Source organism: Parasteatoda tepidariorum, chromosome 9 (assembly GCF_982258835.1).
Source record: "Parasteatoda tepidariorum strain Cologne lab strain chromosome 9, Ptep-v5.0, whole genome shotgun sequence".
Lineage (NCBI taxonomy): Eukaryota > Metazoa > Arthropoda > Arachnida > Araneae > Theridiidae > Parasteatoda > Parasteatoda tepidariorum.
In genome coordinates, this window is record NC_141763.1 from 12,914,450 (window position 1) to 13,058,628 (window position 144,179).

Genomic DNA, 144,179 nt, shown 5'->3' on the forward strand with positions numbered 1-144,179 from the left:
AGTTAAAACCATTGCATCGTTTAAAGTTTAATACCAACAATATTGATACCGTATTAAAATTTCAGGTTTAAAATATTGTAAGACAGTGAATTAAAAATTTTTATTTAAATTTCTTGTATATAGAATGATGTGTTTGTTTTTGATGCATCATTACTTAGATTAATTCGTAAGAGATTAAAAAATAAACAATTTGAAGAAATAGAGAATGAGAAATAAGAAATTTTAGATAAATGTTTATGCTTTTTTATTTTTATCATGTTTAAAATAATATAATTGCAAAATAATTATAATCGTAAAAATTTCTTTGACTTTAAGCTGAATAGCATTTACATTATGATAAAAATTCCCAATCAATGTAGAAAAGAATATTGTTCAAGCTTTCATCTAAAAGGTCTTGTATATTCTTTGTGAAAACATGTTGTGCGATTGCATCTTCTTTTTTTAAAAAGTCCCATTCAAGACGCTTACTCATAATGTCATGTTTGTTTTTACTATGTTCGTAATGCATTATCTCTTATCAGCGGAATACAGGTAATAGAATTGATTGATTTTAAACAAATATTTTGTGATAGAAGCATTCTCAAAAAATAACTGATGGTAGTCAAATTTGGATCATTAATACTAAAGGCAACTTTTAGTAATAAAAGAATTTATATTTTTTCGTCTAATTCTTGTGTGCAATTAAATGTTTGTGGAAATTTAATTTTGATAAAATACAATATTTTCTACTCTTTCTTTGGTTTCGACATTTGAATGTTATCTAAATTTTTCTGCTAAAATTGTTGGTTAGTACATAGTACCTTTAACTAATTATCGAATCGTTAAAAGTTTCTGATGTGCCGATGCAAAATTATTTTTGCATTACAAAAAATTATTGGCAATTTTTTTAATTAAAGTTCATAAAGACTTCGCTGGTTTCACTCTCTGAAAATATTTCAGCAGGTGCCTTTGGGTTTTGTTTAAAATGTTTTATAAGTAAAATTTCAGATTCTTAAAGGATAAATTTACGTAAGTATTCTTCCATTTAATTTCACTGAAAAAAAAAGTGTAAAAATTTATGCAAGTGAGTAATTTGAATATTTTGAAATTTTCTTTATTATCTCAATTATTACAAATAATAACAATTTAAAAATTCCAGATGTAATTTTATTTTAATCTTTTTGGAAGTGAATGACATCTAGTTACATTTTAAGTGGGAAAATGCTTTTTAAAGGTAAAATTTTAACTCGATTCAAATGCGAATTTAACTTTGTAATTATGTAGTGTGGTGTTTATTACATAATTTCAGAATATAAATAGTTCTGAAATCACAAATTGCTTAAGCTACGACTCTTATAAAGCATGTTTTACAAACTAACAAATTTAATTGAGATTTTGATAAAAAAAATATCATTTCCAAAAAAAAAAAAAAAGAAAAAAAAAGGAATATATTTAAAAATTACAGACTTGAAAATTATTAATGACATAAAATTCGACAGAAAACCCATTGTATGAAGAAGAAAAAATATCTATAAAAGTTGTGAAATATTATAATTCTTAAATAAATTTGAAATATTAAAAAAAAAATCAGCTGAACATAAGATATACTTTGGAGTAAGAGGGAGGAAAATGGATTGTAGCAGAATCCGAAAATATAATTTTATTTAGTATTTCTGTATTGATAAGTAAATAATGCATGGAATGACATTATAAAACTATTGTTCTATGTTTTACTGCTTCACAGCAGTACAGAAAATTAAATAAAATTATATCGCCGAATTATTCTACTACCATCAAAGTCCTTCCTCTTGCTTACTCCAAAAAATAAAAAGCAATGCAAGATAATATCAGGAAATACTAAATCTAATATTGTACAGCATCAAAGCTAATGCAAAATAGTATTACGGCGAACGCTAGATAATATTAGTTTATAAATATTAGTTATAGTAAAACGTAGGTATAGTAAACGTAGATATAATAATAGAAAAATGTAGGATTTACCAATTTTCTGGTTTCTTCCGTATCATATACGTTTATAACTTCAGTTGATATTCATATGAATTACGAAAATAGAGCTGTGAAAGTGTCTCATTGCAGTTATATAGCTTTTGTCATGAAAGTATTTTATCAACTATCAAATTCATTTGTCGTAAAAGAAATAAGTCAAATATAAAGTCATTTTCGTGAAAGTATTTTAAAAATTTGAGGTTTAGTATTTCATTTAGAGATAATAATTTCGGTCGAAGGCTTCTGTTTTCAAATTCAAAAGTGAATTAAGAAATACTGTTTCAAAACTTTAATGATAATATCATTTTTTTACTTAGATAAAATGAAAAAAAAAGATTAAAATGTTTTACTCCTATTATTTTGAGGATTGAGCAATGTCTTGTTGATCAACCTCGATTAATAGAGAATTTAAACGAAGTGGTTTTCTTTATAACTTTTCCATTTTTAATCAGACTCTAAATAAAGAAGTCTGCTTTTTCTTCTTCTTCTTTTTTTTTCCAAACAACATATGGTCAACCTGCTGCAAAACAGCTACATATATGTATATGTATAGAGGTATATGTGCTTGTATGTTTTCCATGTTTTACAAGAGTCAAACAGCAGTTAATCCCAAAAACATTCGCAATGTTTGTCTAAGTAAATGTATGTCTGAATGTTTGTAAATGTCACGGGTGATTTTCTTAATTTCAATCCGGTAATTTTGATCTTCCCGACTTTGCATATTGATCAGTCGGGAAGTTTAGACGGGACTTGGAAAAAGTAAAGAATTGATAAGGGAAGTATTACCACTCCCACCATACACACAATTCATTGCCCCATCATTTTTTGCCGATCATTGCAGTGATTTGAATTGACAAAAATTTGAATGATGTTAACCATACAAAAAAAAAAAAAAAAAAAAAAAAAAAACAGTTCCTTTCTTTTGGATTGAAATTTTGAGTACAGAAGCCATATGCTTTTATTTTGAGGATCTAGAATCCAAATCTGTCTGGCATGTTTTATTCTGAAAAATTATATTTTCATACCTGATTTCACAATTTAAAATATCGTCTGCATCTATGAAGTAGAATATTTTAGATTAGAACCAATAACATTGAATCCCAGTTCATGATAAATCCGATCATTAAATCAAAGCTTTTTAGCTTTGTTTATATTTTTTAGTCATTCTGTAAAATATAGCGTTAAAAATTTTACAGCAATTGGATAAATTTGTTTGCGAGATGGCAACAATGCCATTATTTTGAGCTGCAAGAAGAGAAGTGTTTCGAATTTGCAACATTATCATCGTAAAAATCGTAACTTTAACCTTTTCAGAAATGTGATATATAAAGTGCACAACTGAGAGCAATATCTCTTTTATAAATATGAAAACGGAGAATGATGCTATAACACACTGAGATCGATAAAAGCGACTCCCCACAGCGTTTATTGCCTCTTTTTGAGGAATAAATGTGTCTATAAAAATAATGCCTCTTACTCTCTTACTACAATAAATCGAAATATTAGATTGAGGAAGCATCCCCAACAAATCAACATTTTCTTCACGCCGACGAAAAGTATGCGCAATTCAGTTTTTATCCGAATTTTTTTTTTAAAATTTAAAAATACATTAAACATATTTGACCAATAAACAAAGTGCTCCGTAATGAATGCCCGAAAATGATGAGAAAAAAGTATATATGTTACCATGAAAGTGTAGAAGTCAGAATACAGATTTTATTTTACTTTTTGTAATTTTTTTTAATGCTTTTCAACCGTCGTTGAACAGCCGACCCAATTTTTGCGATCTCGACTACTAATGTTCAACTCCGTAGCCTTGTAATTATTTGAACCCAATCCCGAAGACAAGGGAACTCCTGGATCAAGTATTGGGAGACATTTTGCGTTCATGGAGGTCTTTTCTGATGGAACTAAATCGAATTTGCGTTGCATGGCGAGGAAGACTACGAGACCTTTCACGGTTAGCCTGACGGCAAGAGGACTCTAACCCATGATCCGTCTACCGCTGAGGATATTTCACGTCAGCACTGTGGTCGGTGCAAGACGGATGCGGAATTCATATCAACCAGCCATCGCTGGGATTCGCACTCGGTTCACCTCATTCACCTCTATCCCCTGAGCCACCGTGGCTCAGGATACTGATTATGTAACTAATATGTCGAATAACTAGAGTGATCTGCCAAAACTTGTTTCATTTCTGAAATTTTCTCCAAATTATCTAGATAGGGCCGGGATATCCTGGTTGGTAGGGCACTGAGCTCATGTCCAAGAGTTCGCGGGTTCGATCCCCACCGGCTGAAGTAGTAAATTGCGACAGATGCACTCTAAATCAGTCGCGTCTCAAAGTCCTTCATGTTCTTATAACAAATCATACGTCTGGGGGAACTGTTGTCTGCTGGATTGGTTTAAAATTACAAGGCTGCGGAGTTGAACATTAGTAGTTGTAAGCTCAAAATTAAATCGGCTGTTCAATGACTGATGTAAAATAAAATAAAATTATCTAGATAATTTGCTCATTACCAACTCTTTGATTTCTAACTATTTCAAATGGTATGTTTTCGTGCGTGTGTGTGTACGATTTGAGTTAAAGGCGTTTTTATTTAAAATTACTTTTTCATATTGGAGCATAATACACTGGAGTAAGAAATTAAGAAAATTTGTAGACTGGGTCGATTATCTCTAGAACTACTGGACCGATTTTAAATGAAATTTGATGTGTGCATACATTGATACAATACAAAACAAATAACCATTCAACAATTGTAATACACACACATGATCATTCGTAACACTCGTCGGAGTAGGAAGGTATGAAATTGCCACGAGACAATTCAGGCCAATTTTCCACAGGAAATGATAAACTGCCTTATTTCAAGCATGAAATCAAGCTGCAAGGCCTGTATACCTGTAAGAGGGGACACTACCCCCTATTAACCCATTTTTGTTGTTTATTCTGCAACCACTGTTTCATACCTTCCGACTCCAACGAGTCTTACGCATGATCACGAGTGTGTATTACAATTGTTGAATGGTTATTTGTTTTGCATCGTATCAATGTATGTATAGATCAGGGCCGGGATAGCCTGGGCACTGGGCCCATGACCAAGAGTTCGTGGGTTTGAACCCCGCCGGTCGAAGACTCCCCCGCGTAGTAAATGGTGACTGATGCACTTTAAATCTGTCGAGTCGCAAAGTCCTACATGTTCCCATAACAAATCGATACCTCTGGGGGTACTGGATTGGAGATCGATCGTTCTCTGATTCAGGTCAAAAATTACGATCTGTGGATGTATGAATGAGTCCGCCCTATAAACAGGCGTGACGGCAGAAGTCAAATTCTTGGCCATAGATGGCGCCACTGGAAAACAAGAACAATCGCACCCCTCAGCCTAAAACAGGCATACGTCAACAACAGCATGTACATATCAAATTTCATTAAAACAGGTTCAGTTGTTCTAGAGATAATCGACCCAGTTTGCAAATTCTCTTAATGTCTTACACCTCTGTAGTTGTAAGAATAGATAATGATAAAAAAAAATTATATTTAATTGTCCAAAGTATTGGAACTATGTAATACAATTGTTAGAAAAGAATAAGAAAAGAAACGATTTTTAGCTATCAATATCCCTTCAATCAATTTTGCACATTTATGAACATTTGGATTCTTAACTGGAACTGTAAAATTATTACAAACAGGGCTCGAAAAACAGCCCGTCCTCGACGGTCAAAAATTCTCCGCGGACAACGAATTTCTCGAATCCGCCGTCCGCGCGGGTGGCCATTTTCCCGTTAATGTTCGTGATACATTTTCAATTTTTGTTATCTTACAAGAGTCTTGTAAGTTACAAGGCAGCAAAATGACCCACAATACAGCAACATACTGCGCATATATTGATGTTTTCTCTGTCTGGGAGTACTGCAGCGGTTGAAAGGGGCTTTGCAGCAATAAACGTACAAAAAAAAACACAATACGTACTGGTCTTAAACAAGAAGCTTTAAAAGCAATTTTGAACATCTACCTAAATGGAAAACCCCTTTCAGATTTCTGTTCAGAAACCTCTGTAAATCATTGGCTTGATTGTGGAACTGGCAAACATCATATTTGATTCATTTAAAAAACGCAGTACCCTCGGATAACCTGACATTCCAGATAACTTGACCCTTGTCATTTAAATTATTTCATAAAAGAAATACTAGGTTCCTATTAGTAACCTAGTATTTCTTTTATTACTGTATAATGTAATCCTAGTAAAACGACTAATTCATTGTGCAATTTATATAAATGTTTGTAATAAATAGGAGAAAATTATATTTTTATTTATTTAAAAGCGACGGGTTAGTTTGAACGGAGGACGGGTCCATTGTTGGACAAGCCGTCCTCGGGGACGGGTAAAATTTTTGAGTTTTTTCGAGCCCTGATTACAAATATGATACTTAGAATTCATTTGCATATATTTTCAATTAATTTTTCAACTGAGCAAAATAGATTTGTTATTATTATTACTTTTTTCTTTTTAAAATTGTACTTTTTTTCAATTCCTACTATTAATTCACACTCTCCCTATATCGTGTTCGAATTTTCGATCGTTAATAAAAAAATAGAATTATCAGAGAATTCAAAGAATCCCGATCGAATGTTATAGTTTAAAGAGTGACGATCGTAATATCAAAAGAACTTGACATCGAGTGACAGCCCATTCGGTGGAGAGGGGAGGGGGGGGGGAGTGATATAAAAAGATGACTTCAATAATACTTATTTAAAAGCTCGTAATCTAGAATTAAATTAAAATTCCTTCCTTTAAAAAAAAAGATAATTAGAAATTTCAATCTTGACGTTTCAATAATCTCTGACAATTTTCTTTTTCCTTTTCTTATAAGCGACAGAAATTAAGGAAGCTGACAGTGTTTGATTTTATTATTTTATGCTACCAAATATTTTTATCATTAACATGAAAAGCAAAGTTTTTAATTCGTTTACGCGTTAATCATTACAAATTTTACTTTTGAGCAAATGCTTCGGTTTCTAAATATTACATATTTTTATTCCTAGGTAGTTTAAGAAATTTCAGCAAAATGTGAAGAGTGTGTGAATTGAGCAAAATGTGAATTGAGCTGAATTTCGCCCTAATGTCAATAAGGATATGAATTGTCAAAAAATCAATAAAAATGGACGGAACGTTCTGACTATTGGAGGGGAGGGGACTTTATACCTATTTTAGGTTCTACTCAAATTTCTTGTTATAAATGTGTAATGAGGTGAAAATTTTAAATACTTTCAATTCTTCATTTCTGAAGTAGTGAAGCAGAGGGGGACCCCCAAAGAAGTTTTTGCCTCGGGCCCCAATCAGGCTAAGTCGGGCCCTGACTACGGGGCCAGTGGTTGTGAGTTCGAATCCCACCGTAGGTATGGATGTAACTTTCTCTTAATCTCTGAGTTCTATGTGTTTCTTCTGTGTTTTATTTTATAACTGTCATTGAACAGCAGACCCAATTTTTTGGGTTTACGACTACTAATGTAACTCCGTAACTTTGTAATTTTGAACCCAATCCAGAGGACAGTGGGACTCCTGGATAGAGTATTGGGAGAAATTCGCCTTCGTGAAGGACTTTCCAATGGAACCGACCCGCATTTGCGTTACATGAAGAGGAAGATCACGAAAACCTCCCACGGTTAGCCTGATGGTAAGAGGACTCTAACCCATGATCCGTCTACCACTGAGAATATTTCACGTCATCACTGTGCTCGGTGCAAGACGGATGCGGAATTCGTATCGACCAACCATCGCCGGGATCGAACCCCGGTTCACCTCATTGGAAGGCGAACGCTCTATCCCCTGAGTCATCGCGGCCCTCTTCTGAGTGATTGTGCGAATGTAACTCGGCCTATAAACGGGTTTGTGGTCGTATGACGTGGGCGACGCTACTCCACCGCAGTGGCTTAGGCACACGTGCACGCCATTAAAAAGAAGTTACTTTCCTAGATCGTAAGAATAACGTTTTCAACCGTTTAATTGTTTGTTCTAAGTGATTGATTTTTTAGATAGTGTAAAATTAAATAAATAACATTAGGCTAATTTCAGCTTACAGAAACGCGTTGCCATTGATCCAGAATAAATTTTATTTTCATTTTAACGATTTAACAGTAGATAATATGCAGATCAAAAAGGTGGATTGCAGATTACCATGGTAATTTAAGAAATGAAACAATTTTTTGCACTTAAACGGATTATCATAGTTAACCCCTTCCTTCTCTCGCTCCCGTGATATTGACGGGCTGGAGTGTTCAGTAGTAATGCGCCACTAAGAATAAAACTAATTCATTTCTTTTGCCCGAAAAACATTTTATTTCTCATTTTACACACCTGATGGCAGTACCAGGATATTTTTAAGGTAATTGTAGATAGTTAGTTCATTTTAAACTAGTTGCAGCACTAATCAAATACATAATACAAATACAAAAGCAAAAAAAATAGGTAATTTTATGACCGTTTTCTTGAAAATTAGCCGATCGTTAAGGGGATAATCTGCATATGAGCTGGATAATATTAATATTAAAATATTAACTGTTTTCTACCAATTAGTGGTCACTTATATTTCATACAAAATAAACATTAATTTCTTTTTTTAAAACAAAGAGTCCATTTTGGTTTGTCTGGGGTAAGAACTCCCCCGCCTCAAAGTTTGAGGTCGTCTGTTGCTATGGAAATAAGAGTAGTGCATTTCAGGGAGGGGTTCTCTTCACTTTAGGGCTACCACAATAGACAGAAGGAAAAGATTCCCTTTTTCTCGCCGACATGAGCCAAAACCTGTTCTGACATTGATCCCACCCCCCTACTTAAAATAGTTATACCTTGTATAGTCACCGCCACGGGTCCAGGCGAATGGCTAGGGGAGTTCTTACTTTAGACAAACTAAAGGTTTCCTGTTCGGGCAAGGAGTTCATATTATTTAATCTCTATTGTACAAGATTTCGTAGAGTGAAGTTGTAAAGATACGAGTATTTCGTATAAATCGGTTCCCTTTTCTCTTACCGGCATTGCTCTTATAGCAGGGATGGGCAAACTACGGCCCGCGGGCCAACTGTGGCCCGCCGGAAGGTTTAATCCGTCCCGCGGACAGAATTTAAACTTGCTGATCCATGGCGAATATAAAAAATATACATCCTTTTTCTTGTCTACTTTGCTTAAAGCTATTTTTGTTCTTTTTTTTTTTAACAAAGTACTGATGACGGTTTTACTTTCTCTATTTTTGATCCACAAAAACATAAATTGATGGAAGCACAGACAGTAGTTCAATTGGTAAAATTTTGAAAGCAGGAGTTCTTAATAGAATAGTTGTATATTGGCGCTATCTGAAGCAGTTGTTTCTAAATATGCCAAAGTTTGAGTTTTACAAATCATTACCAAAAGCTAGTTTCTCAAATTTAATATTTCAATCTCAGAAAATCAATGCTATGTTTGCTTTATCTTATACATGTGAACAAGTGTTTTCAACTATGAACGTTAGAAAAATCATTTCAGAAGTAGAATAACAGACAAACATTTAGCCTCTTTCCACATCTCACTTGGAAATTCAATATAAAGAACTTTTGAAAATGAAATCGTAATTTCATTCATCACATTAAATATTTAAATTAAAACTTGTAAATCGCTTTTTTTTTTAATTTTAAAAGTTTTTACTTAGCCAACCAAACCTTTTTTTTTCGTCCCTCGATCGAAAAAGTTTGCCCATCCCTGTCTTATAAGTAATGCCTGACTTAAAAATTTAATTTTGTTTAAGTAATTTATACGTCAAGTTATTAAATTTTACAATTTAAGTTTACCTTCTTCTAATCTTAATTTCGCGTCATTTGAGTTTCTGTTATTTTTGTTTGCAGATGAAACTTTTAATTCAGATTTAATTAATATATTAATGCTGATTCTGGTTTGGATATTAATAAAAAGAATTGATGATTTATATTTTAATTTTTCTTTTAAATAAATATTTGATAAATAAGTATTTTATGAATAACGGGTTTGTAATCCATTAACTGAGGAAATGTCACATCAGCGAGCTCTTGAAGGTAGTCAGCTAAATTATTAAAATATTACAATAAAACAACTATTTTCAAGCCTATCTGAAATCAGTTGCCGGCCGAAGACCCCCCGTGTAGTAAATGGTGACTGATGCACGTTTAATCTGTCGAGTCTCAAAGTCCTCCATGTTCCCACAGCAAATCAATACCTCTGGGGGTACTGATCCAGGTGTTTCCTTGTCTTCTGGATTGGTTCAAAATTTCAAGGCTACGGAGTTGAACGTAAGTAGTCGTAAGCCCATGAAATTGGGTCGGCTGTTCAACGACGGTTATAAAATAAAATATATTAGAGGCTAAGCGTGGGAGGTTTCTCCTCTCCATGTAATACAAATGCGGATTAATTCCATAAAAAAATTCTCCACGAAGGCAAATTTCTCCCCATACTTGATTCAGGAGTTCCCTTGTCTTTTGAATTGGGTTCAAAATTACAAAGCTACGGAGTCATACATTAATAGCCTTAAGCCCAAAATTGAGTCAGCTGTTCAACAACGGTTATAAAATATATTAAAGAAAGGAGCCGTGATGGCTCAGGGGACCGAGCCTTCCATTGAGGTGAACCGGGTTCGAATCCCAGCGATGAGTGGTCGATACGAATTCCGCATCCGGTTGCGCCGACCACAGTTTTGAGAAAAATATCCTCAGTGGTAGACGAATCATGGGTTAGAGTCCCTTTGCCATTAGGCTAACCATGTGAGATTTTCGGGGTTTTCCTCACCATGTAACGCAAATGCGGGTTAGTTCCACCAAAAAAGTCCTCCAAGAAGGCAAATTTTTCGCAATACTTGATCCAGGAGTTCCATTGTCTTCTGAATTGGGTTCAAAATTACAAAGCTACGGAGTTGAACAGTAGTAGTCGTAAACCCAAGAAATTTGGTAGGCTGTTTAACGACGGTAATTAAAAAAAAACATAAGAGAAAAGCCGTGAGGGCTGAGGGGATTTAGTACTCACCTCCCCATGAGGCGACAAAGATTCGCATCCCATCAGCGATTACTGGTCATCGCAAATTCTTTTCCCGGTTTGCCTTAACCACAGTGCTGACGCAAAATATTCCCAGTCATAGACGGATCATGGGTTAGAAGCCCTCACCGTCGGGCTATCCACAGGAGGCTAACGGGGGTTTCCTGCCCACGGAAAGCAAATATGAGTTCAGCCCATAAATAAGTCCACATCGAAAGCTAGTTTGTCCCAATACTTGATCCAGGAGTTCCCTTGTCTTTTGGAGTGAGTTCAAAATTACAAGGCTACGGAGTTGAATATTGCTTGACAGTAATACTGGAGCTGTTAAGATTTAGCATTGGACAACTCTTAATATCCAATGAATCCTTTGCTGTTGCTGCTGAAATCATTCGATGTAATTGAAGAGTTGCGGCTCGTGATATTTGTGCTGCACTTAATTTGAGTAAAATAACAGTGAACCAATTCCTCATATTCTGCTAAAATGCATACTATTTCGCGAAGCATCCTTCTTAGTCACAACTTTACATCAACTTTAGATGCTCTCATGTGAACTGATTTAAGTTCATCAGCTGCAAACTGTCTCCCGAGCAATCCTTTTAATTCTACTATTATACTTTAAACGCTATCATATATGTCCACTTTTTATTTGGGTAACCCTTAAAGAGTGGTCTAAAAGACGATTGGTTATACTTTGGGCTACGTATGAATAAAGCACAAATAAAAATAGTCAAATGGATATACTACAATTTCCGTTCTATAAACAAGAACCTTCTTCACAACAACTGACTGTAGAAAAAAGTGAAACAAACACGATCAAAAGAGTTAATGGTGGAACATCTTTGCACGTGTTCGTCTCAACTTTCCATGTATATCTGCTGTTTAAACACTGAAAGAGAATGGTCTTTATTTATAGAACCGAAACTGTAGGGTATTTTATTTTATTTTATAATTTATAACCGTCGTTGAACAGTCGATCCAATTTTATAGGTTTACGACTACTAATGCTCAACTCCATATCCTTGTCTTTTCGAACCCAATCCAGAAGACAAGGGAACTCCTGGATCGAGTATTGATAGAAACTTGCCTTCGTGGAGTACTTTTTTGATGGAGCTAACCCGCATTTGCGTTACATGGAAAGGAAGACCACGAGAACCTCCCACGATTATCCTGACGGCAAGGGGACTCTAACCTATGATCTGTCTACCACTGAGGATATTTCACGTCAGTACTGTGGTCGGTGCAAGCCGGATGCGAAATTCGTATCGACTGGGATTCGAACCTGGTTCGCTTCATTGGAAGGCGAACGCTCTATCCCCTGAGCCATCGCGGCTCGAACTGTAGGGTATGTCCACTTCTGTACCTCTCTCTCTCTCTCTCACTCGTATGCCTGTTAATGCAGAGGGGTGCGATTTTTCTTGTTTTCCAGTAGCGCCATCTATGGCTAAGAATTCGACTTCTGCCGCACCATACGTCACACCCGTTTATACCCATTCATTCATCTACAGATAGTAATTTTGACCTGAATCAGCGAACGATCAATCTCCAATTCAGTACCCCCAGAGGGAACATGGAGGACTTCGCAACTTGACAGATTTTACGTGCATCAGTCACCATTTTCTACACTGCGAGTCGTCGGCCCGAGGGGTTCGAACCCACGAACTCTCGAACATGGATCCAGCGCCCTACCAACCAGGATATCCCGGCCCTTCTGTACCTTTGCGCTTTATTTACGATGTTTTACTCCATATCTGTATACTATAAAGTTTTGTGTGGAAACTGAATGTGTTGTGTGTTCGTGATCATGTTGAATTATTTTTTTGAAAGAAAGAAAGAAGAAGGAAAAGACACTTTATTTGTAAGAGGAGGAAAACATTTTTACATAAATAAGAGTAGAGGGAATATTTCACATGTACAAACACATATAAAAACAAGAATATATAAGTAACCATAGAACGAAATGGATGCCTAATTAAGTGCCACTCTTCCATTGACTTCCTTTGATTTATGATTATTTTTACCCTTTCAGATTATTATTTAATTTTCATGATAATTTTATCATACAAGGGCTTATCGAAACACCATATAGGAGATCGCATAAGTTTCATGTTCTAAAGATGACCTGAGGCTCAATTTTTAGGGAGATTTTAAATCCGATTCCGATACATTATTAGATAACTAAAATCTCTAAAATTCGTAATATAACAAAGTCAAAATTTACAAATAAAAAAGACAGATAAAAAAACTACTGATAAGACTTATGTACTGGTCATAAGATAAAATCAATAATTTTGTCTCTTGAATGTCTTTTCCAGTAATAAGAAGAAATGATTACTTTAAGAACTATGACTTCTTAATTTTTTGCACTAAATTAATTCTTGCATTTTTTATGCTTAATAACCAACCAGATATTTGTAATTGTGTTTAGTTTGGAATTGTGGACTGGAATTCGGAATTGTGTAAAACTTGATCATGGGTTCGAACACTTTTCTCAGGTGACAAGCCCGACTGAGTCCGGCCCTTCTCCTAGTGTGCTTTAATATAATTTATTAATGTTCTCAATGGTAATATATACATTATAAGGAGTAATTTTTATTTCAGGATAATTATTCTTTACTCAGAAATATCGCATTTATTGTAAAGTATGTGTCCTGATGAAGACCTTTACGTTTTCCCAATTCAAGTTTTTCTATTTCATTTTCTTCTTCTTCGTGTTAATATATATATATATATATATATATATATATATATATATATATATATATATATATATATATATATATATATATATATATATATATATATATATATAATATATATATATATATATATATATATATATATATATATATATATATATATATATATATATATATATATATATATATATATATATATATATATATATATATATATATATATATATATGCTCAATGGTAAATGGTTTAAGCAATCAGAATATATATGGTAGGAATGTGTTCCTTTATAAATATTTATATACGTTCATACAATTTATTTAGATCTTTCTGAAATACAAAATTTCTTTTGAAGCTTTTTAGTTTTCAGAATTAAGCCTTAATGACTATCTGGATCATAATATTTTTTGTTTGGAAAAACCCATCTGGTTGGCGAAACTTTTATCTTAAACAAACTTGGTTTCACAGTATTAATCGAAAATAATTTTACAGTATTAGTAGTACTTTTTTAGAATAAATATCAAGTTTTTTTTAAACGCTTTTAAATATCATTTAAAAGTAAATAAAGAGCAGTTTTCTAACATCCTATTTATATATCTGTACTTTTAGTTTATATATAGAGGTGGTCAGACATATTTTTGTCTTGAATTGTTCGATATTATTGTTGCAGAAATAGTGCGTTTTTTTTCTTTTTTTTCTTCTTTTTTTGTTGTACAAAAGACAAAACAAAGGATCCAATTTTCGAAATAAAATCATGTTATTAATGTTATTACACAAGGAATCTGCTTGATTTGTTTTAACTATAATCATGGTTTTATTATTCAAACTATATATTCTGTCAAAATATGTCTAACTGGACGCACACATCAAAACAAAAGATAAAATGTTCGGATATTTTAAATGAAATTCGAACTCGTGGGAAAGTTTATTCATTAGTCATTTCTCGTACGATTGAAGTTTTGATCTCTTTTGTTTAAATAGCTTTATTTTTTTTTTTAATTTTGCGCTTCGAAAAGTTTTCACTGTTTTCGTTGAGTTTTGGCAGATTGTGAAATGTATTTACTTTAAGCAAATAATCTTTTCCTTAATGATAGATGAAAGAGGCGTTTAGAGCCCAAGTAATTTGAAAGGGTTTGGTTTAAACAAAATCTGCATATTAAAACATTCCTTGAAATATAAAGATTTTCCTCGTTTCTAGCTACTGGTGACTTCAGAATCTAAATTTTTTTTTCCTTCAGCAAGCGTATGCAAATGCAAAATTGCTTATCAGATGAGTTGCAAATTAAATTTATCATCAGCGTGAGTTTTCAGAGTTGTGTTAATCAAAAGTAATCAAGTAAGTTGATTTATTATACTTTTCTTTAAAGAATTTGAGTCAATAAGAATAAATTTCAATCAAAATTTGCTGAAAAATACAACACATACATATTACAAATAAAGCACAAACTATTATCGAAACCAATTACATAGCTAGTTGAAGGTTTCAGGTAATATTATAATAAAACCATCCTTTTACAGTATATTTTGGAGTTGTTTAGTCGAACTGTTAATTCGGAATTATATTTTTTTCTTGTCACAAATTTCAATAATTGTCAACAATGACAGTAACAATTCAAATATCATTATAATAATTGATCAAGTAGATTCAATAGTACTTTTACCAGTTTAGTACTCTTTAGTTATTGTGATTGTATAGCCCGATTTTCAAAATGTTAGTGAATTTGTAAAGGGATTTAATCTTAGACTATTTCAACCTTCATCTATCAAAAGGTACCTCATGAAAGAGTCAAGTTAACATCTCTTATATACTAGTGATTCGGTATTTAATATTTATAGTGGTAGCTACGCCACATTACTCCCCTTCCAGAATTTTATCTGTGATAGAATTCGATGAACAGATACCACTAGTTGATTAATCCTGTTTTATTTATTAACTTCAATTTTTTGCTCATTATATTTATTTTTTTTCTTCCGAGTATTTCGCTCGTTATTTATTTTTTTTAATAGCTTTTTCGCTATTTATTCCCATCATTTTTTTATAGCTTTTCGCTACTATTATTTTTTTTCCTCTAGCATTTCGCTCATTATTATTTATTAACCGGGAGACTTTATTTACACTTCACCGGATTTCTTTTTTTTTTTTTTTTCTTTGAGCAGTATATATATATATTTTTTAAGTAAATCAACTGTTTAATGTGGATTCATCCATCAATATTGACAATTTCTTATCACGTCAGCGGGCCACCAATGAGGGGATTTAATTATCGACTATTGTCAACCTTCATCTATCAAAAGGTACCTCTTGATAGAATCAAGTTAACATCTCTTATATACTAGTGATTCGGTATTTAATATTTATAGTGGTAGTTACGCCACACATTAACAATAAAGAATTCTACTAATTTTTCAATTCCTACTATTAGTTCACACTCTCCCTATATCTTGTTCAAATTTTCAATCGTTAATAAAATACTTTTTATTCATACACTCTTAAGTTCTAATACATTTTTTTTTGAAATTGATGTTAATACAGTTTTTTCAAATATTAATTCATTCATTAAACAGGGATAAGCGAAAAAAGAAATGGAATTTTCTGATGGGTTAAGCCTTAGTCATTGTTTTAAATTTTACTATAAGCGATTTAGTTTTTCACATATTTTTAAAATAACATCAGTGATCATTTCTGACTTATAGCTCTGACAGAAGAAAAAATAAGTTTATTGCTCACATTTAAATATTTAATTATTTTATATTCGCTGTGTCAGATAAATTCTATAAAGAACATGACGTGGTAGCTCGTGTGGTCCACGTCGCCAAATTAATAACTTTATAGTTATCTGATACCACGAGCCTTTTTTTTCTTCAATTCCAACTATTAGTTCACAATCTCCCTATATAGTATATCTATATATTTTGTTCGAATTTTTAATCGTAATAGATAAGTTTTTATTCTTCCATTCAATTTCAAATACTTTTTTTTAAAACTTGTAGTGGACTTGATGTTAATACAGTTTTACCAAATGTTAATTCATTCATTAAATTTAATTAATTAATTTTAGTTTTATATGGGAGAAAATAATTGTAATCATTTAATAAAAAGTAACTAAAATGCAATTTTTCTTTTTTGATCTAAGTAGGAATTGACCATAAATTTTTTTAAAAATATTATTTGTTGTAATATTATTATTAATTGTCGATACTAGTATCGCGATCGGTGTATTGAAATCAAATTGGCAATTCATAAAATGAGCAACTTATAAGACAGTTGTTGTTACAAAAGAAAAGTCAATATGTTTTTAGAATGAAAGAGACGGGCTACTTAAGGGGGCACCTCTGGAATGGATGGAGAAACTTTAAAACGAAAAAGAAAACAATATTTCGATAATTTGCTGCTGCTGTCTTTTCAAGGATGTGTCTACTTCCTCCTCTTGAAGCATGAGATGGGATTGAAGTAACACTGGTTGTAACGCATCTGACGCTTGGATGGAAGCTCTGACTCTGAGAAACGTTGCCTGTCCTCCGAGTCCAGGTAAGTCTGCAGTCTTTTCAGCATCGCCTGCTCGTATGGGCTAGGTCTCTGCTGCAAAAGAAAACAACACCACACTTAATACAATGAGTAAACACACTTATTACACTGGTATAACAAATTAAGAGAATTTTTCTGAGCCTGACTAAGGCAGGGACGTACGGGGCAGTTGCCCGGACCCCCCCTCTCAAATCGAATAGAAAGTTTGTTTGAAGTTTCCATCTTTAATGAACTTTTTTTAAACAAAATTTCAGTACAGTGTAAAATCCGTCAGTTTTATGTTGAGTTCTTCATTAATCTATCGTATGAACACAATCTATATTTCGTAAATCCATGGCTTTCTAGGGCAGAACTCAGCTAAATTTTCGCAATTACGGTGGCCAAATTTGGCCAATCAAAAGCCTGTATCTTTACACATCGCAAAATGCAAAGAAGTATTTGCCCTGAGCCCCAATGAGTCCAAGAGGGACCCTGAGAATTTGCAGGCTGGGTCGATCATCTCTGGAACTACTGGACCGATTTTAATGAAATTTGATCTGCACATACACTGATACAATACAAAACAAATAACCATTCAACAATTGTAATACGCACGCATGATCATGCGTAACACTCGCTGGAGTCGGAAGGTATGAAATTGCCTCATCACAATTTAGGCCAATTGTCAGAGGAAATGATAAACTACCCTATTTCAAGTATGGAATTTCGCTGCAAGGCCTGTATATCTGTAAGAGGGGACCATATCCCCTATTAAAACATTTTTTGTGTGCTTATTTTGTAACCGCTGTTTTTATACCTTCCGACTCCAACGAGTGTTATGCACGCTCATGCGTGTGTATTACAATTGTTGAATGGTTATTTGTTTTGTATTGTATCCATGTATTGTACACATCAAATTTCATTAAAATCAGTCCAGTAGTTCTAGAGATGATTGACTAAGTGTGCAAATTCTCTTAAGTTCTTACACCCCTGTACAAAGAGTAAAATACCACCACATTTATAACAAAATATCACAACACTGATAACTGATAACAAAATATCACAACACTTATGTCCACGCTATTTTCGCAAAGGACAAAATATATCCGCACAGTTTACAAAGCACAAAATATCACCACAATGATTACAAAAGGCAAAATATCACCACAATCACAGCACTGATGGAAATTTCTCTGAAAAAATGGTTAAATAACAATTTATTTTAATTGTTATTTTACCATTTTCAAACAAAACAGTTGAATAACCACAAATAATATGGTACTTAAACTGTTAACTGTGAGAAAAGCCATTTATTAACTGCTTTCCCCTAATACGTTTAAACAACTAGAATTTTATCGCACCAACTAAGCCCACGTATTGAAGTCATTTAGTTCCTTTGCTGCTGCATACGTATTATAGTAGAAAGGGCTAATCTCTCAGGCTCGTAGCAAGCAGCACGGGGGCCCGAATCCCAGGGTTGACACCTCCATTCGGCCCCTCAGCATATGTACATGCACTGTCCAATGTCCAGTTAAATTCGTTTTTACGGTTTTAAAACCATATTAGTTGTTAACGGTTTCAAAACCGTTATGGTAAAAAACGTTCCTCACCGTAAACTTTAACGGTTAATTGGATTGGAATAGACAGACTGCAGCCGGGCATTTTACCATAATATTAGAATGGAAATTCCAACAGTGCAGATAACGACGGACAAAATGTTCCACATTGTGGTAATAATTCGCCGCAGAAAGAACATAGGTGATTAAATGAATATCACAATTCTGAACGAAACTTTTTACACAAAACTATTTATGGTCTAGCTTTTGTGACAAAAAGTAGTTTTCATCCTTTCTTCCACTTATCGTTTATAAAAATGCGCATTCACAGTTAAAAGTTTAAAAAAAAAATGTTCTAAAGATTCTATTGGACAAAAATATCGCCAATTCGCCAATAGACGTCAGAACAAAATGATTGTTGCTAAAAATCTTTAATTAGGTTTTATTTTCTTCTGCTCGTCTCATTTAAAATGTCGCGATTAATTAGGGACTCTAATAAAAGGAAATAAATGTTTTCTTTTATATTTTACTAACGACATTTCAAATAACAATTAGTGAAAGAGTCGCCATAATGAATTAAATGCTTTGTCTAAACAAAAGTTGCTGCTAACTGAAAACATTATACATTCGCAGAACTCTCATTGTTTTCCACGAATAATTAGAATGCATTCATCATTAAAACAGATAAACAATGGCATTTGATCATTTTTTTAAAATTTGAATAATAGATTAAAGCTTTAACGATTGTGATAAAAAAAAGGAAAGTGAAAGCTTGTTTGAAAAGGGTTTTATTTAATTTGCAATTGTTTAAAGTTCCTTCGCAAGAATTGCTATTTTATGCTATAGTTAGTTTTTTTTTAAAAAAGAAAAACACCGTTTGGATTTCAAAACTGTGCAGTGTATGAAGTTTAAATAGTTATTATAGCTAAAATATTTCTTACTATAGTAGAGACCCTTTAATTCTTACTAAATAAAAGTAAATCTCATTTAATTCGAATATATACAGTTATTGTTATTCAATTACTACGATTAGTTCATACTCTCCCTATATCTAATATGTATAATTCTCTTACATGGCTCCCAAATTTTGGCTGTATTTCTTTTCCGCCGGTGGCAATGTTTGCTTTGTTTTGTTTACGTTACTATTTCTCTTACACGGCGAATCGACCAATGATTGCCGCTAAAAATGTCACATGCCAAGTATAGCTGAGGTGGCTCAACATATTGCGCTTTTAAAAACGGAAACTGAAATAACCAGAGAGCATCAGCTGCGGCAATCTCATACTATTAAGCTAGGCAGAAGTGAGTAGTCATTGTCGATAGATCTCTATTTTAGTATTTTGTCGAAAGCGCTTTTATTCACGAATTTATATGTTACGAATTTATTTGACGATTTTTGATTTATATCACGAATTATACTATAGCACATTTCTAATAGGTTTAACGAATTACATGTCATTTATTTGAATTCAAATTTATTTTAATGACTTAGTATTTACTAAAAAGATGTAATTTTATTTTTAAAAAAAAGTTTTTATATGGATTTGAATGATTGTTTTGAATTCCTAGAATTTTGAGCATTTGCAATGGGGGCGCAGCCCACTGCAGGGGGGGGGGGGGCAGCCCACTAGTATATCTATATATCTTGTTCAAATTTTCAACCGTTCATTTCAAGTTCAAATACATTTTTTAAACTTGTAGTGGGTGACGTATGATGTTAATACAGTTTTTTCAAATAGTAATTCATTCATTAAGTTTAATTCACTGTTTTAGTTTTCTATGGCAGAAAAGAATTTTAATTACTTAATAAAAAGTAATTAAATAAAATTTTCCTTTGTTGACGTAAGTAGGAATTGACTTTAAATTTTTTTTATATTATTTGTTTTAATATTTTATTTATTTATTTTTTTTGAAAAAAAAAATAAAAAAAAACAAAGCTGGCACACAGAAAGAACAAAAAATCATATAGGAACATGAATCGCAAACTTCACCCGGAGCCTCTAGATAAAATATACACAACAAGAATAATAAACAAAAATCAATATAATATTATTTTCACTCTTATTTCCTTACATCTACGATCAACACTTCTACAGGAGATGCTCAAAACGTAGGGCCAGACGATTGGCGAATCGCATCACATTCGTGGAATGAAACTTTGACCGTTTTAGTATTGTTACCCAAGCAGAGCCGGATTATACCTTTCGTAGGCCCTAGGCACAGCCGTTTTTGGGCCCTCCCCTCCTTCCCCCACTCCTCCCCTCTTTTCAAAATATATGCTAAAATTTTCTTGCATATTTTTTTTACATTTTTACTAATATGGATTTTAATTTAAAAATTTGTTTATCGAACTTTATCTGCAATTCGACAGCATAATACAAGATTTCGTTGAATCCAAAAATCGCAAAAAAGTAATATCTTAGATCATAAGATTCTGTAAAATAATTTATTACCGAAAAATATTATATTTTTATTTGTATCTTCATAATTTTGTGCAAAATACACCTGTTGTTTTTAAAGCTAAATTATTTTTGTCAACAAATTTCTTTCTCCCAAGTTTTTCGTAGGCCCCTGAATTTCGTAGGCCCTAGGCACGTGCCTAGTGTGCCTATAGGTTAATCCGGCCCTGTACCCAAGTTAAAGTTTTTGATGGTTTTCCATTGATGGACCAACATAATCTTGATAGTAACCATCAATAATTCCATCATGAACCATTATATCTTTTGATGGTTACCAACATAAATAACCGTCACACCAATGTAGGAATTCGGACTGATTTATGATGTTCAACATAAGAATAGCAACTTGTTTTGATGGTTTATTCATGTTGAACTATCAGAAATTACTATCATAGTTCCTTAGAAATCAAATGTCGGAACGATCAGGAACAACCATCATCCTAATGTAGGAGTTCGGACTGATTTATGATGGTTCAATATAAAAGACCCAAATTGTTTTGATGGTACATTCCTGGGAACCAACAAGAATTTCGATTTAACCATCATGGAAATATATCGTTAGAACCATCACGGATCATCATGGGTTGTTGGTCCATGAGAATCAAACATATCTTAATGGTTAACTATCACAGTATTAAAGTGACATTTTCCATCAGAGAATGATGAAAGTTTGTTGGCATATCAAAAACCGTGAAAGCATAATGTAAAAATGTTGGATGATGGTGACTATCAAATGATGTTGCACCATCATGAATCGTACTGAAACCAACATGGACCATCAAAACGCTTTGATGGGACCATCAAGAATTTTGAGTTTGGAAACTTTCTATATATTTCTCAATAGTCAAACAGTTCAGAAAATACAGGATAGACTTCAGTTAACAGAGGGATTTGAATAAAAAATATTTACGCAATCGAAATTGAAATGTTTTAAAACTTGTGTATATAAGTGTGCATTAAAAAAAAAATTCGGCTTATTCTAAAAATGTACATGATACGTATTGATATGATCAAATTACGTTTTCCTTTTTTTAGTTCTCCATAAAATATCATAAACTATTTTCCCAATTAACCCAAATTAGGGTTGCCTTTTAAACATCGAAATGTTTTATTTGAAAATAATTTGAGATACGGTGACTATTCACCCTGAACTGGTAGAGATAATAACATTATATTAGCGTCGTTTTATCTAATGTTTTGGATGTTTTTTTTCCCTTCTGTCGAAAACTTAAAAGCTTTTCCCGAACATTCTGTTTGCTTCGGGGTTTGTTAATAATATTAATTTGATTAAATCGCCATTTTCTTTCAAAAAGCATTTCCTAATGGAGGGCTTATAATTTTTGCGGACATTCACTACTTGGAGATTGGAATTAACTTTTCGAATGTTCGCTTACCAATTAGCTTTGAATGGATTGCGGCAGACGATTATTTTCTCTTTGCGCATGCGCATATCGCGTGGAACAATTAGTTGAGGGGAATGAGGACAGATGGGACGTGAAAAGGAATTGGTCTGTTTAGAGTTCGGAAGTAATCATTTCTGAACGAAATGAAACTCTCCTCTGCCCCCTCCTTTTTCCGACAGAAATGCTCTGTACAAATGTGTAAAAGCCTGAAAACAATAAATGGTTTCCTCAATTGATTGTTCGACAACAAGAGAAGAAAAAAAAAGAACATAAATTCGAACTTCTTTTAATTGCGAAAGTAAACACATCTTGTACAGCAATAAAAGCAAATGCCCCATTGGGAATTTTCCCTTTTGATTTACTTACTTATCATTTCATAAAAAAATACCAAATTTATAGCTTTAGATGAAATTTAAAAAAAAAACAATAATTAAAAACTACTCAGTTTGAACGTTTTACGGAAATAATCAAAGGAACTTTATGTAAACGTTCGGGTTCAATTTATGTATCGTGCTAAAAATAAAAATAACAATTTTTACAAATAATTAGGAGAATTATTATTCAGAGGATAAAGAACTTTTATTCAGCTACGTCCAACGTTTTAAATAATCTGCACCCACAAAAAAATTAATTTTTATGCACAATTATTTTTGTAACTTAAAACAATGTCCAATATATTACTTAATTAGAATGTTTAAAGATCGTCGCCGCTGGTACAAGCGTACAGCTAAGGTTCAGAAATCACTTATCTTACAAATCTATATATATATTTCTCTTACACGGCACCAAAAAAAAGCCTCATTACAACTCCCCGAATGGCAACGTTAGAAAATCGACCAATGATTGTTGCTAAAAATGTCACATGGCAAATGTCACATGAGGTGGCTCAACATATAGCGGCTTTTAAAAACGGAAACAATAACCAGAGTGAGCATTATCAGGTTGTTCAATTCAGATTCATGCCCTAAAAACATGATAATATTTAATTTAAACTGGCTCAACATATAGCGCTTTTAAAAACGGAAACAATAACCAGAGTGAGCATTATCAGATTGTTCAATTCAGATTCATGCCCTAAAAACATGATAATATTTAATTTATTGAAACGCAGTGCTATAAGCGAAAGCAGAGAGCACGCCGCACTTTACTATACTCAATATTTAATTTAAACTCAATTAGGAATTAATTAGGCTGGCCTTCTCCATGACTATAAATAAGCCACACGGTCAGACTTTTGAGAAAATCAGTTCAGTATTGACTAAACAAGTTTTTAGTCATAGACAACTTTATGTTGGCCTGTCAAGAGTTAAGTCATTTGACAGCCTTTCAGTAATTGCTCCAAGATGCCAAATCTATAATTGTGTTTTCAAAGAAATTCTAAATGCTTAGTGTTAATTTCTTAGAGCTTTGCAGAAAAAAATGTTTTTTGGAAAAAATTTAATTGAAGCTTCTATTGGCAGTAGGCAAGGGGAACTGCCAAAATCAAAACTCCCCGATTAGAAATGCAGCATGGCGACCTCCACGTGGTATTTCTCGGGTAATGCTAAAAGCCATGCATTTTAATTTATTGTATGTAAAACATCCTTATTTTGTTCTAAAATGTTATGTACTCTATTACAAATGTTAATTAATATAGAAATTGATTTCAATAATGCCAAAAAATATTTCATTTGGCGATAAAACAAATTTTTGTGCTCTTGAAAATGATAGACTTTTTGAGGGTTATTATCTCACAAGGAAAAGTTAGGGTTTAAAGGTTATTTTTAAATAATAAAATTTTTTTCTAAAACTTTCAGAATTTCTAGCATTAACTAATTTATTATACACATTTAGTTGAATTTAGGTGAGTAACTGCAATATTTGATAATTTATTTTGCTAATATGTTTCTCATTTAGCTAATGTTTTGATTTTTTCACCATGTACAATCTAAATAGCTAATATACTTTTTTTTAAAAGCGAATAAGAACATAGATAGAATTCTTCTACATAAGTACAATACTATGTCTTTGATGATAAAATACTATGTCTTTCATGATAATATACTATGTCTTTGTGCTAGAACATTGTGTTCATTGGCGAGCTAGCGTAGCGAGCCATGGTTCACGGCGTGAACCACATAGGATTGCGTAGCAATTCTCGGGAGTTGGCGAGCGTTAGCGAGCAGGGGGCGGAGCCTCCTAGTTATCTATATAATGTGCAGATTAACTATTTGGGTGATCCAGTGGCAAAAATTGTTTCATTTTTCAAATTACACAAGTAACCTTCTCAATAGTTACTATACTCTGTTGCAAGTTAAGAAGAAACCATTATTCCTATGGAGATAGCCTGTTTTGCATTTAAGTGCACGCCAAATGGATGCCAAGCTCGCTCCCACAGCGAACTAATATCAATATCGCCAACTCTTGGACACGACTTTGCACAATTTCCCTTCTGCTTGCTTTCTTATTAATAATAATAGCAGTTATTAACATCAATAATCAATTAACAAGTAATAAGAATCAATAAAAATAATATCTGTATGTTTGACAAATGTAGGTCTTTCTGTTCGCAATTAAAGAAACTGATGAAAGATAAATAAATATTGTTTCTTGCAGACGATTTTCTTCTACAGCAAAACAAAAGTAAAAACTATTCATCTCACATTTGATTTGTTAACAGAATGTAAGCATAAGACCCGCCATTTTAATGGTATAACTAACGTTCTTGCAGCATCATATAGTTTCTTTTTCAAGAACGAATGTTCTCCTTATTAACTGAAATATGTCGCTAAGTCCAGGATTCCAGTAAAGCTACGAAACTATAACTTTTTTTTAAAAATAATTCTATGATAGAAGATGGCACGTAGAAGGCCACTATCATAGAGGATGGCACGAATTAAATTTCTACTTGTTTAACTTTTAAAAGCTCTTATATTGTTTTGAAAGCATATTTGTATAATTTGATAATGTAATAAAACGGAAAGTATGATATGAAAATATGATAAAGTCTTTGCTGAATAAAATACGGAAAAAACTTGACTCGGCACTTTATTAGATGGACCTAGTTACTCTACAGAACAGGTAAGTAATGCAATGTGCTAATCAACAGTCAATTCGAGCTTTGTCAGTTGCACAAAATTTTGTACTTTACACTGTCAAGATTTTGGTCAGGTCGAAACTGTTCTAAATAAATTATGACATCTCATTACAAATGAAGATCAATTATAATTAGTCAATTTTTCACAAATACGTTGATCGCCATCTGTTGTATTTTAAGGAATTCTAAGGGAATCGAGCCAGATTCACCTCATTGGAAGGCGAATGCTCTATCTCCTGAGCCACCACGGCTAGATATCATCTTTCATTGACATAAACCGTTCTTTCCCACTGAAAAACAGCATGACCGATTCAACTGCGTTAATTATTAAGCATTATTGAAACTGAAATATAGCCATAAATTATATTGTTACCAGCATAAATTAATAAGGATAATTATGACAAAAATATGGGATAGTTTGTTTCCTTATAAGGACTGCTTAGTTTTAACTTTTCCTCTCTTCTTAATTTATGGTTTAGTTTCCAGTTTATCGTTGCCAACACAAGAAAATAAATTTCATCGGTTTTGTGACAATATAGGTATTAGTTTTTATTTCTAAAATACGAAATAGATTAGTTTTCATAATTTAAACAACAACAAGTTGTGCTCAAATCAAAATATTTAATAATTCGAAAATTAAATAGGAAACAAAAATAACATTTAGTCGAACTTTTTATTTTAATGGGATTAAAAGTAGTTCCTGCATTTCGAAAACCTTTCCCTCCCTTCCCTTGAGCATCAGTGTTGTCGCATTATTATTTTTAAGAGTGCATTTGGTGTTATGACAACAATGTTTAACTTCGACGTTCTTATCTATACAGCAGTTTCGATCGAAAATCGATTAATGACCATTTTCTTTTCGACTATTTAATCCCCTCGATTACCGCCGCAAAAAGTCGAAGTTCTTTATTTGGAAACAATTACTAAAGTGCTTTTGCTTATCACTGTTTTGAAATATAAAAAGTTTATTAAATGATCGTTCGCCAACTCTCGCGCTTAATGGCTGCAATGACCTGTAATATTTGATAGGAAGTATAAAAAAAAAAGAAAACTTAATCCACGTAATTAACAAATTAAGTGCTCTATCGTTAGTTTTTTTTTTTAAGGAAAATTTTGTAAAGCTGAATTTTATAAAACACTTTTTTAAAACTCTTGACTCAACATAATGAAGAGGATTAATTAAGATAAGGAGACTAATTCAGAATTTAGTTTAGGAAATGGAACAATTCAAAAACGATTGATGTTCTTTAGTTAAGTGAATGAAAAATATTTTTGATGAGCTGCAATAGCTCAGTGTTTAAAGGCGAAAGAGCTGTTATAATAATGCACTAGGTCCTCCTAACGTCAATTCGGTATCAGCTTGTTTTGGAAGTAAAGGCGGCTTGCGCACAATGCGAAACATTGTTACAAACACGAAATTAGTGGACCTTAACCTCAATGATTCTCATAGTCACTGAGCCCATGTCCAAGAGTTCGTGGGTTCGATCCCCGTTGGTCAAAGACCGGTGACTGCTGCACGTTAAATCTGTCGAGTCATAAAGTCCTCTATGTTCCCATAACAAATAAAAACCTCTGGGGGTACTGATCCAGGAGTTTCCTTGTCTTCTGGATTAGTTCAAAATTACAAGGCTACGGAGTTGAACATCAGCAGTCGTAAATCCGAAATCGGGTTGGCTGTTCAACAACGGATATAATATAATATATAATATGGTCTGCTAAAGGCTCTTGCGAGAATGATTTTTGTATATTTTTGGAACTGTTCTTTAACAATAAGATAATTAGATAACCAGTTTAAACCTTTATTAGACCATTTTTTTTACAATAAGGTAACGTTAAAATAGTTTTGGGTTTGAAATAAATTTGTAAAAAATAGTTTGTTATAAAAAATTTTTTCGATTTTTAAGACCATTTTTAGGTAACATTTTCAAAATTTTCACACTGAAAAAAATTTGCTATAAACTTGAATTTCTGTGCTTGAAAATAAGCAACTTTATAAATTTTGAGTTTATAACTATAAATAAGCTCGATGAAATATGATCAAATTCAAAGCCCGTGCTAAGCTTTCGCCACCTCGCGAAATGCGATAAAATCTTAAATTTGTGGCATAAAATTGTGCTTTAGCGAAAGTAACGTGAAATAACCGCAAAATACTCGTTAATCAGGTCGCGATTAGCGCTCAGTGAGAATTACCCTTCAGTATGTCACTATTATTGTTGTTCGGTTATTTAATTTATATAATTAAACAACCGAATAATTATATTCGGTTGTATAATTTTACTGTTTTCTTTATGGATGATAGCGAACATTTCGTGATTTTCATTTTCATTATTTTTAAATTTATTTGAATTAGAAATTTCTAGAATTAGAATTTTTTTCTTTATTTATTTTCGATTTAGATGTTAGTTATCTGCTGAAATTTTTTAAAACTAAAATCAGGAATTTTGTGGAAAGAAATGTGTCCCCTGTCAATGTTTTATCTGGAAGAATTATTTTCTTAATCATTTTGTTGTTAAAAACAGTCTGATAATTTGTATAAATCGCCACATTTGTTGTAAGGTTGAGCGCGTCAAGCAGCTATTTGCTTTCTAAGTATACAACATCAAAGGTACTAAGTACAAACAGTGTTCTAATAATAAAATGATGGTTGATAAAAAACTACACTTAGTTCACTGTTTTGATATCATCCATGAAGAAACGTGTTACTATACTATACTATACTATACTATACTATACTGTACTATACTATACTATACTAAATACTATACTATACTAAATACTATACTATACTATACTATACTAAATACTATGCTATATACTATGCTATACTAAATACTATATGTATTGTATACTATACTATACTATGTATATGTATACTATACTATATGTATGTATATATTTTGTGGAATGAGTCATAAGTTAAGATGCCTTATATGATCTATTCAACAGCAAATGTTAATGTACAGAAGTGAGAACTTATATCGAAAATAATTATTTGAAGATTTAACAAAAACTGCATTTTTCGAGAATAATTTGGCGTGGTTCTAGTAGAACAGAACGAATATTAGTAAAAGATTAGTGTATTCATTTTTAAAATGATATTTTAACTCTTTGAGAGGTCTAGAACACAATTCTAAAACTTTTTTTTAAAAAAAATCATGTGTTCCTTTAAATTTTTTTGTTTTGTAAAAAGCATGCAAAATTTGAAATATTTCTCAAAACGGTTTTAAAAAATTAAAAAATGTTCTTAATTTTGATCAAAGAAAATATTCTACTACAATTTTGTTGCAAAAAAAAAATTCAGTTTAATTTGTTTTCAGAAATGTTTGCAATCGATGTTTAAATTTTTTTTTTTTAAAGCGCTTTTAAGAATTCGCGATCGCAACGCTCGAGTACGCCGTCTAGCGGGAGCCTGTAAATATCAGACATTAATTTATCACGCTTTCATTTAGTTCCATCTTGGCAGAATCAGCAGCAAATTTCTTAGCCATTTTCTTAGCAGCAAATCAAAATAAAAATTTCCCTAAGGAAAAGCGGAAGAACTTGAAAAAACTCTCCAGAATATTGGGATATCTTTCAGACCCAGAACACGCCGAATATTTGAAGAAAAATTTCTCAATAATTTTTAACTTCTATTATCAATAAACTTGCAACTGATAACTTCCGATTTCGCTATCGCATACTGTTACAGATGTGTGTATTAAGGTAAAATGCATTTTTTCTGTCTTCAATTCATTACAAATTAAAGTGAAGTCAATATTGCTTTCGTCGTTTCAATAAATAAATGTAAATTCAGAACGTACAGAACTGTAATAGTTATAGAATATTCTTCTTCGTTATAGAATAGTATATATTTCTGTATCCATATAATTCGGAAAACAACAATAAAAAATTATCCAAATTACTTGAAATAGTGCCATTTGTGCTGATTCTTAATTAATGTTTATCGTTTTCTTGGTCAGTATTTTTTAGTTTTGAAAGAATAATTTCAACTAGAATTCAGCTATTCTGTTTTTAGCTACATATTCAAATTCATATCAAGATCTTACAATTATAAAATTTTGCTGTGTAGTATGTTATCTAAAAGTAATGAAGGGATAAACTATGTATCTATTATTTGAGAATAAAGTTTTCAAACAAAGAACATATCATTTTGGAATTCTCCGAAATTATAAATCAGGTAAGTGTTATGATTTTTATAATAAAAAATTTGCTTGTAAATATTTTTTTTCTCATTTGATGATAGTTCTCTACAGAATGCTTTTTTACATCTGATTAAGATTTATAAGAATAAAAAGAGAAACAATTCGCGATCGCAACGAACTATAGGGGGCGTTGTTGTATGAGACACATACCTGCGATTTCTATATGAACCGTCATTCAGTTACTCTGTAGACGTCTTTAATGTAGCGTGTAGCATTGTAACGTTCCTTCTTTAATGTAGCTTATTAAATTTAAAAAAGAAAAATATCCTTTCTTATACAACCGAAAACAAAATGGTATCTCTTCTTTTTTTTAAAGAAGGAACATCCAAAACACTTCTGAAAAATATTTGTAAATAAACAGAAAAAAATATGTATCTTCTTATTAGAGTTAAAACCTAATGCCTGAAAAATAGTTTTACTAAATTTAATGATATAACCTGAAAGGCCTATTTAAACTTTACATTCCATAGTTTTAAGAATCATATTACTTCAAACATTAAAATAAGCAAAAAGTATACATAAGCTTCATAATTTTATGTAATTTAATTTTGTAAATAAAGTTTTTTGACAAGTAATTTTATCAAAAAATTTTAAGTTTTAATAAAAATCATTATTTAGAAACTGAAAAACGTAAGGTAAAGAATGCTTACGATACAAAACAACAACAAAAAAACAATTCTAAAAATTCCTTATATTAAAATAAACAACTTTCATGTTTTTTTCTTTTTTGATTCATAATCGGACGTAGAAAACCATTCTATAGAAAACTATCATCAAGAAAAAAGCCACTTGAAAGTAAAAAATTTTATTTTATAAAAAATAACACTTACCTGCTTTATAAATCAGAAGAATTCCAAAATGATTTGTTCTTCGATTTTTGTTACCATTTTTTAGTGCTACGAAAATGCGTCTTTGGGATTTGCCAAAAATAGAACAAGATGCAATTTTACTTTTTCTGGAGCGAAATATTTTGCCCATTGTCCACCGAAATCCGATAAACTACTTTGATTTTAAATAAAGTGTTTCGCTTTATGATTTGTCACAAAAATTTTAGGTGTAGATTGGCGGCACTTAAAAACAGCCAAATCTGTAGCTGCTGTGGCGTTAATACATAAGTACTGAATTTTTATTCATACTTTTCTGAATCATATTACTTGAAACATTAGAATATGCAAGAATTATACATAAACACATAATTTTATACCATTTATGTTTTCAAAAAAAGTATTTTGACAACAATTTTTATCAAAAAACTATAAACTATAAAATGGAAAATAAAGAATTCTTAGGATAAAAAACGATTTTAAGAATTCTTTACATTGAAATAAAAACTTTCATATAGTTTCTTTTCTTATTATTCTTATAGTTCTTAATCAGACGTAAGAAACCATTCTGTAGAGAACTATCATCAAATAAGAAAAAAAAGTTTTACAAGCTAATTTTTTATTATAAAAATCATAACACTTACCTACTTTATAAATCCGTAGAGTTCCAAATGAAATGTTCTTCGTTTGAAAGTTTTATTTTCAAATAATATGTGCATAGATTATCCCTTTATTACTTTTAGATAACATACCACGACACATCAAAATTTTATAATTGTAAGATCTCGATATGAATTTAAATATGTAGCTTAAAAACAGAACAGCTGAATTCTAGTTGAAATTATCTATTCTTTCAAAACTAAGAAATACGTACCAAGAAAACGATAAAAAATTTATTAATCATCAGCACAAATGACACTATTTCAAGTAATTTGGTTGATTCTTTATTGTTGTTTTCCGAATTATATAGATACAGAAATATATACTGTTCTATAACAAAGAGGAATTCTATAACTATTGCAGTTCTTGACGTTCTGAATTCACATTTCTTTATTGGAATGACGAAAGCAATGTTGACTTCATTTTAATTTGTAATGAATTGAAGACAGAAAAAATTATTTCACCGTAATATACACATCTGTAACAGCAAGTGATCATGAAATTGTAAGTTATGTTGTTGGTAATAGAAATGTAAAAATTATTGAGAAATTGTTCTTCAAATGCTTGGCGTGATCTGCTTCAATGTTTGGCATGTTCTGGTTAGTTTTTTCAAGTTCTTCAGCTGTTCCTTAGGGAAATTTTGATTTTTATTTGCTGCTAAGAAAATGGCGTCCGTCATGGAAGATGATTTTGATGGAACTAAATGAAAACGTGATAAATTAATGTCTGATATTTACAGGCTCCCGATAGAGGGCGTACTCGAGCGTTGCGATCGCGAATATGGAAGTTTTTTAATTTCAATATGAGGAATTTTTAAAATCGTTTTTTTTATCCTAAGAATTCCTTATTTTACGTTTTTCAGTTTATAATTTTTTGATAAAAATTGTTGTTAAAATAATTGTTTTGAAAAATTAAATAGTATAATATTATGTGCTAATGTATACTTCTTGCATATTCTAATGTTTGAAGTAATATGATTCAAAAAAGTATGGAATAAAAATTCGGTACTTACGTAATAACGCCACCGCAACTACAGATTTGGCGGTTGTTAAGTGCCACCAATCTACACCAAAATTTTTGCGACAAATCATAAAATAAAACACTTTATTTAAAATCAAAGTAGTTTATCGGATTTTGGTGGACAATGGGCAAAATATTTCACTCTTGAAAAAATAAAATTGCATCTTGTTCTATTTTTGGCAAATCCCAAAGACGCATTTTCGTAGCACTACAAAATCGTAACAAGAATCGAAGAACAAATCATTTTGGAATTCTTCTGATTTATAAAGCAGGTAAGTGTTAATTTTTATAAAATAAAAAATTTTACTTTTAAGTAATTTTTTTCTTATTTGATGATAGTTTTCTATAGAATGGTTTTCTGCGTCCGATTATGAATCAAAAAAGAAAAAACATGAAAGTTGTTTATTTTAATGTGAGGAATTTTTAGAATTGGTTTTTGCTTTTTTGCTTTGTAAGCATTCTTTATTTTACGTTTTTTAGTTTCTAAATAATGATTTTTATTAAAACTTAAAATTTTTTGATAAAAATTGTTGTCAAAGAACTTTTTTTACAAAATTTAATTACATAAAATTATGAAGTTTATGTATACTTTTTGCTTATTTTAATGTTTGAAGTAATATGATTCTTAAAACTATGGAATGTAAAGTTTAAATAGGCCTTTCAGGTTATATCATTAAATTTAGTAAAACTATTTCTCAGGCATTAGGTTTAACTCTAATAAGAAGATACATATTTTTTTTGCTTATTTACAAATATTTTTCAGATGTGTTTTGGATGTTCCTTCTTTAAAAAAAGGAGATACCATCTTGTTTTTGGTTGCATAAGAAAGGATATCAAAAATTTTTCTTTTTTTAAATTTAATAAGCCACAATAGAGAAGGAACGTTACAATGTTACACGCTACATTAAAGACGTCTCCAGAGTAACTGAATGACTGTTCATATAGAAATCGCAGGTATTAGTGTCATACAACAACGCCCCGTATAGTTCGTTGCGATCGCGAATTATTATTATTATTGTTAAATACAATACAAAACGTAAATGATAAGCGAATATTCGAAGTTTAGTTAAACTATAAATAATAAAGTCTGATTTGAATTTTTGATTCTCAAAATATTGCGATTGACTAGCCACATTCTGGGAAATATGGTATGAAAGTTTCTTTCCCTTAATGTTAATTTCGTCTTTTGCAGGTTTCGTCATCGCAAAGAAGTTGCATTTTTAAATTTTTATTTCTCAAGAGCAGAATAGTATATATTTCTGAATATATATAATTCTGAAAACAACAGTAAATGATCATCAGATTTACTTGAAATAGTACATTCGTGTCGATTATGAATAAATCTTTAATGTTTTCTTAGTAAGTATTTTTTAATTTTGAATGATCGACTAGATTTCACCTATTTTGTTTATAAGTAACATATATAAATTCTTTACAATAGTAAAATTTTATAGTAAGGTATGCATGTCATCTCAATGTTATGAAGTGATTATGTATATATTATTTGAGAATAAAAGTTTTAAATCAAAGAACATTTTATTTTGGGATTATCCGGACTTATGAAGCAGGTAAGTGTTGTGATTTTATAATTAAAAATTTATTTGTAAATATTTTTTTTTCTAATTTGATGATAGTTCTATACAGAATGGTTTTCTGCGATTGATTAAGAACTTTGAGATTAAAAGGAAAAATCAATTCAATATGAGAATTTTTAATTTCAGTATGAAGAATTTCTTGGGCCAATTTTTTTTTTTTTACAAGCATTCTTTATTTTACGTTTAGTTTATAAGTAGGCTTAATAGTAATCATAAGTATACTTCAATAGTAGCAAAAATTCAAAGCAACCGATGGTAGAATTCTCATGCAAGGAATTGCTATAAAAAAAGCATCTGTTGCTTGTGAATTATTGCTAGAAAAGCAGAAAAAGCTAGCAAGTGGTGGTCTTGATTGCTACTAGGCCAGCTAGATATTCCAGCAACACCAGCTGGTATCTGTATGCTGGACAAGCAATAAAGTGTGCCAATACACACCATGGCATGCTAGTAATTTTGCTGCTACCAGCAAATACTTCTGCTAGTTCATGCTGTTTTTATTTTTTGCTGGTATGTAGCATTTATTCTTTGTCAGGCAAACAAATACCAGCAAAAATTTTAATCTGAGTAATGATTTTTTTTATTGAACACTAATGCATAAGAAGGGATATAATTTTTTAATAAGCCAAATTTAATAAGCCACAATATAGAAGGGACTTAACCACGCTACACTGAAGAAATCTCCTGAGCAACTGAATGTGTTGTTCTTCTAGCAGCCATTCGTCTCAAATAACAACACCCCTTATGGGTCGTTGCGTTCTCAAATACATCAATAAATAAATTTAAGTAAAAGAAGTAGATAATAGGGAATTATATTTCAATAAATTTAATGTGTGATACGAAGCTGTATTTAATTAACTTCTCGTTAATTAACATTCTATCTTAAGTGGAGTAACTTAGCTCAGCTTTAACACGTCATTTTGCTTATTAGCGATCGGCTGGTGCTGACGTCATAGCTCACGTATCTGGGTATCCATGATCTTCTTGAAGTGCAAGTACCCAATTTAAAATTCTTTCATTTATTAGAAAATTAAATAATAAAAGCAAAGACTTGTAAACTATATTTTTTTACACGGAATTATAATTGCATAAACAAATTTCAAAATTGAGTGCTAAAATCGTCTGTTTCCCTTTAACACTGAGTTATGGTGAATTGCACAAAAAGAGAAATTAACATTTGGGGTTCCAAACTTTCGATCGCTTTCCTGCTTAAATTATTAAGATTGTAAGAGTAATCAAAAACGAAAGCTAACCAAAGCAATGACTAAGTGCAGCACTACAAGATAGCTTGAAAATGCAGACGACATTTTTGGAACTGCTTAAAAATGCAGACGACATTTTTGGAACTGTTTTCCAAGTCCACTAATTTAGGCCTAGCTTGTGTTAAGTTAGTGCGTGTATTGAAGCCATTATAGGAAAATATAAGACAGTGGTTTGTTGAGAAATGTGAATTATGATATAAGAAAATAAAGGAATTTGAATTAATATCGCCTAAAGTTAAGTTCTCACGTCCTCGAATGGAAAATCGTCCAATAGATGGAACGGTTAGTGTGTTGTTTTGAGTTAAAAATGGCAGAGAGCATTCTTATTTTTAAATAAATATCTTTTTTTAAAAATATTATTTGGATCTTCAGTTAAAAACGCGGTACTTTTGTATATTTAATTGGTGACCAAACGACGGGATCTGACCCGAGAATTTGAATGACTAGTGTGCTTTTGAAGGGTAAGTACTTATTGCATTATGTTGTAATTTGTGATTTTTAGTTAGAAGTTTTGATGAAAGGAATCAGTATTTTTAACGTAATATTAGATGCATGAACTTAAGAACATTCCTCTCTCTTAATCAACGGACCTTTGGGTCCTCTAACGACACTTAAGAAAGAAATGATTAGTTGACATAGTAGATTTGAATAGAATTCTACTGTTATAATTTAGTGTCTCTGTCATATTTGTGTTGATTGTATTAATTATAAGCGATGTATTATATATAAACGATGTATTATATATAAACGATTTCTGTACGATTGTATAAATTAGGAACGATGATTATCCAGCGTGAAGGGAATGAAATAATTCTTAGAGTTAGTTTAAAAGTTGTATATTTCTTTGATTCATTCTAGCAAAAACGACTGATTAAAGATAGGACTACGTGACTATATATTAAGTGTTTCGAAATGTTATATGTTAAGTGTTTAATATTATATATTTATGTAGAAACATAAATTTTCTAAGCAATTCCATATCTTCTCAGATTCGTATTTACTCGATTATTTTTTTCATTATTAACGCTTTTCGGGATTTATCTAGTTTGAAAGGAGTAATGGAACATGTCAACAACCGATTATGTATTTTTTTACCATTGGGATAAATATAAGAACAAGAAATTAAATATTCAACATGAATCCTAAATTACTTTATAAAAAGTACCTCTCTCTTCATTATAATTAATATCTAAGTTTTTATAAAACTAATATAAAATAAATAACCAAACGATTAAAAAGAATTTCATAACAAATTACAAAATAAACGATTAAAACTCATCAATCTAATCTGTAGTTAAGATTTTTCGATTGCGTGGCGCTAAACCAATGACCATTTTGCTGCGTTCGGAAAAAAAATACGTAGCTTTTTTATATGCTTTAACACTAGTGTGGAAACTTTTTATATATTTCTCTGTGGTTAGAAGTTTTGATGCAGGGAATGAGTATTTATGCATAGTATAAAATGTTTTATGTAGTGTTATAGTCTGAGTTTAGAAGTTGACAAAAAAATGTATAGAATTAAAAGGTTGATATCAATCTTGAAAATTGGCTTGTTCGAATGATGCCAAATGGCAATTCGTGTTTTGCCAGTGGTTCTAGCTTGGCGCATAAATTTTAAATGCCAGAAATAGATAGAGCTTAGATTACAAGGGGTGACGAATAGAAAAAAACAGATTAAAAAAGTTAAATACCAGGAAAGACCACCTGTATGTAGCGACTTTTGAGAGGCACGGAATTTTTTCCATAGACTTTGTGTCGAAGAAAACCTTTAGGAGAGACCATTAAAACCTCTCCCAGCGACTGGGCAAACATCTGCACCAAATGCATAAAAGGTCAAATAAGAAAACACGAAAAAATATTTAAAAAAAAAATTTAAAGAAACAAATAAGTAGATTAAAATGTATTCAAAATATTTGTGTGGGGCTCTTAGTTAGAGAGCTCTTTTTGACGATACAGCCTCATGTTGCTGTTAGAGTGGACTAAAGACGATGCTATCAATGATTTACTTTTGGAATTGAAAGTTAAATTAGAAAAAAAAAAGTTAAAAAAGAGATTAATTTGTTTGAGATGCTTATCTTTTAAAGTCAACTAATTTTTATGATATAAAATTAAATGCAAAATTAAACAAAAGAAATATATAATTTTTTATTTATTTAAAATTGCTTTATCATTCCTAATTGTTAAGCTTGTTTTTACTCGTAATTATATTAGTTGGAATAATTTCTATAGACGCTAAATTTTATTCATGGATCCGTTTTTTCATGACTCCGACAAAAGTGAACCCTCCGCAACAAGAAAATGATTCTAATTAAAATTAAAATCATTTGCGAAAAATTATGTACCTTCGATAACAATTTTAAAGTCAATGGAGGTAACCTCTAAAAGCGACCATTTTACTGTGGAACGGTGAGTGGTCGCTCCTGAGAGGTTTCACTATATTTCATATAGAAGGAGGTGTGATCGGTTTTAGGTACTTTTCGGTTCGCCAGACGCTAGGAAATTTAACTACTTTTTTTTAAAACTTTTTATTTTATTTTATTTAATTTTTTGTGAACTTGAGTGTTTTAAAAAATAGTAAATTTTTTTTGAAAATGCTGGAGGAGTCTACATTTTTTGTCGACTTTTCGCTTGCTCCCGAGAAACCAAATAGTACCCGGTATTTTTCAAATTAAATTTAAAGGCTTTTTATTATGGGATTGAAAATAGAATGTAATGATATGCTATATATTAAAGGAAAACGAATTAAATTAATAAATGTGCCGTTATGATATTTTAATACGAAACTCAAATTTATAGTGAGGAAAGGAATAAACAAAAACACTAACGAAATAGGTCAAATCACTTATGAGGAAGGCGAGAAAAAAAACATCAAAATAGGTTTGATTGCCTGGTGGAGTTAGGAGGTGTTTCTATTATTCACTTTTCAACTTCTTTTTCGTTTCTTTCTGCAATCCAACAGTTTTCTATTTAATCAATTTTCGAGCTACAACTAAACATTTTTCAAAGTTTCGTACATTTTCCAAAGAGTGAGTTTCTTATTTTTTTAAATACTAATTTTTCTCTCCATAAAATACGTATTATGAATAAAGTTAAATTAATCTTACATAAAAATGAATTAACTTTTCATAATGCTTTAAAGCAAAAAAGGAAATTCGCAGCTTTTTATTGCTATAAAAGTAATTTTTTTTCAAGTAACATTTCAAAGTTATAATGATTTTTATAATAAAGCAGATTACAGAAACGTCCATAAAAAATAGAGAACAAAGGTTGTTATACAATATTTCATTTAAATGCAGTTGCAGTTAATTCTAAGTGAAAAAGTTATGAATAGAATATTAACGTAGGTACTTTATAGTCTCAGAAATATATTAAGCTCTTAAATTAAATGAGCAATTGGTGAAACTTTTAAAAGATATTTTTATCACAATATAGATGATCTTTTATTTATGAGAGTTGCTCTTTTGCATCTTAGGAGTCTGAATTGTTTTCTATTGCTTGTTATATTTCTGAAGCGAAAAAAAAATAGAATGTTTTCTTACCTCTACAAAAATAATTAACTTTTAATTATTCTTCGACATAAGATATGTATATAATTATTTTACTTCATTAATGTATTTCGTGTTCACTGTTATTACGAATTTTTGTAAAACGAAAAGATATCTTAAATTTTTTTTTTGGATACAATACATAGATAGTCGCATGCTATTACGTTAATCGTGCTATTATCATTTAATTAATTGACTTTTGAATTTGTACATTTTTTTAACTTTCACAAAAAATTAAAAACTACAAGAATATACAGAATTAAACTATATAAAAAAGTATTGCTAAAAAATCTTTCCAAGATGAACCAAATACTTGAATTTCGAGTTGTATTTCACTGATGCCTCTTTGATGATGCAATAAAATAATTTACAATGCAATAAAATAATTGAATGCATTCTTTTAAGGAAGATTTTGTTTCATAGCAAGGAACAAAAATGCCAATCTTTGGGAGGGAGCAGTGAGCTTCTAAAAAATATTATTTTATTTTTATTTTATATTTTATTTTATAACCGTCGTTGAACAGAAGACCCAATTATTTTGGATTTACGACTACAAATGTTCAACTTCGTAGACGTATAATTTTGAACCATATCCAGAAGAGAAGGAAACTCCTGGATCAGTAACCCCAGAGCTTTGATTTATCATGGGAACATGGAGGACTTTGTGACTCGACAGATTTAAAGTGCATCAGTTAACATTTACTACACGGGGAGTCTTCGGCCGGCGGGGATCATACCAACGACCTCTTGGACACGGGCCCATGGCTCTAAAAACCAGGCTATCCCGACCTTTTTAAAAACTATTAAGGGAACAACACTTACAGTCATAATATAATTTCACTTTAATAACTCACTATTTTAAGTAATGTGCCTTTAGTTTTAAGTACTCTAATTATAATTACTTTTATTCATTATTTTATAAAAACTATTATACAACATGCGATGAATGTAACTTTCAAAAAAAAAGAAAGAATTAAAAGAAACCAATATAATTAATTTTCTTGAAAGCAAATGTGATAATTAATGTATTTACCTCATGTCGAGACAAACTCACAACAGTTTTAAAAATTATTATTTTCTATTCATTTAATGACAACCTTAACACTCGATTGTTGATATCACATAAAGTAAACGTTGGTAAAAAATATATCGCCCAAGCAGTAACTCATTTAATGATTGAGGTAAATGAGTCGTTTCAAAAACTGTTTGTTGGGAATGGGCTAATAGAATAATAGGATGGATAAACTAATTCGATTTAGGGAAAGGGGGTTAGATCTTGACTAATGATGTTGCATTTGGCATACGATTCCCTGAAAACCACATCGCTCTTTTACTCGTTTCAAGTGGTAAAGACACATATGTACTTGAATGAAATAACAAGAAATAAATATACCATATTGATAACATCAATACCGATAGCATTAGCATGCATTAGCAGCAATACGATATCAATATAATGTGCAATATAAATGAGCAATATCGATAAAAATAGGTATATTTTTACAATAAAAATACAGCCGGACCTCTATTGAACGAGCTTCTATTTTGAGAATTTCTCTATTTTGCGATTTTTTTCTAGGAACCAAGAACATTTGGGAAATTTCTTCCTAAAATAAGTTCGAAATAGTGAAGTGAATTTTATATTTAGCGAACTTTTCTTTGAGATCCACTTTTCCCTATTTTCCAAAATATTTCAGAACATTTCAAATTTGTTAATGCATTTTATGGGGGAAATGATTTTGAATTGATTCCTTTCCCCTTTTGTTTGCATTTGAAATGAAAAACTCAGGCAAAATTAACGGATTTTATTAGTAGCAATTAAACTTAAGAACACATGTATAGTAATATATGTTTAAAATTACTTTTATAATAAAAGAAACTATAATTTTAGCTTTTGTTTAGTTGAAAATGTATGTAGCATGATAGTGTAACGCTGGATAATGTTTTGCTCTATTCTTGCTTTCCATGCAGATTTCTTTTATGGTTAAGATTTATAAAATAAACTAGGAGGCTCCGCCCCCTGCTCGCTAACGCTTGCCAGCCCCCGAGAATTGCTACGCAATCCTATGTGGTTCACGCCGTGAACCATGGCTTGCTGCGCTCGCTCGCCAATGAACACAATGTTCTAGCACAAAGACATAGTATTGTACTTATGTAGAAGAATTCTATCAATGTTCTTATTGGCTTTTAAAAAAGTATATTAGCTATTTAGATTGTACATGGTGAAAAAATCAAAACATTAGCTAAATGAGAAACATATTAGCAAAATAAATTATCAAATATTGCAGTTACTCACCTAAATTCAACTAAATAAGTATAATAAATTAGTTAATGCTAGAAATTCTGAAAGTTTTAGAAAAAAACAGTTATTAACAGTTAACAGTAACAGTTAAACAGTAAACATCTTGAACAGTTATTATTGCACTTGTTCTCTGCAATCTACGACTTCCATAACATTCCTCAACACTTTCTTGGGCTCTTCGAACACGTTTTCTTTCATTACGTTTAAAAGCCCTTACAGCTTCACTAATATTCTGCATTTTAAAGCGTGAAAATTCAATGCATAAATAAACGCGAAATATAAAAAAATCCAATGCAACTTAGACGTTTTTTAGACGTTTTGGTAGCTCCCAGTAGAAAAATATCAATTCAACAGCGGCCTTTTAAAGCATTCTCACTTTAATTAATTAATTAATTCCTAATTGAGTTTAAATTAAACATTATCATGTTTTTAGGGCATGAATCTGAATTGAACAACCTGATAATGCTCACTCTGGTTATTGTTTCCGTTTTTAAAAGCGCTACATGTTGAGCCACCTCATCTTGATTTGCCATGTGACATTTTTAGCAGCAATCATTGGTCGATTTTCTAACGTTGCCATTCGGCGAGTTGTAATGAGGCTTTTTTTTGGTGCCGTGTAAGAGAAATATATATATCCGTTTTTAAAAGCGCTATATGTTGAGCCACCTCATCTTGATTTGCCATGTGACATTTTTAGCAGCAATCATTGGTCGATTTTCTAACGTTGCCATTCGGCGAGTTGTAATGAGGCTTTTTTTTGGTGCCGTGTAAGAGAAATATATATATAGATAGTAGATACTAGTTTACAAGATGAAATTGTATCAATTGCTAATTTAATTTTGTCTAGAGTTTATGAATTTATAACTTGTTTTGTGTTGTTTAAGTATTTCAAAAGGGGAATTTCTATTTAACGAGTTTTCCATATAACGAACTTATTATTGTGATTTAGCGACTTCGTTAAATAGAGACCTGACTGGTTTTTATAAGAATTTATTTTAAAATTATTCAAAGAGGACTATTGAATACAAACTTTATAAACTTTGCATGCAAACTTTTGAAATAATTATCCCAAAAAAATGTAATTTAGCTGTTATAGATTAATATTTAAAGTAATGATAAACAAGATTTTTTTTTACCAAAGCTATGCACCAACTTGGCGATTTGAAGAAAAATAAATTCTCGGAGTGCCTTTGTTTTGAATAATTTATTATTTACGGTAATAACGAATTGAGTTGTTTCCTTGAAAACAGTGAAAATGAAATAGTTCTGGCAATAATTTTAAAACATTTTTAATCGCAAATATTAGATACAAACATTTTACTTTTTCAAAAACGTTTCATTACCTGAACCGTATACAATGTGTAAAAAGTTATTATTTTTTATTTTTGTTCTCTTTTTTAACAGGAAAATAACAGACATTATGTAATATGGGTCAATTATGGATAAAACGTCAATTATGTGTTTAATAGCCACCCTTAGTCACCTGATTCACCACCTTTATCCAGCCTGGCATGGCACTTTAGTATTACGACAATTCAATAATTAATCATCATCATCATCAATGGCTTGACATTCCAGGGTGGGTCTTGGCCTTCTCAAGACGTTTTTTTCAGGCTAACCTTTTTCCTGCTAGCGTTTTCCAGTTTCTAGTTTTTAAGACCAAAAGGTCTTTTTCTAGGCCATCTATTCATCTTAAATTTGGCTTACTTCTTTTTCGTGGGTCAACTAATCTGGCATTAAAAACTCATCAAAACATCAATAATTAATAGTAATAATAAAAAATTCAACTACAATAACTCTTTGTTGTAATAAGTGATATGTATATTTAGACGTTAGATTACAATACAAATTTTAATTGTTTCTTAATTGTTGCAAGTAGAGTTTAGCGCTATATGATCGACAACGGGAATTTATAATCAATCTCCACATTTCAACTAAGTAGCGCAATTTTCATCAGAAGTATCAATTTTTATCAGATTTGTATTTGATGACAACCAATTGATTCGTTTTATCGCAGCAAATAAATTCAATGTGACATACAATTTATCATTAATTAAAATTTTGAACATTGTTCGGCTATCTAAAGTGCCTGCAGGATATAACGTAGTTACGATTGCTTCTTAAACACTGCAAGAAAAAATTATAACCAAATAGTTATCGTTAATCAAAAGTTTCGTCCATTTTCCGGCTAACTAGAGTGTCAGACGACAATACTAAATGGCAATGCTTAAAAGCTGCTAGAAAAATTCATCGTCAAATAGATTAGTTATTTGACGAAGTTTTGATTTGATTATTTTGAATTGATTAGTTATTGATTCGATTAGCTTAATTAATTAGTTGATTGATTATTGATTTGATTAGTTTGAATTGATAAGATATTTATTTGATTAGTTTAATTGATTAGTTGATTGATTATTGATTTGATTAGTTTGAAGATTATTTGTCGAAGTTCAATTTTTGGTCGTTAATCAAATTTCGTTCATTTTCCAATACAAATTCCAACTGAAGCTCTGTACTTTTGCTTCTTTAACACCTCAAGAAAAATGTATCGCCAAAAAATGTTTATTGCCTGGTAAATATTTAAAATGCTATCGTTTCCTGAAAGTTGCGAGCAAAATTTATTACAAACCGAAACTTTAATTACTTCCCGATCGAAACACACCAACACCAAACTAAAGAATTTTTGTTTTCTTTCACGGTATTCTACATCAAAATTTAAATTTAACTTCAAATAAGCATTACAGTGCTCTGTTAGCAGGTTTTTTTAATTAACATAACTCGATGCCATAGATATTTGCACAAAATATATATTTTTTTCTCTCATTCCCACTTAGTTGTATTTTATTCGAGGTAAAGCTGTTCACAAGTAAAGAAAGAAAGAAAAAAGAAGCTCTTATCAAAAGAGTGGGGGGAATATGTTAAAACTTAAAACATAAAAGCGAGCGAAAAGAAGTCGTGCAGAGCGTTAAAGAGGTGCCCAGAGATTTCGATTAACTTTATTCGTGGGCAGTCGCGGTTTCTTTTTTACCCAATTTATCCCAAGTTGATTTACCACATTATAAATGAAAGTGAATATATTTATTGAAACATTTCTCGTACTACTACTTTTTAAATTATCCGTTTACGCCCTCCGAGTTTATTTTACAGTATATTCTGTATATTTATTACTGTATTTTTACAATTAATGGTGCTTATCGTTTCATAATTACAGATTTATTAAATCTAGATTTCTTTCTAGGAAAAAAAAAGTTCTTAATTTAAAAAACTCTCGTCGGGCTGGTCATGACATATGCTTCTGAAGCTTGCAAAATGACAAAACTGGAGGAAAATTGTATCGCAATATTTGAGAGAAAGATTTTGAGGAGTATAATACTTGGTGGCGTAAATGTGTGTGAAAACAATAACTGGAGAAGGAGATTTAACTTTGAACTGTTGATTTGAAGATTTATAAACAACCCGATGTTATTAAATACATAAAAATAAATAGAATGAAATGGATGGCTCTGGTGATGACAATAGAATAAAAAAGATATTGCTTTTTAGACCCACTGGAACAAGAGTGCAGGAAAGTCCGTGGTTGAGATGAGTTGATTCGGTGGAGTCTGATTTTTTCGCAATTAATGAAAAGAATTGGAGATAAGAGATAAATTGGAAGTCATTATGGAGAAATCTTCAGAGGAAAGCATTGGCCCATATTGGGCTGTCTGGTCAACTATGATAATGAGTGTTTATTACTAAGTGCTTTGGAAAAGCATATTAGTTTTAAAGATTTCTGCTATGTAAACCAGTTTTGCCCTTGCGAGCTCTTTTTTTAACGCTACATTTTTAGGCTACTTCAGAATTTCTATGACGTGATTTGGTTAAAAACTGAATATCCATCCGAATTAATGACTATTATTTTTTTCACAACATCCGTTATTTTTCTTATCACAACGTCAAATTTGAATGTAGAGCTATTTGTGTAATAACAGTTTTGCCGACAAAAAAAGAAAATAATAGAACAGCTTACAATTTAGGGTTATTAAAAAGCGAACGTTTCATGAAAGAACAACGCAACGATATTTAGAGCTATGTTGAGTCCGTCGTCGTGTATTTTGCAGTTTTTCTTACCAGAACAGGCCGCCCAGATCATGGGATTTGCAGCGTAATGCTGTAGAATTTAGTTCTTTGTGTTTTTTTAGACAAAGAATTATGCTAACACTCCCACAAACATCTACAGTTTGAAGGAGGAAATTAAGTGGTAAATCAATGAAATTCAGAAAAATTTACGTAATTTATGGTCATTGGAAATTTCGAGAAAAGAGTGTATGTATCAGGCAAAACAGTTGAGACTATTTATCCGATTTGCCATTTCATACATAACCCAATATGTAATGTCCTATGAATCAATAGAAAATCGCATTTTTGACTGAAAAACCCACGATTTATATAATCCACGATACGTTATAAAATCACAACGTATTTTCAAATGATTGTTTTATGAGTTGTAACTGTTGAGTGGTAGAGTACCCTCCTCCCCATTTGGGGAACCAGGTTTCAATCAGAGATGGCTGGTCAACTCGGACTCTGCACCGACCATGGTGCTAAAGAAAAATTATTCCCTGTCGTAGGCGGAATATAGATTAGTGTTCCTTAGCCTCGGGCTAATTGCACGAGGTTTATGTAGTGTTCCTCTACATGTAACGCAAATGTTCCAATGCTAAACGATAATCCCTCAAGGGATAGAGCGTTCGCCTTCCATTTAGGTAAACTGGGTTCGAATCCCGATGATCGCTGGTCGATGCGTATTCCGCATCCGGCTTGTACCGATCGCAGTGCTGATGTAAAATATTCTCAGTAGTAGACGGATCATGGGTTAGAGTCAACTTGCAAACAGGCTAACCATAGGAGGTGGTTTTCGTAGCTTTCCTATCAAGTAACGTTTATGTGGGTAAGTTCCATCAAAAAGTCCTCCACGAAAGCAAAATTTCTTCCAGTATTTGATCCACGAGTTCATTTGTCTTCTGGATTGGGTTCAAAATTACAAGGCTGCGGAGTTGAAGGTTAGTAGTCGTAAACCTAAAATTGGATCGGCTGTTCAACGAAGGTTATAAAATAAAGTGCTAAACGACAAATGCTTTAACCCAGAGGTGTCAAACTCAATTTTCCATAGGGCCATATATTAAATTTAGAATGTGTAGGCGAGCCAGATTCAAATAAAAAGAAAATTACTGAATTATTATAAAATTTTATTTATTTAATTATGTAGTATATAATATACGGTTGTTAAAAATAATATCAAAGTTATTAAAGAAGATAACTATTTTGAGCTCGAGGATCCAGATACCTGACTTCTCTTGTTTTTGACAAGCTCATTGATGTCCGGTTTCATATTTGTTGTAATTATTTTAAGAATTGATTGGAGATGTTCACTCGTAAGTCTTGTACGATGTTTGTTCTTATTTATTTTCTTGATGGAAAACATCTGCTCGCATAAATAGGTGCTACCAAACATGCACAGAATGCATGCTGAATACATGCACAGACTCGAAGAGCGTGGAAGATTCCACTTGTTGCTAAGAAATGGCGTTACTGCCTATCTCTCTCGCTTGTCTAGGCCCGCGCTGCCCTTGAAATTACTTATAAATGTAGTGTGCGCATTTTAAAACTTCCGTAGAGGAATCGAGTGAAGTCTAAAAGCTCTAAAAAAAACACGATTCTTCTCTCTGTGACGCATTGTGATCGCGGGCCGTATTGATACGGTCCAGGGGCCGGATGCGGCACGCGGGCCGTATTTTTGACATGACTGCTTTAACCCATTGCTAAAAACAGGAGTCCCCGTGTCTTTTGGCTTCAAAATTATTATGCTGCAGAGTAGAATTTTGATAAGCCATAAATTCGATATTCTATATTAGCCCTACCTTCTAATGAATCTATAATAAATTTGTCTGGATACCACTTTTTTCTTTTACCTTTGATAGTAATATGTCACTTACATACTTCATCCACTCAGATCTTCAAATAACATGATAATTGCAGCTTACAAGAAATCCCCCAGTAAATCTAAGTACTTAATGCTCCGAAGCTTTGATGGTAATTAAATAAAAATTATACCAAAAGAAGTGTGAAATACATTTGCAGCTCTGACAAATGAAGTACAGATATAAAAAAGGTAATTAATTTATATCATATTTACCAAAAAATAATAATAATACAAATTGTGATCACATTATTACTATCACTGGTTACCCATTGGTCAATTGTTTTTTTTTTTTTCATTTTTTTCCAAATAAGCTTTCATAGACATTTCAAGTCATGGGTTGCAACGACTTTATCCTCTTGTTGTTCAAAAGGCTGGTTTATTGGTTTTCAATTCCATTCAAGTTATGTTTCGTTGGAGGTCACAAAATTCTTTTTTTTTTTAAATATATATACATAAAAATATCCCCCAAGACCTCATTTTTGAATAAGTTAATCATATAAAGAGTATAATAACTCACCAACTTAATGCATAACGAAATTGAAAGTGAAAAAAAGAATTCTAAAAAAATTATCAAACAGAGCAGCGGTCACCATAGCAACGCATGCAATGACGACGCATGCACACTGTTTACTATTAATCTTGAACACGGTTGAAAAGTGTAATGACGTCCATATTAGGTGCGCACGCCATCAAACCCAAAACAACATCCATTTTGCCAATGGGTAAAAAGGAAAGGGAAGAAAAAAAATCAATGTCTAAAATGTCAACTAAAATGAATAATCCCAGAAGGAATTTATTTTTGCTAGGTTTGAAAAGCTATATTATTTGATGGTCATATCTATTTATTCCAAAAATGAAATCCACTTGTTGTGGGGTCGGTAATCTATAGAATCTAAGATTGATTTCTCAATTGCTCTTAGACAAGAAGATAGGGATGGATTATTGATAGAGGAAGCGGAAGACCAAAAACCATTTGCAGCCTTATTGCGTTCTTCTCTTAGAAATGAGTAAGAAGGCGGATTGCAGAAAATAATCCTCTAGTAATCAGTTCTAGTAATTGATCCCCAATTGCAATTCCCTATGGTACTTCTTACATTTCCTCTCTTTTTCTTTCCCAGAATCATGTATTACCAGAATTTTTACTAATTATTAAGGGATGTCATTATAGGCGTATTCTCTTGGCGGAGAAAACAATAAAAAAACACAATTTGGGAGTCAAACTCGAGGCAAAGCTATAATTTTTAAAATTTATCTATTGTATAGCAATAACGACATACTTGGGCTGAAAAAATTAAACGCTTGAAATTTATAAATTTTTTTTTTAAAACTGCCAACTTGGTGATATTTTCCCACCTAGTAGAGTTGATAATTTTGATTTTTTTGCATTTAGTCGCATAGCTTACCTATACATAGCTGAAAACTTAGTTAAAAACAAAAATTGGAACATATGTAGCCGTACTATGTAGAACTAAATAGTCGTAAAGATGGACTGAAAAGTTAAGCGCTTGGAAGTTATTAATTTCTTTAAAAATTCGCCAACTTGGAGACATTTTTCCACCCAGTAGAATAGATAATTTTGATTTTTGCATTTAGTCTCATAACATTCCTTTACATAGCTGCAAACTTGCTAAAAAAATAGGAGCACAAAGCATGATAAGATATCCAGGGGAAGTTATGACACAAAGTGAAAAACAAAATATCAAAAATTTAAATATTGATATAAAAATATCAATTTATCAGAAAAGAAATATCAAAAATTAAAATATTGATATAAAAATATCAATTTATACACGTATATCATACACTTTTCATATTTAATATAATTTTTTAAGCCAACAGTTTTAATTAAATTACTTACGAATAAAGAATATCACATCTGTATAGTAACTAATTCAAGAAAAAACTTTTTTTTTAAATGAATAGCAATATCGGATTTTAAAATAGCGTGAATATGAATCGTGATGTTGGGTTTGTGAATATAAATCACTATATTGGATTTTAAAAACGCGAAAATACAAATTGCGATATTAAATTTTTAAATGGCGTAAATACGAATCGTGATGCATAATTTTTTAAATCTCATGAATACACATCACAACGAGTTATTTTTAAATCAGTTAAATACCAAAATCGATGCTTGATATTAAAATCATGTGAATAAGAATCGCGATATTAGCAGATACCGACACAGTTCCTAATATTCAAAATGGCGAAAATCCGCCAAATCAAAGCAATAAAATTCGCGGAAGAATCGTATGTATGTAAACGTCACGTTAACGTGATTTAGTTTCAAAATTTCGCCGAATTATAAGTTTTTTAATTCGTGAAAGTCCGGTAATCACCCAGACAGCTTGTAACTTGTCCGAATCGTTAAGGTTCAAAGATTTGTGTCTCTCATTCTATCCCAGAAAGCATGTAACCTTACGGCAACCTTGCATCGGAATTTTCTTTTTATTGTAACGAAAATGTTTGTACTAAAAACCTTTTTTTTAATAAAGCAATAATATTGCAGTTTCAAACCTTTCATCCTAAAAAGACTTAAAAATTATTTTGCTTTTTTGAAAAGTATAGTCACTTAGGTAAAATGGTCACTTAGGTCCATAATGACGTTTTATCTGGTGTCACACTAGCGATAGGATCAAATTGTATTGTCCATTAAAATTTCATGACAAGGTGGATTCTAGCAGAGCATGCAAGACTTTGCGAAAAGAAACCTTATAATTACCTAAATGTAAGATTATTTTCACCTTGAGCCTAGCTTGATTAAAGGATTTTTTTCACGCTTGAAAAGCCTAAGTCAACCTCGATTTAAGGTTTTTATATGGAAGGTTGGTTTTCAAGGTTTTGGATTAGGGTAATGTGCGTAGAACAGAGCAGATTGTTACAGATCTCGTTTTTAGGTTACAAGGTATACACGTAAACCGCATAACAAACCTTTTTAGGTTTATATTAAAAGATTTTTCAGAGTTAAAATAAACCTTATTTTGCTATCTGGGCAATGGTCTTGAGACATGCGGAATTCTGCGATATTACATGCCATGCCCTGCATCTAGTGTTTAGACTTGCCCTGGGTTGAAAGAAAATCGGCAAAAGGAGTGAAAAGGCGTTAGAATATCGAAAAATCAGAACATTTTGATCTAAAATCGTATTTTCGGAACAAGGCTAAAAAATCTGAGCAAATACGACATATCGGAACAGTTGGCGGCTATACCTATATATTGTATATATAATGCAGCGTTGGAGTAACTTCTTAAAATATTTAACAATACAAAAAAGAAATCTTTTCTTCTTTTTATTTAAATTTTATTTTCTTCTTTTTTCTAATGACATTTTGCATAACTAGTGTAGATTTAAGAACAAAACCTATTTACAAGTCATACTCACAACAATTATAAAAATAACGTACTGTTCCCTAAAAAGTGGTTACCGAATAAATGCTTTACCTCTATAGCTGGTTTGTAAGACGTTGGGCTCTTGTTTGTGAGAATGTGAGTTCAAATCCCGCTGGCGGAAGAATCCCCGTGTACTAAATGGTGACTGGTGCATGTCTGCCTGGGTCACTAAGTCCCCCAAGTTCCCAACACCTCAAGGGGAACTGAATTGTAGATTGATCATTTTTGTATAACAGTCGTTGAACAGCCTACCCAATTTTGGGTTTACGACTACTCAACTCCGTAGCCTTGCCATTTTGAACCAATCCAGAAGACAAGGAAACTCCTGGATTAGTACCCCTAGAGGTATTTATTTGTTATAGCAACGTGGAGGACTTTGCGACTTGACAAATTTAACGTGCATCAGTTACCATTTACTACTCGGGGAGTCTTCGGCAGGAAGGGATCGAACCCACGAACTCTTGGACATGGGCCCAGTGCCCTACCAACCAGGCTATCCCGGCCTAGATTGATCCTTCTTTGGTTCAGGTCAAAAGATCTGTGGATAAATGAATGGAGTATGGTTAGGTCCTTTCTGCAAAACGGGTTGTGATGTGTGTGTGGCTGAAGTCGTATTTTTGGTCATAACTAGTGCTTCTAAAAGACAAGAAACGCACCCTCTGCCTTAAAAATTCGCTTGATTTCAAGCAAGCTTGTTGGATTAGCAAGCAGCATGAGTAACAACAATAACAACAGCACTTCTGTAGCTAACTGTAGATATAATTTATTATCACATTTGGTTACTTGTATCCCTTATAATTAAATTATCAAATAGTAAATGTCTTAAAATCACTTAAATTAAAACTTAAAATTAAAATATTTGCACTGATACTAAAATAAAGTGATAAATAAATTTTTTCTGAACTTTAAGTCATGGCTTACGTAACTCTGAATGGATACTCTGACTTTAGTGATAAACTTTGTATAAACATACACGTATATGCTTGATTAGAACATATTAAATGTGTTATCAAATAGTTAATATTTCAAAAACAGTAATAAATTAAAACTTAAACCTATTTTTTCACTGATGCTAAAAAAGTAGTAAATAAATAAATGTCCTTAAACTAAAAAGTGTCTGAAATAAAACAACAAGCATTGGCTAACTTCTTTGAATAACTGTGAATATGCTTAATTGTTATATTTGATTATAAATCTTATCATTGAATTATCAAATAGAAAATATCTCAAAAAACAACTTTAGTTGAAAACTTAAGCCAATATTTTTTTTCACTGATACTAAAAGAAAGCAGCAAATAAAATGTCCTTTATTTGGAAAGATTTAAAAACTCATTTTTAAAAAAAAAATTGTAATCTCCTTTTCGTTGAAATTTTAAGACAACTGGCAAAGCTTAAACAACAGACATTTAAAGAGGATTTGGGCTTTAAGGATTTTCTCACGATTTTGAACAACAAAAATAATAACAAAGAAAAATTGTCTGATTAGAATTGAAAATATATATAAAGAAATAAATAAAAATAACTATTAAGACTTTCTTAATCACTTATAAAAAAGCTTATGAAGTAGATGTTAGAGAAAGCTCGCGATTTTATTTTGGCGACTTACTCCCACAGCGCAAAGCATGGAATAGGATCAAAGTAGGATTTTCTAAGAAAACAGGCAGAAAAATGAAAGATTTAGGAACTGTTAGTTTTCTTTGTTAAAAAAAATGATGTCGAGTTAAATAAAAGTGTGGATATTTCTTTTAAATCCTACTCTAAAATTCTTATAATTTCATTAGGGGCGCAGTATTATTTTATCTTTTGGAAGAAAAAAGTCAATCTACACTCTTTAGCAACTATTTGAGATGGCTGAAAACATCCCTTAAAACCGTTTTGATTTTAAATCCAGATACTCGGGACGATTTGGAATGTTCCATAAAATAATGTACAATGATTTTCCAAAAGTTAAAACGTGTTTTTCAAAATTTAAATTAGGCTTTGATATACAGGGTTCTGCTTAGAAGAGATTTGGGACCGTTAACGGACCCTTCACAAAATATCTTTTCATAAAAACGGACCCTTCACAAAATAATTTATCTCTTAATCGGACCCTTCACAAATTTGTTTACCTTCATTATTGTTTCGTTAATCGAATAAACCCTTTTTTCACAGATTATAATATGTAGTATTGCAAATTACACTACCCTATAGTGACTATTGACAACAAGAACAAACCCCTTTTCGTTTTAAACTTTAAATTTTGAAGGAAAAAAACACGTTTTAACTGAAAAAACTTTTTTTTAAGCCGTTCTCTTTCGCTGCTGTGGACCCGGGTCAGAAGACTCAGCATTTGGTCAAATTCGATTTAAAAAACTAACTCGAATTCGCGTTACTAGAAGAACCCCTCCCCCCCCCTCTAAATTCTCAGTTGATGTCATACTAACTACAATAAATTTGTTATGTTTATGCGTCTTTAAAACACTGTCATTATCGTAAAACATAATTATGAGTGCGATGCTCATTTAATATTTTTTAAACCACAATTTTCAATTTACGGCAGTACCGATGTTATGCTGTGTAAACTATTTTTATTTTATTAATATTAAAGGCAACTGAGATAAATATTGAACTACATTTAGCATTGAGTTCTGAACTTTACAAAAGACACAAAACAGAGTGTGATGCCACAATTGGCATTACATTTTTATTTCCTATCTTTTAAAATATCTTTGATTACTTAAGCTGATTTTTTATTAATAGAACTACATTTAAAATAAATCAAAAACTTAATCTTTTTAAACGAACATAAAATATTTATTTCTTCTCTTCTAGATCAATGTAACGGATACTAAAAAAAATTATTCTATATACTTAAATTTATTCTATATACTTCTTTATACTTTTTATTTCATTATTATGCAGACATATTAATTCACTGTCGCCTCTAATCGAAAACAATAATCTGATTATAACTTTTTATTCTAAATTTCCAACGGCTAATTATATTTCAGTTGCATGGTTGTAATAATTCTCATAAATTTGTTGGCGACTCGTGATCGCCAAGGTATTCTTTTAAACCCAATATTGATATGCTGGTTGGCTTTGTTTTGGCTATGTTATAATTTATTAAATCGCCAATTTTGGATCTCCTACCCATGCTTCTGTGTCCGTTGGGAACAAATTACATGTACTTTTTAATTTGGCTTTTGATTAGGCAGGTTGTGGGGGATTTGTCTCCCATGGCCTGTTCTTATTAATATTATTATGCAAAATTGTTTCAACTGAAATTCTTATGGATTATATTTATATTTGGTACCTCGAGCTCTGCAAATATATAAAATAAAGGCTTTTTATTAATTCTGATCCAGTCAAGTATTATTTTCATCACCCTTCTGTTTTCATCGCACTCTTCAATTTGTCAGTATTCTTTAACTTGGCCCACTATACCATGCAAACTCCAACCTCACCTGATATTCCATCATCTCAACATAATTGGCACCCTGATAATTCCTTCTTCATGCAGAGCATATTATAAACGACTTTAGAAGTTGGAAAGCATCAGCTGGGAGCAGAAGGCGGAGCCTTCTTGTAACATTGAAATGAATAAATAAAAACAACTAAGATAGAAAAAAAATTTAAGTCCATTCCTACTTAAATGAACAAATAAATTATTTTATTTTAGTTATTTTTTAATAAAAAATTAAAATATTTTTTTCATATAAAACTAAAATTAATGAATTAAATTTAATGAATGAATTAATATTTTTAAAAAAACTGTATTAACATCAAATGTCATCCACAACAAGTATAAATAAATGTAGTTGAACTTGAGAGTGAATGAATAAAAAGTATTTTATTAACGATTGAAAATTCGAACAAGATATTGGGGGAGTGAGAACTAATAGTAGGAATTGAATAATGTTTGAATTTTTGCTTCTTTTTGTTCAAAGTTACCTTCTGCATAATCTACACAAGCATGAAGACGAGGAAACACTTTCATGCAGACATTTCTTATTAATAACCTACGCAGTAATTATAAAAATAATCTTTAAATAAACTTTTGTGGGCGTTAATGTATTACTTTTGTCCACGTTGTAGAATTCATATGACAATTATTATTCGGATTAAGAATAAGCATATAGGTACATTCAGCACGCCAAAAACTGCATAACAACTCATTTAGTTGACATGATTAAGCACATCTAATTACTGAAATGAGCATACAAGAAATTTTAATTAGAAACTATTCCAATTACTTACATCTTGCCGGATATATTTAAAAAAAAATTTAATTGCCTAATTAGCGTTTCTCTGCTAATAATGCTGTATTTAAATCTTTAATGAGCCATGTCAACTCCTTCCATGAATTGTATTTTTTCATCAACGCGAACTCTTAGAGAATTTAATTTTTAAATTAGTCCGTTTAGAAAAATACTATATAATATAATTATTTAAGACATAGGAATAAATTCTTCTAAAAATATAGCTGAACTGAGAAATAAAAGCAGAAACATGCACTTAATTTTATGGCAAAACAGTAATAGTCACAAAATATACAACCTGTTATATTTCATGACGCCCGGTGGCTGAGCGGTAGCGCTTCGCGCTGTCGTGCCACAGGTCCTTGGTTCTATCCTAGGGCCGGGCAGGGTTAACTCAGCCTTTCATCCCTTCAGTGGGTCGATAAATGAGTACCAAGCATGCTTGGGAACTAAACACTGGGGGTTTCGCGTTCGGCTGACCACCTAACCGGAACATCTGCTCCTGCACCCCAGAGCCCAAAGGTCAAGAAAACTGAGATGGGCACAGTAGGCCTTGGCCCTCTTTGGGCTGTCGCGCCGCTGAGTTTAGTTATATTTCATTATAAACCGTAAAGATGGTTCACAAACTGTCACAAACCGAGGAACAAAACAATTCTACCTAGCTAGATTAAATTGGCTTAAATTAATTGTTTTTTTTTTCGATTCATGAAAAGTTTAAGAAGAACTTAGTCTCTCGGCTACCCCAGACTTACATAAAAAATCTATTACCCATTGGCAAAATGGGTCTTGGTTTGGATTTGATGGCGTCTGTACACTTTTCAACTGTGTTCAAGAGTAATGGTAAACAGTGCGCATGCGTCGTCATTACATGCGTTGCTATGGCGACTGCTGTTGTTTTTTTCTTTTTCTTTTCACTTGCAGGCATTTTTAATGTATACATCATAATAATTTGAAGTATTTTTATATTCTATTTATTATTAACGTATAATTACTGGCTTGACGGCGATTTTAATGTAAAAATGAATACTGAAGAAGGAAAAGTATTTTGTGATGTCTTGAAACACGTACATAGGCAGGATATGATAATCAATCTGACGACAAACATCAATGGAGACAGTTTTTGCAACCCATGATTTGAAATGTTGTGGCGTTTATCGGAGTCGATCCAGAAAGAAAAAGCATTTCACCAATGGGAAACCAGTCATCGTAATAAGGCATTTGTGTTGATTTTTTTTTCTTTTTTTAGGGAGGGAGAAGGATATTTGTCTTTTTAATTTAACATTTTAATATGTTTACAAAAATAGATATACAGGGAATCAATGAGTAAAATACCATTTTTAAAAAAGCTATTCTAAAATCTTATTAAATACAAAACATGAATTTTGCGTTTTGAGGAAGGTAAATTTGTTTCCAAAATTTGGCAATATGTTCTTTTGAATCCAAAAAATGGATTGTTTTTAAAAATTTCAACTTGTCTTTATATTTGCATTAGAGGAGTACGTATAGGGACTATGAAGTCAAGAACAACAAAAGAGTATGGTTCCCACAGATCAGCTGCTAACGATGATAGAAATAGGCGTATCAAACACAATATCGCGATCTATAACGATAACAATACGCATAGAATATGATGAAATCGAGATCATTATTGACAAAAATAATTAGCAAATATGACAATATCGCGATCATTAACATATCACAAAGATAATATCGCGAATATTATACAAAATGATAATAATTGAGTACGATGTACTATGGAGTGTTAATAGAACTTAACGTAACGAAAATATTGAATAATGTTAAAACAATATGAGACACTTTTCCATTTCGCTGGCGCAAGCGGTAAAGTTAACGATGAAAAATCACCGGATTTATGTTAATTTTATAACCGTCGTTGAACAGCCTACACAATTTTGGGCTTACGATTACCAATGTTTAACTCCGTAGCCTTGTCATTTTGAACCCAATCCAGAAGACAAGGGATCTCCTGGATCAAGTATTGGAAGAAATTTGCCGGAGGACTTTTTGATAGAACTAACTCGCATTTGCGTTACATGAAAAGAAAACCACGCAAATCTCCCACGGTTAGTCTGATGGCAAGGGGACTCTAGCACACGTCTACCACTGAGGATATTTTACTTCAGAACTGTGGTCGGTGCAAGCCGGGTACGGACCAGCCAATGTTGGGATTCGAACCGGGGTCACCTCATTGGAAGGCAAGCTCTCTATCACCTAAATCACCTCGCTTCGGTTTACATTAATTCAAATTTTTTTGTCTTGGTAATGTCTATTTAACAAAAACCCTAAAGTAATAAAATAAAAAATAACTGAATTTACTTGCGTCTCCAGAATGGAAAAGTACCTATTATAATTAGGTTAAATTGGAAGAATTTCGCAATATATTGTTAAATATCGATATCGTTAAATAGCGATATTAAAATTCGTACTTATTTCCTGAGAGCCATGTTCATGTTGGCGACAATTAGGAAAAGCAGTCACCATCACAAAGTCCCTTAAACCGATAAGTACCGGTTGTAACCTCCGATAAGTAACCTCAGATGATGTCTGAATACGAACTTTTTTATTATCTTTTCGAGATATCTGCGGCATTGACGTTATGTGTAAAAAATCGATTCAGAAACACAATTCACGACTTCGTGATGAGCATATTCTCCTTTCTCTTCGATTCCGTCGCCAAACAAAGTGATTCCTTTGGTGACAAATCCAAAGCGATGCCAAATGAAATTCCTGTAAAAACCTTTCAGAGTCTGTGTTTGGAATGTAGAAGAGTGCTATTTCTTAACAGGAAGAAGAAGAAAAAAAATTGATAAGTTGAAAGGAAGATCTGGGAACATTTACTCAAAATGGATCGTAAAACAAAAGTTATTCCTCTGGGAATGATTAGCTTTGATAATCTTTCCATCTCGAGTTCTTAAAAGCTTTTATGAGTGTCATAAAAATGCCTTTCCACCAAATCTATACCGCTAAAAATAGTTATGTGTATTCAGTTCTTTTTAGTTCGAAAGCCAACATATTGAATCATTCGTAACGTTCAGATTAAGTCTTACGAAAAAGGGTTACTTCTTTATTTTAAAAGCATTGCCATTATGGATTAGGGACATTTTCTTTATTGTATATGTTACAGCCAAAGCTTGAAAACCGTTTATGTGCACATCATGCAGCTAGTATGCTGATTACTACTCTAATATGGCTACATTATCCGTCGGTTATCAAAATTTTCGCGCTTTACCCAGGTAAGGTGAACAATAAAAGCTTCCGAATCGTTAAGGTTCAACGATTTGTATCTCTCATTCTATTCCAGAAAGCATGTAACCTTAAGGCAACCTTGCATCGGAATTTTCTTTTTATTGTAACGAAAATGTTTGTACTAAAAACCTTTTTTCAATAATGCAAAAATATTGCAGTTTCAAACCTTTCATCCTAAAAGGAATAAAAATTATTTTTAAAGCTTTTTTTAAAAGTGTTGTCATTTTGGTAAAATGGTCACTTAAGGTCCATAATGACGTTTTATCTGACGTCACACTTGCTATATGACCAAATTGCATTGTCCATTAAAATTTCATAACAAGGTGGATTTTAGCTTGCAAGACTTTGTGAAAAGAAACCTTATAATGACCTAGATTTAAGGTTATATTTACCTTGACTAGTTTGATTAAAGTATTATTTCACGCTTGAAAACCCTAAGTCAACCTCGATGTAAGGTTTTTACAAAGAAGGTTGTTTTTTAAGGTTTTGGGTTAGGGTAATGTGTGTAGAATAGAGCAGATTGTGACAGATCTCGTTTTAATGTTAGAAGGTTTACACGTAAACCTCATAACCAACCTTTTTAGGTTTGCATTAAAAGGTTTTTGCTGAGTTAAAATGAACCTTATTTTGCTATCTGGTTATGAATTAATCTGATTGTTTGATTACTCAAACTCAATTCTATGGAGTCGAAAACCCTGTGATCGGTTGTCGAAAAGTACCATGGGCTCAGAGATCTGGAGAAAATTTCCTTACCCTTCAGATCGATGTCTTAATTGTGAAGGAGGCTTTACGAATGATTGGTGCTGCCGTCTATCAGGGGTGAGGGAGAATCTGAGCTAAGTCGCGCTTTCACCATTGCGGTGCTCTTTTGTCAAATGAAAGGTCCTTTTACCTGACTTAATTCGCAAGGCCAAAGGCTGGTGAGATGGAATTGTCCTTGCGTCTTTGGAAACAACAGAATGTGAATAAGTTTCTAATATATATCTAATTCTTGTCGCTAGATTTTACCAGTTAAATGCTCTAATTGCTTTAAAATCCGTATTAATGAAGTCCAACCACCGAAGTCGTTCTACTACTAATTGGTCTATACTTGAAAATCTTGTATGTTTGGTCTATTTGTATAAAGTAATTTTGCAAATTTCTGTATTTGTCCTTCTTCTGTTGAAACTGCCTGTTTGAATTCCAACAAAATGTTTTCGCAACAAATTGTATATGCAGTGAAAATCGCTATCTTATTGCCAGATCAAAAATTGGTAATATGAGCATAATTCATAAAAAAAAAACATTATTTTCCTGCAAATGCTATATTTTGCGAAGATGATATTTTTGAATCCACTGAATTATTACTGAAGTATTCCATTATAGGTTAGCTCACATTGAATAATCCAACCTCTGCGCCAGTGCAGAATGGATAGTGGAGTGGATTTTGACGTCACTTCTTACGATGGAGACATTTACCGATCTGTCGAGTTGAGAGTGCGCGTTTGGGCATGCGCATTAAAAATCATACATTTAGACGTTGCCGTTGGTGTCTACTATGCGTTTTTCTTTCCTTCTTTAAGATGGCTTAAAATGATTGTTTTTTACTGTTTCTGTATTTTAGTTTTGTTAATTTCTTAGAATTAATGCAATTATATTTAGATGAACTTTTTTCATTCACATACTTAATATCTTATATTGAAAGTATATATAATCTTGTATTTAAACAAACATTAACTGCAAATATTTTTGGGAAATGCAAATGATATAATGCAGAACTATAATTTGTGGAAAATAACCTAACTTTTTTTAATAGTAATTTAAATTCAAAATTGCTCAATCGATAGTATAATCACCGTATTGATTTTATCGATAAAGAAAATTAGAAAATTTTATTTTTACATTTAAAAAAAGAAATGATAGTAAAAGTCACGACTAATCTCAACTCATCAAGAAACTTTCGGGAAAAAAATTGATGCACAATGTGTTGCAGCAATGCATTCAAACCATTTTTTCGATGAAAACAACTCATACAACTATATGTTGGTTGATCAGTGACAATGCATGTGTGCCTAAACGATTTCGAATCAACAGAAATAATTGTGTATTACCAAAATTCCCACTGTTATTTTTATTTCGTTTTTATACTTAATTGTACCCTCCTTATTGTTCTCAGTTTGAGTTCCGATATTAAGGAAAAATCTATTGTAGAGCTTTTTATTTAACAAAAGAATAGCGGTGAAACACCTAATTAAAAGCTTTTCTCTCGTATCACTAAGCGAGTTAGACAACAAAAGATTTAAACGAGTATTGAATAAAATTCCAATTACTTGTATCTAAAATTTATGCAATATATATTGTTTTAAAGAGTTTGATGTACACTTATCTACAGTCCCTGGCCAAATTATTAGACGTGTTATAAGATTCTATGTAAAATTTTAATTATCAGGTGATACTCTATACAGCTTTATTGCTTTTGCGCGAATGAAACCGGTTTGCACTTGTTTACGTTCGTGTATCAATGGGTTAATTCAGACGATGTATAATATAAATTAGACGATTAAATAAATTAAATGATATATTATATAAATATAGAATATTTATTATATCAGGTATTATATTAGTATATTATAATAATTAGACCAAATTATTCGACGCTATGTAGTGTTTTAATAATTGCATGTTTTGCGCGAGTTTATTGGCAATACTTTTATATTTAAACGTACGCGTAATGGGTTTATATACAGGAGATTTTTTTATACACTTCCTATTTGCATTTATTTTTAACGCATTACATTACAATGTTAACCAATTGATGCATGGACGTAAACAAGTGCAAACCGGTTTCAGCTGCGTAAAAATAATAAAGCTGTATTGCCTGATAATTTAGATTTTACATATAATATTATAGTGCGTGTAATAATTTGGCCAGGGACTGTATTCAATAGAGTATAGCTTGCATGCGAAAAATAGTGAGTAAATTTCAGTATAAACTTGAATTAGAGTATCATTGGCCCCATGCCCAAGAGGTCGTGGGTTCGATCCCCGACGGCCAAAGACTCCCCGTGTAGTAAGTGGTGATTGATGCCCGTTAAATCTGTCGAGTCTCAAAGTCCTCCATGTTTCCATAACAAATCAATACCTCTGGGGTCCATAACAAATCAATACTGATCCAGGAGTTTCCTTGTCTTCTGGATTGGTTCAAAAATCCAAGGCTACGGAGTTGAACATTAGTAGACGCAAGCCCAAAATTAGGTCGGCTGTTCAACGACGGATAAAATAAAATAAAATAAAATAAAATTAGTGCATCATAAGCGATTCACAGCTTAAAAATCAATTGATATATCATCGAAATCTAAAAAGTAGAGTTGAAAATATCCGGATAAAAATATTCTTATTCTTAACCCTTTACAGGGCGGCCATTTTTGTCTATTAAATTTATGTTAAAATAATTTCAGTATTGCGATTGATTTAGAAAAAAAATTTCATTCGGCAAATTACCTAAAATTTCTTTGGAGCCATGATGGCTCAGGGGATAGAGCGCTCGCCGTCCCATGAGGTGAACCGGGTTCGAATCTCAGCTTTGGCTGGTCGATACGAATTTCGCCTCCGACTTAACACATCATATGCATCTCTAATTTAATAGCAGCAATTGTTGAGCAGAATCTTGTATCTATTTACAATTTAAAAATGTCTTGAAGAGGTTTTTAGCAATTTTTGCAATAACAGGACCCTTTTTGTACAAATTCACAAAAGTAGGACCCTGGTAGAAAGAATGTTACGCTTATTTTATATTCACAAATTATGAGTATTTTTTTCACAATTTTACAAAAACAGGACTTTTCACAAAATGTCTGAACAGACCCGTGGTAGTTACAAACCCTAAATGACTGTTATAAAATGAAAATAAAATTTGTTTCATTTTTGAAATCATGTTTTTCGTTTGTGGAATTTTTAGCATTTTACGCACTTTTAAAAATTAGCCATAAACTGTGCTTATGAATAATCAAATGACACTATGTGTCTGAAACTAAAAATAAATTTGATGAGGAAAGATCTAATGAACGAAAGCATAACAACACGAGAAAAAACAGCTCCTCAGTGTTGACCTCTCTTCTTGACTCCATGCTAACATTTACTGTAATCTATATTTACGTAAACAAGGCCCTTCATCAATATTTTTTTTCCCTTGATGCATCACAAATATTTTGCCTGGCCTTCCGCACAGTTAGGAAAATAACTATCTATCGATATTTAAAAATGAGTCTAGTTTTTTGGGAAGTGTATCTTTCTCTGTCTTATACCAGGTTAAAGTTTCTTGCAAGTATTGAAGAACAGATTTAATTCCGTTTCAATTATGAATACTCTTTATATTCCAACCAAAACATCATATACGAATACATTAAACTCGCTATCTTCCATAAACTGAACCTATGAATGATTTTGTTTAGGGACCCTCGCGAAAGTCAACAAAACTGATGTTTGATACGATAAATCTGATAAAGAATATTAAAACATTACATTATTTTACTTCAAGCAGAACAGTTTACATTTCTGTATTTTTTCTTTACGCAAAATTTACAAGAAAGATAATTTAAATATTTTTTATTTTTATAACAGTTCCAATTTTTTTGGGTTTACGACAACTAATGTTCAACGCCATAGCCTTGTAATTTTGAGCCGTATCCAGAAGTCAAGGGAACTCCTGGATCAAGTATTGCGAGAAATTCGCCTTCGTGAAGGACTTTTTAATGGAACTAACCCGCGTTTGCGTTACATGGGGAGGAAGACCACGAGAACCTCCCACGGTTTGTCTGACGGCAAGGTGATACTTACCCATGATCCGTCAACCACTGAGGATATTTCAAGTCAGCACTGTGGTCGGTTCAAGATTGATGCGGAATTCGTTTTGACCTGCCATCGCTGGGATTCGAATCCGGTTCTCTTCATTGGAAGGCGAACGCTCTAAGCCCTGCGGCTCATAATTTAAATATTAAAATTATTGAGTGTCTAAATCAAGCATTGATTTTTGTTGAATATCATCTTATGTCACTGTAATTTTTCGTAAGTGCTTACTTTTTGACAGCAATGTATTAAAAAAAATAACATTAAAAATATTTAAAAAAAACAATACTCAAGTTAGAGTTTATGTGATAGTGCGGCGAAAATATCACTCTTGAGCAATTCATGGTCGTGGCACTCGTGTTAATCTGAATAAACAGTTCTGATTGGGAATAATTTCACCCCTTCAGGACAGTTACTCTCCCTGACATATATGAAATAAGACTTACTGGCTTCCAGAGATGATGTGAGCGTGATCTTAATACAGCACTTTCCTATTGCACATGGTAGTACGTATTCTGTAACTCGTATGAACTCGGAATTTGCCCTTCTTTCTCAACCAGCGAATCTTCATCCGGTTTGCACCGACCACAGTGCTGACGTGAACATTAGTCGTAAACCAAAAAAGTGGGTCGACTGTTCACCGACGGTTATAAAGTAGTCTTCATCCAGCTTGCACCGACCACAGTGCTGGCGTGAACATCAATAGTCGTAAACCAAAAAAGTGGGTCGACTGTTCACCGACGGTTATAAAGTAGTCTTCATCCAGCTTGCACCGACCACAGTGCTGACGTGAACATCAATAGTCGTAAACCAAAAAAGTGGGTCGACTGTTCACCGACGGTTATAAAGTAGTCTTCATCCAGCTTGCACCGACCACAGTGCTGGCGTGAACATCAATAGTCGTAAACCAAAAAAGTGGGTCGACTGTTCACCGACGGTTATAAAGTAGTCTTCATCCAGCTTGCACCGACCACAGTGCTGACGTGAACATCAATAGTCGTAAACCAAAAAAGTGGGTCGGCTGTTCAACGACGGTTATAAAGTAGTCTTCATCCAGCTTGCACCGACCACAGTGCTGGCGTGAACATCAATAGTCGTAAACCAAAAAAGTGGGTCGACTGTTCACCGACGGTTATAAAGTAGTCTTCATCCAGCTTGCACCGACCACAGTGCTGGCGTGAACATCAATAGTCGTAAACCAAAAAAGTGGGTCGGCTGTTCACCGACGGTTATAAAGTAGTCTTCATCCAGCTTGCACCGACCACAGTGCTGACGTGAACATCAATAGTCGTAAACCAAAAAAGTGGGTCGGCTGTTCAACGACGGTTATAAAGTAGTCTTCATCCAGCTTGCACCGACCACAGTGCTGACGTGAACATCAATAGTCGTAAACCAAAAAAGTGGGTCGGCTGTTCAACGACGGTTATAAAGTAGTCTTCATCCAGCTTGCACCGACCACAGTGCTGACGTGAACATCAATAGTCGTAAACCAAAAAAGTGGGTCGGCTGTTCAACGACGGTTATAAAGTAGTCTTCATCCAGCTTGCACCGACCACAGTGCTGACGTGAACATCAATAGTCGTAAACCAAAAAAGTGGGTCGGCTGTTCAACGACGGTTATAAAGTAGTCTTCATCCAGCTTGCACCGACCACAGTGCTGACGTGAACATCAATAGTCGTAAACCAAAAAAGTGGGTCGGTTGTTCAACGACGGTTATAAAGTAGTCTTCATCCAGCTTGCACCGACCACAGTGCTGGCGTGAACATCAATAGTCGTAAACCAAAAAAGTGGGTCGACTGTTCACCGACGGTTATAAAGTAGTCTTCATCCAGCTTGCACCGACCACAGTGCTGACGTGAACATCAATAGTCGTAAACCAAAAAAGTGGGTCGGTTGTTCAACGACGGTTATAAAGTAGTCTTCATCCAGCTTGCACCGACCACAGTGCTGGCGTGAACATCAATAGTCGTAAACCAAAAAAGTGGGTCGACTGTTCACCGACGGTTATAAAGTAGTCTTCATCCAGCTTGCACCGACCACAGTGCTGGCGTGAACATCAATAGTCGTAAACCAAAAAAGTGGGTCGACTGTTCACCGACGGTTATAAAGTAGTCTTCATCCAGCTTGCACCGACCACAGTGCTGACGTGAACATCAATAGTCGTAAACCAAAAAAGTGGGTCGGCTGTTCAACGACGGTTATAAAGTAGTCTTCATCCAGCTTGCACCGACCACAGTGCTGACGTGAACATCAATAGTCGTAAACCAAAAAAGTGGGTCGGCTGTTCAACGACGGTTATAAAGTAGTCTTCATCCAGCTTGCACCGACCACAGTGCTGACGTGAACATCAATAGTCGTAAACCAAAAAAGTGGGTCGGCTGTTCAACGACGGTTATAAAGTAGTCTTCATCCAGCTTGCACCGACCACAGTGCTGACGTGAACATCAATAGTCGTAAACCAAAAAAGTGGGTCGGCTGTTCAACGACGGTTATAAAGTAGTCTTCATCCAGCTTGCACCGACCACAGTGCTGACGTGAACATCAATAGTCGTAAACCAAAAAAGTGGGTCGGCTGTTCAACGACGGTTATAAAGTAGTCTTCATCCAGCTTGCACCGACCACAGTGCTGACGTGAACATCAATAGTCGTAAACCAAAAAAGTGGGTCGGCTGTTCAACGACGGTTATAAAGTAGTCTTCATCCAGCTTGCACCGACCACAGTGCTGGCGTGAACATCAATAGTCGTAAACCAAAAAAGTGGGTCGACTGTTCACCGACGGTTATAAAGTAGTCTTCATCCAGCTTGCACCGACCACAGTGCTGGCGTGAACATCAATAGTCGTAAACCAAAAAAGTGGGTCGGCTGTTCAACGACGGTTATAAAGTAGTCTTCATCCAGCTTGCACCGACCACAGTGCTGACGTGAACATCAATAGTCGTAAACCAAAAAAGTGGGTCGGCTGTTCAACGACGGTTATAAAGTAGTCTTCATCCAGCTTGCACCGACCACAGTGCTGACGTGAACATCAATAGTCGTAAACCAAAAAAGTGGGTCGGCTGTTCAACGACGGTTATAAAGTAGTCTTCATCCAGCTTGCACCGACCACAGTGCTGGCGTGAACATCAATAGTCGTAAACCAAAAAAGTGGGTCGACTGTTCACCGACGGTTATAAAGTAGTCTTCATCCAGCTTGCACCGACCACAGTGCTGGCGTGAACATCAATAGTCGTAAACCAAAAAAGTGGGTCGGCTGTTCACCGACGGTTATAAAGTAGTCTTCATCCAGCTTGCACCGACCACAGTGCTGACGTGAACATCAATAGTCGTAAACCAAAAAAGTGGGTCGGCTGTTCAACGACGGTTATAAAGTAGTCTTCATCCAGCTTGCACCGACCACAGTGCTGGCGTGAACATCAATAGTCGTAAACCAAAAAAGTGGGTCGACTGTTCACCGACGGTTATAAAGTAGTCTTCATCCAGCTTGCACCGACCACAGTGCTGGCGTGAACATCAATAGTCGTAAACCAAAAAAGTGGGTCGACTGTTCACCGACGGTTATAAAGTAGTCTTCATCCAGCTTGCACCGACCACAGTGCTGGCGTGAACATCAATAGTCGTAAACCAAAAAAGTGGGTCGACTGTTCACCGACGGTTATAAAGTAGTCTTCATCCAGCTTGCACCGACCACAGTGCTGGCGTGAACATCAATAGTCGTAAACCAAAAAAGTGGGTCGACTGTTCACCGACGGTTATAAAGTAGTCTTCATCCAGCTTGCACCGACCACAGTGCTGGCGTGAACATCAATAGTCGTAAACCAAAAAAGTGGGTCGACTGTTCACCGACGGTTATAAAGTAGTCTTCATCCAGCTTGCACCGACCACAGTGCTGACGTGAACATCAATAGTCGTAAACCAAAAAAATGGGTCGGCAGTTCAACGACGGTAATAAAATAAAATAAAATATCCTCAGTGGTAAACGGATCAAGGGTTAGAGTCCCCTTGCCGTCAGACTAACCTTAGGAGGTTCTCGTGGTCTTCCTCTCCATGTAACACAAATGCGGGTTAGCTCCATCAAAAAGTCCTCCAAGAAGGCAAAAATTTCTCCCAATACTCGATTGAGGAGCCCTTGTCTTCTGGATTGGGTTCAAAATGACAAGGCTACGGAGTTGAACATTAGTAGTCGTAAACCCATAAAATTGGGTCGGCTGTTCAACGACGGTTATATATATAAAATTAAAAAAAACTCCGCTAGTCTTGAAGGAGTTTAATCGCAGTGACTATGTATTTCTATATATTCTATGGAACTACATGTTCTTGTGAGGCATGTATGGCTAAAAGACCCTGGTTGGACCACTAATCCGGGCATTTATTTCACACCATAAAAAACTTTACAATCTAAGAGCAACAAAACATAACTAAACAAACACACAAACAAAATTAAATGCAGATTGTTTTATGCAGATTGAAGTTATATTACAAGTAATTAAGTGAAGTTTCTGTTTTTTTCTATAGTACTAGGTGTTAAGCCCCTGTTCACTACCGCTCTTCACCAAACCCAATGATTGCTTCGCAATAACTGTTGTTTCGTGGCAGAAAGCAGTTTTTCTACTAAAATTAAAATGACTCACTTAACATCTATGTACTAAAAGGAATTCTGTTTGCTTACGCTTGTGCCTCCACTTCCCACGTCCAAATATTATTGTCTATTACTATTATAAATATTTAGATCGATTGGTGAACAGAAGTACTTTTTCTAAGTAATCATTTTTTAAAGTAACATTTATATTGTTATAATATTACGTTCAAAAAAATTTGACGAGTTCACAACAGTAATTTTCGCTTACCAAACTGGCGGATATATTAAATACTATTTTTGCTTGCATCTTATTGTGCATGAAGCCGATCGTTAATAAATAATTTAACAGAGATCTCTTTAACTGAAATCTGTGCAGTATATTAATGTTATTTGCACAAAAATAACAATTGTAAAACGGTTAATGACATTAGACCATCTATCTAAATAACTTTATCTTAAAATGTAGCGCAGAGTTACATTTTGATAATGATTAAAAAACAATAATTCTCTTAGTTTTAAACTCTTGAATTAATAGCGTAATCATAGCAGTACAGGGAAATAACTTTAAATTAGGAGTACAAAAATGTTTGTAGAAAAGCAATATCTTAGTAACTTATATTAATTTTATGCTGATATGGAAAGACAATATGGAAGAATATGGAAACAACAATATGGAAATGAATAAGGAAAAACTGGATCCTGCCACGTGATTTTCCGGCAAATAAAAAAGCACGGACAAGAATGAAAAACTGCGACAACATCATTAAGTTTTTATAAATAGTAAGATGTCCAATTATGGTGTTATTATTTATTTTTAAATGGCGAATAATTTTTTTTAAAAGCATTTGAAAGATGAATAATTAATTTTTAATTGCTTAAAATAAAACTTAATTCGGTCGAAAGTTCCAAGAATAGACTTATAATGTTTACAGGGTAATTAAGTCAAGAGTTGTTATAAAAATTAGCAAATTCCCTGAGGGATTAAAATCATTTAAAAATATGAATAAATAACTGTTGCTGCAGTTTAAAAAATTGAGTAGAATTATTTGTCAACAGATTTAAGCAAAAGCGTGGGTTGTCAGTTATAATAAAGTGTGTTTGAAGTAAAACACTAAGACAAAAACAAATTCAACTCAGGGATTTGAACAAAATGTAAACAACTTTGATTTCGGAAATTAAATGCAATTTTTTGTTTTTTTTGTTAGAGCATAAACTGAGGATTTCTGAGATCGAAAATCCGCAACATCTCATTCGTTTAAAAAAAAAAGGAAAAAAAAATCCTTTCGAAGGGAAGTAAACTTGTTTTTCTCCTCTTTCAATAACATTTCGGGAAAAAAGTAGTTTGGTTAAAAATACTCTCAAAAGAAAAAAAAAATTATTTTTTTGAACAAAATAAAAATTATTTGAAACTCTTTTGCGCTTTTCTTTTGAAAACTTGGAAGGAATAAAAAACATTCTTTAAAAAAGTTTTAACATCGCGAGTAAATATTTTTGAAACTTGGTTATAGTTTCACGAAGAGGCATTTCAAACAGTGATCATATGTTATCGTAAGATCGAATGGAAAGTTAGGTTTTCTAAAGCAATTTTCTTTTATAATTATTTACTTTGAAGCAAAATACGCTACTGCGACAATTACACATTTGATTTCAAAAGAAAAAAAAATTTTAAGAATTATTTTTAATCCTGTTTTTGAATTTAACAAACCGTCTTACTAATACTGACGACCATGAAGCTTAATCAATTTTGGTAATACGAACTAGTGGTATTAAGGTAATTGATCAGGGTGGCCACCCACCTGGAAAACCTTGAAAACCTGGAATTATCAGGGAATTTTTTTATACTGGAAAAAGCCTGGAAAAATCAGGGAAATTTGGACAGAAACCTTGAAAAATCAAGGATTTTTTAAAGAAAAGCTGGAATTTTTATTTGATTTTTCTTAATTTTACTAATTGAAATTATTTACTAATTTTCTTAATTAAAATTATTTTACCAACTGTTAAACCCACTTTTAGACGAAAATTTATTGCCAAACAGTTGAAATACCATCAACTTAGCAATACTTCGCTTGCATCAAAATTTGGTTCATTATAACCCTGTTAAACTCCCATGGTTTCTTAAAGAATAGAGAACCTTTCCAGGTCACGTAAGGTGACCTGGCTAGCACTCTATCCCATGAGTCAAAGATGATAAAATAACATTAAAAAAATAATATTTTAAATAAAATACTTTATAATATTGACACTTTTCTTGTACTCAACCTAAACTTTATGAGGGAAAAAAGCACATTGACCTGGAAATTTTAGGATTTTTACCTGGAAAACCTGGAAAAATCAGGGAAATTTGAAACCTGATTTGAATGGCCACCCTGTTGATGCAGTTTTATCACGTACAGAATATAGAGACAAAAGATTATATTTGAAAGTCTATTAATACTGCCTCAATACAGTGCATTGTTAATATAGATACTGTTTTTTCTCCTTTTTTTTAATTAACGGTTGACATTGAACTTTAGTTTTTCGTCTTAGAAATGCCGAACGTGTTTTCCATTACCCGGTGGGCACCTGTGAACGAAAGTCACGGAAGCGATCAACATTACCTACGCCACACTGCCACAGATACCCGTTCATAGGGTGGACCACATTCACACTTCATACGACCACACACAGAGAAACATCCATGCCCGGAACGGGATTCAAACCCGCAGCCATTGGCCTCGCTGTCAGGCATGCTAACTACTCGGCCTCCTGGTCGGCAATATAAATACTGTGGAAATAGGTTTTTTACGGTCCTTCGTAAGGGGTAAGTACCAGAAAAAAATTGTTCAATGTGGTTTGCCTTGATTTGCCTTGGAGCAATAGCACCGTGCCGAATTATACTGTATACCTTTAATCTTTATATTTAACAACATCATAGCATAACATATAAAAATAATATTATGAATATTATACATAACGATTGTTTGTGAGTGTAAGCGAGTTTTATTCGGAAAACGAAAATATGGAATAATGTAAAAATAACATTAATTAGTTAATTTGAGAAAATATCGCGATACATAGTTAAATTTCGATATTTTTATGAAAATGCATCATGTTATAAAAATTCGCACTTGTCGTTTTTAGGGAGAATTGTTGGCGACTATTCGGAAAAGCAGTCGCCATCAGTTCCTACTAGAAGTACCTTATATTCATACTAGATACTGGTTAAATTTTAAGATTTTCTTGATGAAAGTTTAGTAGAAAATTATGGGCAGTAATATTTTTGGAGCTATTTCCGCATCGCGATCTGTCGCACCAACTGCAACCGCCAAGTTACCAAATAGATTTTAAACTTGCAATTAAAAAAAAAAAAAAAAAACATGTATCCTGAGGGTGACCACGAGTTATAACTTTCGAGTTGTTTTTTTTTCTTCAGTTTCTAGCTGGCCGCTTCTCGGAAGTGGCCAAGACTCGGCGATTACTCAGCCACAGATTCCGATACGGAAATCTCCCCATATTTTTGAAAAAAGTGAACATAAATATTGGTGCATAACAGGAGTCGATCCAGACATTTTGTGAAAGATCCTGTTTTTGTAAAATTGTGAAAAACCTATTCACAATTAGTGAATATGAAATAAGCGTTAAGTCGCATTTTTTCAACCAGGGTCCTGCTTTTGTGAATTTGTGCAAATCGGGTCCTTTTATTGCAAAAATTGCTAAAAAACTTTTCAAGAAGTTTTCAAATTGTAAATAGATACAAGATTCAGCTCAACAATTGATGCTATTAAATTAGAGATGCAACATACAAATAATTTAGCATATACTGCTCAACACAGAATATTCATTTCGGACAACTAATGGAAACAAAATCACTCACATTTTTTTTAAATTTCAATTGGCATATTTTAAATAACACAACTTAGTAATGTATCACTTGTAATGTGCTACGCATTTATTAAACTTAAACAATTCTTAAATTAATAATATTTTACTTAAAAAATTGCCAGAAATTAATTTTTATTTACATAATATTCAATTAATTAATTTTATGAATAAATATAAATTGGTCAATTATTTTTTGACAAAAAAATTATGATTTAATATTAATAAGAATGCGCACCCGATGTTTGTAAAAGTAGAAATAATTTCTTAGAATGCTACATTTGGAATTAAAACTTAAGGAAGCTTAGTTTGTCTCGAACCGCCTTTCTCCCCTCCCCCCCGGAAAGGTTTATTCGATTAAAAAAAAATAATGAAGATAAACAAATTTGTGAAAGGTTCGTTTTTAAGTTAAAATATTTTGTAAAGGATCCATTTTTATGAAAAGATATTTTGTGAAGGGGTTGAGATAACGAACCCAAATTTCTTCTAAACAGACCCCTGCATAATGTGACTCAGGTTGCTTGGAAAAATCTTCAAAAAGAAATTTATCTCAGCGTTGGCTGGATTTATGAAAACAAAATCGTTCTGAGGATTCATTCTTTTTTCAGGCGAAGTGAACTATTTGTGTTTGACTCACAGATAGAACACACTAAATTTAAAATTTTCTCCATACAATGCTGCGAAGATTTTTTTCTCTGTGAATTCACAAGGTCTTTTATTTGCAAATTCAGGGATATCATATTTATTTTAATCCATTTTCATCGTTCTTTTTTTTAATCAGAAGTAGTCAAATTATGAATAGAAATGATTAGCTCTAATCAGTACTAGAGAGGGGAGAAACGCAACCCCAATTTTTCAATAAATAATGGGGTGACGTAGCCAATAAGAATTTCGTAATAGCCAACACATGTGACCTATGACGTCAGTGCCAGCTGATCGTTCATAAGCAAAATGGCGTGTTAAAGTTGAGCTAAGTTTCTCCACATAAGTTAGAATATTAATTAATGTGAAATTAATTAAATACAGCTTCGTATCACGCATGGAATTTGTTGAAATATAATTCTTTCGCGTCTACGTCTGTCATTAAAACTTAAGATTTATTATTTGTTTATGTATTTCATTGTAACCGTGATATATTTTTGTTTTGTGTACCTGGCAACTTTGATGCATAATTAGTTTATGATCCACATGGCTTCGTGTTAAATAATAAATATATATTGAAGGAATTGAAATATTTGTGAAAGAATAGAAAATGCGTTACCTGAGAGAATTAATACTTGAAGGGCTAGGCTAACTCGAAACAAAATGGAAAGAACAGTTGCAATCGTAAACAAAAGTCACGTTTCAACAACCAATCAGGAGCGAGATTTCCACACTACGTCACGTGCAGATATCCGATTGAGCAGCTCTCTCAGTTACAGTAACAAATTTTCGAAATTTTCAAGTGGCAACACTTTTTGAGCTAAACGTGCATTGATCGATAGTACGTATGAATATAATAACGAGTCAGTTTGAGATGTAACATTTGAGTTACTGATCTAGATCAACCCTTGGCCAATGTAAACCATATTTGATGGTATTAAAGAGAATTTCATCATAAATCTATTCATTTTATGACTTTCGGAATCACAGCGAATTTTGGAAGAATATATAAAGTGCAATAACGAGTGCGGCCGTAGATAGCTTATTCTTTCCAAGTGAACAAATATATTTCAGTTCTATGTTGTTTCAAAAATTAATAGTTGTTAATAGAGTGTGGATGTTTAGAAGTAAACAGCTTTGCAATTGTAGTGGCTTGTAATATGTTTGGAATAAGTGTTCCTAGACCGGGCTCATTGCGGTAGAAACGGAAAACATGGTCTAAGTTAGATAAAAAATTATTAATTGCTAATAAAAGCGTGAAAGTTTAGAAGCAAATAGCTTTACATTCTAGAAGTTATTAAAATGCTTGGAATAAGTGTTCCCGGAACCGGACTCATTGCTGTTGAAACGGAAAACATGGTATGGTATACGTTATTTAAAGAATTATTAGTTGCAAATAAAAGCGTGGAAGTTGAGAATCAAATAGCTTTACATTCTAGAAGTTATTTAAATGTTTGGAGTAAGTGTTCCCAGACCGGGCTCATTGCGGTAGAAACGGAAAACATGGTCTATGTTATTTAAAGAATTAGAAGTTTCTGATAAAAGCGTGGAAGTTTAGAAGCAAATAGTTTTGCATTTCTGGAAGTTATTAAAATGTTTGGAATAAGTGTTCTCAGACTAGGCTCATTGCGGAAAATTAGCAAAACATGGTCTATGTTATTTAAAGAATTAGAAGTTACTGATAAAAGCGTGGAAGTTGAGAAGCAAATAGCTTTGCATTCTAGAAGTTATTAAAATGTTTGGAATAAGTGTTCTCAGACCAGGCTCATTGCGGTAGAAACGAAAAACATGGTCTATGTTATTTAAAGAATTAGAAGTTTCTGATAAAAGCGTGGAAGTTTAGAAGCAAATAGTTTTGCATTTCTGGAAGTTATTAAAATGTTTGGAATAAGTGTTCTCAGACTAGGCTCATTGCGGAAAATTAGCAAAACATGGTCTATGTTATTTAAAGAATTAGAAGTTACTGATAAAAGCGTGGAAGTTGAGAAGCAAATAGCTTTGCATTCTAGAAGTTATTAAAATGTTTGGAATAAGTGTTCTCAGACCAGGCTCATTGCGGTAGAAACGAAAAACATGGTCTATGTTATTTAAAGAATTAGAAGTTACTGATAAAAGCGTGGAAGTTTAGAAGCAAATAGCTTTGCATTTCTGGAAGTTATTAAAATGTTTGGGATAAGTTTTCCCGGACCGGGCTTATTGCGACCGAAATGGAAAACTTGGTTTAGAGAAGTAGTGCTTGCTAATAAAAGTGTGGAAGTTAAGCAATTAGTTAATAAAAGCAAATAGCTATACATTTCTAGAAGTTCGTAAAATGTTTTGAATTAGTGTTCCCAAACCAGGTTCATAGCGATAGATATAGATAACTTGGTCTGCATTGTTTAAAGGGAAAGTAGTTGCTAATAAAGCGTGGAAGTTTCGAAGCAAATAGCTTTGCATTTCTGGAAGTTATTAAAATGTTTTGGGATGAGTGTTTCCAGACTGGGCTCATTGCAACAAAAAGGGTTAACTTTGATCAGTTATGTGCTCTAGGAACACTTAAAATATGTCAATCGAAGAGATTTTTATGGAACTAAAAAAAAATAACAGCGTGGTATAGCAAAAACCTTGATTTATTCGAATTGCAAACTAATTTTGAGTGTCACTCTCCTTCGGGTATTGCGTAACTGCTAAAAAGTAACAGATCACAGAGAAGGGGGAGGGAGATACGATATCACTTTTACCAAATTAAATATTTGCGTTCTTTTTGGGCTGTCTGCTATCCGACGGAAGTGGGACGAAGGAATGTAAATAATGAAGACGACGCATTTCTCCTGGAATTAAAACTTTTCGAATCTTTTCCAGAAGTGAACTAAGTATGAATCTCATTTATAATTTGGATTTTCTGGAGCATTCCAAGGTAAGAAAAAAAAAAACTTTTATTTTTAATATGCGGTTGCTGTGTGGTACATTTGTTGACTTTTAAACTGTCTTAGGAAAAAGAGAGAAACTTTATATGACTGCTTAAAATGATAAAAAAAATGGGACGTTTCAGACTCAAATCAAAAGTCTTAGTCGTTATCGAATGGTTTTAATATACAGTCCCTGGCCATATTATTAGACCCTCATTATTAAAACATTACAGTGCGTTTAATCATTTGATCTAATTATTATACTATACTAATATAATGCTTGATATAATAAATATTCTATATTTATGTAACATATCGTCTAATTTATCCAATCGCTGAATGTATATTATATATCATCTCATTTAACCCATTGATACACTAACGTAAACAAGTGCAAACCGGTTTCAGTCGCGTAAAAACAATGCAGCTGTAAAGTATCACCTGATGATTAAGATTTGACATAGAATCTTATAGTGTGCTAGGGACTGTAATTTCGTTCAGTTTTTCCCCTTTAACTACTGATTTAATATAATTTTAGATCCATTGACGCTTATTTATAAACTTCAAATCTCGTAGAAATGTAGTTTTGTCTTAATAATCAGGAATTGTTAACATTAAAAGAACGGTCCGGAGAGTAAAAGCATTGGTGGAGAGCTTGGGGTCGAGAATTCGATCCTGGCAACAGGCTTAATAACCGGTATGGATGAGCAGAAATAGCTGTTTGAAAGTCTTATCGTTTGTTGTGATGTGAGTAAAAGTTCAGGCGCTGTCCACATCGTCTGACTGGGGTCAAAATTTCGTGTCATTTCTAGCATGTCTACTGCAGGTTAGAGTCCTAACAAATTTGTCTAAGTACTTAGTCATAGTTTTATGGCGCACTTGTTAACTTTGATGATGTCGTAATAGCTTAAATGTTTCTCACATCTTCAAATGTTCATTAAAATGAACTGTTAAAAATTAATAAATGCAGAATCTAATTCGCATTACTTTTCGCATATTATCGTCAGGGCTTGAAAGAAAAACGTTACTGAAAGAGACAGTATTACAAAAACAAAGAGACGGAAACTTTTTTGGCTAATTTTGTTGAAAATGGTGTTTTTTTCACGCAAAAGAATAAATAAATAAATTTTTAGTATATCTATTTTATTTTGTTATATATTATAACCGTCGTTGAACAGCTGGCCCAATTCTGGGTCTACGACCACCAATGTTCAACTCCGTATCCTTGTAATTTTGATCCAAATCCAGAAGACAAGAGAGCTCCTGGATCATTTCCCCCAGAGCCATTGATTTGCTACGTGAACATGGAGGACTTTGTGACCCGTCAGATTTAACGTGAATCAGTCACCATTTACTACGCACTGAGTCTTCGGCCTGCTGGGATTGAACCCGAGATCTCTTCGACATGGACCCAGTGCCCTACCAACCAAGCTGTCTCGGCCCTAAGAAGATAAGTTGCTCAGAAAATAATTGAAACTTGTATAGTCACAAGTAAAGGAGCTGTTGTTATGAGTTGAGCCTTTTAGCTTTTCGGAAATAGGCATTTTTTGACGATAATGTCTTTTAGGTAATAAAATGATGATCAATTAAACTTCCGAAAACAAGTGGAAATTGGATTTTCATCCAGCACGTAGATGTGAGCTTTCTAGCTATTGTAAAGTGATCAAAATTTGGATTGCAAGATTCCTATACGCAAACACGAAAGTGAATTAAAAGAAACGTAGAAAATTACAATATTTTGTAACGATTCGCTCAAAAATTCTTAATTTTTTTTTAATTCTGTCATAACTTAGTGCATAAATATCGGCAAAAAAGTCAGTTTTTGGGCTAAATGTTGTGATTGAAAATAAGTGCGAGTCAATTTAGCCTAATAATAGGTATATGTAAGCTTAAGAAGACGTAAAAAAATGTGCAATTTTTATCACGTGCGCGTTATTAAAATTAATAATGAGGGCTATAAGCTGTCTTAAAATGAAAATCCTCAAAAATACCATTTTATTGTAAGTGCATGCATTTTTTTACTTTTTTTTTACATTTCAATCAATAAATAACCCATTCAATTTTTCAAACATTGGAACTTGTCCTTATCAGGAAGAAAAACGACTTAACAGACAATGAAAAAGAAATGGTTGAAAATGTTAAATTGGGAAACAAAAATAAACGCAACACACTTTCCAAGTTCAAATTAATTCAAAACTGCTTGTGATTCATTTAAGAGGCCTTTAAGGGGTTACAACAAAGCAGAAATTGATAAGAAAGAAGTATTTTTTTAAGAATTTCGGAACGATTGCGACTAACTTAACTCAATCCTTTTTTTTTATCGTATTGTACAGTGCGCAAAAATAAAAAACTGACCATCCTGAATAACTTTTGATCTAATAATCGAATCTCTACGTTCTAGAACTCATTCTTAATGGTTCGAGGAGGCGATCTCAAATATGCTAACTAATTAGCGCAAACGAGATTTTAAACTACGAAATCAGACACGAAAAAATACTTTTTTTCAACGGATTGGGATTTCTGACCGCCAAAATATGAGGGGTAGCTGCAATCTGGGGAATATGGTATTTAAAATCACCGCATTATTTATTTATGCAATTTACATACTGAAGAACAGCAGCTTATTTAGAGAGGCCATTCAGCATTAAATTATTAGCAGAAATTTTATTTTATTTTATAACCGTCGTTGAACAACTGACCCAATTTTCGCGTTTACGACTACAAATGTTCAACTACGTAGCCTTGTAATTTTGAACTCAATCCAGAAGACAATTGAACTCCTGGATCAAGTATTGGGAGAAATTTGCCTTTGTGGAGGACTTTTTGAGAGAACTAACCTCCATTTTCGTTTCGAGGAAAGGAACACCACGAGCAATTTATGCAATTTACATACTGAAGAACAGCAGCTTATTTGGAGAGGCTATTCATCATTAAATTATTAGCAGAAATTTTATTTTATTTTATAACCGTCGTTGAACAACTGACCCAATTTTACAACTACTAATGTTCAACTACGTAGCCTTGTAATTTTGAACTCAATCCAGAAGACAATTGAACTCCTGGATCAAGTATTGGGAGAAATTTGTTTTTCTGGAGGACTTTTTGAGAGAACTAACCTCCATTTTCGTTACGAGGAAAGGAAGACCACGAGCAATTTATGCAATTTACATACTGAAGAACAGCAGCTTATTTGGAGAGGCTATTCATCATTAAATTATTAGCAGAAATTTTATTTTATTTTATAACCGTCGTTGAACAACTGACCCAATTTTCGCGTTTACGACTACAAATGTTCAACTACGTAGCCTTGTAATTTTGAACTCAATCCAGAAGACAATTGAACTCCTGGATCAAGTATTGGGAGAAATTTGCCTTTGTGGAGGACTTTTTGAGAGAACTAACCTCCATTTTCGTTTCGAGGAAAGGAACACCACGAGCAATTTATGCAATTTACATACTGAAGAACAGCAGTAGTATATGGGGGGGGCTAGAGGACACTTTTGCCCTTCCCTATATACTACTATTGATTTCCTATTTTTATATTAAAAAAAATTAAAATAGGCCTATATTTTACATTTTTTATGAAATATTTAACAAAATCAGCATATTTAAAAATTCTTATTTTTATATTAATAATTTTTATTTTATTAAAACCTTATTGAAAATATCGTTTTTTATTTTACATGTAATTCATAATCGTAATATTTATTTTTACCTTTAAAATCAAAAATATATTTTCCACTATTAATTTTTCTTATAGCTTTATCAGATAATTCACCATGACATTTCGAGAGATAAAAATCTTTCTCATCATTGTCTACTTCTAATCTAGCTATAATAGAGTCACCGTATTTTGTATTTATTTTTCTCAGTGATATTAAATTATATTTACCTATCTCGAGTTCATTTAATTTGTATGTTTCAGGAAATCGTTTGAGGTCATTAAATTCTTCCATTTATTTAAGAAAATTTTTTGTAATATAATTTCTGTAATACATACACTTGTATAACGAACATCCAGGTCCTAAAATTTTAGTACATTTAGGTACATCAATGTCAATAGATGGTATATTCAATTCATCTAATATCTCTTTTTCTAAAATACCTCCTTTATAAGCAAATGTACCACCATATAGTTGATATAGGTTATTTATATAATTTTTTACATCTTGATGATTTATCCATAAACTATTCTTATTTCTATTAAATCTTAATCCGTGTACTTCTGAAGTACATTTACGTACAATCTTCAATTCTTGATCATTCAATTCACAATTAGGTGTAAATACGCCAATATATTCACCGATTGGTAAATTTAAATGAACCCATCCTATCTCTCTTAAAATCTTACGACTGGGAAAAATAAATCCCTGAATGTTTAGGATGACTGTAATCTTATCCATTTATTAAGAAACATTTTTTTAAAAGCCAAAAGGTACAGTATCATAATTATCTAAAAGTCTACGTTTATCGTATCCAAAGGTATAACGTTTATTTGTTTTAATACTTGAAATATTTCTATCTTTTTTGATTTTAAACTGATTGATTTCTACATCCAAATAATCTGTTTCACCTGTTATTATTTTAGCCCTATTATCAAAGTCTAATATGGTTTCACTCTGATAAGACATTTTAAATCCTTTTACTTTTCCATATACAGATTTATCATTTAATTTATACCCATAATCTTTAGAGGCTCCAGCTATCCAAGATGTAATATATTTATCATTTCCCAATTCATCAGTCCATTCTCCTAACATGCATCCCGTTTCAATTTTATTGGTTCCGTCGTCTATATATACTACACTATCTGTATCATAATAAAGTACTTTATCTCCTAATTTATCTAACATTTCATATAATCTAATTCTGGCAGAACTAGTTGTAAAAGCAGCTATATATATATTAGTATTGAAGTTATTTTTTTCAAATATATCTTTCATTTTATAACTCATTTCCACACAATCGTCATTCAAAAAATTCATATTCAAATCTTTAATAGTATCATTTAGAATAATTCTATAAAAATCTTCAATTTCCATCACATATTCAGTTTGTTTCATGTTATTTCTTTGACCAAACTTACCCCATAAAGAATTTAAACATATTTTAGCTATGAATCTCAAACCTGGATTTTCTTCAATTTTATCTAATTCTATATCTAATTTTTCTTTAACTATTTGTCTGTATTCTTCTTCATTTTTGAAATTGTTTTTCCATTTATCGCATGTTTCTAGTTTAATCTTTAAAAACGTTTTAACATATTCTTTAAACAATTCATTTGTTTTATTTTCAAAATGCCAAACCTCATATATATTCAATATTTTATATCCTTTTTTAACAGCTAATCTGATCTCATCGGTAGTCCACGTTCCTATTAGACATCTTTCGTTATCAGTGTGTTTACACTCAGAATTTCTTATCTCATAACACTGCTTACATTTTTTCTTTTCTAAAGTGGTTTTGAAATGATTACATTTTATTGTTTCAGAACAAGTTCTACATAATGAAAATATTAATTTTTCTGCTTTATAAGGTAATACTGGATGATATAATTTTCTAGGTGGAAGTACTTTACATTTTATTAATCCATACCAATTTTCATCGTATTTTTTAGGATTAAATATTTTGATTGGATGACCTTCTGGATAGTTATCAAAATAATTTACAGTAGGATATAAAGAACATACGTCAATATATCTGCCTTTTTCATTACTTTTCATTTCATATTTTAATTTGGTAGGTTCACATCTTCCACCATAAAAAGCATCTCTAGGATTTAAAGGTTCTATAAAATCTCTCTTCCATTCTTTTTTCATGTAATTTTTCATATCCTTATTATTATCAAAATCACACTCCCAGATATTTACCAATTCATAACCTGCTTCAATTATATTTTTATTGATCTTCTTAGTTCGTTTATATAAATCTTCCATGAGCAATTGATTAACAGTGTTTACTTTTGTTCTAGTGAAACATTTGGTACATCCATGCCAGAAACATCCATTAAATTGAAATACTGTATTTTTATAAAATCCATCTACCTTATAACATTTTTCACCTAATTGTAATTTTTTCTCTCCTCCATTCAAAGCATGGCGTATATTAATATTTTCCTTTTTTGATATGTAATCTAACCAAGCTATTGATTTTTTACTGTACTGATCTTTTTGAATGACAATTTCATCAATAGCTATTGTGTTTTCTTTCAAGAATTTATCTCTGTAAATGGCCATACATAGACCAGCTAAAGTTACATATTTAAACGGATCTATATTCACAGTTACTAAGAATAATCTTCTTAATTCTAAACAACCTTTTCTTAAAATATCTACATCAGATCTACAGTATTTTATAAATTCCTTTTGGAAATCAAAAGTTTCATGTTTAATGGAATCATACCATTTATCAAATTTTTTCCTGTCTTCATCAACCATATAATTATATCCATAGTAATATTTATCTGGATATTTACCAATATAATTTTGATTCTTTTGTTTGTTGAATAAATGAGGAAAATAACCCTTGACCAGTTCATTTAAATTGAATGTTTTTGGAAATTTCTTGAGTGCACACATTGTAAAATTAATAGAATCAATAAATCTTATATAGTAACCATAAGCATTCATATATGTTAGTTTATTTCCTTGGTAAATTGTAAATACTTTAATATGCTTTTTGAAACAATATTTAGCTAAAAATTGAAAATCAAATCCTTTTCCATAATGAGCTATAACTGTATATCCTTCGTGTTCCTCGCTAAATAACCATTCACAAAAATCGTTTTCATTTTTAAATTCTGTTTCATTTCCATCAAAATCATGACATATAACTAGATTCACTTCATGAATTCCTGTATCTTGCTTGGTTTCAACATCAAAAAATAAGTATTTTCCTGTTTTACATTTCTTACACCAATCTATTTTATTACATTTATTTTTTACACAATTATCTTCACATACACCTCCTTTACTGTTTTCATATTTCATGAAACACTCATGACCTTTCATAACCCATTTCCAACAATTATTACAACGATATTCACCACATATATGTTCTTCTGTTTTCCTTTCATTTCTATTAATATTTCTTTTACATTTTAGACATTTCCATAGTAATTTGCAAACAGTAAAACCTTCTGAATTTTTCTTGTTATGATTATCAAAACAATTTTCTCCTAAGAATTTCCGATTACATTTTTTACAAAATATTTCCTCTCCTTCACAATTAGATTCTTCAACAAAACACCTATCACATTTTAAAGGGCATTTATGTTGATTTGAACGTTTATAACCCACTTTACAATAATTACAATAATTATTCTTACCTAAAAATCCTGTCATTGATGTAATGACATCGAAATGATTTCTATTCTTATATATAAAAATACATGTTGATTTATAATCACCATTATATATAATTTCATTACCATTTTCTCTACAAACTATATTGATCTGAATGTCTAAACATTTTTCAAATATTTTAACTTCTTCTAAACTACACACTTCTAAAGGAATTTTACATACATCATGTAATTTTATAGCTAACGTTTTTTGTAAAACACGACCTTTTTTAATATAAATTATCTCATTGCTTGATAATTTTTCAGTACATAATTTATCACTTAACAGTTCAGGATTTTGGATAGCTAAAGCTGTTACAATTGATCTAGCCAAACATATATTATCATCATTTTTTATTTGGCAAATACTTTTCTTTTTTGCTGGATCTGTTTCAGAATACATTTTTAAAGCCTTGTGTCTACCACCTTGAGGTAATTCGATGACATTAAAATCAAATATACACTCTGTTATATCGAGTTCTTTATATTCAATTTGGTTAGATAATTTATCAATGTATTCATTAAAAGCAGTTTTAGTTGACATCATTTTATCATGAAAAGGTACATTTAATTTGGGATTATGTATAATTACATCTACTTTTCCTATAATATTTCCAATAGCCCTTTTAAATATATTTCTTAAAATATTATAATATTGTTCAGGTAAAATTTTAGATCCTACCACTCTATATTGTTTTCTATAAACTTTATATTTTTCAATATATTGACCTCTGAATTCAATAATTTTATAATCTGGTTTAAAGAAATTTTTAAGATTTACCTCTACTTTTATTTTTTGAGGCCTATACAAAGTATTTAAATTAGTTTCAGTTAAAATATTTTTTTCTACTTTTGGTATAAATTGACCATCTTTATATTTTAAATTATAAGAATCAAAAACTTTTTTTAATTCATTTCTATACTTAGGATATTTATTAAATAGTTTAGTTTTGTTTTCCATATAATAAGAAACATCCAATCCTAAATAATCTGATAAAACAGATTTATAATTTCCTGTACTTTTGATATAAGAAACTACTGATTCAATAATATTTGATTTTAATCTCTTATCAGTCAGGACAGGAATTTTAAGTTTAGTTATCAATTCTCTTAGTTTTTTAATACTGAAAGTTGAGAGTACATTACTCAAGTGTTTGAACTCCTTTGTCATGTTACTCATTTATAAGGAAGAAAATTTATAAATACTTTTATAAAAAGGAGTTCATACGTTTTATATGAAAATTACTTCTAAAATGTCTTTGTTTATGCGAATAAGTATAATTTTTACCACAATCGCATTCATAATATATATATTTTCTTTTAAGATCACAATCTATACATCTTTTAAATAAATATTTTTTATATTTGTAAAATTCGTCAGCTGATTTCAAAGTCTTACAATCGCAACAAAATTTATCTTCCATTTATTAAATGGAGTTTTTATAAATACTTTTCTGTCTCTTTAAGAAACGAATTCCAAATTTCATCATAAATGTTTTGTTTTTTCGGACTACCTAACTTAATATTATTAGGAATATTATAATAATCACATATCTTTTTCATAAAATATTTATAATTTAAACTCTTTTTAAAATACATATAATCTAAAAAGTTTAAAAACATTTCATCTGCTTCAACTGTAAAAATCAAGTTCAATTTTCTTTTTAACTTTTTAAAAAAACTAATTCTCGAATTGTATCTCTGTTTTAAATATTGGTCAAAGTCTTTCGTATCATAATAATATTTTTCTTCTTCCTTATCAAATGTAATTTTTAAATTTGAATGGCTATTCCTTTTAATCTGATTAAATATTTCGAAATAATGACTTTCCATTTATTTACATAATAATAATTAAAACACTTTCCTCTCTGACCTTATCAGCGGGAGGAAAATCGAAGAAACTTTTTTCATGCCACTTTGCGATAAAAATTGACCGCTTCGTGGGATTCTAACCGGAGAGTGGTGTGATTTTTTTATCTGATAATAATCTTCTTTATAAGCTCTTTAGTTACGAAAAAAATGGTAGGTCAAAGTTGTGCAGGATATTCTTACTGAAACTACTGATTCTTCTTTAAAAGATATTTACTGATAAAATTTTACATTAATAATTGAAAAAATAACATATGAAATTAGAGATTATAAATGGATATAGATAATAAAATTAATTTAAAAATGTTTCGTAATAAAATGACTTCTTTAAAAGATGAGCAAATTAAAGATAGTTATTATTATGGATTGTTTGGAGATTTTAAATTAATAATAAAAAGTGGTTAGAAAATAAAGAATCTAAAGAGTTAATTTTATATTCATTATTTTATGAAATTAAAGGTAGAAGAATTAAAATATAATGGGATTTAATTACAATGTTGGATTTCACCTGAATTTTCTAAAAAAGTAAACGATGTTGTAATTAATTATTATGCTAATAAATTTAATGATAATGATAAACTTCAAAAGAAATTAGATATAATAAAAATTAAAATGAATGACTTAAAAATAAAAAATGAAAAACAATGTTTACAATAATAGAAAAGAATAAAAATGATTCTGATTATCATTATTATGTTATTAGAGGTTTATATAATAAAACTATACGAGATTTAAAATTTAGATAAAAATAGCTCATGAAATTCAATATAATCCGAATGCTATTAATTTATTTAACAGAATAAAAGAAAATATTATACTAAATTTAATCATTTAAAATTAAAAGATTATGATATTGAAAGATTTAAAAATGATTCCTAAATTAGAATAATATTTTTTTCATCTATCCAACTATTAAATTCTTCAGGGTAACCAACCCATTTCACTAATAATTTATTTCCTTTCCTTCTTATTACTTTTTCAATCTTATATGTTTCATTTTTCTTATTATATTTTACTAATTCTTTTTCATAATAAGTTCCTTTAATTTCTTCACCATTTAAATCTTCCACTCTATAAGTTATAGGATCTGTTTTCAATATTTCAGATATTATAAAAATTTCTTCTGTAAATGTAGGATGATAACCTCTGGTAAATGTTTCTTTATATTTTGAAATTCTAACTTTATCACCTATTTTAAACTTTGGTTTCTTTATTTCTTTTTTAGAAAATAAATTATTGTATACGATACTTTCATTTTCTGTCCGACTGGCTTGTGAGGGTGTCATTTTAATAGATCGATGATAAGAATTATTATAATTATAAACTAATTTATCTAGTACTTCTAAGTATTTATTTGTATTATTTGCTGCCATATATTTTCTTATTTTTCCATTAATTGTTTGATTAAATCTTTCAACAATAGAACATTTTATTTCAACATTTTCAGTAGTAAACCAGTGAATATTATTATCTTTGAATAATTTTTGAGTATCTTTATTTATAAATTCCGTACCTTTATCCGTTTGTAGTTTCTCTGGAATTCGTTCTTTAAATATTAACTTGAAAGCATTTGATACTTCTTCGCCTGTTTTTCTTTTTATTGGAATAACCCAAGCATATTTACTAAACATATCAATAACTGTTAAAATATAATTAACTCCACTATTATATTTACTAAATGGTTTTATAAATAATAAATCGGCTTGCCATTGATCATCAATATGTGAAACATAACATCTCCTTCTTCTAAATTTACGAATAATTGGTTTATGTCTAGTATAAACATCTTGTTCATGTAAAAAATCTGTAATTTGTTTTTGAGATAAACCTGTTTTTCTTTTTAATTCATTGATACCACAATAACCTTTTTCGGGATCATAATATACTGTTTCTATGACCCCGTTTTCTTTAAAAAAGTACTTTTTTTAGATCCACAAACTTCACATATACCTTTCCTCGTCAATCTTCCATTTTTAGAAGTTTCTTCATAAACATCTTTAGTATTAGTAAAATTTTTACATTTTAAACAATAAATCATACCCATACCAAATGTTCTTTTGGCTTTGATAATAGGTTTAACAATTCCTCTTTCTATTCTTTCCCTGATTGTAGGATTTGGAATTGTATTTAACTCTTCTATCATATTTTTATCACATACATCATTTCTAGTTTTAGTATCTTTATTTTTAAGGTAACAAACATCATGTTTATATGCTATTTCATCTACTCTGTTAATGGGCTTACTCCATTCTTTATATGTTAAATCATCGTTTAATCTTTTCTTTCCATGTAATAATTGTGTTCCAGGTCCTGTAAATTGATGTCCTGGTAAATGCATTTCAAAGGGTAAATTATTAATTGTTGAATTGATAAAGCCAGATCCTTTTTGACCACATTCTTTACAACAAAATTTGAACTTTCCGTCTTTACTTAATTTTCCAACTTTGAATATATTACTTTTACACGTCATTTATAGGCAATAAAAAATTATATGTATTTATAGCCATTCAATTGAGTTTTTTTAACGTATTTCTCTAAAGGAAAATATTTCAAACTTTGAATAAATTCAGCCTCTTTTTTATGAATTTCTTCTTCAGTTAATGTATTGGCTTTAAACAAATTCAGTAGTTGTTTATAAAATTTGTAAGTATATTTATATTCTTCTTTTCTTTCGGATATATTTAAAGATCTGTCAACCACTTCAATAACACCAGCTCCTAAACTCAAAGCTGATAAAGGGATTAAAATAAAACCAGATAAGCCAGATGCGCTAAATAAAAACTTACTCATAGATAGTGCGATACTAATCTTTTGATAGTAATTATAACTTTTTCTGTGAATAAAAATTCTTTTCTCTAAATATTCTTCCATTTCACAAATTCTTTATTTCGGTACCTCATATTAGGATTGACTAAATCTAAAACTAAAAAATCATATGGTTTTTTGATACAGTTCTTATACATTTTATTAAATTCTTCTTTTGTTAATTGACCATCTATTTCTCGTATTATTTGTTTAATTTCTTTTTGTTTCATATCGAAAAATATAAAATAATTGCTGTTACTTCTGATGGTTATAGGTATTTTATAATAGTACTGACTTATATAGATAAGGGATGTATTTTTCTTTCTTCCTCGTATAAAAAATTCTTCTATAGATTGTTGATCTTTTTCACATATACAATCATCAAATACAACTAAATTCATATAGGAAGGATCCAAGTCATCTACGGTAATAAAATCATCTAGTTTGGAAGAAAACAAAACTTGATCTTTTTTAAATTTTTTATATTCTTTCAAAACTTCTTTCTTATTCTTTAAGCCTTTACATTTTTGAATATCTTCTAATTCTACATCTGTAAATTGAATGTATTTTTCTTGTAATTTTTCATACTTAGATTCAAATATGTCTTTTGTACACATGTAAAGTCTATCAAAGTGTAAATAGTCATAAATTAAATTGATTAATAAGTTTGATTTTCCACTGTTGGAAGAACCATTTATGATTAATCTAAAGGGATGTATAGGCAATAGAGGATGTTGATTTGGATCTTTAAATTCATCTGGTTCATTATAGTCTTTAATTACAATTTTAGAATACATTTATTAATTAAAAAATAATCTACTACGAGTAAAAAATAATCTACTACGAGTAAAAACTATTATTAAAATAAAAATATATTTTTTTTAAATAATTTATTCTTTTAATGGTTCATATAGCGGTACTCGTGTATTATGACAAATTTCAGCAAGAAGTATACAAACTATCTTTTCTTTGTTTGAATTATAAAATTCTTCTGGTAATATATTACTTTTATTTTTTATTAAAAGACAGAAATCTATTTTAGAAACAAATTCTATTACAAAGTCTTTATCAATATCTTGATACTGTATAATATAATCCCAATTTACATAATCTTGAAATTTTCTTATAAGGTTCATTGATAATTTTTGATATCTAGATACAACATTCATATTTAAACGGTCAGAATAATTTTCTATAAATCTTAAATCCAATTTTTGGAATCTTGATATTTCATACCAAGTCACTTTATCTAAATGTCTCTCAATAAAACGGATAGATAAGGTTTGGTATCTACATATTTTTTCCCAATCTACATCAGAGGCATGTTTTTCAATAAAAGGTTCATTGAGTTTTTGATATTGAGAAACCAATCATTTGGCATCGTTCGATTAAAACTTCAGACAATTCAGAAAATTGAAACACATATTCCCACTAAACTTATAATTACATCTTCTGTAAGTTTCTTTCTAGAAAAGTCGTTCCAATTAATTTCATTGGCCATTTATTAAGAAGAAAAATTTATCTTTTCAATATGTAAATAAGGCTTTAATTTACAGCCTCCTCCTGTTAGCACTGATAATGTTAAAACTTCATTTAACTTTCCATACGCAAACATAGTTATTGAATCTTCATTAACATTTATCTCTTTATCAAGAAGTACTTCTTTCACTTTTTCTAAACGTATTTTTGGCTTTTCATTCATTTTGTCACAGGCTAAAAAAATTGTAATTTTCATATACATGTTTTGTGATAATTTTAAGTTTGAATCTAAAAGTTTTGAAGTAGTTTCGTTGAATTCAAAAGTCTTGTAACCCACACCTGTAAACTGAACAAGTCTATCTGTGGTGGCGCAAAAAGTTTTATTATCAACGTAATATTTATTAGCAACGTCAGTATCATTTATGGGCCATTTTACACTCGATATTCTTTCGTTGTGAGCATAATAACTTCTATTAATTTTATCCCACAGTATACAATAATAATCAAGATGTTTTTTGGTAACCACATCGCCTTCTTTTTCAGGTTCTTTTACATTTGATATGATTTTATTTTTAGCATCAAAATTATTTTCATCATGTATTAAACTTTTGTCATCGACATATTTTTTAGTTGAAGCATCATTGTCCTCTAGAGGAGTAGCTATATTTCTAATACATTTATTTTTAGCATTAAAATAACCGTTATTACGAATCAAACACTTATTTTTTAAATCATCTACATATTTTTTAGTTGAAGAATCATTATCTTCCTGAGGATGTAAAACATTTTTTAATAGTTTACTTTCCATATCATAATTACCATCATTCGTTAATTTAAATCCTACACCTGGTGGTCCTAAAGGTCCTTCTTTTATTTCATTGTCGTAAAGTGGATAATAAGCAGCCATTTATTAAAATAGAAAAAATCCTTTATGTTTTCAGAGTTTTAATCATTTTTATATCCTGAGTTGACATATTCAAGGAGCATTTGTTTCTTTCTTTCAAAATAAAGTAAAAAACATAATTTTTAGTAGTATTATTTCTCAACCTCCAATTGAATTCAATCATTAAATTACTCAAGTTCGTATAATTTTCATGGTTTGCCAAGTTGAAACAAATTATAGGATACTTACTGAAATTTGAATAGTTTATCATACAACCAGTTTCAGAATTTATATTATTCATTCCTGATTCTAAAAGAGCATAATATAATCGATTATAATCATTTTTATTAAAGTCCATCATATAACTTACAGTGGGAACTTTAATGTTATTAATCATTAACCAACATTCTATCATATCCAAGTGATCAAACATCATATTATTTTGATTCATGTTTTCATTTCTATCTTCATATTGAGGAATGACATATAAACTCAAAACTTCATCAGATGTAGCAGGAATAGAATAAGACCCACTGGAATTTTTATAAAATACATTTGATTTGATAATGTTATAATGATCCCAATTTATTTCTATAGGACTATTTGATAATTTTAATTCATTGAATTTTACAGATGCGGAATTTTTAAATCTAACATAAGGTAACCAAAGTGATAAATCTTCAACAAGAACCTTAAAATCTGGATTTTGAATATCTGTATACAACATATTTTTACTATCATTTCTTTGAATTTCTATTTTAACTTGGAAACCTGTCATTACTTTTTTATATTCGTTAAAGAAATCAAATATATACTTTAAAGGAATCCATATTTTTACTGTTTGACTATTTTTAGTAAATTTACATCTTTTTGAAAATCCTTCATTAAAACTTTCATTTAGTTTAAGGTTTTTAAAAAAATCAGTTATTTTGGTAGTATCTATCAGAGTTCCATTATATTTGAAATTGTTTCTATCTACAGAATCAGTTGTATCTACATAAAAGAACATGTTAGTAGCTTCCGATGTTGAATAATCAGGGGTGAAGTGTATCATCCCTAATACTTGATTCATAATGGCTTTATAATTTATAGTGGATTCAACTTCAGTATTTCCTATAATCAACCTGTTTGAATTTATGAGACCTCCTCCATTCACTAGAGTAACATTTTCATTACTTATTACACCTCCATCTCCTTTTACAATTTTTAATTCTTGTTGCAGATATCCCGCAGAATATAAAATATTAGCATTTGTATCATTGATAAAGAAATTATATGTAGCATTTTCATGAATATTATTTCTATTTTCACTTTTTAATTCTCTATATTCAAAACTTTCAACGTCGTTATTATAATAATAACTAGTGTCTTTCAAATCGTAAATTTTATCCATTTATTTAGGAATAAAAAATTTCAATCCAGTACCATGTTTTTTATTTTTAGAAAATATTTCATTCAATTTTTCTCTCACAAATTCCTTAGATTTATCTTCTACAATAGGACTTATAAGGTCTGAAAAGAAGCCTCTTCCTTGTATTTTTTTACTCTTTCTGTACAATCTTTGTTTATTCATTTATTTAGCAATAAATTTGTACTGTACTTCTTGTTTATTTAAATCAATTAGTTCACCTCTATGATTTGTAATTCTCATTCTAATTCGATTAATAGAATCAGATTTAACCGGAAAAAATATTAGTTTATCAAATTCTTTAGTATATAAACTTCCAGGAGGATTTGATGATGTAAAAGAATAAATAACTTGAGATTGAAACTGATTTATATAAGCACCATCCACTATATCACAGTGAATATAAATATTATCATTACCATTAGCTATATCAGCAATAAATTTACCTTCTTGCTCTTCCTCTTCATATATTTTGGGTTCGAATCCTAAAATTTTGTACAATTCACTTTTAGATAAATCAATTTTATAATTCTTCTCGAGTTTAATACTAAACCTTTGTCTTTCTTCTATTATTCCAAATAATATAGGTGAATCATTTCCAAAATATTTTACCATATAACGATTCAAACCTCTTATACTATAATGACCATTTGGAATAATAAAATCTGTCCATTTGACTCCATCAAAATATGAAAATTTATTGTTTTTCTCCGTAATATTATTCCATGAAATATACATTGAAAAAGACTGAAGAGCTATCTCTGTAAAATGAAAAGGTCTCGAATACTCAATGGTGAAATCTTCAGATTTATCTACGTTTTTCGAATCTAATATAATATACTTCATTTATAAAGAACAATTTTTTCATTTAATTTACTAGGTTCTTGAGTAAATGAATATAAAACTTCAATAGGAGATTTATTTTTATTTCTTTCAGTTTCATACAATAGAAACCACATCTTACAGAACTCGGACTTTGTAAAAAACTATCGTTATATCTAATTTCTTTTCCAGAAGTATTTAAATAACTTAGTATGTTTTGAGGAAGAAAATCATTTTTTATTATTCTATTGTTATATTTATATTCTCCAAAAGGATCAAAATATTCAACAAAATTATATTTTGGATCATTATAATAACAAACCCAATGAGTTCCAGGACCTGTAGATACATCTAAATTTATAATTCCGTTTTCAAATTTTCTTATCTTTTTAGGTAACATATCTATAGTAAATATACCTCTAAATCCTTTTTCATTTTTCATATTGTTTTCAATCATTTTGTTGGATATTCCCATGGCTGATAGACTCCCTTTCCACAAGTTTTTTTTTTTTTACCTGATCCAGAAATTTTGTCCAATACTTTTTTAGTACCCCAACCAGCTGCTCCACTAGCTGCTCCTAATGCTAAAGTAGAAAGTAAAGGTACTAAAAATGGTAAAAACCCTCCATTCTTTTTCAGTTGAGTCTTTGATATTTTAATTCTTTTACCTTTATCAATTTGGTTAATTTGTGTAGCTGTTAAATGTAAATCAAAATTGGGTGTTTTACTTTTATCTATTTGTAAACTAAGTTCTTCACCATTTTTATAAGCTGATTTCAATTTAGAAATCTGACTGTCGCTCAAGTATACTTTTTTTACAATATAATTACTCATTTATATACTAAGAAATTTTCCATAGTATTCCTTTACCTGATCGTTTGTCATAGTTCCCTCTCTTAAAAGTAAATCCAACAAATCTACAGTTTTATTATACAATTTTTTACTTTTAGAACCTTTACAAATTTTATCTGTCAGATCAACTAAGATGGTCAGTTTATCTTCTAAACCTTTTCCTGTGTAATGTCTACCTTGTTTAATAGCTGATAAAGCTTCTAAATATCTTTTCATCATATTCATTTTATAATCAGCATTATCAATCCTTTTCTGATACTCATCTTTGTTGTTTGTTAAATTTCTATTTTTGGTTTCATTTCCTTTTTCTCTTTTAAATTGATCTCTTTTTGCTTTTGCCCTTTTAATAACTTCTTCAATATCTTCATCAGTTTTATTCCACATTATTGAAGGTAATTCAAATTCTAATTCTTCTAATAATTCTTTATCTAAATTTTTGTCTATATCTATTTTTAAAAACATACTTCCTACATCTTCAGTATAATCTTCCTCTGACTGATTCTCTATCTGAGGTAAAGATCTATAGGTCTCATTCATAGTGAAAGATAAATTATCAACAGCATCTTTTATACCTAGCAAGTTTTGTTGTCTAGAAGTTTCTAGTTTTTCCATTTGATGAAGTACAGGTTCGTGGAAATCGGCCAATGATTTTTGTATTCCTATATCTTCTTCTAATTTTATTTCATTATTTTTCCTAATTTCTGATTGTAGTTTAACTAATCTTAGATCATTTTTTAATTGCTCTAACAACTTTTTATTTCTCTCTTTTTCAATACTTTCCATTTATAGGTAGTAAAAATAACTGTAAGGCTCTTTTGTCTAAAAAAAAGTATTCTAAAAATGTTTCTTAATAAATGGAAGAATTCAATAGTCTCAGAAGCGACAGCCCGATATTCAAATTGAAAGATTTAAAACCGGGGAAATATAAACTGATATCATTGAGAAAAATAAAAACAAAGTATGGCGATAGTGTAGTTGTGAAAATAACTGTGGAACTAAATGAAGTGAAAGAATATTTTCTAAAAAAGAAACATGGAGAACTTTCGGACAAAGCAATTCAAGAAATAAATGAAGGTGGTTATGTATTTTATTATGAAGGATTAATTGATGGAAAATACATATATACTTTAATATAAAAACAATTAAATCAACAAGTAGACTCGTGCGCCAGGCACAATCTATTAGGAAAATGAACTTTTTCTATAAAAAAGTGTTTTTATCATTTTATATATATTTAATTAAAATATTATAATGCAGTATATAAAAATTTACTTTTTTAATCACTTTTCTTTGAATTATACAGTTTTATTAAACGTGCGCGAGCGTGCGCCAAGGTGTGCGTGAGGAAGTGCTAGGACCAAAATAGAAGAAAAAGGTGTTTTTATAATTTTATATATATTTAATAAAAAATTAAGTTTTTCAATCCTTTTTAATCAATTTTCTTTGAATTATACGATTTTATTAAACGTGCGCGAGAAAGTGTGAGAAAGTGGCCCAGGACCCGCATATATATACTACTAACAGCAGCTTATTTGGAGAGGCTATTCATCATTAAATTATTAGCAGAAATTTTATTTTATTTTATAACCGTCGTTGAACAACTGACACAATTTTACAACTACTAATGTTCAACTACGTAGCCTTGTAATTTTGAACTCAATCCAGAAGACAATTGAACTCCTGGATCAAGTATTGGGAGAAATTTGTTTTTCTGGAGGACTTTTTGAGAGAACTAACCTCCATTTTCGTTACGAGGAAAGGAAGACCACGAGCAATTTATGCAATTTACATACTGAAGAACAGCAGCTTATTTGGAGAGGCTATTCATCATTAAATTATTAGCAGAAATTTTATTTTATTTTATAACCGTCGTTGAACAACTGACCCAATTTTACAACTACTAATGTTCAACTACGTAGCCTTGTAATTTTGAACTCAATCCAGAAGACAATTGAACTCCTGGATCAAGTATTGGGAGAAATTTGTTTTTCTGGAGGACTTTTTGAGAGAACTAACCTCCATTTTCGTTACGAGGAAAGGAAGACCACGAGCAATTTATGCAATTTACATACTGAAGAACAGCAGCTTATTTGGAGAGGCTATTCATCATTAAATTATTAGCAGAAATTTTATTTTATTTTATAACCGTCGTTGAACAACTGACCCAATTTTACAACTACTAATGTTCAACTACGTAGCCTTGTAATTTTGAACTCAATCCAGAAGACAATTGAACTCCTGGATCAAGTATTGGGAGAAATTTGTTTTTCTGGAGGACTTTTTGAGAGAACTAACCTCCATTTTCGTTACGAGGAAAGGAAGACCACGAGCAATTTATGCAATTTACATACTGAAGAACAGCAGCTTATTTGGAGAGGCTATTCATCATTAAATTATTAGCAGAAATTTTATTTTATTTTATAACCGTCGTTGAACAACTGACCCAATTTTACAACTACTAATGTTCAACTACGTAGCCTTGTAATTTTGAACTCAATCCAGAAGACAATTGAACTCCTGGATCAAGTATTGGGAGAAATTTGTTTTTCTGGAGGACTTTTTGAGAGAACTAACCTCCATTTTCGTTACGAGGAAAGGAAGACCACGAGCAATTTATGCAATTTACATACTGAAGAACAGCAGCTTATTTGGAGAGGCTATTCATCATTAAATTATTAGCAGAAATTTTATTTTATTTTATAACCGTCGTTGAACAACTGACCCAATTTTACAACTACTAATGTTCAACTACGTAGCCTTGTAATTTTGAACTCAATCCAGAAGACAATTGAACTCCTGGATCAAGTATTGGGAGAAATTTGTTTTTCTGGAGGACTTTTTGAGAGAACTAACCTCCATTTTCGTTACGAGGAAAGGAAGACCACGAGCAATTTATGCAATTTACATACTGAAGAACAGCAGCTTATTTGGAGAGGCTATTCATCATTAAATTATTAGCAGAAATTTTATTTTATTTTATAACCGTCGTTGAACAACTGACCCAATTTTACAACTACTAATGTTCAACTACGTAGCCTTGTAATTTTGAACTCAATCCAGAAGACAATTGAACTCCTGGATCAAGTATTGGGAGAAATTTGTTTTTCTGGAGGACTTTTTGAGAGAACTAACCTCCATTTTCGTTACGAGGAAAGGAAGACCACGAGCAATTTATGCAATTTACATACTGAAGAACAGCAGCTTATTTGGAGAGGCTATTCATCATTAAATTATTAGCAGAAATTTTATTTTATTTTATAACCGTCGTTGAACAACTGACCCAATTTTCGCGTTTACGACTACAAATGTTCAACTACGTAGCCTTGTAATTTTGAACTCAATCCAGAAGACAATTGAACTCCTGGATCAAGTATTGGGAGAAATTTGCCTTTGTGGAGGATTTTTTGAGAGAACTAACCTCCATTTTCGTTTCGAGGAAAGGAACACCACGAGCAATTTATGCAATTTACATACTGAAGAACAGCAGCTTATTTGGAGAGGCTATTCATCATTAAATTATTAGCAGAAATTTTATTTTATTTTATAACCGTCGTTGAACAACTGACACAATTTTACAACTACTAATGTTCAACTACGTAGCCTTGTAATTTTGAACTCAATCCAGAAGACAATTGAACTCCTGGATCAAGTATTGGGAGAAATTTGTTTTTCTGGAGGACTTTTTGAGAGAACTAACCTCCATTTTCGTTACGAGGAAAGGAAGACCACGAGCAATTTATGCAATTTACATACTGAAGAACAGCAGCTTATTTGGAGAGGCTATTCATCATTAAATTATTAGCAGAAATTTTATTTTATTTTATAACCGTCGTTGAACAACTGACCCAATTTTACAACTACTAATGTTCAACTACGTAGCCTTGTAATTTTGAACTCAATCCAGAAGACAATTGAACTCCTGGATCAAGTATTGGGAGAAATTTGTTTTTCTGGAGGACTTTTTGAGAGAACTAACCTCCATTTTCGTTACGAGGAAAGGAAGACCACGAGCAATTTATGCAATTTACATACTGAAGAACAGCAGCTTATTTGGAGAGGCTATTCATCATTAAATTATTAGCAGAAATTTTATTTTATTTTATAACCGTCGTTGAACAACTGACCCAATTTTCGCGTTTACGACTACAAATGTTCAACTACGTAGCCTTGTAATTTTGAACTCAATCCAGAAGACAATTGAACTCCTGGATCAAGTATTGGGAGAAATTTGCCTTTGTGGAGGACTTTTTGAGAGAACTAACCTCCATTTTCGTTTCGAGGAAAGGAACACCACGAGCAATTTATGCAATTTACATACTGAAGAACAGCAGCTTATTTGGAGAGGCTATTCATCATTAAATTATTAGCAGAAATTTTATTTTATTTTATAACCGTCGTTGAACAACTGACACAATTTTACAACTACTAATGTTCAACTACGTAGCCTTGTAATTTTGAACTCAATCCAGAAGACAATTGAACTCCTGGATCAAGTATTGGGAGAAATTTGTTTTTCTGGAGGACTTTTTGAGAGAACTAACCTCCATTTTCGTTACGAGGAAAGGAAGACCACGAGCAATTTATGCAATTTACATACTGAAGAACAGCAGCTTATTTGGAGAGGCTATTCATCATTAAATTATTAGCAGAAATTTTATTTTATTTTATAACCGTCGTTGAACAACTGACCCAATTTTACAACTACTAATGTTCAACTACGTAGCCTTGTAATTTTGAACTCAATCCAGAAGACAATTGAACTCCTGGATCAAGTATTGGGAGAAATTTGTTTTTCTGGAGGACTTTTTGAGAGAACTAACCTCCATTTTCGTTACGAGGAAAGGAAGACCACGAGCAATTTATGCAATTTACATACTGAAGAACAGCAGCTTATTTGGAGAGGCTATTCATCATTAAATTATTAGCAGAAATTTTATTTTATTTTATAACCGTCGTTGAACAACTGACCCAATTTTACAACTACTAATGTTCAACTACGTAGCCTTGTAATTTTGAACTCAATCCAGAAGACAATTGAACTCCTGGATCAAGTATTGGGAGAAATTTGCCTTTGTGGAGGACTTTTTGAGAGAACTAACCTCCATTTTCGTTTCGAGGAAAGGAACACCACGAGCAATTTATGCAATTTACATACTGAAGAACAGCAGCTTATTTGGAGAGGCTATTCATCATTAAATTATTAGCAGAAATTTTATTTTATTTTATAACCGTCGTTGAACAACTGACACAATTTTACAACTACTAATGTTCAACTACGTAGCCTTGTAATTTTGAACTCAATCCAGAAGACAATTGAACTCCTGGATCAAGTATTGGGAGAAATTTGTTTTTCTGGAGGACTTTTTGAGAGAACTAACCTCCATTTTCGTTACGAGGAAAGGAAGACCACGAGCAATTTATGCAATTTACATACTGAAGAACAGCAGCTTATTTGGAGAGGCTATTCATCATTAAATTATTAGCAGAAATTTTATTTTATTTTATAACCGTCGTTGAACAACTGACCCAATTTTACAACTACTAATGTTCAACTACGTAGCCTTGTAATTTTGAACTCAATCCAGAAGACAATTGAACTCCTGGATCAAGTATTGGGAGAAATTTGTTTTTCTGGAGGACTTTTTGAGAGAACTAACCTCCATTTTCGTTACGAGGAAAGGAAGACCACGAGCAATTTATGCAATTTACATACTGAAGAACAGCAGCTTATTTGGAGAGGCTATTCATCATTAAATTATTAGCAGAAATTTTATTTTATTTTATAACCGTCGTTGAACAACTGACCCAATTTTCGCGTTTACGACTACAAATGTTCAACTACGTAGCCTTGTAATTTTGAACTCAATCCAGAAGACAATTGAACTCCTGGATCAAGTATTGGGAGAAATTTGCCTTTGTGGAGGACTTTTTGAGAGAACTAACCTCCATTTTCGTTTCGAGGAAAGGAACACCACGAGCAATTTATGCAATTTACATACTGAAGAACAGCAGCTTATTTGGAGAGGCTATTCATCATTAAATTATTAGCAGAAATTTTATTTTATTTTATATCCGTCGTTGAACAACTGACACAATTTTACAACTACTAATGTTCAACTACGTAGCCTTGTAATTTTGAACTCAATCCAGAAGACAATTGAACTCCTGGATCAAGTATTGGGAGAAATTTGTTTTTCTGGAGGACTTTTTGAGAGAACTAACCTCCATTTTCGTTACGAGGAAAGGAAGACCACGAGCAATTTATGCAATTTACATACTGAAGAACAGCAGCTTATTTGGAGAGGCTATTCATCATTAAATTATTAGCAGAAATTTTATTTTATTTTATAACCGTCGTTGAACAACTGACCCAATTTTACAACTACTAATGTTCAACTACGTAGCCTTGTAATTTTGAACTCAATCCAGAAGACAATTGAACTCCTGGATCAAGTATTGGGAGAAATTTGTTTTTCTGGAGGACTTTTTGAGAGAACTAACCTCCATTTTCGTTACGAGGAAAGGAAGACCACGAGCAATTTATGCAATTTACATACTGAAGAACAGCAGCTTATTTGGAGAGGCTATTCATCATTAAATTATTAGCAGAAATTTTATTTTATTTTATAACCGTCGTTGAACAACTGACCCAATTTTACAACTACTAATGTTCAACTACGTAGCCTTGTAATTTTGAACTCAATCCAGAAGACAATTGAACTCCTGGATCAAGTATTGGGAGAAATTTGTTTTTCTGGAGGACTTTTTGAGAGAACTAACCTCCATTTTCGTTACGAGGAAAGGAAGACCACGAGCAATTTATGCAATTTACATACTGAAGAACAGCAGCTTATTTGGAGAGGCTATTCATCATTAAATTATTAGCAGAAATTTTATTTTATTTTATAACCGTCGTTGAACAACTGACCCAATTTTCGCGTTTACGACTACAAATGTTCAACTACGTAGCCTTGTAATTTTGAACTCAATCCAGAAGACAACTGAACTCCTGGATCAAGTATTGGGAGAAATTTGTTTTTCTGGAGGACTTTTTGAGGGAACTAACCTGCATTTTTGTTACAAGGAGAGGAAGACCACGAGAATCTCCCACGGTTAGCCTGACGTCAAGGGCACTCTAACCCATGATCCGTCTACCACTGAGGATATATTACGTTAGCATTGTGGTCGGTGCAAGCCGGATGCGGAATTCGTATCGACCAGCCATCGCTGGGATTCGAACCCGGTTCACCTCATTAAAAGACGAACGCTTTATTTCCTGAGCCATCCCGTCTCTATTAGTAGAAATTAAAAAAAAAAATTTAAAGCATGTTAAGTTTTGAAAGATATTGAAATAATTCAGATAATTTGGAACCTCGGATTAATAATAAGAATTGTTGAAAACGAAATGAAACAGTAGCATCACATCACTGTAAAAAAAGAATTATTCTAGCGAAGAACTTAAAATATCGAATTTTTTGTAATCATTGAATTTAAAATAAAAGGATTTAACTCGTTTCTCCCTTATTATCTAAACTAAAGGCGACATTTAAAACTTTTAAAATTTTATTTACTTTTAACAAAAAAGTTTCAATAATTTATTTGCAGACATTAGTTTAATATTAAAATTGAAAAATCAAAAACTGTAAGTAAATATTGAATCTCGAATTCTTTTCTGAATTCAATTAAAAAGCTCATTACCAATTCATTAAAGAGAAATAGCAAGAAGATTGGACTTATTTCATTTATTAGTGCACATAATTAATTTTTGCTCCATTCAGTTCTCTTCGTAAGTGAGGTATTTTATTACAAAACTAATTTTTTTTCCAACTCATATTTATTTTAAGATTCATTATTCACCATACTTTAACAATGATTTATTTACTTATTTATTAAATTATAAGTCGGTATTATTTCTTAACATTTCCTTAATTACGATTTGAAAAAAACAATGGGAGGCATTTCTTGATAAATATTTTCGACATAAAGTTTTATGATTTGAAACACAAGATCAAGAAAAGCATGCATGAAACTGATATCGTAACGAATTTAACGGGATGTAATAATTACAAATTAACTGTTAAATAAACAATCAACATTTTCGAAAGGATTTTGTCTTAATCCTTAAACTTTTCTTATGTTCCCCTTAAACTCCTTATGTTCTGAAACGAAGCTTGAACGGATTTAACAGAAAATCTCGAATTTTGATTTTTGAGAATTATTAAAACGGACTTAAAACAACTATGAATTCTTGCACCGTTCTGAATGTCGGAAAAATAATTTTTCAACTTGTAGGTTTAAAAGAAAAATATTTTTGGCAAGACATTAAAATATGCAGAATGTTAATATAAAGAAAAAGTATTCCTTTTTTACCTGAGAGTTTTGATTCTTTCTTTAGATAACATTAGAAGATAACTGCCTAATCTATTTTCGATAGTTGTCGATGTACTCGTATTTTTCCTGTGTGTAAATTATTTATTTAACCCTTATTTAATGGTATATATCACGCCATTCACAGCCACGTGATTAGATACAGCCATGTAATTTGGTTTTAAGTACCCAACTGTGACTTTTTAATTCAGTAATATTTTATTTTGATGTATTTATCTGTTTATCGCGACAAAAAAAAAAGACTGCGAAACAATCGATGAGCGAAGCGAGCGATGGAGTATCCCAAGTTATTTCATATAATTTAAATAAATTATTTTATTATGAGCGGATATTTTTATTCTGATAAATTAGATTAAATATTCATTCTCTATAATTGTTAATTATGTGAAACAACTAATTTCTAATTACTTAAAGCTAATAGAATGCACTTATTTCTCGCAAATGAAATTCTCGAGTGCACCAAATATCACCAAAACAGGCAATAATTTTTTGGAAAGCGGATATGCTTGTCCCCAAAACTAGCTTGATTGCCTGAGGAAACACTTTCAAGTTTCAATTAAGTTTTGACATCCTATACATAAATAGTGATTTATAAGGTTTCGAAAGCGTTGATATTTTTTTTTCTTTTTGTAAATATTATATTACGACTCACAAATTATTTTCGTCTTCATTTTTGACAACGATTCTAACACATGAAGAGTGATTTTTCACAGAACACCCCTAATAGGTGTTAAATAATTTAAAAGTTGTTATTTTCAAAATGATATTAAATCAAATGCTAAATTCTATATTTTGGCGACACTTAAATTACATTTGAAAGATCTTCGCCAAAAAACCGGTGATGTTGGCGGGATCTTCCATCAAGACAGTCAACACTGATCAACGTGCCAATGAAATTATGATATTACAATACGTGATATTACAACAGTTTCAATATTTTTATTATAACTGTTTTTCGAAATGCAACACGTGGAGAGTGTGTTCCGTGGAATCATCCCCCCTTTTCCCCACTTATAGAAGTGGAAGGGAGGGGGTGTGCGTAGGAAAAGTCGCTTCGTTCGAATATTTGTTTTCGAAGGGGGTGCACGAAAGTGGATTTTATTAAAATGGCAATTTCACTTTTTGCAGTCAAACTCAAGGAAATAGAAAGCATACGTGGCACGCGTGCATATGAGAAAACGGGAGAGTTAAAAATGGCAAGAAAAAAAAAGGAAGAGAAAATTGAAATCTTCCGAGGAATTACATTTCATGATAACACTGCATCAATTCATAGAAAAGAAGACATATATTGCATTTATTATGAAAATGCTTCTGAAATGTGAGGAAAGGAAAACAGAAATAATTTCTAATGAACTTCTAAAAGATAAAAGAAAGTTTTTTTCTTCGGGAAACGTTGTTTATTTTTAAATGAAAAAAAGAAGAAAAAGCTAAAACTTCAACTAGATTTAACTTTTATTCTGTTACATAAGTTGAAATATGCATACGGTTAGATGACAGAACATATCAGAATTTTCTACTCTTCCTCAAACGTTAAATCGATTTAATTTGGAAAACAAGTATAACTCGAAAACGTTGCATGCTAAATTGATATTAGAACTTTCTATTCTTCTGAAAACGCTGTTTTGCAAAATGAAATAAAGAAAAGGATAAAACATTAGCTCGATTTATTTTTGAAAATGTAACATAAGTTAAAATACTCTGAATACATATAAGATTTTTTTTTTAAATTCTAGAAATGCCTCTTCACTAATAAAAAAAAAGTTGAAATATCAGCTCGAATTAATTTTTCACTTGTAACGTTCAGTTGAAATGTGCTAAATGCCATAAAATAAAATAAAATTAGAATTTTTAATTAGTTAAAATAACGTTTAAGATTAGCGTAAAGTGAAATAACGCAATGCTTTATGCCAAAATTATTATCAAAATATTTTTTCCCTTAGAAAACGCTATTTTATTTTATTCATTTTTCAACGACAAACTTGAGCTAGATATAATTTTGAGCAATGTGACATATGTTGAAATTCGCCGAATCGATTGTAAAAACAATTACAAAACAATTGCATTTTAAACATATAAAAAATTACATCATATTTTTTTTTAATTATCAATCCGCAAAATTTATTTCTTTTCACAGATTATAAAACTCAGTGTTATCTTTGTCTGTTATCATTGAAGTCATATTATTTAAATCATGTTAAAACTGACATAATAATTGAAAAAAAACTTGGAAAAAATTATAAAAATTGATACCAATAACATATACATATAAAACATACTTACATATAAAACATATATACATATACCAATAATATATACACCAATTACGTCACTGTCAGGCATTAAGTATGCGAGTAAACGGTTTGCTTCATTACAAGATACGAATCCGAGTATAGTTCAAATAAAGTAAGAACTCCCCTAGCCACTCGTCTGAACCCGTAGCGGTGACTATGGTAACGAGGTATAACTATTTCAAGAAGGGGTGTGGGGTCATTGTTTAGGACAGTTTTTGTCTTGGCTCAGTGAGAAAAAGGGAATCTTTTTCTTCAGTCTATTGTGTTAGCCCTAGAGTGAAGAGAAGCTACCCACCCTGAAATGCGCTTTTCTTGTTTCCAGACCAGCAGACGGCTTCAGACTTTGTCACGGGGAGAGTTCTTACCGTAGACAAACTATAGTATAAAATCAGAATTTGGTAGTTTGCATGCGCAATACAATGCCAAGGGGAACTTATTTAATGGAAGGCGATCGAGGTGGAATTTTAGTTCTTAAAATAATGATTTTGAGTGGTTCTCATATTACAAGAAAAATAGGAAGGTCCAAGGCAAAAAACATCTCATGAAGGAAAGAGAAATGAATCTGGAAGCTTGCTTGTAAGACGTCAACTGCACAAATTAACAATGAAATGCAGTTACCATGCAGCAGCCGCATGGTTAGAGATTCCGAACATTCAATTTAAAAATGTTAAGAGGAAAACCTCCGCTTACTAAATTGCACAAAGATGCTCGTTAGGAAATTGCAAAGAAACATCGTAGGAATTGGAGTGATGTGGTCTTTTCTGATGATGATTTGGATAGCGGTCGATATTTTTCGTACGACTTACGAACCACACTTATTTTCCAAAAATCAATTTGGTGGTGGGGCCGTTATGGTTTGGACCGCATTCGCAGCAGTCGGTACAACTCCAATTATATTTACACAAACTAAAATAAATTCAATTATGTATATTAAGATATATTGGAATATAATTTATTGCCTGTTGCTCCTCTTATAACATTCGGAAGCTGGACCTTCCAACAGGACAATACGGCAGTTCATACTTTATATTCAACTAAATAAGTGTTTCCCAAACTTATGACTTCTGTATACCCTTTCTAAATTTTTCGTAACGCTGTGTACCACTAATAAAAAATGAATGTATTTTTTTCCATCAAAACTTTTTACTAAAGTTAAAAATCACAACTGGCTGTTGACACCACTGATTGTTATCTGTTAACTCTGCAAAAAAATGGCCAATAGAAAAATACGCGATCGTAAATTTTCATTGTTAACTTTGTTTTTAAATAAATGTTTTTGAAATTTTCGTTTGTTATCGCATAAAAACGCATACCCCCGCTTAACTATTCCCATACCCCTGAGGTTACGCGTACCACACTTTGGGAAACACTGAACTAAATCATGGATGAAAGCAAATGAGGTTAAATCCCTTGAGTGGCCAGCTCGATGCCCGAATCTGAATCCGGTAGAAAACCTTTAGGGCATATTAGTAGGAGAAGTTTACAGATCTGGCTTACGATTCAAGAGCAAGTAGGATTGATGCAATGAAGATGTCTTGGAACAATATCGATATCAGTATTTTACGAACTCTTATCTGGATCCATGAATGCGAGATTAATAAATGTAATCGGGAAAAAAAGGATCTCACGTTGTTTACTGGTGTAAGAGTTGTACCAACTTAATACTTTTTTCTAACTTTAACTTTGCGTTGAAATCTTATATAACACATAAAGTAATGTGTAATTGTGTATCTTGCAATTATTTTCATTATGCATTTAATTTTATTATGTCATAATCTATGGCCATATTATAAAATAAAAACATATAAGTCTTTTCTTTTTTATGTTATATCAGTCTCTTCAGTGACTTTATGCTTTTCTCCAGCACTGTATTACTGGTATATTCCTTAAAAACGATATAAATATATAATTGTTAGATAAATACCATTATGATTTCTGTTCATTTTATGCTGATTTCAGTCGAAGATCTCTGAATCTTCTTTGGTTATGGAAGTTATCATGGTATTTTTCTTTTCAAAAAGAGGGGAAAAAACGGTAAGAAGAAGATCATGTATTATTTATAAAGATTGTTGTTAATTTGCAATAACTATTCGTTCGCCTGATAAACTAATAAATGAGACAATTTCACGTCTATACATCTTTATTGACGAATTCTATTTAACTACAAAAAAATATCGTTGCCAACACACAAATTCGTAAAGTAAATTTCAAATATGAATGACATTTGAGGCTATCTTCTAACATTTCTCCCAACTTTTGATTAATGATATAAATTAAATTAATCGTAATAAATATAAACATTAAAAATACAGTTAAGTTGAAAACATTAAATTAAAATATTAAAAAAAGTACAAAATAAGAAACAAAGTTTCAGAGTTCAAGTAATAAATCTGTATAGGAGTTTAACCCGCCGTCTATATATGGTGACCATAGGTTAAAGGGTTTTTTTAAACTTAGGAACAGAAATTTTCTTTCGATTTTTCCGGAATAAAATTTCTAAATTTCTAAATGTCGCAGTAACGTTTGATTCCATATCTGATATTTCAAGAGGGGATAATCTTTTGATGGGAGGAATCAGTGCCCTAGATCTTGCTTTGACTCGAACAATTCGAATATTTCCTTCTTTTCCTGGATATATTTATATTACTCTAGCTTAAAGCCATATTCCATTTCGTTTGTTGTCGAATTCAACGAATGTCATCTATTTTAAGTTGTTCCAATATTGATGCTGATGATGATGGACGTTGAACAAATAGACTGAGATATTTTAATTAAAATCTATCCCTTAGGGATGTTTCGTAAATTCTGAAGATGTTGCTGAAATTAATTTTATCCTGATGATCTAAGTCAGGTGCTCCAGAGTCTTGAATTTCACATAAAAACATCCACTCGATCATTCTTAGTAATTTCGCACATTTTGAAAAATAGCTGAAGATACGCGGGTACAAGTCGTTAAATTTGTTCAATTAAGCTGTTACTTCCTTGTGTCTTTCAGTGTCGACACTCTCTATATTATCATTTGGTGAAGAATGAGTCCATTCTTCTTTTGAAAATGTCAACCAGTGAGGGCCCTCCCGCTATCAGCATTCGATAAGTTTCTTCACTAAGCATTCCCTTGATGGTAGGTTGGCAGGATTTTCTGAACCAGGTACATGATGCCAATTTTCCGGCCTGTCAGGATTCTAATTTCTGAAACTCGATTCGTTACAAATGTTCTACAAGCTTCTACGTTCTTAATCCAGAAATGTGCTGTTGAAGAATCGGACCAGTGATACTCTTATAAAATTTTGATCTTAAGTCTTATTTTAATGAATGACGCCAACCTCGCAGACGTGCAAGTAACTCAAACCTTGGAATAGGTGTTTTCTTCATTGGTGTTACTCTGGCTTTAGATTGTGGAAGGGAAACTTTAACATCAACTTTTTTTTTAAAACTTATTAAATAAGCTACACTAGCATAAGATCCTTGTGACACGTCGGAAAACACACACTACTTATAAGTCTAATTATTATTAATAGCTACATTTGAAGGAGTCATTTGTCGGACATTTAAAAAAACTTTTTTTTAATTTTTTGTTTCAAATGAAAACTTTGATATTAATACCAAATCAAAGGACAGGTGTCAAAATTTCCAAAAATATATAAATATACCAAGAAATATTTAAAAATCATTTTTAAAAAGTTTTTTTTTTGTCTGAGCTAGTTTATATAATTTGCACAGGTGTCGCTAGAATTGATAGTAGTGCAAACATGATAAAGAATTAATTAAAAAAAAATATGTACAGCCTACATTTAATGTATATTATTCTTCACTTCGGTTATATAGGTAATACGTTCCTTTGTTTCCTAATTATTACGAATAGCTATATTTGAAGGGGTCATTTGTCGGACACTTTAATGATTTTTTACAATTTTTTGGTTCGAATGAGAACTTTGATATTAATGCCAAATCAAAGGATAGGTGTCAAAATTTCCAAAAATATATAAATATACTAAGAAATATTTAAAAATCCTTTTTAAACTGTTTTTTGTTTTTTTTTTGTCCGCGTCACTTTATATAATTTGCACAGGTGTCGCTAGAATCGATAATAGTGCAAATATGATGTAGTGTGGATTAAACAAAATTATGTGTAGCTTACATTTCATATATATTATTCTTCACTTCGGTTATATAGATAATGCGTTCCTTTGTTTTCTAATTATTATGAATAGCTATATTTGAAGGGGTCATCTGTCGGACACTTTAATGATTTTTTACAATTTTTTGGTTCAAATGAGAACTTTGATATTAATTCCAAATCAAAGGATAGGTGTCAAAATTCCCAAAAATATATAAATATACTAAGAAATATTTAAAAATCCTTTTTAAACTGCTTTTTTTTAGTCCGCGTCACTTTATATAATTTGCACAGGTGTCGTTAGAATTGATAATAGTGCAAATATGATGTAGTGTGGATTAAACAAAATTATGTGTAGCTTACATTTCATATATATTATTCTTCACTTCGGTTATATAGATAATGCGTTCCTTTGTTTTCTAATTATTATGAATAGCTATATTTGAAGGGGTCATTTGTCGGACACTTTAATGATTTTTTAAAATTGTTTGATTCGAATGAGAGCTTTGATATTAATGCCAAATCAAAGGATAGGTGTCAAAATTTCCAAAAATATATAAATATAGTAAGAAATATTTAAAAATCCTTTTTAAACTGTTTTTTTTAGTCCGCGTCACTTTATATAATTTGCACTGGTGTCGCTAGAATCGATAATAGTGCAAATATGATGTAGTGTGGATTAAACAAAATTATGTGTAGTTTACATTTCATATATATTATTCTTCACTTCGGTTATATAGATAATGCGTTCCTTTGTTTTCTAATTATTATGAATAGTTATATTTGAAGGGGTCATTTGTCGGACACTTTAATGATTTTTTACGACTTTTTGGTCCAAATGAGAACTTTGATATTAATGCCAAATCAAAGGATAGGTGTCAAAATTTCCAAAAATATATAAATATACTAAGAAATATTTAAAAATCCTTTTTAAACTGTTTTTTTTTTTTTTTTTTTTTTTGTCCGCGTCACTTTATATAATTTGCACAGGTGTCGCTAGAATCGATAATAGTGCAAATATGATGTAGTGTGGATTAAACAAAATTATGTGTAGCTTACATTTAATATATATTATTCTTCACTTCGATTATATAGATAATGCGTTCCTTTGTTTTCAAATTATTATGAACAGCTATATTTGAAGGGGTCATTTGTCGGACACTTTAATGATTTTCTACAATTTTTTGGTTCAAATGAGAACTTTGATATTAATTCCAAATCAAAGGATAGGTGTCAAAATTTCCAAAAATATATAAATATACTAAGAAATATTTAAAACTCCTTTTTAAACTGTTTTTTTTTTTTTTTTCGTCCGCGTCACTTTATATAATTTGCACAGGTGTCGCTAGAATCGATAATAGTGCAAATATGATGTAGTGTGGATTAAACAAAATTATGTGTAGCTTACATTTCATATATATTATTCTTCACTTCGGTTATATAGATAATGCGTTCCTTTGTTTTCTAATTATTATGAATAGCTATATTTGAAGGGGTCATTTGTCGGACACTTTAATGATTTTTCATAATTTTTTGGTTCAAATGAGAATTTTGATATTAATTTTAAATCAAAGGATAGGTGCCAAATTTCCAAAAATATATAAATATACTAAGAAATACTTAAAATTCATTTTATAAGCGTTTTTTTTTTTTTTTTTTTTTTTTGTCAGCGTTATTTTATATAATTTGCACAGGTGTCGCTAGAATCGATGGTAGTGCAAATATGATAAAGAATTAATAAAAAAAAATTGTGTACAGCCTATATTTAATGTATATTTTTCTTCACTTCGGTTACATAGGTAATACGTTCCTTTGTTTCCTAATTATTATTAATAGCTATATTTGAAGGGGTCATTTGTCGGACAATTTAATGATTTTTCATAATTTTTTGGTTCAAATGAGAACTTTATTATTAATTCCAAATCAAAGGATAGGTGTCGAAATTTCAAAAAATATATAAATATACTCAGAAATATTTAAAAATCCTTTTTAAACTGTTTTTTTTTTTTTTTTTTTTTTTGTCCGCGTCACTTTATATAATTTGTACAGGTGTCGCTAGAATCGATAATAGTGCAAATATGATTTAGTGTGGATTAAACAAAATTATGTGTAGCTTATATTTCATATATATTACTCTTCACTTCGGTTATATAGATAATGCGTTCCTTTGTTTTCTAATTATTATGAATAGCTATATTTGAAGGGGTCATTTGTCGGACACTTTAATGATTTTCTACAATTTTTTGGTTCAAATGAGAACTTTGATATTAATTCCAAATCAAAGGATAGGTGTCAAAATTTCCAAAAATATATAAATATACTAAGAAATATTTAAAAATCCTTTTTAAACTGTTTTTTTTTTTTTTTTTTTTTTTCGTCCGCGTCACTTTATATAATTTGCACAGGTGTCGCTAGAATCGATAATAGTGCAAATATGATGTAGTGTGGATTAAACAAAATTATGTGTAGCTTACATTTCATATATATTATTCTTCACTTCGGTTATATAGATAATGCGTTCCTTTGTTTTCTAATTATTATGAATAGCTATATTTGAAGGGGTCATTTGTCGGACACTTTAATGATTTTTTACAATTTTTTGGTTCGAATGAGAACTTTGATATTAATGCCAAATCAAAGGATAGGTGTCAAAATTTCCAAAAATATATAAATATACTAAGAAATATTTAAAAATCCTTTTTAAACTGTTTTTCTTTTGTCCGCGTCACTTTATATAATTTGCACAGGTGTCTCTAGAATCGATAATAGTGCAAATATGATGTAGTGTGGATTAAACAAAATTATGTGTAGCTTACATTTCATATATATTATTCTTCACTTCGGTTATATAGATAATGCGTTCCTTTGTTTTCTAATTATTATGAATAGCTATATTTGAAGGGGTCATTTGTCGGACAATTTAATGATTTTTCATAATTTTTTGGTTCAAATGAGAACTTTGATATTAATTCCAAATCAAAGGATAGGTGTCAAAATTTCCAAAAATATATAAATATACTAAGAAATATTTAAAAATCATTTTTAAAATGTTTTTTTTCTGTCCGCGTCACTTTATATAATTTGAACAGGTGTCGCTAGAATCGATAATAGTGCAAATATGATATAGTGTGGATTAAACAAAATTATGTGTAGCTTACATTTAATGTATATTATTCTTCACTTCGGTTATATGCATAATGCGTTCCTTTGTTTTCTAATTATTATGAATAGCTGCATTTGCGTTTGTCAATGTAGCCAATGTTAGTCAATGTAATTTTTTTTCTTGGAGCGCGGTACAGCAGAAACGCTCTGGATTTTTTAAATATTGAAAAATAAATGAATTACATTATATTAATTTAATTCTACAGAAACGTTGCTATTGTGCAAAGATTTTCACTTTAACGAATGCCTAGTAGATATTGTGACGATCAAGTCAAGATAGTCAATTTAAAAATCAGCAGATCTTAGATAATATGTAGAATCAATTTCAACACTTAGAAACACTGGTAGAAAATTTCAACACCAGGAGCATGTACACTACTAATACGTAATTATCTTTCTAGTTTAAAGACTTAATAGTGCGTACAAAAGGACGAACTAGAACTAGTGTAAAAGATGAACTAGAATCTCAAGGCAAATTTTTTTGTTTATATATAAAATATTATTCTATCGATATATTGTTGCTCAATATATCATAAAAAAGTAATTGTCATATCATCGCTTCGTGCATTCCCATTGGACAAAAAAAAAGTAATTGTCATATCATCGCTTCGTGCATTCCCATTGGACAAAAAAATCACAAGATATGATATTTTATATACGAAGATCTAAGTAACTTTTACAGTCTTCTGCAATTTATTAAATTTTGCCATTAATATTTATTTATCTGGTCTTTTTAATATTATCATGATTATTACGTTTTTAATTTGACTTATTACGCAACATTTTATGATGAAGATATTTAGTTACAAATTAATAGTTATGAATCGGTAAATTTAGTTCAGTTTACGTTATATTTACTTTCGTATTAAATTTTGCATTAAATTTGTGTTCATACATCTTCTGCAGTTAAAACTGTAAATAAAAAACTTTTTTAAAGTTTCAAAGCAATAAAAAATAACTTTTTCGCTCCATTGCTAAATAATTTTTTAACAAAAAAAATTTTAACGATTTTTTTACAGTACCTGAGAGCTAAGTAACAATTAAACTCACACAAGTTTGTTGATAATATACGCACAAATATCTAATTTAAATTATTATAAATAAGTTTAAATTGCACCCAAAACATAAATAAATAGGGCATTGATCAACATTGCCATACTGTCAAACTGTTGGAGTACTTTTTTAAAATTCATTGCTATGGTGCTCATCAAAATATGTTTTGAAATATACATTGTACATCAAGCATCATAATTTGCATACGAAACATCATATGCTATGAATGAAATATCATATGTTTTACGTGAAATGGCTTGCGTTATGAATGAAACATCATATGTTGTGCATAAAATATCTTAAGTTATTTAGAAAATCTATTGTATACGAAATCCAAATTACAGTTATGAAACATCATAAAAAATGTTTTTGTATAAGTTTGTGCTAACTGTGCTTTTTTATAAAATCGTTTTAATATTACAGAATAATCGACCCATACTTAAAAATCGTTACATTTTTTAATTAACAGCTAAAGGTCGAAGGTTAGGTAAAGGTTTGGTAAAAGGTTAGGTAAAGGTTTGTTTATATGCAAAGTTAAACCTTTCTTTATTTGTCACTCTTAATTCATTATTTTTTTATATGTTTATATCAAACAGGTGAGTCCTGCCTGCTTTAGAACACTCATATGTTATAAAGAATACTTACAAAGTATACAGTATACTCTCGATATCTCGAAAACCTTTTTATGCCAAAAAAAAAATATTTTCCCCCTCGCCATTATATATCCACCTAATGTTAATTTTGAATTCCTATGTCGGAGAGTTTCTTCTAAAACCTTGTTATGTTGAATCTTTTTTGGAATAAAAAAGGAATTTATTCAGAAAAATCACACTATAAATTTATTGCTAACCAATTCCTTTCCATTTAATGCATCATTATTTTTGTCCTTACCCTTTAACAATAAAATAATCATTGTTGTAATTATTTCTAAATAATCTATGGATATGTATATTTACTCAAACGCTATCAGAGAAGAACTTAAAGGGACGACGCCATTCAATGTAAAATAAAATTACCTAATATTTAACATGAATTATAACAACGCGAAAAAATTTATATAGAAAAATAATCCAAGAAAAAATGCTACTTTAAAACATTGATTTCTCATCTCTTTATATTTCAGCCTTAAACCATAATAATAATAAAAGAAAATATTAAGATTTGCTTAATTTAAACAAATTATGCACGTGCCTTTCAAATGACTAAAAAATAAGGTTTGAAAATAATTAAAAGCACACACTGATAAAATATTTTTGATAAAATATTATAATATATTTGATAAAATAGTTTTTGAAAAAAATGATGGATTTTTGTGCTTATTGATTCTTCTTAGTGAGTTGCCCTTTTTTAGAAACTACGATTACTTTTTTCGAATTATGTATTGGAGGAAGTATGACAGTGTTTCATAATCCATATTTTATTTTATTTATACTTTCGCTATTTTCATTAACATAAAAAGGCTAACATAACTATAACATTCATATTAATAAACTACTCATTAGTTGACTTATATAGTTTTATATTTATAGTCCCTAGCCAAATGATTAGACGCACTATAAGATTCTATGTAAAATCTTAATTATCAGGTGATATTACACAGCTTTATTGTTTTTAAGCGACTGAAACCGGTTTGTACTTATTTACGTTCGTGTATGAATTGTTTAAATTAGACGATATGTAATATAAATTCGACGATCGGATAAATTAGTTGATGTATTATAAAAATATCGTATATTTATTATATTAGGTATTATATTAGTCTGTTATAATAATTAGATTAAATTATTAGACACAGTGTAGTTTTTTTTAATAATTACTTGTTTTGTAATAGTTTATATGCAATACTCTTATATTTAAAGATACATGTAATGAGCTTTTATTCGGGAGATTTATGTACTTCCTATTTGTATTTATTTTTAACGTATTGTTTTACAATGTTAGCCAATTGATACACGAACCCAAACAAGTGCAAACCGGTTTCAGCTGCGTAAAGACAATAAATGTGTACAGTATCACCTAATAATTAAGATTTTACATAGAATTTTATAGTGTGTTTAATAATTTGGCAGGGTATTTTAGTGTATGAGACCTTTATAATTCTACATCCATCTTATTGTATGTGATTCGCCATTTCATTTGGTAATACAGATAATGGTCTTTGTATGAAATAGTCAAAAGTCAGTGATCTAATATCAAGCAATTTGAGTCGCTCAAAAGCCAATGCGGTTAAGTCCAAAACGCAACAATTGAGAAAATTAATGTTTTTTGATACATTAGTTTTTAAAATTCCTGGTTTATTAATTTAATTAGAAAAGTGTATAAACTCTTTTTTCGAGGTGTAAACTCTGCAAAAAAACAAGATATGTACAGGATGTGTAAATAAAAACGTAAGTATTTATTGAAATAATGACAGCATCTTAAAATTTTAGGACTTATACCTTTTGGCAGTTGAAAAAGATAGGAAATTTATGTCTTCTAGTATAAACGAACTTCGATTTTTCTCAATCATCACTAGATACAGTGACTAAAAGAAAATAAACTGTTGGATTATTTCAAAAATTGTTTTTTACTTCAAAACTAAAGTGGCACTTTTCTTTGTTTTAGGAAATGAAAAAAATTTAAAAAAAAATAAAAAATACCACATTTTAAAAAAAATACTACGAAAAATACCATACCCCTTTTTTGGTGAAAAAATACTACCGTAGTATTAAAAATACTACGTCTGGCAACCCTGGTTACTATGAATTTCTTGTTTTTCAGTGTTACCAACAAATATCGAAAGAAGAAGAAGAATTTAATTTTTATTTCAAAGTTTATGTAAAAAAATATTGATAAAAGGTGGACTTATTCACAATGGCTTCTGAAATTATTATATAATATATTCAGAAGCTATTAAAAAAATTACTGTCTAACCTAGAAAAAAGTAACCAACGAGTAAATCCTTTAATAACTAAGAAGATTATTATTTATTTCATCAAAATTTCCAAAAATCAGAAAATATCAAAAAATGGACTTAACCGCATTGGTTTCTGAGCGGCTCATTTAACGCTAATTTAAAAAATATACTGTTCTATTATTAATAATAATAATGAATAAATAGCTAACCTCTGGTGCCTCTCCTTCCTCAAAAGCCTTCAGATAGGCCGATGCAGCCTCCCCACACACCCAGGCCACGATAACAAAAGCGACGATGTAGATCTTCAGCATCTTCTTTTAGAATTATAAATCTAACTTTGTTTCTATTTAATTGTTCTTAGAATGTAGTGAAGAAATTGATGGAGAAAGCTCCCTTCAGAATGCAGAGGGTGAGATGAGCAGCGTTAAAGGAATGAATGAGAAGAAGCAACAGGCGACAGAGGAGAGTATTGAGGGCGGTGACAGGGCAGGGCGAACATTTTATAAGTCCTGGAGGGTGACGAGTCGGGGGAGTAGGAGGGATGCGCTGAACTTTCCCATAGGCTGCAGGAAAAGACGTCCACTGGGATGATTATTTTGTTCCCAAAGTTTATTTGTTTTCGCTTTCGTCAGAAGGGGTGACATGGGGGAAAGTAAAGCGTAGGTTGTTAAACTTAAGAAAATAAGCAAACTGTGTGGTCGTAATAAATGGAATGAAGAATTTAGTCAGTAATTTTTTTTTCTTCTCTCGCTCTTGATTCATAACGTATCGTAATACGATCTATTTACGAACAACAACTGTAAAAAGTCGATTTAATTCATATATATTTATAAACTTTCGATATTTAATAGTTTAAAAGAAACTGTTTATTCTTTTCTTATTTTTTTAATATTTTAACTTCTTGATTTGGGTAGATAGTTCTACCAAAACATCTTCTTTTCCTCTCATTTTTCAAGATTTGTAATACGCAATCTAATATATATAATACTCTTACGTGGCTCCCAAATTTTGGCTGTATTTCTTTTCCGCCGGTGGCAACGTTTGCTTTGTTTTGTTTACGTTACTATTTCTCTTTCACGGCGAATCGACCAATGATTGCCGCTAAAAATGTCACATGCCAAATCTAGCTGAGGTGACTCAACATATAGCGTTTTTAAAAACTGAAATAACCAGAGAACATCAGCTGCGGCAATCTCATACCATTAAGCTAGGCAGAAGTGAGTAGTGTTGTCGATAGATCTCTATTTTAGTATTTTGGCGAAAGCGCTTTTTTTCACGAATTTATGTATTACGAATTTATTTGACGATTTTTGATTTATATTACGAATTATACTATAGCACATTTCTAATAGGTTTAACGAATTACATGTCATTTATTTGAATTCAAATTTATTTTAATGACTTAGTATTTACTAAAAAGCTATAATTTTTTTTTTTTTAATTTTTTTTATATGGATTTGAATGATTGTTTTGAATTCTTAGAATTGTGTGCATTTGCAATGTACCTAAGTTAGTAGCGAGCGAAACTATCTTGGTACGAGAAGCAAACCATATAAGATTGCGCAGCAATTTTCGGGGGTTGGCGAGCGTTAGCGAGCAGGGGGCGCAGCCCACTAGTTGTTAAAAAAAAGCTATTAAGTTTATTTCGACTGAAGACCCAGTGATGTCACACAGGTTAAGGGACTGAGGTTACATATAAGGAGCAAAGGACAGGAATTCTATTCCATTTGCATCTTGAAGCTCAACCAGCTTCAAATCTACTCGCAACCATGGGAAGTAAAAGCGGTCGGTGCGCAATGCTGGTCACGAAATTGCCTACGTATCATCCTTTCCTCCGGGGTCGATAGTTGTTTACTGCGGGAATGCTTTGCTTATATTTTGTTCAGTGACTTTACTGATCCACTCTTCACACAGAGCAATGATTTTTTTCACCTGAACTAAGAATATTACTGTAGATGATTACAGCAGATCACCAAGATTTAAAAGTTGTAGTTTGAGACACTCTGCTCATCATTATTTTAGCGCCCTCCCCCCGTAAAAAAGTACAACTTCTGAATTGCTGTGGTTACGAAAAAGTTTCTTTAAATGGAAATAAAACTGCTGATAGTGCAGTAAAGATAGCTCAACTTGATAAAACCTGGCCATGAAGAAAAAAAAAGAAGTTTAAATCTGAGATTAACTTTCAATTGCCCTTCTCATAGTAGTTGGTAAAAAGTTAATGACATCCCACATAGAGTTTTGTCGAAAGGGGTAAAAAAAAAGAGTGAAAGACACACACTGCTGTTTAAACATATAAGGTATGGTTCTCCATAATTTTTTTTTTAAATTGAGGAGAATTGACTAAAATAAAATGAGAGACAATAGAACTAATAGAGAAGACTTCATAATGATTTTAAGAATAGAAACAGAGTCAGGTTGCTACCTTTATACATAGGTATCTAGACAAGTAAAGTATTGTTTCTTATTTATTTTTTACGCTAAATAGAATGAGAGTAAATAAGAGTCAATGACATTATTAGTACAAGAGTTCTTACGAATAAAAAGTGTAATGTATACTTTTGCATTTATGTTTATTTTTTACACTATCTTGAAAGCATCTAGACAAGTTAAACATTATATATTATGAAATATTTATGTCAATAATTAAAATAGGATTATAGAATAAATAGTTTAAAAGTGACGTGTAAATTATTAGGTAAAGTCAAAAAAAATTTTTTTTATACATAAAAATTCTAGAAACTCTTAAACTAAGAAACTCAATTCACGTACTGAGTCGTATTGAATTTTGAGAAGACAGTGCTTAATTCGCCTTGCAATGTCAAATGCGTATGGAAGTATGAGTCAATTATAGTACTTTCGCAAATGAAATCACTATACATTTTTAAATATTGGTTTTAAAAATTTGTAATTCGTGTAAATAATACACATGACGTAATGAGTGCCTCACTGATCGAAATAGTTACCAGTAAGCAATGTCAAAAGTTCAAAAGGGGGATACTGCATACTTTGTGCCTCGTAAATTAAAGAAAAAAAGTAAAAAAATCCAAGTTAAAATTTTTGATGGTTTTTTATTGATGAACAGATATAATCTTGATGATAACCATCAATAATTCCATCATGAACTATTATATATTTGATGGTATAAAACATAAGTAACCATCATCCCAATGTAGGAATTCGGACGGATTTATGATGGTTCAACATAAGAATAGCAACTTGTCTTGATGGTCTGTTTATGTTGAGCTATCAGAAATTTCCATCATAGTTTCTTAGAAATCAAATGTTGGAACGATCATGAACAACCATCATCCCCAATATAGGAATTCGGACTGATTTTTGATGGTCCAATATTAAAAACAAATTGTTCAATGGCATATTCCTGATGAACCAACAATAACTATTATTAAACCATCATGGAAATGCATTGTTGTACCATTATGAACCATCACAAATTTCCATCATAGTTTCTTAGAAATAAAATGCTGGAACGATCATGAACAACCATCATCCCAATGTAGGAATTCGGACTGATTTATGATTGTCCAATATTTCAAAAAAATGCTATGATTCCTGAGAATCAACAAGAATTCCCGTTAAAACATCATGGAATTGTATAGTTGGAACCATCAAGAACCATCACGGATTGCTGGCTCATGAGAATCAAACCTTTTATGATGGTTAACCATCATAGCAATAAAGTAGCCTTTTCCATCATGGAATGATGGAATTTGCTTACACATCAAAAACCATGAACGCAAAATATAAAATGCTGGATGATGGTGACCATCAAATGATGCTAGACCATCATGAATCACCCTGAAACCAACAAAAAAACATCAAAATGTTTTCATGGGACCATCAAAAATTTTGACTTGAGAAGCGCAAAAAATACAGTAATGGATATGCTATAGTTTCGGTTCTCTAAACAGGAACCTTCCGTATTGTTTGAATACCATCTGACTGTAGAAAAGAGAAATAAATACCTGCTAAATAGTTTAACTAACAGGGACAAAGGAACATACTTGAACAAGATTATAATGAGAGGGGATATACGAAACATGAGCAATTGACATGTGTAGTGTTGGAAATTCCGGGGGGCAAAAAATCAAATTGAACTTAATTTCACCAACTTTAAAGATCCAATTTCTGATTGTAATAGCTGAGATAGTGATCAAATTTTCTTGTCATTGTGGTTTTGCGTATAGAGGGGAAACTAAGCGTAACTCAGACAAAAAAGACATCAACCTATTTAAAGAACTTGAAAGATGTGTCCGAAATTCGAATATTAAATAATCTTTTTTTGCCTTATAGCTGGAATTCTAATTATATCTTCGAATTTTCGTCTGCTAAAATCATTCAACACTGCTCTTCATCTACCGAACTTGATTTCTGAGAATCATTTTATATTTTGAAAAATTCTAATAATTTAATTAATGATCTTTGTAGTTTCCGAACATTTACCAATGTTTGGAAATCTATTTTACTTTAATCTTTTGCCCCTGGGTTTCCCATTACAACACTTATCACTCTTCTTTTTACTATCTTTTTCAAACTTGTTCCTTTGTCCCCATTGATTAAATTATTTTGCACGTGTTTATCTCTTTATTTTTTACGATCATAGGATGATTAGACATTGTAAAAGGTTCTTGTTTGGTGAAACTAAACTATAGTGTGTCCCTTTCTGCTCTAAATTATGTTTTCTTTCACGTTGTTTTTCGTATTAGACAAAAGTACATGTTACGTGAAAGCCAAAAAAGTACTTTTCATACCCTTGCAACCTTTGAACTTTTAGTTTTATAAACTTACACTTAGTTGATTCAGCAATGAAAATAGATAGCAATGTCAAATGCTTAAATAAGTACTAATCAAACAGTGTTCTTTTTATATAAAATCATAATAAAGTCGTAGCTATTTATCTCGTATTTGACCTCATTCGATTCAGCAATGAATATAGGAAGCACTGTCAAATACGCAAATAAGTAAAAAATCTATATATATATTTCTCTAAAACGGCGACAAAAAAAGCCTCATTACAACTCCCCGAATGGCAAAGCCAGAAAATCGACCAATAATTGCCGCTAAAAATGTTACATGCCAAATCTAGCTGAGATGGATCAACATATAGCGCTTTTAAAAACGGAAACTGAAATAACCAGATATAGCATAAGCTAGGCAGAAGTGAGTAGTCTTTGTCGATAGATCTCTATTATAGCATTTTGTCGAAAGCGCTTTTTTTCACGAATTTATATATTACGAATTTATTTGACGATTTTTGATTTATATCACGAATTTATTTGTTTTACTAGAATTTATTTGTTTATGCAGGTTTTTCCATTGCAATTCACTTATTTCAATTTTTAATAGACTTAATTATAGCCAAAATTTTAACCTTTTCAAAGAGATATCAGTTTTAGAAATTTTATCTTAAGATTTTATACTATAGCACATTTCTAATAGGTTTAACGAATTACATGTCATTTATTTGAATTTAAATTTATTTTAATGACCTAGTATTTACTAAAAAGATGTAATTAAAAAAAAAAAAAAAAAACTGTTATATGGATTTGAAATGAATGTTTTGAATTCTTAGAATTTTGTGCATTTGCAATGTACCTAAGTTAGTAGCGAGCGAAGCGATCTTGGTTTGCGAAGCAAACCATATAAGATTGCATAGCAATTTTCGGGGGTTGGCGAGCGTTAGCGACCAGGGGGCGCAGCCCACTAGTACTAAAAATTAAGTTTTACCCATCTCCCGCGAAAGCCGTGATTGTGGAAACGTGAGTTGTGCAACTTTGTACAGCATATTAAGAAAGGGGTTGTATATAATATAATATTCAAGCCAAACAATAAATATATAAATCTTGCTTTATTTACTGTAATTAAAAAAAATACAAACATTTATAACTATCAAAGATTTTCCGAGCAGTTGGTTTTGGAAACCCAAATAGTTTATTTTTTGAATTTTCCGAAATAATAGTCCCAAAATGGAAGTTGTTCTTTTATATAATCAATCACTTGATTTTTGTTTTTGGTTTAAGTGTGGTCTTTATTCTCCATCATATCATATCTCATTCATTATATCTTAACTAAGGTCTCAATCATGTAGTAAAATCTCCCTATTCGAGTCTCTATTGTTCATACAGATCGGTACTAGAGATCTTTGGGTCCATGTAGAACTTGTGGCGTAACTACCACTACAAAAGTTTAACATCATTCACTAGCATATAAAGCATGCTAACTTGATTCTATCACGAGGTACCTTTTGATAGATGAAGGTTGGCATGGTCGATAACTCCGCCCCCCACATTGGTGACCCGGACGTGACGTAACTTAAGGAAAAGTTAAATGAATAAATAAAATAAAAATTTTAAAAGTTGTTATGAAAGCGAAAACAAGTAAGCAGATTAAAAAGAAGAAAATACTTTTATTTTTATCAGACACCTAAAATGAGAAAAAAAATGGAGCACATCACTTTTGAAGGATGTGGAGGGGTGGAATTTTTGGTGATAATAGAAGTTTATTACGAATGCGACGTAGCTTTCTTTTTCTTTTCTTTTTTTTTTTGTTAACTGTTTCACAAACCATAAGGCCCTAAAAGTTAGTAAAATGTCATTAAAATTATTACGATATTTTTGATAATAAAATTTTTTCTCTCCAAAAAATACAGTATTTATCTTAAATTTTTGTTGCATCACTGTACAGATGAGATATAATAAAAATTAATAAACTGTTCAGAGAAATCATGCAGGTCAATAGACGGAATTTTTAAATACTAAAACTGTACTGAGTAGGCTAATTTCAAAATATTTAGTAAAGGTCTGAAATTTTTCGTGATCTTAAGGCCTATATTTATCTAGTTGGAACCCTGCCGGACAGCCATTTTTCAAGCCCTTTATGCTAATCTTCCCAAATTGTCATAGAAATGCTTGGATTAATTATAAAATCATGGATTAATTATCACCCAATACTAAGTGTCTCATAAATTTCACGTGATAGTAGTTTATAATAAAGCTACAGCTGTTTAAAACTCTAATAATAAGGATTTAACTGATCTAATGAGTTAATATTGAGCTAAACTTACTTTTTGCCAACAGAAAACTTCATCTTGGATGTAAATGAATCGTAAGGCGATGAAGTTAGTATTAAGAGACTCCACCAGAAAGTGCAACACTCTGTCTACTACTTAACTGAAATAAAATTATTTTGAAATTATTCATTTTCACAAACAACACGAAACATATCACTTTATTTTAACGCAAAAATTTGTTCTATGACATCACCATTAGCAACCGATGCTGCAAACTCTGACTTTCAGCTGGCATATACTCAAATAACAAATAAATTAAAATCTAGCTTACAACTTACATATACTGAAATAGCAAACAAGTAAAATCTAGTACTTTTAACAGCTATATTAGTTAATTAAAAAAGACTTCGTTTCCGGAAAAAGTAATCCAAGTGGTGAGCTTCCTAATGATTTAAGTAATGACCTGTCTAATAGTGATTTGATAGACTAATTACTCCAATTAGAGCTTTCTTTTACATTAAAAGCTTCCATCGAATTAATTTCCTCACTTCCAAAAGTTTAAAAGGAGAAAGTTTTCTTTAGATTTCGGTAAGATATAAGTTTCACATACAAAAATAGACTTAATAAATGGACTTAATCTCATTTGCGAAAAAGTAAAACAGCTTTAGAGGAAATAAAATGTTTGAAGCCTGCAATCCTAACATTTTTTTTTTACTAATTGAAAGAGCATTATCAAAATCCTCCAATTCATTTGCAATTAGCGAGTAGTATTCCCTTCCCTTTGTTCTTATAAAGCTTCAGTAAATGAGAATCCTCATCTTAATATTAGCCATTAAAGAATTATCATGGCAGAAAACCAATACAAGGTAAAATGATTAATTAAAAGTCTCTAAAAAAATACTGGACTGTTATTTCAGATAGGGAGAGGGGGGCACATGTGAACATGGTATGTTTTACCAATATGATTTGAAATAAAAAATCTCGAAAAATTTTCAATTGATGGCAGTACTAGTCCTACCTCTCTGAAAAACTTTCAGAACAATGAGACATTTTGTTGTTCTATTCTGACAATTTCTTTGTATCAGCTGGTGTTGTATATATTATAACCACTCGCTTCTTCAAGTGAAAGCATAGTATAAATCAACTAACAAACTAAAATTAACTATTTCAGACCATTATATGAGCATTCAGCTAAGTTTATGACAATTATTCTTTTTCTTTTCACTCAATTAAAAATTCTTTATTTTTCAAGTTACGTTTAAGAAGGATGATGGGGCACTTGTGAACAAAACATCTGGGGCAGATGTGAGCAGTTCACAAGTGCCCCAACATAGTATTAAGATTATTATCCTCATGATATTATAAGTTTAAAAAATATGTATGCATTTAAAATTATTATTATTTAATTTTCCATAATTAATTTACAAATTTTTCCTTTTAAAAATTATTTTTTTATTAAATGGTTGATCGCGCATCACGCATATTAACTGATACACCTGAGAAAATTGCTAAAGCTACAAATGAAAACGTAGAAAAAATGAAAAAAAAAAAAAAAAAAGCATGAAAGAGTATTAGAAAGGAAAGAAAAAGGCCAATTACAACTCCCGTGGAACATGAAGTTGCGAAAAACCCAACAACGGAAAAATTGTTGTACAGCTGAAAAATTATTTTCTTATTGACAGTACTGTTGTACAATTTAAATTCACGTTGTATTTGTTATATTAAAGATTTTTTTTCTTTGAAATATGATGATTGCTTTGTTTTTTTAATCTTGTCACATGTGCCCCCAATAGGGGCACATGTGAACAATTGAAGTCATTTTTCTAAAATATCATAAAGTAAAGAAATATTTTATTGAAAAATCTCAAAAAATTCCATAAGACAAAGAAAAGACTATTTAAACCTGTGGACTTCTTTATAAAAAATTGATATTTTTTGAAAAATGAAGAAATAAAAAAAATTTGTTCACATGTGCCCCCCTCTCCCCTATCTTCTTTACTCTTTGGGCACCCCTCTCAGAGCAGAGGCCACTCAATATGTACCCTAAATTTCCTCCTTTAAATTTTATCATAAATTATAAAATGGAAACATTTATAAAAACTAGATCCAGAAACATAAAAGTTAATGCATAAAATTAACAATTTTTCCAAAAACAAATGATATTAAAAAAAATTTTTTAAGTCAATTCCTACTAAGGTCAACAAAGAAAATTTTTATTTTAGTTACTTTTTATGAAATAATTAAAATTTATTCTCCCATATAAAACTAAAATTAATTAATTGCATTTAATTAATGAATTAATACTTGAAAAAAATGTATTAACATCAATTGTCATACACTATAAGTATAAAAAAAATGTATTTAAACTTGAGTGGATGAATAAAAGGATTGAACATTGAACGATTGAACATTTTTAACAACATATATAAATATATATAGGAAGAGTGTGAACTAATAGTAGGAATTGAAATGAATGAATCATTAGGACTAGTTAAATATACATTTTAGTATGAAAATTGCTTTGTATTAATGTAATTCTTTATAAAAATATTAAATCTTTAAACTCATAGAAGGATATACAGTTATTGTTAAACGACTACAACTCATAGCATGAAATTTTGAGCACTACTGTCGCGTTTATGTTTAAAGTAATAACACATCAGTATGTAAATATTCAGGGTATCATGAAATTCAGAATAATCTAATATATATAATTCTCTTACGTGGCTCCCAAATTCCCTTATCCGCCGGTGGCAACGTTTGTTTTGTTTTGTTTACGTTACTATTTCTCTTACACGGCGAATCGACCAATGATTGCCGCTAAAAATGTCACATGCCAAATCTAGCTGAGGTGGGTCAACATATAGCGCTTTTAAAAACGGAAACGGAAGTAACCAGAGAGCATCAGCTGCGACAATCTCATACTATTAAGCTAGGCAGAAGTGAGTAGTCTTTGTCGATAGATCACTATTTTAGTATTTTGTCGAAAGCGCTTTTTTTTCACGAATTTATATATTACGAATTTTTTTGACGATTTTTGATTCATATCACGAATTTATTTGTTTTACTAGAATTTATTTGTTTATGCAGGTTTTTCCATTGCAATTCACTTATTTCAATTTTTAATAGACTTAATTATAGCCAAAATTTTAACCTTTTCAAAGAGATATCAGTTTTAGAAATTTTATCTTAAGATTTTATACTATAGCACATTTCTAATAGGTTTAATGAATTACATGTCATTTATTAGAATTCAAATTTATTTTAAAGACTTAGTATTTACTAAAAAGATGTAATTTTTTAAAAAAAGAAGTTGTTATATGGATTTGAATGATTGTTTTGAATTCTTAGAATTTTGTGCATTTGCAATGTACGTAAGTTAGTAGCGAGCGAAGCAAACCATATAAGATTGCGTAGCAATTTTCGGGGGTTGGCGAGCGTCAGCGAGCAGGGGGGCGCAGTCCACTAGTTATACAATAAAATGTATGCCTGGCTATTTAGTTGATACTAGTCGCGAACAACTTGTTCACCCTTATAAGCTTGCTGCTTCGCGAGTCCTCATTACTCATAGTTTGTTAATTTGGAAATAAGACATTTCAGTAATTAATAATTGAGAGCTGTGATGGTTCAGGGGATAGAGCGTTTCCCTTCAATGAGGTGAACCGGATTTGAATCCTTGCGGTGGTTGGTCGAAACGAATTCCGCATCCGGTTTGCACCGACCACAGTGCTGACGTAAAATATCCTCTGTGGTAGACGGATCATGGGTTATAGTCCCCTTGCTGTCAGGCTAGCCGTGAAAGATTTTCCTGGTTTTTCTTCTCTGTGTAACGCAAATGCGGGTTAGTTCCATCAACAAGTCCTCAACGACGGTAATTTTCTCCTAATACTCGATTCAGGAGTTCCCTTGTCTTCTGGATTGGGTTTAAAACTACAAAATTGGGTTGGCTGTTAAACTACTGTTATAAAATAACATAATTAATAATTGTAAGCACTTGTAATATAACTATACTATCTTCGTACCTTAAACTAATAATATTAATTCAGAATTATCGCTTAAAATCTGAATGCAGATAGTAGGTCACGAGCATGATAACAAGTCAGAATTATGTAGGTTGAAAAAAACAATCCAAACGAGCAGAAGGGCATTAGATGGCGGGAAAAAATCTGGCCAGGATAAAAACGCGAATTTCTGATGTACCAGCAAAAAGAAGGATGAATTTGGGTGTTTACAATTTTCTTTTCAACGAAAATATGAATCGACATCGACTTTGTGTAATACATTATCAAATTATGAATCAAAAATTATGAACGGTAAATTGCGACCAGTTTCGCATCTTCAGTATCGTGGGCAAGTAATGCATCTGCATTGCGACTATAATATGAATTCTAGCTTGTTATTATGATCCGAACTTTAACGTGTCGATTTTTGAACACAGAATCACCTCGTACACAGACTAAATTTCTTTAATAAATAAAACATAACTCAAAATTCTTTTGAAAGCTTCTGAAGATGCATAGTTTATCTTCGTATTCAAATTGCCGAAACTTTCGGGCAATAATACACAGAAGAATGAGGCAGTACATTATATTTTGGTTGAAATTATTCAAAAGGAAGACACTAAAACGTGGCCGGGGTATCGAATTCATAAAGATGAGGCAAATGCCAGTTTGATCACGTGTCTTCATTTTCGGAATACGTCACTGCACATTTCCATCACTTTCAAAATAGATTCCGCTTCACATCCATAAAAGTTATAATAAAAAAGAAATATGTTCGATAACATTCGATCCGGTTACAAATGTGTTCTAGCCTAGCTTGGAAGCTATTCAACGAGGAATAGCGCGATTCACTTAATAATTGTAAATTTCATGGACGATTTAAAAGAAAAATATAACTTGATGTTTCCGATTATAAATAAATGTTCAAATGAATTATATAGCGATAGACACATTCCAGAGTTATAGGGCAGATAGGTACTTTGTTTACGTCTCACTAGAGCTGCATAATGGGCTATTGGCGACGGTGTTCTGGGAAACATCCCCGAGAATGATCCGAAGACATGCCATTAATATTTTGATCCTCTGCAGAGGGGATGGCTCCTCTGCTTAGGTAGCGCGATGACCTACGCTCGAAGTCGAGCATTTTACGGTAGAACAGTTTAACAAGGACCGATACCGCGCACCCCTGGTCCCTATTCAGGCTGATCAAAGTGGTCACAAACCCGCTTATTGACCGCATCCAGTGATGCATAACTTAGGTGTTCTATTGGGAACCGTGTCTTTACGATCAGTCCACTGCGGGACAGCTATAGGGCAGAATAAATGGTTGCCACCAGCCAGAGGACAACTAAATATATTAACAACAAATAAAAAAATTGCCTGCCATTCGATATTCCACAACAACTTTTTTATATTTTTATAATCGTCGCTGAACAGCCGACCCAATTTTGGTCTAACATCTACTAATGTTCAACTCCGTAGCCTTGTAATTTTGAACCCATTCCAGAAGACAACTGAACTCGTGGATCAAGTATTGGGAGAAACTTGCCTTCGTGGAGGACTTTTTGATTGAACTAACCTGCAGCTGCATTACATGGAGAGGAAAACAACGAAAACCTCTCACGGTTAGCTTGACGGCAAGGGGACTCTGACCCTTGATCCGTCCACCACTGAGGATATTTTACGACAGCAATATGGTCGGTGCGAGCCAGGTGCGGAATTCGTATCGATCAACCATCGCTGGGGTTTGAACCCAGTTCAGCTCATTGGAAAGAGAACGCTCTATCCCCTGAGCCACCACGGCTCGATCACCACCTTTTTGTCGAAAATGTGCATTTTATTTCATTTTTTTTAAAAAACACACAATTTTGAATATTTTATAGTATTCTGATAATAATATTTCTTTACGCTTGTTTCTAAAATTTTTTTATTTATTTAAGAAATGAGACTTGAAGACGCTGGTCAGCTTAGACACACCCTGCATATTTAAAAAAAAATATATATGACTGTGGTTTCTTATTTACACTATTAAAAAGGTAAATTAAATTATTTCCATCTTTCCATGCAAAAAGAAGAAAAAAAACTCCAAAACATGAAAATTAAAAAAAGTTGAAAATAAGTTGAATCTCAATGCTGAATTCTGAAGAAGAAAAAAGAAAGTAAAATAAGAAGTTCTTCTAAAAAATCTTATTAAACTGCTGTTTGTAGAAAATGCAACACCATGAAGGAATCATCAGAATCAAATGAAATTCGCAGCAAATGTCAATTATAAGATATTATGCAAATTAATAAAGTTTCAGAGCCATCGCGCGTGCGTGGCGCGCGCAGCGCCCTCTGAATTGATGCTGAAAGCGTATAAATAAAGTGCTGTAGCGGGACGTTGAAAATAGTCTATGATTATTTGTTAGTGGCAAACGTTTAGTGAGACCTGAGTATGCCTCCACGACGGAAGAATAAGAAATTCAAGCAACTTACGGAGTTTGAACGAGGGAGGATAATCGGCCTTCGAGAAGGAGGATTTTCCTATCGCGCAATAGCAGCTCGTATGCAGCGGAACAGTTCCACAGTGATGCGAGTTTGGAAGCAGTGGACCGACGAGCACCGAACAACTCGAAAAACAGGCACTGGACGACAGAAGGTGACGTCAGAGCGCGATGATCGACACCTGCTCCGCATGGCGGTGAATGATCGCACAGCTTCCTCCAGGCAGCTGGCAGCACATTGGTCTACTGCTACAGGTGTACAATTGTCGGCTTCGTCAATTCGTCGTCGTCTGCTGCGCCGTGGATTGCGTGCAAGGGTGCCATTATACAGGATTCCCCTCACGGCGGATCATCGACGGCTGCGTCGGCAGTGGGCTCTTGAGCACAGAGACTGGCGAGCTGATTGGCACCAAGTTGTCTTTTCAGATGAATCACGCTTCAATTTGTGGACCCATGATGGCCGTGTTCGTGTTAGACGTTATGCCGGTCAACGCTGCCTTCCTGAGTGTATTATTGAACGACATAGTGGTCGAACACCCGGAGTTATGGTCTGGGGTGCGATTTCGTATCATGGACGATCCAATTTGATACGAATTGAGGGTAATCTCAATAGCAACAGATACGTCCGTGAAGTGCTACAGCCCGAAGTCGTTCCTTTCCTTCAAAGCATCCCTGGAGCTATCTTTCAGCAGGATAATGCACGCCCACATGTTGCGCGGACTGTTAGAGACTTCTGTTCAGCACAACGCATGCAACTTCTTCCTTGGCCTGCTTATTCGCCGGTTATGTCGCCTATTGAGCACGTGTGGGATATGGTTGGTCGGCGTCTCACTCGTGATCCGCGTCCTGCAGTTTCCAAAGACGAACTTTGGTTGCGCATACAAGCGATATGGAATTCTCTTCCTCAAGCAGATATTCAACATCTGTTTGACTCCATGCCACGTCGTATAGCAGCACTTATTGCAGCGCGTGGTGGCTGCACCAAATACTGATTTCGGACGCTTAATTTGTTTCTTTTGTTTTGAAAATTTCATCATTTATTTGTATCAGTACAAGTCGTTTCTGCATCAAATTTCATTTGATTCTGATGATTCTTTCATGGTGTTGCATTTTCTACAAACAGCAGTTTAAAAGTTCTAAAATCCATTTACCCATCAGTGCTACTGCATAACAAGCTGCTGTTAAAGGTAGTTTAGTTACATCTGAGATTACTGTACACCCATCAATCGATCATCAACTGAAATCATTGTTTATCCATTTCCTCATGGTTGACCATCCATTACAGTGTTTGTGATTAATTATTTCAACAACACTAAAGGATTATACTATGCCATCTTCATATACATCTACAGTGAAACCTGTATATAACAAATCTGTAGGGACTCAGAAAAAATATTGCTGTACCCTATTAATTGTTATAAACAGTATTTCATTTATCTTAGTTTTGTGCAGGTACATAGGGCAAAATAAAATATGGTACTCCTTTAATAATTTTCCAACTAATGAACGGACTCTCAAGCACTTAGATGCAATTCTAAGCTATTGAGAAATTAAAAATGGCAAGAAATTCGATTTTTGCTTAAGAAATATGTAGTGAAGAAGAGAGCAAACTCATAAATGCAATAAGGGATATTTTTAAAAAAAATTCAATTAACTACACTTAATGAACATTTTTCAGTTATTATCCATTGGCGAAATGGGTCTTGGTTTGGATTTGATGGCGTCCACACACTTTTCAACTGCGTAATAGTAAACAGTGCGCATGCGTCGTCATTGCATGCGTTGCTATGGCGACCGCTGCTGCTTTTTTTTTCTTTTCACTAGCAGGCATTTTTAATGCATTTACATAGTTAATAATTTAAAATATTTTTATATTCTTTTTATTATTAACGTATAATGACTGTCTCGACGGTTATTTCAATCTAAATATAAATACTGAAGAAGGAAAAGTATTTTGTGACGTCTTGAAACACGTACAGAGGCTGGATATGAAAGTCAATCAGGCGACCCACATCAATGGAGATACTTTTTGCAACCCATGATATGAAATGGTGGGTCGTTTAACGGAGTCAACCCAGAAAGAAAGACCATTTGACCAATTGGTAAATAGTGATCGTAATAAGGCATTTGTGTTGATTAATTAAAATAATTAACATTAATTAAAATAATTAAACACAAAACTATAAGTTTATAGCTGATACTTTACAGTAGGTATAGTTTTTAAAAACCCACTCACCATCCTACAAAATATGATCTTAAAAAATCAAATTAATTTTAGGTAATAAGTTAAAATATTGGGCCGGGATAACCTGGTTGGCAGAGTGCTGGACTCACGCGTTATCGAGAACGGGAGTTCGAATCCAGCAGGCCGAAGACGTCCCGTGTAGTAAATGGAGACCAGTGCACGTTAAATCTGTCGGATCACAAAGTCCTCCATGTTCCCATAACAAATTATACCTCTGGAAGTACTGAATTGGAGATTGATCATTCTCTGGTTCACCTCAAAGTTATGATCTGTGGATAAATGAATGGGTCTGCTCGACAAAAGAGTGTGACGTATGGGTGTGGCAGAAGTCAAATTCTCGGCCTTAGATAGCACCTCTTGCCTTGATGGTCTACGACAACAACTATAAGTTCGCTTTCCAATGAGGCGAACCGGGTTCGAATCCCAGTCGATAGCAATTCCGCATCCGGCTTGCATCGACCACAGTGCTGACGTGAAATATCCTCAGTGGTAAACAGATCGTGGGTTAGTCCCCTTGCCGTTAAGCTAACTCTCGAAGGTTTTCCTCTCCATGTAACGCAAAGGCGGGTTAAATATCTCCCAGTACTCGATACAGGAGTTTCCTTGTCTTCTGGATTGGGTTCAAAATTACAAGCATACGGAGTTGAACATTAGTAGTCGTAAACCCATAAGAAATCGGGTCGGCTGTTCAACGACGGTTATAAAATAAAATAAAACAGCAACAAGTTAAATTGTTTAGTTTTTATAAATCAATTTCAATGCTAAAAATAGTTTAACAAAACATTGCTAGGAAAATATTATAACTAATATTTTAAATTTAAATAATAATTTGTTCTAGAATTGAAGTAGAAAACTTACATTGCAAAGAGAAGAAAAAATAAATTGGTATTGCTAATAGTGAAATAGCTTAATGGGAACGAAACACAAACAGTAACAAAAGTTCCACTTTTTTTCTTCCTGCTCCGTGGAAAATGTCCGTTCGAATCACCATTTACTTATTCCATTCAATATCTTGACTGCAGTTGAAGTTACCACTATTTTCGAACAAAACAGTTGGAAACAATTTCCTAGAAATGGTCAATGTAAAGTGAGATGACGTCTTTATTGCTGCTCAAAATGTTGTCCCAAACCTTTTCCTTCTCTCCTTTTGCAATTCCAAAAGAGTTGCAGTTTATTCTACTCCCTCTTCTACGCCACCCCTCGAAATAGATTTTTATTTTGGTCACGCATTACCATCGCATTCAATCTTCTACGGGAACTCACCCACCCCTCTTTTTTTGTCTCAGTTCCATATATGATTTCATTCCAAAAAAAAAACCTATCGAATTTTTTTTTCTTTTTTCGGATGGTTCTGAAATGTTCGAAATCGGATAGGATTTACTTTCGGATCATAGAATGTATGAAAAAGAAATCCACTGTTAGGGATTTTATGTGGCTTCTTTTTTTTTCCCTTTAACGATTAATGTTCCCTCTTTCTATTTAATATATTTTTCCGCTGCCGAAACTCTCAGAAAAGTCTGTTACTAGTAATTGATTTTATCTCGATGTTCACCATATCTTCTTTTTTCTCATGTGTTTTTTGAGAAATAATCATATTGACCTTATGATGGGGGCGGTGCAATCAAAATTCTTTTCACTCTATGCGAAAAACTGGAACGTGTTTCGAATTTTTAAGTAGAATTTTTTTTTAAAAAAAACGAGTTTTATTCTTTTGTTGAGGTTTTAGAATATTATCATCATTGTTCTATTTATTTGATTGCAATTTATTCATAATTTTAAAGTTTATTTAATTTTAAATCATATTTATGAAGTATTAAATTGATTTATTTAAGAAATATTTCGTAAGTTTTTGTTCTCAGCATAAGCGCTAGTCGCCGGTGAATTTTATACTCTGAACACAGCACAGCTAGAAATGCGTGTTTAAAAAGATGAACACAGCTCAAAATACTTGTTTAACACTAGGGAAACCAGAGCCATCATTTTGACCGTAAATCAAATTTGAGAAGAGCTAAGTCCTAAATTAATAATACTAACTTACTTCATTTTAATGACTTTTTCTAAACTTTTTGCATGGGCCGGGACAGCCTGGTTGGTAGGGCACTGCACTCATGTCCAAGAGTTCGTGAATTCGATCCCCGCCGGCCTAAGACTCCCTGTGTAGTAAATGGTGACTGATGCACGTTAAATCCGTCGAGTCGCAAAATCCTCCATGTTCCCATAACAAATCAATACCTCTGGGGATATTGATTCAGGAGTTTCCTTGTCTTCTGGATTGGTTCAAAATTACAAGGCTACGGAGTTGAACGTAAGTAGTCGTAAACCCAAAATTGGGTCGGCTGTTCAACTACGGATATATAAAAAAAACTTTCTGCATGAGCAATGGCTCAAGGGTGATGGCAATGAGGTGAACTGGTTTCGAATCGCAGCGACGCTTGTCGATGCGAATTCCACATCCGGCTTACACAGACCACAGTGCTGACGTAAAACATCCTCAGTGGTAAATTGATCATGCATGGTTAAGAGTCCCCTTGCAGTCAGGCTAACCGTGTGAGATTTTCGTAGTTTTCCTCACCATGTTACGCAAATGCGTGTTAGTTTCATAAAAAAGTCCTTCACGAATACGTATCATGGAAATGTAAAACTGTTTTATATTATATATTTCTAAATAGAGTTTAAATTAACAAAAAATCTATGAATATTAAAGCAAGGTGCTTATTTCAACAATAATTATTGGAAAACTTAAAAATTAAGATACATAAATAAAAAATACATTTCTAAGCGTAGGTCAAAGGCGCACGTCGAAACAGTTCATAATAAGGAAACACCCCTAGCGGCTCACTATGACGTTTCCTGTTATGTTCCTATACAATTCTTAGTCCTTAATGATGTACCGTCCAAGTTAGTCCTGTCACTCATTTATGTTGACTCACTTTGTACTTTAAGAGGCGTGATTTTTAAGAGAAAAATATTATAAAATGGCTCTTAAGGAATGAAACTTTCTAAATTTTCAGTCAAATGTCCTGATATGTTAAAAACATATTATCTGCCATCTAGTAAAAAGAATTTAAGCCTTTTATTTTATCTCCCAGTTAGAAGGGAGGGGGTTATTTAATATGCCGGAAGAGAGTCTCGTTAAGATAACCATGAGATGCTTTAAGAATTCGCTTGTCACCTTTTTTTTTTTAATTCCCCCTTCGAACTTTTTTAAAAAATTAACTTTTATTAAATGATATCATTTTACATATCAGACAATAATTAACCTTTCCTCAATAAAATATTTCTTTTTCTTTTCTTTTAAAAGACTCCTAAAGAAAAGGTATTTTAAGAATTTCAAGTATGTTTTTGATGAAGGAAAAATTCTCTCAAGTTAAATTCCACAAAGCCAGTTTTAATAAGCAGTTTTTTTTTTAAAATTAAAATTATAAACTTTAAACAGAGTTTTTTTAAAAATTATTTAGTTGATGAAACTATAAGTTGATGCATATTGATTACGAAGTTTAACAAGCTCGCAAATAATAGAAATGTCTTGAAGGGCTGTCCCTTAAACGATGTCACGTGACAATTCCCCCCCCCCCAAATATTTTTGATTAAGCTGCTTTCTTTGTCGTCACATGTCACGTTACAATGCATAAAAATATATTTTCAATTTATACGGAAAAGCCTATCTTATGTTATTGATAATACCTTTTAAAACTCTATTTTTAAATTTTAACTATTTTAATGACATTAATGATTATACACTACCCTACAATAACGGAAAAGACACTTTCAGTTTTTGGTATTTTTATGAATTTAGAATATAGAACAGGGTGGGTAGCCAAATCATTCAATAAAAAATAAGCACCATTTAAGTACTTTTAAAGCACTCAAAAAGTTTTTTTAATTGCTATATCCATTAATAATTTTCAAAGGCTTTACATGATCATGAGAAAATAACTAGTTTCTGGCAAAGAACTCTTTTTCTTGATTATATTAGCCGTTATAAAATGCTCGAGAGATTTCTCGGTTCGATACCAGAGGGTGCAAACTGAAGTCAGAAATTGAGAATATCTTACGAAATGCAGCAGAGTGACACATAAGAGTGAAATAACCTCACCGAAAACAGCTCAGTCAGTAGACGCACAAATGCGGACTCGCAAGTATTTCATCAAACATGCAAAATGATGGGCGCTTTCATACGCTACAGACCGACGGTACACCAAAAAAGATTGTGGTTGAATGAATTGTGAAAGCGTTGAAAACAATGTGAAAAGTACGCTTTTGCATAACACGTGACGAAAATCGACATGGTAAAGAAAAGATATCGTTTTGGAAAAGGGAAAATTAAGCACTGTTTGAAAACACCCCATGAAAAAGCAGTTTTAAGGGCTTTAAAAAAACGAAAATCGAAAATAAACACCTTTAAGCACTTTTTAAAAACGCTAAGCACCATGCAGAATTTAGAGAAATAATTTGAGGACTACTTTGTAAATTTAACAGTGTTTAGTTCGTTCGTTTTTCCATACTTTGCAATAAAGTTTAAATGTTTCCGAGGTTTGAGAGACGGGCAATAAATTAGGAACGAAAACAAGTATTTTTGAACACACTATGCCAGAAAATCAAGCAATAAGCTTGTAACTTGCATCGCTTACTTTGGTTCTTATTTTCAATGACTACATAAAATTTCGTTAATCTAGCTTACATATTTAAGAAGATATGAGCACTTCTATAAAAAAGAAATTATTTTTTTTTGTCTTAAGTGTTTTTACTGTAACTTTAAAATCATTCAAAAAATTAAAATAAAATTTTGGAACAATTTAAGATTAATTACAAAAATATTGCTTTAAAATGTGAAATTTTTTTTTAAAGTGCGCAAAACATGAGCATTTAAAGTATTTCTTTTGTACTGCGCATGCGAGGAAAAAAATTAAAATTATTTTTTCATAATTTTGACGAAATCGTATTTGGCAACTAATGAAAAAATTCTGATTTAAAAATCTTAAAAATATAAAAAGTGTCAAGCAATTTTCTTAGCAGTTTTTATAATTTTTATAAGAAAGCTCAAACTAATCACTGACTTTTTTCGAAATTTTATTATTTATTATTGCAAATTACACTACCCCATAATGATTCGACACCAAGAACAAAATTAATATGTGTAAAACCCCTTATCGTTTTGAGCTTTCTTTTAAAAAGTACAAAAACTACTTAGAAAATTGCTTTTTACGTTTTTAAGATATTTCAATCAGAATTTTTCCATTAGTTGCCAAATACGATTCACTATAAAATTATAAAAAAAATAATTTTACTTATCTTCCGCGCATGCGCAGTACAAAAGAACTACTTTAAATACTCATATCCTGCTCATTTTTAAAAAAAAAAATTTCAAATTTTAAAACAATAATTTTGTAATTTATTTTAAATTTCAACAAAAATTTTGAATGTTACTGAATATTTTTAAAGTTATAGCAGTAAAACATGAGACAAAAATAGTTTTGTTTTTAATAAAAAAATTCATATCTGCTAAATATTTAAGCTAGATTTACGAAATTTTATGCAGTTATTGCAAATAATAACCAATGAGATCCATGCAATTTACAAGTTTATGGCTTGATTTTCTGGCATAGGGTGCTCTAAAATACTTGTTTTCTATTGTAATTTATTGTCGGTCTTTAAAACCTCTGAAAGCTTTAAACTTTATTGCAAAGTATAAAAAATCTCATGAAAATTACAAAAAAAAGTCCTCTAAGTATTTCTTAAGAACTTCAAAAAAGTATCAAAACCTAAAGTGTTTCTTCCATTATTGTTGGGTAGTGTATGTGTATCTAATATGAAATAAGTTTAAGTTTTGCAATAAATTTTTTTTATTAATATACGATAAAAAATTAATGTAAAATATTAATATAAAAAATTAAAAACGGTAGTATTTCAGAATCATATATATTTTATTTTCAATCGTATCTATACTTTGTGAATACAAAATATTCAAACAGATTCAATATCTTTTTTAATAAAAAAAAAAGTCTTAATATTATTTTTATAAAGCAGAATTTCCATTTAATTTGTTATGAATAATTATACTGAATATTTATAAAATTACATCCACGAGAATGATTGAAATTTTTTTTAATATGGTTGAAAAAGGCCGGGATAGTCTGATTGGTAGGGCACTGGGCCCATGTCCAAGAGTTCGTGGGTTCGATCCCTGCTGGCCGAAGACTCCCCGTGTAGTAAAATGGTGACTGATGTACGTTAAATCTGTCGAGTTGCAAAGTCCTCCATGTTCCCATAACATATCAATACCTCTCAGGGTACTGATCCAGGAGTTTCCTTGTCTGCTGGATTGGGTTCAAAATTACAAGGCTACGGAGTTGAACATTGGTAGTCGTAAACCCAAAATTGAGTCGGCTGTTCAACAACGGATAAAAATAAAAATATGATTGAACTTCTCAAATATAAGCATTCGTTTGTGTTTATCTATTTAATATCTTAAAGAGACTATCACTCTGAATAGAAACACGCAGAAAAAACTTCTGGTAAAATTACAGTACATGACATTTCTGGTAAAGCATAATTCTAGTAATAAAACCAAAATATACGACATTTAAATCATCCATTTGGTAATTTTTTTTTGTTCATATGGTGACAGTTTACCAGAAATTCCGATTTTAAAAATTTTCGTTCTTATTACTTAGAATTATTATCATTTAGACATAAAATAAAAAAAACTGAAAAGTAAATTTATCGAATATTTAGTTTCCATGCCATGCTTAAAGGTATCATGAAAAAATTATATCACATATTATTAAGCCATATCTCGTTGTTAGTTTTACCAAAACGTTTCGGTATTACCGAGATTGTGGGCATTTCCATTAGAGCCTGATCCTCGGTACATTTTACAATCTTCTGTTAGTTTTGACCATACTTTTTTTCTCAGTTTACATACAGGGTGACGAAAAAGTATGGAAATAGTTATATAGGGTAAACCAACCAGTGAAGGAACATTTCATACATATTGATTAAAAATAAGAATTTGAAAGTTTTTCTTTAGATTGATCGGTAACAATAGCTTACTGCCAAACAATAGGAAGTCATCTAGCAATGTTTTGGATTACCTGGTCAAATAGACTTGTTGAATTTGTTATTATCTTTGCAACACCTTGTTTCTTTGAAAAAATTATAAGGTGAGTGTTTGTATTTATATGTTTGAAGTGGAATTAATTGCATGTAATAGTTTTATTTCTCTCACTGTGAAAAAGAGAATTCAAAATATAGTTATTGAAGTTACGTTTTATTCTTTTTAAGCATCATAGCATAATAAAGTACTGAGATAAGGGGGTGTTCATTCACTGAATCACCAAACGATGAATAATCAGTGAAGGAACAAGTGTTCTTTTACTGGGTTTTTTTCTAAGTTAATGAAAATAAAAGATAAACTTTAAAAAATTACGCCGTTACACGTTCACGCCGTGGTGACCCACCGGTGGGTCACGCTAGATTGTCTCATCTTGGCAGCGCACCGGAGTAAAAACTGGTAACAATAAATTTCATTTTTTAGTTTTTTTTCCGGGAATAATAAAAATCCATAACTACCAATTGTTTTTAACGGATGCAATTTTTATATTGAATTGCTTCTTCGCCGTGATAAATTTCCTTACAGTGAATTGTTATTGTTGAGAATAGATTAACTCCTCCCGAATATTATCTAATATTGAAATAGTTCTTCTACCAGTATTTTCTCTTTTAACATATCAGTATTTTCACTTTTCCCGGCTTGAACGTGTTAATACAAACTCTATGAAATCTTACTGGCATTTAAAATATTACTATTTTCAAAATAGTAAAAAAAAATTATATACAAAGGGGAGAATTTAAAATAGAATAAACTTGAGAAATTAATGCGAAAGATATGATAGAACTGATATATTAAATGCTCTAAAATAAATCCTTAGTCATTTTTAAACATTTAAATATCTAAGTTAAATAACTTCACAGATGGGTGTAACTATCTCCTCTAGAGTTATTTACACTTAAGAAAGTTGACACCATGAGATAAAAGATTAAATGGCACCACGCTTCTAGAAGTGTGCCTCGAGCAACAACTCATTCAAGTTGAGGATCGAGATTATAAAGGGCTCCAATCACTGCGTGGCATAAATCATCGAACGGGTAACACAAACGACGAAATATCACTTAACGGTTTCCTCAAGTCCGCCCCTCACCCCCTAAGAATAAGTCAACGGGGATCCGAAATTTAATTAAATACTGTTATTTGAGATGTTATTAATGGCTGGGAACAATTTTTAATAACATATTAATATGTGCATGTCAGGAAGTAGCATTTCAACTTGGCTTCGATTTCAACCGAACGGGAAATTAATTGAGTTTAAAATAAGTGAGTTCGTTTTCTTTCATTCATCTTATTGGTTAACGCCACACCAAAGTCGAAGAAATATACATTCCGTCAAAAAAAAAAAAAAAAGTTGGCTGCATCTGCATTGTGTTCTTATGAGAAATTTCATTTCTTATACAATTTCACTAGAGAATTTTATGAGAGAATTTTTGAGAGAATTTTTAGAGTCGAAAATCGCATTGCAATTTTTTTTTAGGAATGTACTTGATATGATAACTTAACAATTTATTAAAATTACCTGCTAAAACTAATGTTTATTAAGATATACTGATATTATTTTGAGCCTCTGAATTTTCCCTGTCACATTAAGGCAAAATTCATATTTTAAACTCAATACTGAGCACTTAAATTAGTGCAATGTAAAACTTTTCACTTCTAAGTAGAATATAGTTGGTTCAAATTGCAGATATGGTACATAAAAAAAAAGAATTATGGGTGGAAATTTTGTTGAATTCGGTAGTTATCCTAAAACTTCACGCTGAAACAAAAAAAAAAAAAAAAAAAAAAAAAAAAAAAAAAAAAAAGCGAAAGTTTTGAGAAAAATCAATAAACGTACTTAAAAAAAAGCTGAATATATTTGAAAATTAACTGCCTTTTTTAAAAAATTAAAAATGAAAAATTATATTTTATATTCCAAATTACGATTTTAATTTGATGAAAAGCAGCGAAATTTCTCTTTTTTAAAAAAGAAAAAAAATAAGGTTTGATTTCATTTGTTCATTTACGTCGCACTAGAGCTGCACAATGGGCTACTGGCGACGGTCTGGGAAACATCCCTGAGGAGGATCCGAAGACATGCCATCACAATTTTGATCCTCAGCAGAGGGAATGGCACCCCCGCTTCGGTAGCCCGACGACCTTCACGCGAAGTCGAGCACTTTACGGTAGAACAGTTTAACGAGGACCAATACCACACACTCTCGGTCCCTACACAGACTGATCCAAGTGGTCACCCACCCGCACACTGACCGCAGCCAGTGATGCTTGACTTCGGTGATCTGCTGCGAACCGTGTCTTAACGATCAGTCCACTGCGGGACGAAAAAAAAAAGAAAAGGAAAGACTATTCTAAAACTTTACATATTGTGTGTGTTGTAATATTGCTATATCGTACAGTGCGCCAAATAAAATTGGACCACGCTTAATAACTTTTAATCTAATGATCGGATCTTAACGTTCTAAGACTCAATCTTAATGGTTCAAAGGGGTGACTTCAAATATGCTAATTAGTTAGTGCAGGTGATGTTTTAAGTAACGAAATTAGACACAAAAACGTACTTTCTCTGAGTAAACATATCTGTTTCCAGGCGGTTTCGAGATTTCTTATCCCCAAGATATAGGGGGCAGCCGCAATCTGGAAAATATGGTTCCAATATTTTGCTCAGAAGAGAGGTCTTAAGTTTAGACCAGTTAATGTTAATTTTGTTTTCGCGTATTTCGCTATATCTAATTAATAAGCAAATTGAAAAACTTTCGCACACAATTATGAAATTCGTTTATCCATAATTCCATGCAAAAAATAACCTTTAGTCAATATTTTTTATTATTTTATTTGATATTAGTAGAGAAAAATTTTGAATTGTAAGGTATGCAATTTTTTACATTATTTTAAACAATATAATTTTACATAGCGAAACACAAATTTTGAGTGATATCGGCAGAATAGTAAAACTTGTATTTTAAAAATTCGATTTCTAAGAAACTATTCGAGCAATTTTACTGAAATTTTGTATTTTGCTACGTAAAATTATGTTCTTTATGAAATTATGTAAAGATTTTTAGGCCTTACATTTTAAAAATTTTTCGACTAATATTAAATAAAATAATAAAAAATGGTAAATGCTTACTAAAAATTATTTTTTGCATGGAATTATCTTTGGAAAATGAGTTTTATAATTGCGAGCAAAATTCTTCAATTCGCTTAAAATGTTATTAAGGTATAGCGAAATACGCAAAAAGGAAAATTAACATTTAGTTGTCCACACTTTGAAGCGCTCTCCTTACAAAAAAAGGTATGTTTATTCAGTGAAAGTACGGTTTTGTGTCTGATTTCGTAACTTAAAATATCGTCCGCACTTATTAATTAGCATATTTAGGGTTACCCCCTCCCGAGTCATTAAGATTGAGTCCTAAATCGTGAAGATCCAATCATTAGATCAAAAGTTATTAAGGGTGATCCGTTTTTCATTTTGAGCATCTGTACATTTATATATGTATCTACATGCATTATAGTTATGTTTCATTTTCCGAATTCTGTCAGAAAACTAACAACTTTGTTTAAAAAGCATATTTATACTACACGTAGTCAAATAATATTAGAATTCCAATGAAACTAGGAAGTCATAAATGCAGTGAATGTAGAATATCAAATTATGTATCTGTCACTAGCAAATGCGGTATGGGCCATTTTTATTTAAAATTCAAACTAGAAAAATCCGTAGGATCCCCCCCCCCCCTCAGAATGAGCATTTGAGGAGAATTGTTTTTTAGCTCAAATAACTTCAATCCTTTGCTACATGTCATAGTCATATCAAATGACTCACACTTGGTTTCAACTGAACCCTCAGTTTAAACTGAACTCTCAGTCTCGGTTCTTTTTTTTTCATTCAATATCACGCATGAATTCAATGAAAACGTTGTTCGTTCAATAAGAAAGATAGCTTTCAGAAGAACTTCAAAATGTGAACGAGGCGTGAAATTTCAATATTTCACTCACAGATAAAATTATTTTCTTTCATTTAAGTTTTCTGGATGGGATTTATCTTAATTCACCGCCAATATTTTTCCACAATTTAACCTAATCAAACAGGGATTTGATGTTGAAAACTTTGAAAAGTTAAACGTGTGCTATTTCAGTTTCGTTCGTAAACTTTTATTAATTTTAATGATTTTTAATTTTAATGATTTTTGATTTTTAATTTAATTTTAATAATTAAATATAAACCTAAAATTATAATGTAAATATTATAAGTATGATATGAAAAATAATGTTACAGTTTTATGCACATGGGACACCATAATAGGCTTTACATATTTACTAGTTCTTAAAATTTTCTGAAACTTTATAAATTAATTTTTTTAGCACTTTAATTATGCCGGGGCACTAAGTCCTCCAAGTTTCCATAACAAATCAATACCACTGTGGGTACAGAATCGGAGAATGATAGCTCTCTGACTCAGGTCAAAATTACGATCTGTGGATGAATGAATGAATGGGTCCGCCTTTTAAAACGGGGTGTGATGCGTGTGTGTGACTTAAGAGGTATTCTTGGCCATAGATGACGCCACTGAAATACAAGAGACGTATGCTCTGCCTTAAATTCGCTTGATTTCACCAAGCAGGCTTGCTTATAAATTGGCAAGTGACATTAGAAACAACAACGGCAATTTTTTTCAATTGTTCTTAATCCAATTTTAATTCAATTAAATCAATTATTTAATTTTTATTACAATTTGGAAAAGGCAAATATAAATATTTCATTATCTTCTTAACAATCAAAATAACGGCTAACTTTTTTTAAAAATTCAATACAAATGTATGACTCATTAATTCGTTGTCGCCACTATATCGAACACCAAGATCTATTTGGATTTCTTTTCGGTGATTAAGCTATATCCGAATTATTTAAAATTTGATATTATTAACGTGGATTGGCTTTGTTTTCGGCTGTTTTATCTTTCAATAAATCGCCAAACATGGATCTCTTCCTATGCTCCTAACAATCCGTTGGGAACAATTTGGTAGCTGCCTGTTCTAAATTCTTGTCGTTAGGACAGGGGGGTATAACACCTTAGTTTTTAATTTTACAAAAGAAAATTTTCATCATGTTTGAAGAGGCATCTCTTCATCTCTATTATAGGCTTATTATTTCTTTTGTTAAATCTTAAAATGGCCAATATTAACAAAATAAAAGCAATTATTGTTTGATATATCGACGAATTATCAATTCTTTACGTAAGCAATGTACAACATGTATTTACTATAATCCCGTCTTCATAAAATCGATAGGAAATCATGCTTCTCTCATCACAAAAATTCGAATAAAAATAGTTCCACCATAGTACAATATTATAGCATAATCTTATAAGAGCATGAAACATGAACCTTAAAAAAATACACACATTGGGGGGGGGGGGCAGCGATCATCGGTATAGTGCTGGAGAAAGGACATCTACTTCCGAATCGTTTAATGATTCGGAAGTAATTTACAGGTTAAAATACAAATTATGATTGAGTTACAGGTTAAAATCGAAACAGTATACAGGTTCAAAAAGATATTATGATTCAAGGCTTACAAACAACTTTTAGAATCTGAATAAATGATAATTGGGCAAAAAATAATCAAATGTAGCTGATAACGAATCAAAATAATGAAATCACATTATTTTATTTTATAACAATCGTTGAACAGCTGGCCCAATTTTTTGGGCTTACGACTACTATTGTTCAACTCCGTGACCTGGTAATTTTGAACCTTATCCAGAAGACAAGGGAATTCCTGGATCAAGTATTGGGGAACTTTGTGGAGGACTTTTTGATGAAACTAACCAACATTTGTGTTACATGGAGAGGAATACCACGAAAACCTACCACGGTTATCCAGGGGGCAAGGAGACTCTAACTCATTATCCGTCTACCACTGAGAATATTTCACGTCAGCACAGTGGTCGTTGCAAACCGGGTGCAAAATTCGTATCGACCATCCATCCCTGGGATTCGAACCCTGTTTACCTCATTGGAAAGCAAACGCTCTATCCTCTGAGCCACCTAGGCTCAATAGGACTTAATTTTATTTTATTTTATAACCGTCGTTAAACAGCTGACTGAATACTTATTTTTTTTTTTTTTTTGTTTACGACTACTAATGTTCAACTACGTATCCTTGTAAATCTGAACTTAATCCAGAAGGCATGGAAGCTCCTGTATCAAGTATTGGGAGAAATTTGCCTTCGTGGAGGACTTTTAGATGGAACTAACTCGCATTTGCGTTACATGGAGAGGAAAACCACGAAAAACTCCCATAGTTTGCCTGACGTCAAGGGGACTCTAACCTATGATCCGTCTACCACTGAGAATATTTTAAGTCATCAGTGGTCGTTGCGAGCCGGGTGCAGAATTCGTATCAACCAGCCATCGCTGGGATTCGAACCTGGGGCACCTCATTGGAAGGTGAACGCTCTATCATCTGAGCGTCCACGGCTCAATAGGACTAAATTGGAAAAAAAATTCAAGTAAATTAATTAAAATTGCTTTCCATTTCCCTTTAAAAAGTTGGCGGAAAGTATACTTCCCACGACCTAATGAAATGTTAAAGAAATTTTAGTAATGGTGATGTATTTTGTTTCTTCTGGAGAATTTGAACCCGGTTCACCTCATTTGAAGTCGAACGCTCTACCCCCTGAGTCACCACGGGCTCAAGCTCATTTTATTGTCTAAAATTTATAAATTCATTAAAATAGAGATAGCAAGCTAAATAAAATGAATATTTTTATTTGATGTATAATGTGTTTAAGAAAAGAAAGCGAAAAAAAAGGAAGAATAATTTGAATTTAAAAATATTTATTGAAAGCATGAAAAAGCAGACATTTTAGTTAAGAGAATTTGTATTAAACATTATTCAGACCTGAAATTTCATCAGATCTTTCAACCCAAAAAATAACTTTCTTCTACTCGCCAAATATCGTTCAGAAAATTTAAAATTAGCCAAATCTGCGTGAATCTCACTTTAAAACGATATATCTAAACTACCTACGTCAAAGAATCTCATTTTTAAAAAAAAGTTATTCTTAAAAAAGTCTTATTACTTTCAACAAAATTGTTACTTGTACAGAATTTCATAGTTCGCATTGAATCTTATCCGGTTTCGCACCAAATTATTGTACGAAATTTTAA

General features: G+C 31.5%; 1 protein-coding gene across 1 annotated transcript; it reads right to left on the reverse strand.

Moving 5' to 3' along the window:
• Positions 1–14,693: 14,693 nt before the first annotated feature.
• Positions 14,694–114,619, reverse strand: LOC147803320 (uncharacterized). Its single transcript, XM_087150894.1, has 2 exons — positions 114,349–114,619; positions 14,694–17,291 (listed from the first exon to the last, which is right to left on the reverse strand). Exons 1-2 carry the CDS (start codon positions 114,448–114,450, stop codon positions 17,127–17,129), a joined length of 267 nt encoding a protein of 88 aa, XP_087007020.1. The 5' UTR covers positions 114,451–114,619; the 3' UTR covers positions 14,694–17,126.
• Between the last annotated feature and the right edge of the window lie 29,560 nt (positions 114,620–144,179).

What these genes read in the sequence shown, in the direction of transcription:
- LOC147803320 (XM_087150894.1), bottom strand. Translation starts at nt 114,450, where the DNA reads ATGCTGAAGATCTACATCGTCGCTTTTGTTATCGTGGCCTGGGTGTGT. An exon ending in AGGAAGGAGAGGCACCAGAG is followed by an intron (nt 17,292 to 114,348) that starts GTTAGCTATTTA and finishes TTTCTTTTGCAG; the next exon opens with CAGAGACCTAGCCCATACGA.